Source organism: Microtus pennsylvanicus, chromosome 1 (genome assembly GCF_037038515.1).
Source record: "Microtus pennsylvanicus isolate mMicPen1 chromosome 1, mMicPen1.hap1, whole genome shotgun sequence".
NCBI classification, from domain to species: domain Eukaryota; kingdom Metazoa; phylum Chordata; class Mammalia; order Rodentia; family Cricetidae; genus Microtus; species Microtus pennsylvanicus.
The window spans coordinates 46646978-46791156 of record NC_134579.1 but is presented as its reverse complement, the minus strand read 5'-3'; the positions used below and the strand labels follow the sequence as shown (position 1 = coordinate 46791156).

Below are 144179 nucleotides of genomic sequence, written 5' to 3'. Positions count from 1 at the left end.
GTTATAGCAATGGAAAGCAGACTAATACAATTGCCCACATCATGATAATTTAAAAGATCAGTATCTTGTAAGAAAGAAGAAAGGCTTTATCATATGGACTCTCTTTGAGGAGCAGACTCGATTAGGCACCATGGAAGAAGCCCAAAGATGGTAGTGTGGGGGCTGGGGCAGCCTGGGGTACTGAGAAGAGAAGGAGTGGGCGTTTTGCCTCTTTTGCAGTTTAGCCTGAGGCCTTGGTATGATGCTGAGAACTTTCTCTGAGCTGGAAGGGTTTTTTTTGTTTTGTTTTGTTTTGCTTTGTTTTATTTTGTTTTGTCTTTGCCAACACACAAACTGGGATGTGAGGACTTGTTTATAAACTGAAAATAGTTTACTGCATCTTAGCCCAGGCTTCCCAGTCTAGGCGAGTCTAGACTCTTCGGGCTCAAGTCTGGGTCTCCTTAGCCATCTCTCCAAAACTGGAGGCAATGAAGAGCTCTGTATTGAGCATCTTCTCCTGGAGGTCTCCCTCTGTCAGTCGGCTGCTCATTCTCACGAGCATCCAGCCGCCTACTCCCAACTGACTCTTCCCTCTTCAATCTAAGTCCATAATATAATTCCAATATGACTCTATAATTTCGCTGACAGAAGATTTCTGGAACAATTCTGCAAACGATGGTAGCTGGCCATCTCCTCAGTATCTAGAGCAGTGGTTCTCAACCTTCCTAATGCTGAGACCCTTTAATACAGTTCCTCATGTTGTAGTGATCCCCAACCATAAAATTATTTTCATTGCTATTTCATAACTAAATTTGCTACTGTTGTGAATAGAAATGAATGTAAATATTTGTGTTTTCTGATAGTCTTAAGGCAAACCCTGTGAAAGGGTCATTTGACCACCAAAGGGTCATGGCCCACAGGTTGATAACCATTTCTCTAGTGTCTAAACAAAGAATATCCTAAATAGGAAGGCAGACTGGGTACTATGTGTCAGCAGGTGACATAGAGATCTACTAGCTAACTAGCGGGCTAGCAGCATATACGTCATGGATACTCTGAACAAGGGGATAGATAGTTCACGAGCCAGGGAAGGCAGAGCAAGAGACACAAATCCATCCCACTACTGAGATCATGGTACAATGTAAATTTCAGGGATTGTTGGTTTCTGAAGACTTACTTTTTGGATTGCAGTAATGTGGTTTCCTAATTAGGTTTCTACTGTTGTGATAAACACCGTGACCACAAGCGACTTGGGGAGGGAAGGGTTTCTACTTCATCTCCCTTTCCAGGGAGCATTCCATCGCTGAGGGAAGTCAAAGCAGGAGTTCAAGGCAAGAGCCTGGAAGGAATAATAGAAGTAGAAATCATGAAGGAGTGCAAATTACTGGCTTACTCCCTCTAGCCTGCTCAACTTCCCCTCACATCTACCCCAGGACCACTTGCCCATGGGAGGCATCACCCCCAGTGGGGCCCTCCCATCCACTAGTCAAGAAAAGAGTCTACTGGCTTACCTACAGTAAATCCCATGACACCTTCTCAGGTGAGGTTTTTATTCGCAGGTGAATGACCAGCTTATGTCAAAATGACTTCCACCCCCCTCCCCCAAGTGTCAATGGATAAAGAGAGAAAGACCATATGTACCGTCCCCTGGAGCAGGTACCTGAAAACTTAAAATCCTTTGCCTTGTCACTTCTTCTGAAAGCATTGTAGCTCAGGTTGACAATGACCTGTGAAAGCTGGATTAAAAGTCACCCCACCCCTCTGAAAGCTGCTCTTCCCTTGAGCATAATTGGAAAATAAACTCCTTTGTTTTTTTTTTATATGAATCTGTAACTAAGAACCTCTGGAAGGGGCTGGAGAGACGGCTCAACAGTTATGAGCACTGGGAGGTCTTGCAGAGGACCTGGGTTTGGTTTCCAGTACTCACATGGTGGCTGCTCACAGCTGTATTTAACTCCAGTTCCAGGGGACCTGGCACCTTCTTCTGACCAGCTTGGGCGCCAGGCACACACATGGTGCACATACAAATATGCAGGTCAAACACACGCATAAAAATATTCTTTTTCAAGGAAAAAAACTTTTTAAAGAACTTATGAAGGTTGAAGAAAATTATTTTTCTCCTGCCATACCCTCTTTCAACTAAAGTGGCATCGTTTAATGCGAGTTTTCTTTCAGCTTTGTAGGAGATAAAGTTACAAATTTTTACCTGAAGGATCATGCTCTAAAGCAAATGATGATTTATTTAAACAGAAATCCTCTCAACAAGGAAGCACTTCTGGAAGCAAAAGCCAAAGGGAAGAACAGGAGGGTAGATTCACGTTCTTAAGTCAGCTAACACCACTTTTCCCTGAGCAAAAAGATGGGCAATCCAGCTGGTGTTCCCCCCCTCTCCCTCCCTACCTTCCTCTCTCTCCCTCTATCTCCATGCTCCTCCCCCACCCTTTCCCCTCCCTAACAAATATCATTGCATTCTTTCCAATTAGTCGTGTACAGGACTTGACTCCATGATTCACGGATGTGCTTGCTCTAAACCCACCCAAGTTCCTAGGGTGAGAGCTAGAAATGCCAGCTGGAGCCCAACACCCAGGGCTTCCATCCCAGGACAATCCAGCCTCCAGAAAGCGCCTGGCTTTTGTCTTTTGTCTCTCTAAATGTCTGCCCCTGACTCCAGCCCTCAAACATCGTGCTCTTCCCACTTTCGAACCTTCTGACTTTAGTGTTCTTTATACAATTTTTGGATGAAGGTTTTTCAGTCCAGAGACCTTGAAAAAGAAGAAAACACAGATGTATGGGAAAGGGTCCTGGAAAGTCTCACACAGTCACGGCTTCGCTGAAGCCTTGTGGACCTGTGGGAGAGAAAGCACCCCGAAGGATCAGCCCTGAATTTGTTCCAGCTCCAGGCTCTCAGCCACTCCCTTCTCTCCGTTTGGCCAACATGTTCATCTTTCCATCTCCCTCTCTCCCTCCCTCCCTCCCTTCCTCCCTCACCACCCCCTGCTTATTCACCTTTTCCATTCCCTTGTCTCATTTTCTCATTTTTTTGATTGCCCTACTCCCTCACACTCAGATCCCCTCACGGATCATCTTTCTGTTGGAGTCTGTACCGATGGCCTCTTTCCAAGAGCAGCAGGTTTGAATCAGCTCCAGCTTGAAATGCAGGCAGGAGGTGGGGGTGGAGCGACGCTGGCTGGCGGGGAGAGCAGAGATCTGATGCCCAATGCATAGGGAGCACAGCCCTCCCCAGACGTCCAGCAGGGCTCCAACACACACACACACACACACACACACACACACACACACACACAAAGAAATTCTCTCTCTTCCTATCTTTTCCCTCCCAGACATGCACAAGAAAAGTCCTAAAAAAAAAAAAATCTCCCACAAACAAACAAACAAAAATTCCCCACTCCCCCTAGCCAGGCAGCTGGTTCCCATTAGATGTTACAAGACTTATAAATATTCTTTTTTTTCTCACTTATCTCTTATTATTTTTCCTTTCCCTTTCTCATGTTCCTGCCTCAGGATCCCCTCCTGAGAGTAGGCCTAAATTAAGGAGGAAGGAGTTGCCAAGTTTTGAATGGAGCATCCTGTCATGTCCTGGGCTTCGGGCTGAGCAGGGCCCAGGAATGAGAGTGCTGGGCTTGTCCAGTTTGTAGCGCAGCACACCCAAGGCTGAAGTGACACCACCTCCACCCCCAGGCCAGCTGCAGAGCTGAGCTTGCTTGAGTTTCAGGATGTACGGCTCCACTGTGTTCCCATCTAAGCCTGCTAGGTCCTCGCAAGGCAGAGTTGCGCTGATCCCTAGATGCTGTAGCTGTCTTCAGTCTGAGGGTCAGCGTTCTAGCCCCTTTGTACCCAGTCCACCTGACCTCAGACGTTACACAACCTTCCTCGTTAGGAAAATTGTCCCGATAACACCTGCCTCAAAGCACCATGGGTGAAATGAGGCAAGTGATAAAAAAACAAAGCACTTATCTTAGGTCTGAAGGTAGCATGTGCCCACCGCTCCTCTCACCATGGCTTGTAGGCTTTATCACAGAAGAACCCAGCCAGCCCTCTTGCTGCAGGGCCTCAGATAGCATCTAAGCCGTTAACTGGGCAACCAGAGGTGAACTAAGGCCTGCGTACCCAAAGCCTGAGTCAAACCGTCTACAGTAATCACTTCTTATTCTTCCATCTAGCCTGCTTGAGGATGCAGATGAGGAAAGAAGGAATATAAAATCCCCGAATTAGAACAATGTTTACAATGGTTAGAAGTTCTTATAAACCTGGCAGCGAGAAGCTATGTCATTTGAGCCCATGACCCGAGAGCTAGAGTTCTGAGCATCTCATCCTAAGCCCTGGTGGCTAAGAATGCAGCCGCTGTGCTCGGACTGTCTGGGGTTCCACAGTCCTCGCTCCTCCTCAAGCTAGTGGTGATACTAGGCGGCTGACCTCATGGGCTTCCTTGCCTTTCCTCTGAGGACAGCAGGAGTGCTGACTTCACAGGGTTGCTGCAAAGGATGACTAGCTGAGCTATTGGCTGATTCTTGAACACCCCCTGGCAGAGGGAGTGTGCAGTACCGGAGTACACGGTACAGTACAGGTACATGCTAACCAGCCCCCATGTCTCCATATGGGACTTGTCCAAACTGACCCCTGTGTACTGACAACAATCCGGCTAGGACTGGCTCTTCACCAGAAGTCTGACCACTTTGGTGGCTCATTAAATATCCACCTGTGAACACCTTGACTGGCCTTCCCATCGGGATGACCCTTTAGGAGAAGGTGCACTGAACGGCTAACATGGTCTTCCTGAGGCTCAGCCACCCACGAACTCTAAAACCATTGTCACCTTGCTGGGACCAGAGCCTTCCTTTTGAAGTGTAGTCCATGACAAGCAACATCAGTGACCATCACAAACACAGCCAGTCTCCAGGGTTCCCCGAGAAGGCTATGCCCACTCAATCTGTCCTTTGGACTGAGGCCTTGAGCAGTCTTTGCCCCCCTTAGCACAGAGGCAGAGAGAGTACCCAATCCCCAAATATAAGCTCCACACAGCTGAACTCCCTGAAATCTACACACAGACCCATCTCAACTAAGGGCACGTTGTAAGGTGATCCCCCCACCACCACCCCATTATTTGTTTTTTCATCTCTTTGTCCTGAGAGTCAGCCTTAAGTTACTGTAGATTCGGGCGTGTCCCTGATGTGTGGCATCAGGCGAGTTTCTTAACCTCTCTGAATTGCCATTCACTGCTCTATAAAACGGGGCTAACAGCTTTACAGCCTTGTATATATATACATCACATCTCTCTCAATAGAGTTTAGCTGTGGCAACTCGCTTTTATGACTACTTATTCTCTCCTTCTGCCCCAATTTCATTTTGCTCCCTTTTATTCTATCCTTGGGGCCGTCCAAAAGCAGCTGGTCACCATCATTGCTCTGTGTAAGTACCTTCCCAAGACCTGGAAACAGCTAATAAATCAAGCTTCCGCCTAAACCGAACTTCAGGATAAATAACAATTTCTTTCATCTTCCTCCTGTGGTCCTCTCTGAGAATGGGGATGCTTTCTCCTCTCTCCGGAGCTTGACAGGGTTTAGGGCCCAAACGTAAGTTTTTCTGCATACCAGGGAAGCACATTTTGCCAATTAATTCACCTAATACATGACCGACTCACCTCACACACCCACCGATGTCTGCCATGTCTGTTGGCTTTTTTAATTGACTTAAATTTATTGGCTTTCTCATTCATACAATGTTAGATAATGAAAATATGAAATCGTGAAGAAAGGCCAGTGTTTGTTCCTGTACAAACACAGTCTTGAAATTTAGTTGGTAAACTTTGGCCCCATTTGCCAGGGCAGGAGAATGAAAAGCAAGCCACCAGAAGAGACTCTGGAGAAAATTAGAGGGAGAAAAACTTGTTAGGGAAGTTTTCTGCCCTCTGCACCTTCCTTGCTCAGTTCTAGTCTCTGGTAGTGACAGCACCATTAAGGGACGCCTGTGCTCTGTGAGGCTCCTGCTGAGCGGAGCTGGGCTAGGACAGGAAATCGCCACTCAGAAAATAAATGACCTGTCCCAGAGTCTTTTGTTAATGAGTCCAGGGCGTAATAAATCAAGGTGACCCAGTCTCAAGAAACACAAGCCTGAAGAGAAAAAAAAAAGCCCAAGGCCCCAGAGCCCAGAGGTGAGGAGGAGGAGAAGCTACAGGGAGATCTTGTAAATCACACCCAGGCGAAGCCAGGGCAGATGTGTTCCAGTTCCAGCCCCACTCAAGAGACAGAAGAAATGCCTGGGGTTGTGAATGGAAAAGGCCCACTAAATGAGAGGAAGGACAGGAGACGGGCTCAAAGGACACAGCCTTCCTCTTGTCCTGTGGTTTTCAGGGCCTGTGGGTTCTTGCTCAATGTCCCACCAATATCACGAAGTCTCTCCTGGGTCCTCCCTCTGTCAGCTTGCCTGAAGCCTCGGCAGCAGAGTGAATGCTTCATCCTTTGGTAGGGGAAACCGAGGGCTTCTTGTGGAAAGGGGGACCTAGCTGCCGACAGTATTGGGCCCCAGTTAAAAGATAACGGTGCATAGAGCAGCTGTGGCTGAATCTTGGCGTATCTGTAAATTGCAGGCTTTCCCACGGTGAGATTTGTCAAGAGAGTTAAAACTGACAGGAAAGTCGGAGCCAATAGGTTCACGGTGAGCTTACTGTGAGACCCGGTTATGGACAGAGGGCTTTATAAGGAGCTGTAATAACCTGGTGACATCGGGGCCACTGGCCCTGTTTTGCAAATGAAGTGATTTAGGGGAGGAACAAGAGCAACAAAAAGCATTTCTGGTGATCCTCAGAGTTTACAAAGTCACAAAAATCACTTCACGTGGGTGGGACTGTCTGGATGGAAAGGGAAATACTCTCTCTCACCATAGAGAAGGAAAAGCTGACAGCCCTTCTTGGGGTCACACAGACGACCTGTACTTCAGGACACCACCCTGTCAGTGTGTGGCACATCAAGCACCCCCATGAACGCTAGGGCCGCTGGAGCAGGTCAGGGGAGCAGCAGCAGCTCTACCAACGCTGACCTCAGCTTTCCCTTTCTTCTCCTTTCTTTCTGCTGTTCCGTGTTGTGGCCGCTCTATTCACCTAAAATTTTCATACTCAGTATTGCCTTTTAGCTGGGTGCTGGAAGCAAGCCTTCCCAAGGATTTGGGGTTCGCAGTGAATTCTGGCATACTAACCTTCTAGTGTAAATGTCATTCCTCTATTCAATAAATATCCATGGATTTCTCCAAAGTCCTCCTGTGGTGATACTTTGTGTTCTGACAAATAAAGCCAGCCTGGAGATCGGAGGGTGGAGCTAGCCGCTAGCTAATCATAGAGGTCTGGAGGTCTGTACAGAGTGGAGGACTGACAACAGGAGGAGGAGACAGGAAGTGGTAAGGCGGAGCCTAGACAGTATCTCGGCTTTTCAGCCTGAGGGTTCGAGAGCTGACTGTGGCTGCCTGCCCCTTTTCTTCTCTGATCTTTCAGCTTTTACCTTGATATCTGACTCTGGGTTTTTATTGATACGACTAATTAGGATTCCGCTTCATACTAGTATCTGTATTAAGTAGGGAGAAGGTTAAGACTAGTTTATCTTTGTGAGAAACTAACAGGAATTAGGCAAGATCTGCCCCCTTCTTAGGTAATTCCTGCATCTATAATGCAAAATTGTGGCTTGTTCAACTTCAGTATTATTTCTACCCTGTGCAGTGTACCAACATCTGTGCTGAGGGAGCATCCTGTGTGCAGCATCCGAGGAAATGGATAGTGCCCTTTTCGTTTACTTTCATTTGGGAAGACCTGCAAAAAGAGGAGGTAGATGTGGAAACGTTCTTTTCATAAGAACGTCAGTCAGATCCTCTGATGTAAAAGTCTGAGTGGCTACAGAAGCTTTAAAGCCCATTAGATGGGTCAAGCTGGGGCGAGAGCTCAGTGGGTAAAACACTTGCTTACACTAGCATAAGGACCTCAGTTCAGACCCCCAGCACCCATGTTAAAAACAAACAGCAAACAAATAAACACTAGCATAGCGGTGCACGCTTATAACCACAGTGCTTGAGGCAGAGACAGGAAGATCTCAGAGCCTTGCTAGCCAGCCAGTCTATCCAAGTCATGAGCTCAAGGATCACAGAGAGATCCTGTCTCAAAAAATAATAAATAGATGATAGATAGATAGATAGATAGATAGATAGATAGATAGATAGATAGATAGATAGATAGATAGATAGATAGAAAAAAGCAATTAGAGGAAGACCTCTGACATTCATACTCACACATATGGGCAAACATATGTGTCTATACGCATATACCACGCACCAAAGGAAAAATGGAGAAAAACTATTTTATATCCTAAGAAAATTCTCAAAAGCTTACATCACGTTATGTTCTTTTCCATCACATATCTATATGCTATGACCAGTGCCTATATAGTATCTTCCATTCTTTCTATCCTAGGATTTACTTACATTCTGTGTAACTCAATGGACAATCTTCTCATTTTTCTTAAAGTGAATAAAAGCATCCCACATGATCATACCACAGTTTGCTTAGCTACGCCCCAAATAGTAGGACATGGTATTCATTTTTTTAATTAATTGTACTGGCATAACTTTTCCCCTAAATTCTTCCCTTTAATCATTTGATCAGGGAGTGATGGGAGTGGACCAGTCAGGTGACCCCCCAACTCTGCATTATGAATCCGCATTTCCAGGAGACCCGACAAGTTCAGAACTATATATATCAGCAGTTGGTGAGCACTTCTGCCTTCCTTCAATTCCTTCCATTTAAATGTAATAATTTTTCTTTTGCTTTGATGATTTAAAAGTAGTACAGTTTTCCCACTGCTGTGAAGTTCCATATTTATTTCCTTCTCATCAGGCTGTTGTCTACATGTTGAGTAATCTGTATTTTCCTCCCTTATAAATAACTTACTCACACCTCTTGTTCTAATATTTAATGATTTTCCCAAAATATATGAAAGCTTTTGTATTCTAAATTCTTTTACTTTTGTTTTTCGAGACAGGGTTTCTCTGTGTAACAGCCATGGCTGTCCTGGAACTCTTTTTATAGACTGCTGGCCTCACACTATTAAAGGCATGCACCACCACCTTCCGGAAGTGTATTTTAAATTCTTATGTGCTGATGATAGTTAGGGATTGAAGATGAATGCATTTACCATCAGAACAGTGTAGAACTTTTCCAATTATATTAAGTAGTACATGCTTAGCACATGATTATTGAAAAATTAAATATTACTAAGTAATTCTTAATATTTGTGAGCTCTCCATACATGTTGCTAGAAGGAAAGACAAAGAGTAGGGTGGAGGGACCACTGTTTCTTCAGAATGTTTAAAATGCGTTCAAAGATAAAATGGGGAGGTAGGCACTGAGTCCTCTCCAGTAATGGCGTGACATGACCAGATCACAGCTCCCCACATGACCAGAACACAGTTCCCCACATGACCAGAGAACAGCTAGCCACATGACCCAAACACAGCTCTCCACATGACTAGAACACAGTTCTCCACATGACTAGAACACAGCTCTCCACATGACTAGAACACACTTCTCTACATGACCTGAACACAACTCTCCACATGACCAGAACACAGCTCTCCACATGACCAGAACACAGCTCTCCACATGACCCAAACACAGCTCTCCACATGACTAGAACACAGTTCCCCACATGACCCAAACAGCTCTCCACATGACCAGAACACAGCTCTCCACATGACCGGAACACAGCTCTCCACATGACCGGAACACAGCTCTCCACATGACCAGAACACAGCTCTCCACATGACCCAAACACAGCTCTCCACATGACCAGAACACAGCTCTCCACATGACCGGGACAGAGTTCATGTATTGATATTGACTGCATGTTTTTAGGCCTCTCCACTACTGTGTGAATTGCTGTGCTTACTGCAATATTAGCAAAATGTGATTTTCTTAAATTTTTTATAATTTATTTTTGAATTTTGTGTATGTGTTTTGACTACATGTATGCCTATGTACCACCTTCATGCCTGGAGCCCTCAGAGTACACAGGAAGGCATCAGATCCTCTAGAACTGGAGTTATAGGTAGTTGTGAACTATCATGTGAGTTCTGGGACTAGAACCTGGGTCCTCTGCAAAAAGTCAATGTTCTTTATCACCGAACCATTTCTTCAGCCCCAGCACAGTGTGGATTTAACTCTGGCAATGAGCATTTGTTCAGCTCTTCCTAGTCTACTCAGACACTGTACCCGCTGCCGTGTTCACAGAGCGGTGCAGGACACGGTCGGCAAGTGTCCCCCCAATGGAGAACCATTTACAAGACAGTAGAATGACCAGCTGACGACACACACACCATGGGTAAATCTCAGCACTGTCTCATGGTAAGGGAAAGAAGTGAGGTTAAAAGCGAATACAGATGGTGAGCTTCCCATCTGTGAACGTTGAGGCAAATCCAAGGAGAAGTCTGGGTTTGTGTGACAGGTCCAGACAGTGCCACAGAGATAAAGAGAAGATCAGCAGCTGCCTGGAACAATGGTGGTCAGGGGACGACAGACTAGAGGCATGGGGATCTCTTTTGGGTGGAGCATGTGAACACTGCGTTGTGGTGACAGTGGCACAATTCTGCAAATTTACTGAACAACCATTGACTCCCACTCTTTCAAGTGCACTGATTTTATGTCATCTAAATAAGACCTCAATGAAGTTGGTTAGTTGAAAAAATAATTTCAAAGGCGAGTGGCCACTGAGTCCCATATTCTTTTGAACAGAGCAGGTATTTAGAATGTGGGTAGTATAGTGACCAGAGGGTGAGTCTAGGAGCCTACTCGAACACCCTACACCTAACCCAAACCTGGGGTTCAGGGGACATTTCACAGAGAAGATGAGTTCCAGACTGAGAAAATGGCAGGTTGAAGCGGGTGACAGGTCGTGCTGAGACTGTTGCCCACCTTGTGGGAGCCCGCGCAGGTTTCCCAGGAAGTTCAGCACCAAGAAACACATCCGTCACTGTCATCTACTGAGTGCTAGTCTGCAGGAGAGACTTACAGACAGAGAAGCAGTGGCGGCTAAGCAAGTCTTCTCTGCGTGCTAGGGTCACATTCCTAGCGGAGCTGGAAAACACGCAGGCCTGTATCTGAAGCCTGGGCCATTTCCACCCCACTCTCTGCTCTCAGCACTCCAGAGACACATACCTATTGTGGGGGGGGTGGGATTAATTAATGAATTAATACCGGGAAGGATGTAGGGTTTGCTGCTCTTCTCTGAAAAATTCCTAAAATCCCATGGGCAGAGAGTTTTGCAACTGCAGTTTGACAAGAGCTCAGAGCCACAGCCACTGCGATTTGTCACTGTCTTTGCACTCCGCTCTACGCGAGCAAGCAGGCTGTCCTGATGCACTGTTCTCTTTAACTTTGGAGGTGTAAGTAAAGACGTCTCTGGGCTCAAGAGAAATGAAAAGATAGTGATTATTCTGAAGCATTAGAAACATTTGAAAGGCCACAGAAATCTCTTCCGTAACACAAAACTCTAACCCACAAACCTTCATTAACTGTTCCCCAATAATCATTTTAAAAAGCAAATGTTACGAAGCACTTAAGACGATACGACCCCACCAGAAACACATCTCTAACAATTGCGCTCTTTCTCTTGGCTTTCTTGAGAACAGTTCCTTCCCCTCCTTTGGGCCAAGTCTATCTGCTCTTTATGGGAAATTGTGAGTTGGCTTGGGTGAGGCAAAAACACACATTCTTCCCTTGGAAGAACAGACTTGCATTCCTGGGAGTAAAATAAATTAAGCCCAGTTTCTCTGTCCATTAATTATGTGGAATAAACAGCCTTCTCCTGGTCTCCAAGAAGCACAGGAGACCAGCACAAATTTCCTTCCAGACCCCGGGGAGGGGGGGGGCAGGGACTGGGGAGAGCTGGGTGTAGGAGGGAATCACTTGCCCATCCAAGAGAACGCCTGTGGTCTGGGAGGTTCGAAGGACTGAGGAGCCAAGCTACACCACCAGATGACCAGATGTTTGTAAGAAAGCCTTTAATGGAGACAGTCCCATGGTAGATCTACAGAGGTTTGCTGTACTGGGAGGGGGGAGGTGGCATTGCAGACAAGCAACTCTGCAAAGGAAGAGCCCCACCGATGGGACTCAGAAGAGCGCTGACCCAGGCAAAGGAAGCCCCACAGATGGGACTCTGGTGAGCACTGGCCCAGGTACTCACGTTAGCTTGAGTCTTACATGATGCCAGCCCCATTTCTTTAGCCAGCCTGGAGGGGCAGCAGGAGAAAAGCCCCGCCTGGTTTCTGCTGGTCTCAGTACTGAACTTTCTGGGCTGTTCCTTCTCTCACCTCTCTGACCTGAAGGACCGAAATATAAAGCAGAAAACTTCCAGCACAGGAAATGTTCCCCTGGAACTCTTACACTTTTGGTTGTCCCTCGCTGTTCGTTTCTTCATTATCCTCATCTACTTCATTGAGACAACCTTAATGTTTCTATGAGCGACAGTAGAGCACCCCTGTAAACAGCTTCCCAGAAGCCATTGCTCCTTAGGGGGCTCCCAAGAGACCCACTTAAGGCCAACGAGAATCAGCGGGAACTCTCTGGGTTGAGGGCTGTTAAATCACACTGCTCCCGCCCTTGCCCACGACTTCTATTAGCGCCCATCTTTAGACTTTGAGAATAAAGGGCTGCATTAGCCTAGCAAGCAGAACTACAGCAGCAGCCCAGATGGTCGATGGATCCCAGTAAACATTGCCGCCCAACACTTGCTTCTGACTTGCTTTGTTTCCTTGTTTGTTTTTCTCTCCAGTGTTGGGGATTAAACTAAGGGCCTAGTGGTAGGCAAATACTATCACAGAGCTGTATCGCCCCTACATCTTGTTTAAGCCATGCCCTGCTAGGTGTTTGCTGTACACAGGCCTACACTGTGATTGATAACAGCCTGAGTTCAGTTCAGTTCAACTGCCATCCCTTAGGCCGTGCTACTGCACTGGGTTTAAGACATGAAGATGAGAGTCATAAACATTACCTTGAAAAGAGTCGCAACTGACTGCATTAAAAAAGGTAACATAAGCAAAACATTATTACACAAACATACATTCTTTAGAAAAGATTTACATTGCCGGGTGATGATGGCTCACGCCATTAATCCCAGCACTCGGGAGGCAGAGGCAGGTGGTTCTCTGTGAGTTTGAAGTCAGCCTGAACTACAGGGTGAGTTCCAGGACAGGCTCCAAAGCTACAGAGAAACCCTGTCTCGAAAAGCCAAATAAATAAATGAATGAATATAGAGTGAATGAATAAAAATAAATAAATAGATTTATATTATACTTATTGATTAGTTGGGGGAAGTGCATAAGAGCCACTGCATGCAGATAACTTTGGGGAGAGGGTTCTAGGAATAAAATTCAGGTCATCAAGTTTGGCAATAAGAGCCATTATCCGGTTCATGTTTTTATGTGAAGGTTTGTCTAAACACCAGACGTGGTAGTTCCTACCTAGAATTCTAGCTCTCAAGCAGATTGGTAGTTCAAAGCCAGCCTGGGCTACATAGTAAGCTGAAGTCAATGAAGGCTATAGTGAAATCCTATCTCAAAAAAGCAAAATTAAGGTTGGGGATGTAGCTCAGTTGCTAAAGTGCTTGCCTAGCATGCAATCCCCAGAATAGCCTAAATCTGCAAATCTGCTGTGGTGACTCATGCCTGTAATCTCAGTGCTCAAACAGTGATCAAACAGGACCAGCAATTCAGTGTCACCTCAAGTACATCTGGAGTTCAAGGTCAGCCTAAGATACATAAGACTGTCTTTAAGAAAAAAAAAAGTGTATTGGGAGCGAATATTCCCAAGGAAGCAAATATAAAGCTTAGACAAAATTCAAGATTCTTGCATTCTCACACCTCTGATACATACGGGCAGCTCCTACCAACTCCATATCCAGTGTTCACATTATTATTGATAAAACCTACCAAGCCATGAAAATCACAGTTGTTTTACCCTTTCCTAAGTGCCACTTTACCCTCGTTTATTTTCTCTGTTGGGGTCAAAAGACCTCTGTGTTTCCTAAGCAACTTTCTCAAACATTTGTCAACGTCTAATATACAGGAGAAACCCTGAGAAGTCCATGGAAAAATAAATTCCATCTCCAAGAGCAGTAGCAGCAAAGGACAGTTTGGTCTGAGGCTCACCCAGGTGGATGCTGAAGCACAGGGTGGTAGTTTATCCCGCTGAGGGCCGCCTCCTGCCTGGCTTCTTCCTCTCTGTGACTCCTTCTCTGTCTGTCTGTCTGTCGTCTGCATCACGGCCTCTTCATCGCTAGTCTCCTGGGTACCAACTGGTGCTCCCATGTTTCCACCCTTTATCTCCTTGTCCTTTATGAATAAGGCCTTTGGGTTGGGGGATGGCTTAGTGGGCACATCATTTGTGATTCTAGAGGACCTGAGTGCAGAGCCCCAAACACCCACAGAAAAGCTTTTCTGTAACTCTCTTTTGCAAATGAAGTTTTACAACTTTCACATATTTGCAGCTAGTAGTGTATTCTTGTCTGTTAAATGGTCTTTATTCTTTCTATGGAATTGGTAGGTTTTGAATTGATATTCCATGTTCTTTCTTTATTAGGGGAATGAACGGTTTGTTTTGATTTAAGATGCATGTTTGGGTTGGAGAGAGGTATCTGTGGTTAAGAGGACTTGCTACTCTTCCTAACCAACTTCAGTTCCCAGCATCCCTATCGGCGGCTCAGCTCATAGTCTCCTGTAGCTCCAGCTCTAGGAGAACTCACACTGTTTTCTGGTTTTCCACGGGTGCCCATGCTCACAGAAGCATATACACAGGGATCCACACACTAACACAACCATACACACATACTTCAAAGTAAAAACAAACCGTAAAAGAAGAATCATTTCCCCACATGTCGTATATACTTCACTCTGCATTGTGGAGACGTTAGCCTGCCCAAGAGATTAGGTTCTGTACAATCAAAGGTATCCTAGTCTTTTCACTGCTGATTGCTAGGTTCAGTTTTCTTCTTGAAAAAGCCTCCTGATAGGGCAAGAATTTCTTAGTACCTTCTTAACCATAGATTGTATTGAATTTCACTCAAGACGTGTTTTTATGAGTGGTCAGGGAATGGGGGGATTAAAAATCAGGGCAAACTGGCATGGTGGCACATCCCAAAAATTCTAGCACTTGGGAAATAGAGGCAGTAGGATCAAAAGAGAGTATGAGAGATTGTCTTAAAAAAGAAAAAAAAATCAATGCTGGGAATGGGTAGGTGGGGAAAGCAATAAGAATCCAAATTCAAGTCGGGCACTAGTGGTGCATGCCTTTAATCCTAGCACTCGAAAGGCAGAGGCCGGTGGATCTCTGAGTTCGAGGCTAGCCTAATCTATAAGAGCTAGTTCCAGGACAGGCTTCAAAGCTACAGAGAAACCCTGCCTTGAAAAGCAAGCAAACAAACAAAAAAATCGAAATTCAAACACTCTCCACTTGGGGTAATCTTGCTGTACAGGAGTACTTGGATTTTTGATTTTCCATCTGTCCCATTTGTCTACAGGAAGCCAATGACTAACGAGCACGCCCAGAGTATTACAGAGAGCACGGCAGGCAAGTGTTACAGTGTTTTAAGGACAGGTGTGCATGAGCACTTACACTTCTCTGCTTCATCTAAATAATGGCACTGCTTTTCTCCATCCTCGGGGATAAAGATGCTGTCAAGGAAATTATTACAACACCATAAACTTGAGAAGGAAAGCAGGAGAAGTAGAAGATGGCCCAACGTATGGCAACAGAAGGAAAGTTACCAGTCAAGATGCAAATTCCTAAACCAGGAATGGTGGAGCATGCTTTTAATCCCAGTAGTCTGGAGGCAGAGACAGGTGGATCCCTGAGTTTGAGGTCGGCCTGGTCTACAGAGCTAGTTCCAGGACAGCCAGAACTACACAAGAAACCCTGTCTCGAAAAAAAAAAAAGCAAAGATGCAAATTCCTTGACTGCGTGGGCTTGAGAGTGAGTAAATGAACCAGCTTAGACAGGTCAGTAAGTGTCAGCTTAGCTGTCACTACCTAGAGTCACTGGCCTCTCCTGTCCTCCCTCATCCTCCCCTACAGCACTTCTCCTCATAAAGCCCAGCCCCCTCCTTCAGAGGAGACCAGTGTCTCACAGAGACAGCTACAATAGGAAGAGCTGCTAGCCTGTGTGATTGTGAGGCTTCTGCCAGGCAGGAAGGAAGAGTCCCAGGATAGCAGCGTCTGGGTGTTCAGAATCATCAGGGCCCCATTCAGAGGCCTCAGATCTGCATGAGAGCAGAAAAGTTGGCTCGCCCAAACTCCTTCAGAGCAGCTTGGCTTCCTTTCAAGAAGCCCCATTCACACTAATCTGATGCTTTGTTCTTTAATTCCCCCCCCCCCTCTCTTTTTAAAAACATGTTGAGGCAATCATAGAGTAGAAGTTAGAATCTTGGGGTAGAGTTAGAAGAGGGGACTGAAATCGAGGCAGCATTTCTGTGTTTGTTTGTCATGGTAACAGGTAAGATGGTAGAGGTTGCCGGTACTCTTTAACTAGCTCCCTACCCAGTCATTTAACGTTTCAAGCACAGGTCATTCATACTGGTGAGAGACAGACCCATCTATTTCTAATTTCGGTAGAGAAAAGAAGGGGTTCAGATGAATGAGAAGATTCAGAAGAGCTCATCAGCAGCCTGAATAAGGATGAATTTATACTCAGGGAAATCCTACAGTTACATCTCTCTGACCCCGCCCCCAAGTTGGGATTCAAGTACTTGAGGCCATTTTCTACCTAAAATTGTGTTTGTAAGACAAATTATTAAAGCCTGTGACTTGAGGCTTAATCGTAAGAAGAGACCACAGCCATGAGAGAAATGCCTGCTAACTATAGACTGAACGATGAAGGTGATTCCCAACAGGAATGAGAACCTGATGGGCTAGAGAGATGGCTCAGTGGTTAAGAGCACTGACCGCTCTTCCAGAGGACCCAGGTTTGATTCCCAGCACCCACATAGCAGCTCACACCTATCTTTAACACCAGTTCCAGGAGATCCGACACCCATAGCAAAACACCAATGCATATAAAATTGATGTGGGATGTCCTTCTACATACGTGCTGCCTTTATTGGTTGATGAATAAAGATGCTTCAACCAATGGCTTAGCAGAGTAAAGCGAGGCAGGAACTTCAAACAAAGATACAGAGAGAGAGTAGGCAAAGTCAAGAAGAGCCATATAGACACCTAGGACAAAGAGGTCCAAATATTACCAGCAAGCCATGAGCCTCATGGTAAAATATAAACTATTAGAAATGGATTAATTTATAGTTATAGCTAGCCAGTAAGAGGACACAAAAATATGATAAAAAGAGAAAAGAGTGCTTACTCAATTTGTTAGATACTTTTGAAAGGTGCCACGATACAGCAATGAACAAACAAGAATCCCTGCTCTCGAGATGGCTCCATTCGACTGCGGGAGATAGATGATAAATATATAAAATGAATTATAAAATGTTTTACCCTTATAAAAAAATGGCAAACTAGTTAGGTCAGCAGTGGCAATAAGTGTGATAGAGCTAAGAAACAAACTAGAAGAGGGAGAGAGAGAATCTCTAATAAATAAGGATGAGTGCCAGAGCACACCCCAGTATTAATGATGAGAAATTTGAGCAGAGCTGAGATACAATCAGAGGGCCAGAGAATGAGGGGGCTGTGCAAGGTGACCCAGGGAGACCTCTGTGGCTGGAAGCCAGAGGATGAGGAAGTATGGTTAGAGGTGGGGGGCATCTCAACAGATGGTAAACCTCAGGTCTCACTCAGTACCTGTGGCTCCTTCCATCACTCTCACCTCTACCTAAATCTCTCCCTCCCAGGGTCTGGGCTTACAGAAGCTTCCCTTACCCCAGCCTGATGCCTATATAACTCTGCCATCTTGACCGACTGTGTCTCTTGCTCGCTTTTCCCCATGTTTCCTCTCATGGCCTGGTTCAGTCTGTCAGCCATGTTTAGCCTGGATTCTTCCCTCCAACTGCTTTCTCCCTGATGTCTACAATAAAAATCTTCTCTATGCTTTAGAAGTAGTCATGTCCTCCTCCTTATATGTCATTTTTTCATTCAGTAAGGATTGGGGGATTTATTCTGAGCAGAAAGAGAAGCCACTGGAAGATTCCACATCTGTCAGGTTATTGAGGGCCTGGAAGATGCGCTCTAATTTTATCAGGGTGTTTCTCTAGGGTGGTAATGTCTTTCTGCCCTGTGAAAAGACTGTATGTCCCCACCCTCCAACCCAGGTAAACCAGTTGTCCCATTTCAAAGACAAACTATATGGCTCTAAGTTGGGATTTGAATAAAGCAGTAAATCTTAGACCACTTGAGCAAAACTTTCATCACCTAGACGACGGGAGCCACAGCTCTAGGTTGTAGGGAGTTATTTTAGCCCTTTTCTTCAAGAGTATCACATGTACCAGTGTATGGCTGTTACTTGAACATCCCCTTTCCCCAAAATTCCTCATCTCAACATCTCATCAACAAGCCTAAAGGAAGACACCTGATATGCTTATTTTCTCGCATCTGTGACAAAGTAGGGCAAGTCTTCACAAGTTTCTTCCTCATACAGAAAGTGAGACACTCCCCCCCACCCTCCCCATTCCTCACACAGCTAAAGAAAAAGATCTGTCTAGTATATTTATAGGTTCAGTCTGCAGAAACCTTTCTGACAAAACTCAGATGCCTTAGCAGATCTCCACACGGACGGAAGCCAGGTACTGGGAGCTGATCTCTTCCACAGGTGCTCTTTCGCGAAGCCTTAGAAAGTGCAGATGGGTTTGTTGCTGTCTGTATTTTATCATTAAGTTCTTAAACCTGCACATTCCCAAACTATAACATCGTCAAAGACTGGTTCCTTAGTGAAATCGCATGCTCTTATAAGTATATGTGTGTGTTCAAAGAATATCAAAGTATATGTAAATATTTGGAGATAGATCCATCAAAGCAGTAGGATTATGGGTGACTTCTACTCTTATCTTTTCACGTATGTATCTTAGAATTCTAGTGTGTTTAAAAATTCTTTACCTACCAACTAGTTGGACATGTCAGAGTGCTTCAGTCAGCCCTTCATTATAACTACTCTACGAGAGGGGGCCTCATTAGTCCTTCCAGAAAAGAAATCTTTTTGAAATAGCGCACATGAGCTGAGTGGTGGTGTGGCGCTCACCTTTAATCCCAGTTCTCGGAGTCAAAACAAACCTGATCTACAGAACAAGTTCCAGCACAGTCGGGACTACACAGAGAAACTCTGTCTCAAAAAGCCAGATAGATAGATAGATAGATAGATAGATAGATAGATAGATAGATAGATAGATAGACAGATGATAGATAGATAGATAGATAGATAGATAGACAGATGATAGATAGATAGATAGATAGATAGATAGATAGACAGATAGATAGATAGATAGATAGATAGATAGATGATAGATAGACAGATGATAGATAGATAGATAGATAGATAGATAGATAGATGATAGATAGATGACAGATAGATAGATAGATAGATAGATAGATAGATGATAGATAGATAGATAGATAGATAGACAGATGATAGATAGACAGATGATAGATAGATAGATAGATGATAGATAGATGACAGATAGATAGATAGATAGATAGATAGATAGATAGATAGATAGATAGATGATAGATAGATAGATGACAGATAGATAGATAGATAGATAGATAGATAGATAGATGATAGATAGATAGATAGATGACAGATAGATGATAGATAGATAGATAGATAGATAGATAGATAGATAGATAGATAGATGATAGATAGATAGATAGATAGATAGATGATAGATAGATAGATAGATAGATAGATAGATAGATAGATAGATAGATAGATAGATGATAGATAGATAGATGAACTAGAGCATGCATGGATAGTGAATATACATTCACTAATCCCCTGACCTACTGACCAGTGTCCTTCTGTTAAATACCTTAGCATGACTTAGAATGATTTATATTCAAGAATCCAGAATGGGAAGAGATTTCAGGAATGGTCTTGCCTACCTGCTAGTTCAAAGGCGGGTTCTCCTCATCATACTTCTAGCTAAGGCCCATCTAGCTTGCTTAACTCTCTCCCAAGATGAAGAATCCAGGGAGTAAGACCGGCTGTTGGTAGATTATGGCTTTTATAAGAAGGGTTGTCTTAGATGGTAATGGTGCACGCCTTTAATCCCAGCACTCGGGAGGCAGAGGCAGGCAGATCTCTGTGAGTTTGAGACCAGCCTGGTCTACAAGAGCTAGTTCCAGACAGATAAACCCTGTCTCAAAAAACCCAAAAAAAGGGGGGGGGGGAGGTTGCCTCACAGAACAAAAGTATCTATCTCCACCCTGATTCCCATCACAGACCCCAGCCCTCAGATCTGTTGTGCACCACCTACTTTAAAGCTTATCTCAGGGATAGGGGAGAGGTGACTCATGCCTTCCTTTTCCACAGGATCAAGTTCAGGTCTCAGTACTCACATCTGCTGGCTCACAACCACCTGTAGCTCTGGTTCCAGGGACTCTGACCCCCTTTCCTGGCCGCTTTGGATATCTTCACGCATACGCATGCCCATACCCAGATACACATGCCTACTAACAAAGTCTGAGGACATGAATTCAATCCTTGGAACACATGTGGTATGTGGCATAAGGAAAAAAAACACGTGACCCAACTGAGCAGTGGTGGCACACGCCTTTAATCCCAGCACTCGGGAGGCAGAGGCAGGCGGATCTCTGTGAGTTTGAGCCCAGCATGGTCTACAAGAGCTAGTTCCAGGACAACTAGGGCTGTTACACAGAGAAATCCTGTCTTGAAAAAAAAAAAACAAATAAAACCAAACAAATAAACAAACCCCTGCAACTGGTCCTCTGACCTCAAGAAGCCTGAGTGATTATGCCCTGTTCCACCCCACTTCAACAAATAAATGTAAGCAGAAAACCAAAATGAAACAAAAATAAAACCCACTCATCTCACGAGGCATGGTTACATATGCCTGTAATCCCAAGCATTTGGGGCTGGAGGCAGAAAGATCAGAAGTCCACAGCTAATCATGGCGACATAGCAACTTTGAAGCCAGCCTGGGCTACATGGGATCCTGCCTCAAAAAACAAACAAACAAAAGAGCCCCTCATCTAATAGGAAATAAAAAGGGAGATAAGACAAGAGGTTTACAGAGTATTTTTCATTGTGCTTTAATTATCTTTTTAAGTTCTCCTCTGTTTTATTCTTTCTCCCTACTGTGCCTGAGGCTTCTTTGTTTTCTAGGCAGAAAGCATTATGAATTTCTCCTCCTTCTCACTTCTTGGGGCATTTTGTCCCTGGCTTTTAATGTCCTACTGTACGGATGCCTTTCCCACATCTATGCCCGTCACTCTTTTTTCTTTATTCTTCACCATTTCTTCCCTACCCTTTTTCCCTTTTAGGGTCATTTTAACCTACCAAATCTCTGAACAGGAATCAAATGCATTTCAGCCTCACGTTGTATATGAGTCCACATAGAAGTAGTACCCACTATAGCCTGACTTTTCCAGATATTCAGAGTGGTTATTCCAATGATATGTGGTTATTCTTTATTGTAGAAAGATGCATAGATCTTGAAACTTATCATTTGAAAATATATGGTTCGCTGGCGTCAGATATGATCATAACATGATACCACCAATATCTCTTCCAATTCCTAGAACTTTCCCATCAGCTTAAAAGGAAACTGGATACCCACTGAGCAACTTCTCTGTTTCTCCCCCTCAAACTCCTGGCATTAACTAAACTGTTCCATTACCATACATTAGCTATTTCTGGATAAACTGAAATCATTCAGAACATGGCATCTGGAGCCTGGCTTCTTCCATTCAACGTACGACTTTCCAGGCTGGTCTCTGTTGTCATGTGCATATGTGTCTCACTCCTTCCTGTGGATGAATAATATTTTACCGTACAAACATAGCACGTTTTGTTTATTCATCCATTGATGGACATTTGGGTTGCTTCCATCTTTCGGCTATTGTGAGTAATGCTGCTATGACTATTTGTGTATAAATTTTTGTTTGAACATGAATGCTGCTTTTGAAGTATTAATTTTTTTTTCTCCCAAACACAAGCTTGTTTATTTGTGTCTTGCTAGGGGCAGGGGTGAGTCTGCCACCACTTTGCTGATGTCCTAAGCATGGCTTAGCCTGCCCATGGCAAATCTCCATCTGTCTGTTCCTTCTACCCTGTTTCTCTGCATAAGTGTTGTTGAGGGTGGGGGTTTTCTCTTACCTTGAACAATTTGGAATTCATATCACCAAGTGACTTTCTTCCCTCTTAATAGAGGTGACTGCCCCCCTCCTTCTCTTTACATAATAAGTAGAGTAAATGTGTCCAATTCAGAAAACCCTTGGGCTTCAATTCTCAGCCTCCCCTAATAAGGCCTCTTTCCAACTCAGTTCCAGGAAAGCTGGCTGCAGGAGCTCAAGCCAGGAAAGGCCGCCTCAGGCCTCAGCTCATAAAGCCAAGGTGTGTCTGAGCTCCTCAACTCCTGTCAGCCTTGGCTCTTGAGCCTTCACTCCCTGGCTGCTGTAGAGAGTTCGCTGCCTCCTGCCAAAGAACCTAGGCTCGACACAGAAAGGAGTCAGATTTCTGTCTGCAGAAGGGACTGGGGCTTCCAGGCTCCCTGTGTCTTTCCCTGTAGCAACTACCGGCCTTATCAGCAATCTCCATCACATCCAGAATACTCTCGTGATCCCTTCTTCCTAGGCTCCCATTAGAGTTGCAAATACCTTCGTTCCAATTCTCTGTTGCTTCTCCCCCTTACCCCAGTTGCCGCTGTCCCTTCCCTTATACCTCTGCTTTCCAAACTGGCCTCCTTTGCTCCCGCCCCCTTCCTTCACCCCAACTCCCCCATCCCCCACCCAGGGCTCGTTAGTTCTCTCACGTCCTCTGGTTCCCTGCCCCCCCCCCTCTTTTCAACCTCCAAATCTTTTTCTATGGACTCCCTGTCTCTCTGCCTCTCCTCTGAGTTCCTTTCGGGTCTGTTTCCTTTGACACTGCTCCCAGGCCTGATGCCAAGTTTCAGAGCCATTAGTGAGGTGCCTTGCTGACTGAAACACAAATCAAGACTGATCCGGGTACAATTAGCAGCTGCTCGCACCTCATCTGGAAAGCATTAGGCAGCCCTGGGAGTGGAAGGGGGAGACGGGGAAATATTGATGCCAAACAGAATAGATCTCCTATTTGGAACATGAAAGAAACCTGACCCTGTAGATATATAACTGCCAAGAAGATATGTATAGAGAAGGCAGAGTGGAAAGAACTTACCTTCGGCATCCCTCAGTACCTACGCGCTTGACAGAGGGTTCTTCGTACTTGGTTCAAGGGGCTAACTGTCAGGCAAGGGAAAAGGTGTGTTGCACTTAAAAAATGACTCTGGAATCCTTTGCTTCTTTGCAGCACACTCTTGTCTTGGCCCTGCTTCCAGAAAGGAGAACGCTTTTAAGAATCACCTGGCTCTGAGTTAAAATTGTGAATGTTAATGCATCAGGACCGGAGGGAATCTCAGCTCTGCATTTAATCAAGCAGATCGCTGTATCACATTTTAGCCAAGAGCTCATAATCTGCTCATGTGCCCTGCTACAGCCTCCTCCTAGCGCTCTCTCTGTTCCTGTCCCTTCCAGCTCTCACAGCTACCGTCAAGGATGGATGATGTAATGAGTTGCTGCTGTCTATCTTCCAGCTCAATGCGAGCTGCGGGGGAGGTGGTATGTGAACGGGTAGATGTGTCTGTTCTCTTCCCAATTATCAGTACTCGCGATGCACACACTAGGTGTTGACGTAGGAGGTCCTTCTGTCCATGTGTTGATTTCATTGGTTAATGAATACAGAAACTGCCTTGGCCTAGTTGATAGGGCAGAACTTAGGTGGGGAAGACAGAACTGAATGCTGGGAGGAAGAAAGGCGGAGCAAGAGGGGAACACCATGGAGCCACCAGAGGACATGCCGAATCTTTTGGCGATGCACAGATTAATAGAAATGGGTTAAACTGAGATGTAAGAGTTAGCCAATTAGAAGTTAGAGCTAATGGGTCAAGCTGTGTTTTAATTAATACAGTTTCTGTGTGGTTATTTTGGGCTAAGTTAGCTGGGCGGCCGGGAGGAACAAGCGCCCCCCCTACCTGTTACAGGGTGTTTAATAAATACTTTAGAAATGTGCCCCACCCCCTTTTCTTGGCAATACTAGGAACTGAACCTAGGACCTCAGACTTGCTAGGAAAGTACTCAGCCACTATGCTGTATACAGCCCTAGGCCCTACTAATGATTTTTCCCCATGTCTTAAGGAATTAGCTCAATCCACAAGGCTCAGCACAAGTCATCCTTGGGGCTAGCTTTTTGCCATGCCTGATGGCCTGAGTTCAACCCCCAGACTATCTGGTAAAAGGAGAAAACAGATGCCCATAGGTTGTCCTATGACTGTAGGATGTATGCCAACATGCCCCATATTCACACACAATAAAAATAAATAAATAAATAAATAAATACTAAACCCCATTTTTTTAGGGGCTGGAGAGATGGCTCAGCAGCTAAAAGCACTGACTGCTCTTCCAGAGGACCTCTTCCCCAGCACCCATATGGCAGCTCACAACTGACTGTAACTCCAAGATCTGATGCCCTCACCCAGACATGCATGTAAGCAAAACACTAATGCACATAAAATAAAAAAGATAAATGTGAAAATAATTTAAAAAAAATTTTTTAAAAAATCACTCTTTGCTGGGTTGTAGTGGTATATGCTTTTAATCCAAACACTTGGGAGGCAGAAGCAGGCAGATCTCTGTGAGTTTAAGGCCAGCCTGGTCTACATGGTGAGTTCAAGGACAACCAGAACTACACAGAGAAAACCTGTGTTGAAATAAACAAACAAAACAAAACAACAAAAAAAGCACTCTTATTCCAAAGAGACTCCCTAGTCTACCAGTCCTAATCGAATGTATCTGAAGAGGCATTTTGGGTAATTTCCCATGTGGCTAAGACTCCCAACTACATTATGAGAAGCTTGAGGCTTAGACGGTTGGATCTCCCCAGCTTCTGAGATTCTGAATGTTCTTGATGCCACCTTCCTTTTCCAACCTCATCTTCATGTATTCTCTCATTCCAACAGGTATTTGATGGTAGTTGATTGAGAGGCCGTAGGATGGCCAAGCTCTGTTTAGACCTCAACTACAGGGCTCAAGGATTGGCTGGATTTGGGCTTGGATAAAAGTCAAAGTTTCTTGTGTCCCAGTGATACCTCATTCCTTTTTCACAGCTAAATAGCATGATCCACAGTACCAGGCCTTCTCTACTACAGGGGAGAGGATGTTGCTCCCCAAAACTAAGTGGACTGTTCCCCTTGAAAATGCAGAAAACTAGCTCACAGTATTCTGTCATAGACAGAAAAACTTGGTCTTGTGTGAAATTCATCAAATGCTTCAACTGCTTCTCAAACACTTGGAGCTGCCTGCAGCCCAACGCATCCTTTTTCAAGAACACCCCCCCCCATCATCTTAAAACACATGCGTATTTTAAGGGATGTTTAATCCATATGCTTTTAATTTACTTGCCCTTAAATCATCGAAATATTGTTATGAAAGTCTCGTTTGATGTTTAAGAAACTTTATGAGAATTATTTGGAAATTTAAAAATTTTGCTTTTAGCAGGGAAAAACCAGGAAGTTGGGTTTTTGCAAGCGTTTGTTGCCTTTAATACAAAAAGATTTGACAGTTTTTCCAAATCTTAATTTCGTAGGACTTGACGAGTCTAGAGCCAATGGCCTAAAACACTGCCTCTTCTGTAAGCTGTAAATAGATGTCTCAAGCATGTGAGGCTGGTACTAATCTAATCGTAATCCGTGACCCTTAATTTAGAGCAATGGGAATGCTTCATATATGCAGGATCCCAAGTGTATTTAACAACCAATACCCCAAAAGTGGATTTCATGTGCATCCCATGTGCAAATGTCTTGCCCTGGACCCGGTACCTTCTCACATAGATAGGAAATGAATCCAACAGGATTAGAGAAAACTTTAGAAGTTTGGAAGATCCTAGCAAAAAAAAAAAAAATCCACATGAATAGTGTGCAGATGGAATGCTCTAGAACAGAATGGCTTGATCTCAGGCAGGAAACCTGGGCTTTCCTACACTGTCTATTAAAGCTTTGCCCCAAATTGAGAATTCTGATCTATATAAAAGTGAAGTCAGGAGATTGGTGAGGTAGATCAGATTCAAACCAATGCTGATGTTGTATGCATGCACACACATCTGCATGTGCTTATATACCAATGTCCTTAGTCAGTGAGGCCAAAGTGGGTAAGGATCAAAGAAAGCCTGTAGTACTTCTGACAAATCAAGATCAGGGCACAGTTGCTGAAGGAAGTGTAACTACAGATTCCATATGACAGGAATTTGTATCCATGGGTTCCCAGGCCCAGATAATAGGCTCCCCAATTCCAAATAGGGGCATGCAGAGTGGGCCGGAGGACAGGAGGATCAGTGTGTGCAGGCAACCATGGCCTTAGCAGGCACTGGGAAGCCAAAGTTCATGCAGGTCAGTGTTCCTAGGATAGCCTTCCTGCCTCCCATTGTCTCCTCTTCTGTGCCACCTTGCACTTCAGCCTAAAAGGAACACAATCCTATCTGAGGCTACCAGGAGTGATAGTCAGCGCACTTTCCCTGAGGCTTGCCATCTGTCAGGCATGGCACAGCCACCGTCTCAGAGAACAATGATGGATTTGCTTTTGGTCCCCAAACTCAGAGAGCACTTTCTGGTGCAAGAGACCATCTTCATTTTCTTCTGCAATGGTAGGAACAGAAACAATAGAAGGGAGAATGAAGAAGAGAAGGAAGAGAAAGCCCTCGACCCCAAGGACCTGTAAGGGCCCAGGGGGAAGGAGATATGCAGGACAGACGGAAGAGACACTTGAAAATAATGGGAAGTTAAAAGGAGAAGGAGCAATTGAGTAGGGCTAGGAAGGTCAGTTTGGAACTCACCTGCTAAGGCCGGTAGAACACCTCTGTAAGAACAAGAGAGTAGCCTTCATAACGGGAAGAAATGGCTGTTTAAAAAGTTCATACAGTGGCGGCAAAGGCGAGTAGACAATGAAGTATGAGCTCTAAGAGCTCATCCCAAAGAGGTTATTTGAGCCAGCTGGGAAAAAAGGAGGCTGCTTTCCTTGCTTAAAGAGGCTTCGGTCAAAAACTAGCACATTGCTTTCTCACTCTGGTCAGGGCAAATGCTTCCACTGTGGAGAAATGAGTAGTCTCCCAGCCCAATATGCTGGCTCAGATGTGCGTGCTTCAGCGGATAGTGGTGAATCCACACATGGAAAACTGTGCTCAGAAACGCCTGACTCTAGTGCTTACATCTCCCGGTGCACATGGAAGGGACTGAGGAGATTGCCAAAGCTACAGCGTCCACCCACACCACAAGGGATGCTGTCCTGATGCACTTTGGAAACTGAAGCGAACTACGGTGGGGAGCCCCCTCCACGTTAAACACGGGCACCTTGAGCATGGACTTGACTCTTTGTGAGACTCTAAGTTTGCTAACCCTGCCAAATACTGCAGGGAGATCCTGGACTACCGTGTCTGGTCATCCATATATTTTGGAATACTGAAGGAGTCTGGAGGAGCTAAGCATCCTAGACGGCCAAGTGTTCAGTCTTTCGGTGACAAAACTTCACTCCTTTCAATGGTCTTTCAATAAAGTCTCTCTCAAAGGGATAAACGTTTTTCTTGGTTTCTTAAATTGTGGATTTAATTTCACTTAAGAACTGTGGGCTACAAATTATGCTATAATAAGAGGCACTCTAGCCTGAAAGTTCCATGAATGAGGAATGTGTGCAAAAACTGGTAAACCCCAAATAAGATCAATAATCTTCGGAAATAAACTGATGCCTTATTCCCCTGCCCTGAATATGGGTCGTTTATATGTTATGTGACATGATAGAATTAGGAAAAAAAGGGAGAAGGATGTCTGGGGATTTTTTTCTGCAGGTGTGTGTGTGTGTGTGTGTGTGTGTGTGTGTGTGAGAGAGAGAGAGAGAGAGAGAGAGAGAGAGAGAGAGAGAGAGACTTCAAGTGCACTACTCTCTCACTTTCCACCTTTATCCTTTGAGACAGGGTCTCTCACTGAACCTGGAGCTAGGCTAGCAACCAGCAAGCCATGGTGATCCTCCCGTCTCCACCCCAAAAGCACTAGAATTATAAACCTCTGCAGCTACCCCTGGCTTTTTATGTGGTTCTCGGGCTCCAAGTTTAGGTCCTCATACTTGGGCAGAAAGGGCTGTTGTCCACCCAGCCAACTCCCCAGCCACAGTTTCTTATGAGCCTGAAAGTATTCAAAGTAAGTAGCTAAGGAGGGTCTAGGGAGATAGCATAGCCAGTGAAGTGTTCAGCCACGAAGCATGAAGACAGGAGCTTGAGCCTCAGAACCTACATTTGAAAAGCCAGGTGTGCAGGTATGCCCTGTGATCCCCGGGGCTTCTTAGTCAGCCAACCTGGCTCACTTGGTGAGTCCCAGGCACGTGAGAGAAACTGTCTCAAATAAGAAGCTGAAGAAGCTAGGCACGGTGACTCAGGCCTTTAATCCCAGCACTTGGGAGGCAGAGGTAGGCAAAGGCAGGTGAGTTCAAGGCTGACCTGAGCTATATAGCGAGTTCCAGGCCAGCCAGGGCTACATAGTGAGACCCTGTCTCAAAAAAAGAAAGTGGATGCCTGAAGCAACACTGAAGGCTGTCCTCAATCACACAGGAGAGAGAGAGAGAGGGAGAGAGAGAGAGAGAGAGAGGAGAGAGAGAGAGAGAGAGAGAGAGAGAGAGAGAGGAGAGAGAGAGAGAGAGAGAGAGAGAGAGAGAGAGAGGAGAGAGAGAGAAGGAGAGAGAGAGAGAAGGAGAGAGAGAGAGAGAGAGAGAGAGAGAGAGAGAGAGAGAGAGAGAGACCTTTGAGTGTTGACGTTTGTAATATCGAGAATTTCAAATACATCCTGCAGGAGACTACCATGTGGATTAGATCGAAAGAAATGCCCACCATACCTACTAGAGTATTTATCACCCAGTACACATTCATGAATAGCCCTATCCCAAGTGCCTTTGGGCAACATATGTTGAAATTCATTCACCTTTCTTCTGAAGTTCTGATTACCAGCCATCACGACTGGGCTCCCCTGGAACGCTGTTGGCACGGTTCCTGCCAGAAGAGCTCCTTCTCCTCTGCCATGGACTTGCTGTAGTTCCAGCTGCAGCACCGATTAAACTCAAAAAGAGGATCCCATCTGTGAATACAGTATTTTTGCTTTAGCCTACACATACTAATTTTAGCCCGTTAAAATACTTTTTTTTTTCTTTTGACTTACTTTCTAGCTTTTGACTAAGTCCCAGATACAGGACTTAGATAAGTTCTGAGTAGATGAGGCTATGATATCAACAAAAAGCAGTTGTAATCTACTGATCATTAAAAGGATAATCATGCTCAAGAACCTATTCATAGCATCTCACTCCGATTGTTCTGTGTGGGATAACTATTTAAATCGTTACCTTCCTGCCCAATGTCCCAAAACTAATTATCTGTAATACCGGCAGTACCCGGCCTGGGAGACTCCGGAGCCCACGCTTCTAGCTTCTACTGTACTGTCATAGCTTTTGGTTTCTTCCATATAATCAAAGGGTTTTGAAATAGCTTCAGGCTTTGGGAGGGGAGGCTGGTTCTTTTGATAAAGTAGGTTAAGTGGAGGTAAGAAGAAAAGGAAAGGAGAATCAGAAAGCTATAATTGCAAGAGATCAAAATATCCCACCCTGGGGCAGAGAAGGAGGCGCAGGGAGGGATAACTAACACTAGGGATGATTGGAAAGGCCATATGGAAAGCTACTATTTTATAAGCGTTCTAAGTATATACTTTATGTTTTTATAAGCCAACTAAACACACAATAATATCAAAGAGTTGAAATGGAGTTATACAGGGATGATGCTCCTCCCAGAATCTATAGGATGCCAAACTCAGTGCAGTGTGTGAAATAGCTCCTTAAGATGTGTTGGTGAGGGTGTCTCAGAGATTTTAAAAATGATACAGGATGTTGTTATTTCTCTTGGTTACCCACCAGTACTCGATGGTAGATCCTATGATGTTAGACATTGCATGCCTTGCTCATCAGGGCATGGGAAAATCAAGCTGGTAGGAATTAGGAAACTTCCTCCCTGACGACAAGATACCACAGTACTGAGCAGTGCTGTGCAGGCTGCTGGGGTAGAAGAGGCAGTCCCAGTCTTGCCTAGCTAGGAGCCCTGGGAACTGTAACAATAACTGATATGGCAATGTGTGCCCATGGGGGCAAACGTGGAATGAAAGTTATGGGGATAGCCAACCATTTTCTGGCTGAATTTAAAGTCTGCGTTATAGGAGGAAATGCCTGCCTAATATTGTAAATCTGGCCAACAGCCCATGGTTGGGGCACTTACAGGACCCAGAGGTTAATCTACTACTATAATTTTGCTAAATGGACATAGCATCAAGCTGTACTCTAGATCTGTATCTCGATACCCATACATTAGTGCAGCTATCAGCCCTCATCAGAAAGAAGCATCTTTGTTCAGTGTGTGTAGGAAATGAAGGAACTCACAACGGACTAGTGCGGAGAGGAAATGTCTGTGGAGTATTCGTCCACAAATAAGGCCATCATCCCATCTCCCCAGGTTCAGGAACCATCATGGTAAGAGAAACAGAAAGATTGCAAGAGCCAAAGTCCAAGGAGGATCTGGCCAAAACCGTGTCTTCTGGACTGGACAGGTCCAGTGCTCTCATAAACTCATAGGAGCCATTGTGGCTTGCTTAAGGACAAAGCAGTCAATCCTCCAGTGTGGAGGTGGAAGGAGCTTACAAGCTTTGACCCCTACCTGAGGCACTATTATTCCTTGAGTATATGGGCCCAGGTTGATCAACCACATGCCACTGAATGGCTCCATACCCCTGATTTTGGTGAGTTATTGGGGGGGGGATGATAAGAAGTTGGGAGGGGATAGGGGTCGAAAGTGTACCTGGGAGGAATTAGTGGTAAGAATATGGGGTGAATATGATTAAAATATATTGTGTACACTATGAAATTCTCAAAGAATTGATTAAAAATATATTTAACATATATCTCAAATATTTGATGTTCTCAAGTTGAATATCTAGAGAATCTTCAGGGCTCTGCGGGGGTGAGAATGCCTCCGAAAAGCTGTCCTTCTAGAAAGGATGATAAGTAGCAGCTGGGTATAATGGCACAGGCCTTTAATGCCTGCACTTGGGAAACAGAAGACACGGATCTCTATGAGTTCAAAGCCAACCTGGTGTACCTAAAGAGCTCCAATTCAGCCAGGACAACATAAAGAAACACCCTCCCCCCCCCCCCGCCATCTCCCCCAAAAGGTAAAACAAATAGAAGTTGAGGAGGGAGGGAGGCTTTTCTATCAGACTTCTTTCTATAGGAAAGACACTTTCACAGGACAAAGATGGGGTCTGCCATCTGATCAGGCACAGGTGAGCGAAGGTGGCTGTTCTCCAGAGGACTTCATCTGCACAAGATGATCCCTGCTAATGTGCACACCCTGCTAACCTTCTGCAGCCTGGGCCACCTACTTCCTGCCAGGCACCAAGCCCCTCCCCTGCTGAGCTCCGTCTAAGACTGACTCTGCTATTCAGGGATCTCACTTCACACAAGGCTTCTATGCCAGTGCTGGGAGGAGATTTGTAGGCTTTATTTCTTCTTAAATCCCTATTAATCTGTATGTTGCCATTGCATTTCCTAGACTAAAATTAATGACCTTTTCGTGGGGGAAAAGAGTAAACTTAGATTTTTTTCCCTGCATAATCAAAACACTCCAGTTCTTGGGGCTGGAGAAATGGCTCAGCATTTAAGAGCACGGCTTGTTCTTCCAGAGGGCCCAGGTTCAATTCCCAACAACCACATGGCATTTCATGACTGTCTGTAACTCCAGTTCCAGGGCATCTGACACCCTAACACAGATATATACAGGCAAAACACCAATGCACATAAAATTAAAAAAAAAAAAGAATCCAGTTCTTTAAAAAACCTCAAGAAGACAACAGTCATGGAAACAGTACTGTTGGATCCTTCATAAACGTCTGTTGAAAGTTCATTCATGACAGAACCAGCCAGAGAACATCTGTGAACACACAGCACCCAATTCAAGAATTTGGATTCTATCAATTCTCTTGTTAGACAATCTCCATGGAATCATGACCAGTTTTACCCTCTAAAGGCTTCCTACCTTTGGTAAGATGACCACTGTTAAATGTCACAGGTATGCACTACTCACATGTGTAAGCCTAAAGTCAGAACCATGTGCACAGACCCAGAAGAAAGAAAGGGGGTCATTCCTGCTGCCAAGATGCTTTCCCAATAGCAGAGAGTCTAGCCCAAGAGACATGAGAGAATTTGCTGGTTCTAGAGGGGAGCAGAGGCTAGGAGCCAGCAAGGTTGTGGACCTAATCCAGCTGGGAAGCCAGAGGAGACGTTGAATGGAAAAGACTGTCCTATCCTGGGCATGTGTGTTGCAATGGGTTGTGGTGTGAGGGATGTTTGTGGCAACTATAAACAGGAACTGTTGTGTCCTTATTAGGAATAATTGTTTCTCCAGGCAAAGCAGGGACCCTTGAGGCTTTTAAACACACTCTGCTTGAGAATTCCTTTCTCTGCCCAAGACCTAGCCTGTCTTCTCCAGTCCTCTGAGAAGAACTCATTGAAGCTCAGTCCTATGGTTGTTTCTGAGACTGCTGCTTGGCAGGGCCCAAGAGAAGAAAAAGATGAAGATTCCATGGATCTGGACCCACCTTGATCCCAGATGCTCACAAGAGCTGTTTATTCCTCAACACAGGGCCTTGTGTCGCTCTCTCCCTCTAGGGTGGACTTACGAGCTGTCCAACAGGCCTGGCAAACTTTTGGCAAAGGCAGAACACTGGGCAGAAATTCAACGGGGTGGAAATGGATGCCCAGCAGGCTGCATTTGGAGAACTTAGCATTCAGCAGAGAGCGGAGCCATGGAAAGAGCAGAGGGGCATCTCACGCCTCCTGAAGGATGGATGGACCTCAGTGCCCATGGCCACTTTGATCTGCCTTGCCCTATAGAGAGTTGATTAAACATAAACTATGACTCAAACAGAATGGTTTGAAATTCTTGCTTTGCCTCTTCCTATATTTGTCTTATTAAGTCCTAGAGTAAGACGAGCCAAGTACAGTCATGCTTGCTTAATAATAGGCACCCATCTTGAGAAATGCATCATTAAGTGATTTCATCACTATGTCAATATCCCAAGGGTGTTCACAGAAGTCTAGGTGTTATGGCCTACTACACACTAGGCTGTGTAGTGAAGGAGGTGGGGAGCTGAGAGCTCCAGTCACAGTGGACTTTAGGGAAGGAAGAGGCTCGGGTAGGCTTTACAGTGCCTGGGCAAGTACAGAAGAGGATTTAGGCAAAGGCTTCCGGATGAAGAAAACAGAAGCTTGGCAGTGGGTACCACTTCAGGCTTTGTTGTTTTACGATCTTCATAACCACAAAGTGGAGCAGGGAGCTAAAGATACCCCAAAGCATCGTACTGAGGCTCACAGCAGTGGGAACTGAAGCCTAAGGCCTTCTGTCTCTAGATGTCTTTCCCTTGCCTGGTCCTCAGTTCCCACTCACCATTTCAGGGTCCATTCACACCCTGCGAAGAAGTTCTCACCTCACTCCTGATAGGGTCAGATGCTGTGGCAGGCTGAATGCTATTGGTCCCCATAATCTCACAGAGAGTGGCATTATTAGGAGGTGTGGCTTGGTTGGAGTGGGTATGGCCTTGTTGGAGGAAGTGTGTCACTGTGGGGAAGGACTTTGAGATTTCCTATGCTCAGGATACCACCCAGTGTTTCAGTCAACTTCCTGTTGCCTGAAAGATGCTCACAGCACCAAGTCTGCCTGCATACCACCATGTTCCCCGTCAAGATGATAATGGGCTGAACTTCTGAAACTATAAGCGAGCCACCCCAATTAAATGTTTTCTTTATAAGAGTTGCCATAGTCATGTGTCTCTTTCCAGAATAGTCCTAACTAAAACAGATCACCTCTGCTAAGAGTCCATATTTTTTCATGTAATTTTATGTCTCAATTGTTTATCTAATTGCCTCTTACTAGCTGAAGCAAAGGTGACTGTGTCTTACTTATTTCTAGTGCTGGGTACTGTTCTTGAGCCAGAATGGGTTCAGCGTAAGTTTATGGAATGAATTCATACATTTCAAAGCAATAGATTGGTCCCAGAGACATATCAAACTAGGTCTCTGAGATGTTTGAGTTTGAGGGCTTTTTTCAGGGAAGGGGGAGGGATTATTTATAAAATAAATAAAAGTCAGTGTAGACGAGATTAATGGAAGGGCAGCCAAGAGATGCATAGAGAAGGGTTTGGAGAACGGGTGGGCCCTGCTGAAGCGGGGAGGGGAAGGAGAACATGTGGACAGGGAAAGGGGGCAGGGTCCTCAGAGGCCTACTCTGACCCCTGGGCAGGCTGTAACAGGAACTTCTTCCCTTTGGGTTGAAGAAGGTGACTTGAGAATGACGTAAGAAAAGGGTGTAAGAAGTACAGTATATACCCAACATGCATTTGTTGAATTTTGGTCCTTCATTTTAAGCTCCTGGTTCCTGGGTCACCAGACAAAACCCTAGTAGCCCTCCAGAGACATCCTGCCTCTCTCGCTATAATGGCACAACCCCAGATTTGAGTAGCCTGGAGTCTTGGGTCCCCCAACCCCAACATGCCCAGCACAGCCTGGTCCATTCCCCACTCCCCACACGTGTCTGTCCCTCCTCCCCATCCCCAGATGAGGGAGGCAGCTTCTTCTTGGTTTCCCAGACTGGGAGAAGCCTGTTTTCAGTTAAAGCTCTGGTCACACACAGATGCCTTTCCCATTACTCTTGTTTTTCTTCTTGAAGTGTAACATTTCCAATTAACTCTCCACAGGGGATCCCGCCCTGCTGAAGGGTGGAGGGGAGCATGTGGAGAGGGAAAGGGGGCAGGGTCCTCGGAGACCTGCCCTGGACAGCCTGCAACTGACCCTTGGGCCGGCTGTAACAGGAGCTTCCTTCCTTTGGGTTGAAGAAGGTGACCCTGTGGCCAGTTTCAGCACATGTCACAGGTCAGGTCTGCCATCTCAGTGACTAAGTCGGTGAAGCAGACTCTCCCCTGATCCATTTTATTGATCCCTTAACTCTAACTGCCTCAAGATACTAAACTACCCTAGTCCATCTGCAGTGGGGCAGCTGGGCATGAATGGTAATTTTCCTTATCAGTGGCCTTTGAAGTTTCCTGTCTTTGAGGGGTGTCAGGACAGTCAAGGCAGATTCCAGAAGAAAAGGGCGCCTCTTCTTCATGGGTCTCTTTTATTGTCTGTCCTTTAAAATTCTGCTTCGAGTCCTGTGAACGTGGGACTTTGTCTTGCTCTTAGAATCCTACATGAAGAGTTTAAAAACAAAGACTGTTGGCATCGGCGTTCATAGGTTTCCAATTTGGAGAGCATTTTTATCTGCCAGCAAATTCCTGCAGCATGAAAATGAAAATGTGCACAGGATTTTGTCTTCTCGCCCATCCAGGGAGCGTGCCTGTGTTACAGAAACTGCCTAGCAATTAAGGTGCTGAGGGACTGAGCTAACTCAGCCACTAACGTGTACACACACACACGCACACACACACACACACACACACACACACACACACACGAACGCACGCACGCATGCACAGGAACTCTTCAGACAGGAAATTCAAACTCGCTGCTTAAGAAAAGGTGTTTTCCTGGGCCCCGAAGGCTGGCCCAAACTTGTCAAACCAGCAAGTGCCTAAGTTGTGAATGTCAAGTGTTGCTGTGTAACAGTCCTTGGTGTGGTTGTTTTTTAAAACATGAGCTATTATAAAGCAGGCATTGTGCTAGGGAACGCCGCCAGCACTTGGAGGTTTGCAGAGATTAACTGCCACGAAGCAACCCCAGTCAGCCATGCAAGTGGGCTGGGCTCCATCTCTGCCCGTTTGGAGCGCCACTTCAGGTCTCCTTGACCCTAGGTTTCTTGACTGAAGGATCATCTGATTGGTTCAGGGAAGGCAAAAGGAATTGAAACCGCCTCCCCACGCACACACACATTCACACACACACACACACACACACACACACACACAACCCTCTTGCAGCAGGAGGAACAAAAGCTATGGGAAATGGACTGTGGGGAACAGCAGGGGGTCAAGAGCTCTTTGCTTTGAAGGGAAGAACTGGAGATTCCTGTCAGATTGGAAGTCCAGGGCACTCTAAGAAGTAAAGAACACGGGCTATTTATAATCCTATGCAAAACAGGCTTGATTACACCTTGAAGCTCCTGTGCCCCGCCCCCAGGCACCTGGGTGCAATTATCAGGGTCCCCTCCACCTAGAAGAGCATCCGGCTCTCATTTCCAGCCAGGTTCTCCTCCACATGCTCTTCCACTTTTGGAAACGGACTTCAAGGAGCCAGATGGAAGAGGCGCGCTGGCTGCGGACCCTGAAAATACATCACTGCTTCCCTGTCCTACCTCTCCCTTAAACTTTCCCATCTGCAACTTGCTGATTCCTCCGCATCATCCGTCTTAGTAACTGATTTAAATCCTGATAAAACAGAAAGGTCTGTGGGACGATGATCATGTAATTAGTAATATTAGGTGCACAACCTTCGCATGAAGAGTGTAAGACTGGTAACTTTGGAAAGGAAAGATCATGGTCATAGTCTTTGGGGACCAAACCTGTTACAATAACACCCCCCAACATCCTTGTTGAAACTTCATCCCCAGTGCAACAGTATGGGGGTGGGGGATGGAGAGACATCATCTGAGATGTTAGTCATCTAACCCTTGTGAATGAAGTCAAACTATTTTTCTTTTTTCAAAATATTTATTTATTTATTATGTATACAATATTCTGTCTGCGTGTATGCCTGCAGGCCAGTAGAGGGCACCAGACCCCATTACAGATGGTTGTGAGCCACCATGTGGTTGCTGGGAATTGAACTCAGGACCTTTGGAAGAGCAGGCAATGCTCTTAACCTCTGAGCCATCTCTCCAGCCCCCGAATTCAAACTATTTTTAAACAGGCTTGCAGAGTGGGTTTCGCCCTCCTGTTCTTCAAGGCCACATTTGCAACAGAGAGACAAACCCTCTCCAACAGATAACAAACCTAGAAGCTCATTGGCCAGTCACTCCCAGTCTTCCGATGGTGACAAACACACTATCCAGACTTGCCAGATATGGCTGCATGAAATGTACCAAGGGGCCATCCAAGTGGAGGGGCAGAACCCACCCAAGGGATAATTAAGTGTTTCAGTAAGGAAGACACTCAGGTGGAAGATCGCAACGGGCTTTGAACAGGAAAAGTCCCTCTAAAACGATGTGTCTAAGACAAGACGGGAAAAATGAAAAGGAGCCAGGCTCACAAAGTACAGGAGACAGTTCTTTGCAGAGGAGGGAAGTAGGGTATGCAGAGTGCTACTGGCTGGGATGTTGTGTTTTATTTCATAGGGAACATATTGCCTATGTTGTTTTTCTCCAAAACAGTTTTAGCTGTAGAGTATTCCATTGTTCTAGTTTGCTTTCTGCTCCTGTGATAAAACATAGACCACAACAAGTTGGGGAGGAAAGGCTTCGATTTTTCTTTCACTTCCCTGTCCAGCAAAGGAAACCAGAGCAAGAGCCCATGGCAGGAACCTGGAAGCAGGCACTGAATCCAACATCTGGAACTGGCTGGCTCCTCCTGGCTTGTCTGGTTACCTTTCTCAGACAGCCGAGGCCCATTTGTGGAGGGGTGGCAATGTCACAGGGAAACCAGCCCTCCTCTGTCAGTTAACACCAAGAAACCCTGGCAGATGTGGTGGCAGGCCAAGCTGATGAAGGCAGTTTCTCAGCTGAAATCCCCTCTTCCCAAATGTGTGGAGATGTCCAGGAGTGAAGATACTATTTTGGTTTTTGAACCAAAATACTGTCTGAAAAGATGGGCTATACTACTCTTTTATCAAGTTAAAAAAAAAAAAGAGTTGTCTTGTATATTGAAATGGCTGAATTTATACCAGATGATAAAGAATTCATTATTATACTATTATAATAATGAATTATAATTATATAATATTATATATTATTCTGAATTTATACCAGATGACTTCATTATTCATTCAGGTACAAGACATAATCAGGAATAGGCTTTGTCCTATATACTTAACACACATCCAATTCCATAAGTGTCTGCCAGGTCCTCTAGCACAAGGTAAAGCAGAAATTGATCAATTATTGATTGGAAGTATATGGCAGGCCTCAAAATTTCATAAAGAACATCATGTCAATAGCAAAGGTTTAAATAGTTTCTTATTATATGGCAACAAGCTACGGAGAGTATAAAGAGGTATTCTACTTGCTCTTTTTATAACCAAACACTGTTGCCTGCAGGGATTAGCCCAAAGGGTACTCAGAGAAATGAGATCTGGCAGATGGATGTGTTCCACTTTATGGAATTTAAAAAATTAAAATATGTGCACCACACCATAGGCACGTATTCAGGTAATCATGCATTTATTAGAAGTTATGGCCATCATGGGTATTCCTTCACAAATAAAGACAGAAAATGGTCCAGCGTATATATCTAAGAAAATAAAGTGGTTTTTTGCTCATTATAATCTAAAGCACATTATATGTATACCAAATAATCCTACAGGTCAGGCAGTTATAAAAGGTCAAACCGAACTATAAAGGATATGCTAAACAAACAAAAAGGGATGGAAAATACCCATAGAAATAGATTGTATAATGCTTTATCAACCTTGAATTTTCTTAACATTGATGAGAAAGAAACAATGGCAGGAGAGAGACATTGGATAATGGAAAAAACTTCAGAATTGAATCAAGCAGTGTATTTCAAGGATGTGTTGACTTCACAATAGAAACCAGGAGATGTGCTACGTTGGGGAAGGGGTTTCACTCTTGATTCCACAGGAGACGAAAAATTAATAAAGATTTTCTTTCAAAAACCTTTTGAGAAAGAGAAATGACAGCTCATCCACAATGGTGACAACCATACAGGTGGTAAGGAAACCATATCTTTACAGGAAAATTTACATCTTCAAAAATTCAAGAGACCCTGGATTTTTGGATGCTGATAAAGGAAAAATAACTATCCAATAAAGGTCATCAAGAAAAAAAAATGTGACTTACGAGGAAAGGTGATCAAAGCATATACATTTATATATATATATATATATATATATATATATATATATATATATATATATGAATATATTCAGCTGGATTTGGAGTTAGACAATGGTTCTGTAGTTCTCCAAATCCAAGCCTGTTCTTTTTTTTTTTCAATACAAGTCTTTTATTGTCCCAAAAGATACCCCAAATCATATTAAAATTCAGGATCTTGTTTCTGGAACTGGTAACTTAGGTCTACTCATCAGGCTGCTGCACTGTTCCCTCTTCAGACACATAGACACCATCCAGAAACTTCCTGACATCCTTGTTCTTAACTGTTGTAGCCTGCTGTATCAGAGCCACCGAGTTTGAAACAAGTTCAATATCATTTCCTTCAAGGACTAATTCATCCTTCTGAGCTTGAGAGACAGAACAAGCAACGCCTGTCCTCATCCGAACCCTGCGGATGTATTTTTCACCCAAGAAATTTCGGATTTCAACCAAAGACCCATTCTCTTGAATAACGACGTTGATGGGGAAGTGAGCATACACGGACCTCATCCTGTAGCGGAAGCCCAGCGTAACACCCTTGATCATGTTTTGAACATGGCTGCAGATGGTTCTGACGGTGGCCAGTTCCTTCCTGCTGCCCCACCATTTGTCAACCCGGAGCCTCTTCTTCTTCTTCCCAAGAAGGCTCAGCTCTACGTTGATGTGATTGAAGTCCCTCCGGAGGGTTCCTCTGGGGCCCTTCACAATGACTGTGCGCCCCTTCAGAGTGATGTCCACATTTTCTGGAATGTCGACCGTCTGATTGCTGAGAATGGTCTTCATTCTCGCAGTAGATGGGGCAAAGAGAAAACGTCTTTCTCCAAGCCTGTTCTTAAAAGGCACATTCAGAATTTCTGTCTTATGTCAGGGACATCTGGTATGGGACAGAAGGAAGACTTTAGGAAAAATTTTACTTTCTCCATGACTATTTTGTCTATATTGTGTTCTTCATTGAATAATGTTTAAGTTTTCCACGATGAACAGTAGAATTTCCTACAGTTCCTTTTTCTGCAACAATCTTTGAAGTTTCCAGGAAGAAGATGGGGCCCCACAGCAACAACTCCACCTGGTTAAGAAGACATCATGATGCTGATAGGGCTGCTGTACCATCGGTTTTTGGGGTACCAGCTGCTGACATGGTGCACCTTCTCATGACGTTCTGGCCAGAACTCCAGATAAGAACTTTGGAAAAAACCCTATTGACTGCTCAGAAATTGTTTACTACTATGCTGGACAGTAATCTTGAAACGTAACCATCACTTTACTTTTGCAGGGTCCCACAAAGAGATCATCACCCCCATGACAGCGGAAAGCAGTTCTAGAGAACAATATCCCCTTTCCCAAAAAAAGTTTGTCCTCAGGGTTGGGAACACCATTTAGGAGTTGTTCATTATTACTTGTATGAGGTAGAGGGTTGGGGTGAAAACTATGTAGGTTCAAAATTTTTTTTAAAAAAAAATCATAATAGTGGATAATAGAGTGAATACTTGTGAGCTATTGTTTATGGATAATTTACATTGGTTTAGTTTTTTGTTTATTGATACAAGTTCAAATTATACTTGTTACTTCTGTTTATAATATTTGTACACCTATGCAAAGTTATTCTGTCAAATTGTATACATGCATGTTTCTACCCCTGTTTAGAACATTTTGTATATTGATACAACTTTTAGGATACATTTTTGTATTGCATTTGTATTGTATTATTTAATATTTTGACATGAAGTCTTAGTCCTTAAGTTACACAGGTATTAAATATTACAGGTCAATAGTTGTTCATGTTTGTTATACATATAGTCTGATTAATTAGGTTTTATAGATATGTAGAGATTGTATTCTGTCTAGATAGGTATTCTTCAACCACTTCAAGGATCTGTAGAACATGGCATTTAAATAATTTAGGGTTCTGTTGACATGAGACATGATTGCTCCTGACAGCACCAATCTATTCCTGGGAGAATGTTGAGCACGGAAGACATTCCACTCAGAGTTTGTTTTCTTCTTGGCACAATTGGCCTTTGGGCAAGGAACTGCCCATGCCTCAACCACTGACAAAGTATACAGTATCCGGACTGGATAAGCAGGACACAAGGAAAAGGACTGACAAACCTTGCCAAGACAGGGTAAGATAGTTCTGAAAAATTCTCTGCCTCTGAAAATGGTCTATTACTCTAGGCCTTAGCCAAAGTTGTTTGCCTCAACATTGCTAATGAGACTTTGGGTGATTGTTCAAGTAGCCAATTGTCTTAGTCATATACTGCTTGCTTTGGAAGCTGCTTGATTGCACTTCCTGCCTACTCAAGTAATATTATCTCCCTTCTCAGAGCTTCAATAAGGTTAAAGATTAGATAGTTGTAGTTACCTTCCTCTTATGATTTAGCCAAGCTTATTTCTGATACAAGATTCAGACTCTTTGAAATAGAATGTTTATTAAAACATTTGTCATGTGTTCCTTGCTTAATATTGTCTATGTTATTTGTAATTTTATATTTGATATCTGTTCCTATTGTATATAGTTTGGTATTAGATTTGGATCACTCTTATTTAGACAAAAGGGGGAGGTGATGGGGAAGCCTTGTTAACCAAATAGCTTTAAGAGGTGGGACCAAGTTAAGGTGTGGCATTCTGGGACCCAGAGAAAACTGGCTCACAGCTCAGTTGCTCTCTCTGTGGTTCCCATGCTGTACAGCTGACCTTGGACTTTGTGAGTTTTCCCCTTATAATAAATAAAAATATAATTGGTTATCTTTTAGCTAACCTGATTATTTCCCAAATTGAGTTAATTTCTATACAGTACCCTGCAAGAGTACTAAATACTCTTAACTGTTGAGCCATCTCTCCAGTCCCCATGCATGGAGAAATCTTTTGGCTAAGTCAAAAATGTGTGATATGAAAACAGTTTGATGTTAACTTAATTAAAGATGCTTACTGTCAACTAGAGTTACCCCAGGGTCAGGCAGTTTTAGTGAAACTGAGTAGGATAGGGTCTCTGCGATGCAGTTGTCAATTTAATCAGGACACTTAGTCCCTGTCCTCCTTTTTCATTGCTTCCCCAGGCACAAGCTGACCCCTAGATAGTCATCTGCACACACATAGCATGGAACAGTGCAGCTCACTCCTGAGCTCATCCCGCCATCTCACCTCATCCTCGAGCTGATGGGTGTAGTTTCTAAGACACTAGTTCCCTTCAGACACACGAGGAACCACCAGACAGGAGAATAAGACAATCAGACACATGAAGAGAGTCGTTCAGGGATCCCACCTATCGGATTATTTCAAAGTAAGGCCAAGCGAAGATGTCAGTGGGAACTGAGGCTCATATCCAGCCCTGGAATTAAAAATAAATACAACACCTCCAAATACAGTTGTAAATAAAGGGTCAGTCCTTACCCTGGCTCACCCATGAGCCTCCTGTGTCTGAACTCAGATATTTACCACTTGGAAACATCAATCTCTGTTTAATGGGGAACCCGGTATGCATTTCAACAGGATTGAAACTTTCAAGTTTAAACTTCAATTTTATACTTTATTTTTTATTTATTTTTCTTTTTTCTTTTTCTTTTTGGATAAAGGACCCAGACATGAAACTTCTGGTAGACACTTTTTCCTTTTCCTTTTTTTTTTTTTTCGAGACAAGGTTTCTCAGTGTAGCTTTTAGAGCCTGTCCTGGCACTAACTCTTGTAGATTAGGCTTTCCTCAAACTCACAGAGATCCACCTGCCTCTGCCTCCCTAGTGCTGGGATTAAAGGCGTGCGCCACCCCTGCCTAGCTACTTTCTTTTTATTGGTCAAATTTCTCTCTCTCTCTCTCTCTCTCTCTCTCTCTCTCTCTCTCTCTCTCTCTCTCTCTCTCTCTCTCTCTCTCTCCTGAGAGAAGGTTTCTCTGTTTCTTTGGAGCCTGTCCTGGAACTCACTCTGTAGATCTGCCTGTCTCTGCCTCTCTAGTGCTGGAATTAAAGGAGTGCACCACCACAGCCCGGCTTTCCCTTTTTTTTTCTTCAGGGAGTTGCATCTTGGATTACCTTTGGTTAGTGTTGTCTCTGTCATTTCCTAGACTATAACAAAAACCTTTTGTGTATCTCTCTGGGTTGCTAAAAGGTACCCCAGTAACACCCTCTGACTTTCTTTGCTACAGTCTCAGCCAGCCCAAGAGAAAAGCCACAGGAACCAGGAACAGAAAATATTATTAGAGCTTGTATCATAATTCCAGGAACGATCCCCAGGAATCTAAAACAGAAGATTGATATGTTTATCAAGAAAGATAACACTTGTCAACAAAGAGCCCTTTTCAAGCCCTAGGATAAACAGAGGGTGTCTCCGGATCACCCTCTGGCTTGGTGACTGGACAGGGCGCCTGTCCTCCTCTAGAGAGAATAGCCTGCTGACTTCATCCAGCTTCCAGTCCTTCCCCACACAGGTTCCAGCTCTCAGTCACAGGCTACTGCTTCCTCCATGTTTCTTTACTTTAAGGGAATACTCCAGGATGATTAAGAATGTTGAAGGAAATAACTCCTCAGAAGAGATGTAAAAGGCTAGACACGCATAATATGGTTAAACAATGACTAACACAGGCCCATTTAGTCCCTTGCCTGTTCCTTTGGGCCATGGCATTGTTTAGACTAGCTTGAGGGCCAAGGGCAAGGGATGGCTCATCCCCAAGTGGCCCTCACTGTCAGACATCTCTTCACCATTTGGGGATGGAGCATAGACCAAGATCTAGGCATCTGAAGCATGTTTTAGTGATGTGGTCTTGGACAAATCCTTAACCTAACATAACCTTTCAGTTTCATTACCGGTTAAACAAAGATAATATTTCTCACCCCTTAGAACAGCGGTTCTAAACCTGTGGGATATTTACATTACAATTCAGAACAGTAGCAAAATTACAGTATAAAGAATCAGTAAAAACAATTTTATGGTTGTGGGGTCACCACAGCACAAGGAACTGTATTAAAGGGTCACAGAATTAGGATTATGATTGATGATAACATATGTAATGAATGTTATTACCATCTTTTTTAGTTAAACATTATTTCCCTGCCACTATTTTTTTCCTGATCTCTTTTTCTGCTCATATCTTTTCTACATAATAAAAAAGGTATCACAATAATAAATGTGCGGATTTTTAAAGGAAGTACCAAAGCAGAGGTAACAAAAACAACAGCCCCACAGCTTACCTTTCGCAGAACTTGTCTCGCTGAACCAAACAATTTTCTAACATTTTCTTCTTGTTGGCCTATTTTTCTAATCACATGCTTATCTGATTTCTTCTTTCTTTTAGATAAAATAGACATGACAAAAATAAAAATTCAAAAGTGTAAAGAGAACCATCTGTCGCAGTTGTGAACAGTATCGTTCAGGTGCCCCGATGTTGCCTTCACTCTACAGTCTATCCCTTGAGGATGCTAGGATTAGAGGACGGGAACTAAGGAAAGCCCGTTCTCAGATGCAGAACCCGGAAGAGCAACCTTGCTGCAGTTACAGACCATCTGCTTGGAGACCCGTCCTTTACACTGTCTCATCTGGCACTCAGTCACCACCCTTCTTTCTTGTTTTAGTAACAGAGCCAGCTAGGAATGCATTTGGATGTGCCCTCCACACGACTGTTCTTTGGAATAGTTTGAGAAGAATTAGTTTTCCCTCTTTCCACTCCTCCCAGCTCCTTCCCCATACCTGCCTTCTCCCCCAGATCCACTCCTCCATTTCCCTACAGAAAAGAGCAGGCCTCAGGGCTATCAACAGGACATGCCATAAAAAGTTACAATAAGACCAGACATAAACTCGCATATCAAGGCTGAATGAGGAAATCTAGTAGGAGGAAAAGGGTCCCAAGAGTAGGCAAAAGAGTCACAAACACCCTCCACCTTCACTGTTAAGGATCCCAGGCTAGAGAGATGGCTCAGCCATTAAAAACACTGGCTGCTCTTCCAGAGGTCCTGAGTTCAATTCCCAGTAAACACTTGGTGACTCACAACTGTCCACAATGAGATCTGGTTCTCTCCTCCAACCTGCAGGAAATCATGCAGGCAAAATACTATATACATAATATATAAACACATCTTTAAAAAACAAACAAGCAAATAGGATTAAATAAAGTCAACCAAAAGGTAGAGCAAGAGACTAGTTGGCAGGAAGTGAACATAAGATTACTAAGAAAAGCCATAAGGAGTATGAAGGACTCAGGAGAAAGGATAGACGCACAAGAAGGAGAAGGGTGGGACACTGAGTAAAAATAAATAATTAAATAAATAAAAATAGCTGGGCAATGGTGGCATACACCTTTAATCCCAGCACTCAGGAGGCAGAGACAGGCAGATATCTATGTGGGTTCAAGGCTACCATGGTCTACAGAAGTGAGTTTCAGGACAGGCTCCAAAACTACAGAGAAACCCTGTCTCAAAAAAAAATTACAAAGAATCCCACAAAACCATCAAGCTAACCATAACATCTATGCAGAGGACCTAGTGCAGACTCATGCAGGCTCCATGATGTTACTTCGGTCTCTGTGAGCCCTTATAAGCTCTGCTCAGTTGATTCTCCTGGTGTCATTGACCCCTTTGGCTCTTACAATCCTTCCTTCCCCTTTGCTTCAGGGTTCCCCCAAGCTCTGCCTAATGTTTACTGTGAGCCTGTGCATCTGCTCCCATCAATTGCTGGATGAAGCCTCTCTGATAACTATAGGTTCCCATCTATGAATAAAGCAAAATATCACTAAAAATCGCATTTTTTTTTCTTGCTAGTTGTGTTTGTCTCTGTCCTAGATCTCTCGGCCATCCAGCCTCTGGTTCCTGGCCCTCGAGGCACTGTGAAGGGTGGGCTCCCTCTCATGGCATGAATTTCAAGTTGGACCAGTCATTGGTTGGCCACTCCCACATTTCTGTGCCACCTTCACCCCAGCACATCTTGCAGGAAGGATAGATTGCAGGTGGAAGGTTTTGTAGCTGGGCTGTTGTGTCCTAGTCATTTATTCTTGCTTAAAATTTCAGTAAAACTCAGCAACAGAGCCCACCCGGACAAAGCTTTTCTTTACTGGGAAAGAAAATTATTCTTTAGTGTCATCACTCCTACTGGTTTATGCTAGCTTCAATGTCTTCATTGTTCCTTTACAGTAGATAGCAGATGTTCATATTTTCCCCCATTTCTTAAATTTAAGTATGGTGGTCTATGCCTCTAACCCCAGCATTTAGAGAGTGGAGGCAGGAGGATCATGAATTCAGTCTGAGCTATACAGTGAAACCTTATTTTAAAACCAAACTAAACCAACAAACCCGTTGAGGGCTAAGGATCTAATTTAGTACCATAACATTTGCTTAGTGTGCTCGTGGGTCCCAGCCTCAGCTCTGCAACAGGTTCGTTTCTTTGGGTTTTCTAATTTCTTAGTACACAGTTTTTCATAATTGCACATAGCACTTTTGTATTCTATAGTACCAGTTGCAATGTCTTCACTTTCCTTTCTCTCTTTCTTTCTTCCTTTCTTTCTTTCTTTCTTTCTTTCTTTCTTTCTTTCTTTCTTTCTTTCTTTCTTTCTTTCTTTCTTTCTTTCTTTCTTTCTCTGTGTAACCCTGGCTGCCCAAGAACCCACTTCATAGATCAAGCTGGCCTTGAACTCAAAGGCACATGCCTGTTTCTGCCTCCGGAGTATTGGTACTAAAGGCCTGTGCCACTATGCCTGGCTGCAGTGTCTCCCTCTGCACTTCTAATTTTGGTCTCTGTTTCCTTGGTTATTCTAACTAAAACCTGGTTACTATCTTTACCTTCTCAAATACTTTTTGTTCTCTTGCTCCTTCATACTTTCTTCTATCATGTTTACTTATGTTTTTATCTTTATGTTTCTCTCCTACTCACTCTAGGTTTCATTCATTTTTCTTGTAAATCTTTGAGATGCATCACTTGGTCATTTATTTAAATTCTCCTTTGGGGAGTTCAGTTGGTATAGTGCTTGCTACACATGCATGAAGCCCTGGGGCCCATACCTAGCACCATATAAACTAAACTTTGTAGCACATGTCTATCATCTCCACACTTGGGAGGTAGCAGCAGGAAGACCAGCAGTTGAAAGCCATCCTTGGCTGCATAGAAGGCTCGGGTTTTGATGATATTCTGAGCCTAAAATCCGTGAGGTCCTGTTTCAAAACAACAGCCTACTTTAAAAAAAAAAGTAGTCCCTTATTACTATAAACTTTTCTCTTGGCCTAGCGTGGTAGTCCATATTTGTAATCTCAATATTCTGAAGGCAGTAGCCAGAGGATCACAAATTTCAGGTCAGCCTTGGCTGCACTGTGAGATTCTCTCTCAAAAACCTGACAAAGAATAAGATATACTTCCTGTCTGTTGATGATAGACTAGGAAAGCAGGTTATGTGACTGTCTCCATTCTGCAGGAAACAGAATCCACTAAAATGATTTCGTTTGTTTTGAGACAGGGTCTCTTTATATAGTCCCTGCTGTCCTGAAGCCACTGTGCCGACCAGATTAGCCCTCGACTCAGAGGTCCCCCTCTTCTGACTTTTGGGTATGGGGATGAAAGGCATGCATCGCCGCACCCAATTTAATCTTATGTTTAATTTCAGGACAGCTTGAGCTAGATATTATGACCCTGACAAAGCAACAATATCAAGAATTTAATTCTTAGTATTTCTTTGCTAAATCCGAAGAGTTTTAGTGTGTTGTATTTCCATTTTGATTTGTGTCTAGAAGCTTTTAAAATTTACTTCTTATTTTTTGATGACTCATTTATTCAAAAGTATGTTGTTCAGTCTTCAAATATTTGAATAATTTCTTGTGTTACTGAATTTATTAATGAAATAAATTTTAATCATCAATAAAATTTAATTTATTACTTATTAATCATTGACAGCATGTAAATGTTAATAGATCATTAATAAAAATTATTGTGTTACTGACTTCCAGTTTTATTGCATTGTAGTCAGAAAAGATGTAGGAAATGACATCAATCTTTTTCAAAGGTTTATTTTAAGCTCATTTTTTTGAAGGTTTTTAAATTTTTCTTTTCTGTGTTTGAATGTTTTGTTTGCACAAGCAGCACATGCATGCATTGCCTGTGGAGGACAAAAAAGGTCACCAGCTCCTCTGGAAATGGAGTTATAGAGTTGTGAGAGGCTATATGAGTGCTGGGGACCATGCTTGGGTCCCTAGAAGAGCAACAAGTACTCTTAACCTCTGAGCCACCTCTCCAGGCCTTTGTCTGTTACAGCATTTGTCTTGAGCTTTTATCTTGTCAGATATAAATTAACTATTCTTGCTCACTTTGGGCTTTCATTTGATTGAAATATAATTTTACTTGACACAAGCTAGAGTTATCCGTGAAGAGGGAACCTTAACTGAATAATTGCCTCCATCAAATTAGCTTCTAGGCAAGTCTGGGGGGAAATTTCCTTGATTAGTAGTTGATGTGGGAAGGTCCTTACCACTCCAGGAAGAGCCACGCTGGGCAGGTGGTCCTGGGCTGTATAAGAAAGCAAGCTGGGCAAGCCCGGGAGAACAAGCCAGCCAAGAGTGATCCTCTGTGGTCTCTGCTTCAGTTCCCTTAATGATGGCCTGTAATCTGCATGCTAAAATAAACCTGCTCCTCTCTAGGTTGTTTTGGGTCAGTTTTTTAGCACAACAGAAGCCAAACTAGGACACCAACCAACGCTTTAGCTTGCAGCCCGTCGGTGCCTTTCCTGGTGAGATGAGTCTCCTTTTGGCAGAATGGTCTTCAGTGTTGTCAATGCTGTTTTCGTTTCAGCCAGTTCGTATCTTTTAATTGGAGAACGGATTCCATTCATAGTCACAGATCTTATCGGCAGGTAAGGGCTTCCTCCAGTCTTTTTCCTCTGTGTGTGTGTATGTGAGTGCGCGTGTGTGTATGTGTGTGTGCGTGTGTGTATGTGCGTGCGCGTGTGTGTATGTGCGTGTGTGTATGTGTGTGCGCATGTGTGTATGTGTGCGCGTGTATGTGTGTGTGTGCATGTGTGTATGTGTGTGCGCGTGTGTGTTATAAGGAGCATTCTTTGTTCTCTTCTTTTTCTTTTGTTTATCTTTGCAGTTTCGCAGTTTGCTGTACTGAAGATGTTCCATTATTTTCCATTTCTCTTTTGCACATCCACTCTTCCACTGCAGTCTCTCTGTTCATAGGCTTTCACGGTGGTGGTCAGCTTTCTTTCATTTCTGGATGCAATCCCTGTAAGCTTGGTATGTAAGGCTAGTCTCTGGTCATGACCTCCCTTGGTTTCTTGTGTTGGGAGGATTTTCTTTCTCCTTTATTTCTGAAGCACGGGTTTGGTAGGTGCAGCAGTGATTTTGTTTCACAATTTATAATGTGTCATTCCATTCTTCCCAAGCTATAGGATTTCTGCTGAGAAAGATGTCACTAACTGTGAGGTATCGCATATGAGACCTGGCACTTTTCTCTTGCAGTACACTTTTAAAAAATATTTTGCTTTCTGCTTTGCTTGCCCATATATCGGTGTATCGTGTGCATGCTTGGTGCCTATGGCGGTCAGAAGAAGGCATCAGCTCTCCTGGAATTAGAATTATAGACAGTTATGTGCAGCCTTATGGGTGCTGGGAACCACATCAGGGTCCTCTACAAGTACTCTTAATCACTGAGCTATCTCTCCAGCCCCTCTTGCAGGTTTTAAATCGTTGCTTTGTTTGATACTTGTGACAGGCATGGATAGGCGAAAATATAATGAGCCACTACCCCTGTTGGATTATTGGCTATTGACAGATGCTGCGAGATGGTAAGTCACCATCTTCAGCTGTGTATCTGGTGCTGAGTCCTCCAGGCTCCAGGGATAGCTCCACATCCATGGTCAGACAGACCTAGTTAAATGCAAAGGGTCACAAAATAACGCTAATGGGCATGAATGCAAGAGAGAGATTAGTAAGGAAGGGGCAGGCAGGCAGGGGTAGAAGGAGGATGGAAGAAAGCGGGTGTATGTGGTCAGTATACACTATGTACAATATGTGAAACTGTCAAAGAACCAATTTAATTAACTTTTTTAAGTGTGTGTGGGGGGGGAGAGTTTGCCTCGGGCCACAGAAAAGAAACTGAATGTTTGAACGTGGTGAGCTTGTCAGACTATAGGGCTTATAGACTTGGGGTGTTGCACTGGGGGCATTTTGCCTTGTGAGATGGCTACAGCCCTCGTGGGGCCAAGAACAGAAGGTTGTGATGTTGAAGATTGAATGTGACCTGCTTCCCATAGGCTTAACTGTTTGAATACTTGGTTCCAAACTGGTGGTGCTACATCGAGAGGTTTGGAGGGTCTAGCCGGAGAAAGCAGATCACTGGGGGACAGGCCTTAAGGGATAGAGTCTGCCCTGCCTCTAGTCTGAGATCTCAGCTTCTCGGTCAGTACCATATGTTAAGCCGCAGCACAAACTGTTGCCACCCAGGACCCAGGCATGACCCACTGTGGCTCCAACATTAATCCTTCATCTCTCAAATTGTTTCTACAGGTGTTCTGTCACAACAGTGAGAAAAGCAGTTAGCACATACTGCCCTATTGAGATTTGCCCATCTCTAGGACCAGGCGTCTCTACCACTTTTGTGTTCCTTTATAAGCACCTTCCTCCTAACAACGTGTTCTGGGTGTTGTTAGCTTTTATTTACCACAGTGGGGTCTCCCTAGAGCTTCTTGGGCTACAACTCAAGGCTACGAGCACAATATATATAGTGTGACAGAGAGATCCTCTGTCTTTCTTAGCCATGCAGGAGTAGGGACACTCTGGGAGTTTGGAAAGCGCGGTACAGATAGCAGCAGGGCTAGGTTAATACGGTATGGCTGTTCTCACGCTGGAAACGGTGGTCCCTGTCGAGTGTGGTGCTTCCTCAGCTGGTTGACACTAACTCTGCTGCTAAGAAAGACACTTATCACTGGGAGCCACAGCAGTTGCAAAGGGCCAAAGCATTTGACCTCTGGCTGGTCAGTGGTGCCAATCCGCAAACGGAATAGTAAAGAAGGCACTGGGACGGTATGATCCCTCACTGTGTCACCATGTCCAGGCCTGAGACCAACATCTGATCAATCAAGGTCTGGGACCCTGAAGTAGCGGGAACTGTATAAGTGGAGTGGCAGAGGCAACTCTCCTGTGGTAGCCCACAGGAGAATGGGGCCGAGGCTGGAGCCAGATGACACTCTGGGCGCAGTGAGCGCCTGTGGGCAGAGACGGGACTGGAAAATGAGGCATCTGCCTCCTTCACACGCACGTGGGGTCAGGGTGGAAGCTGGAGCCACAGAGTTGTTCCAGGCTGCCTTTGCACGTCCTGGTGAGTGGGCCAGCAGGTAGAATCATGGTTTTCTCTCCTGCTTTGTCAGTAACAGGCGTCTGTGTAGAAGGGTAGCTGAAAGCCTGTTGCTGATGGAACAAGGAGGGGCACCATAGCTAAGGACCACTTGTAGCTGGGGCAAGTGCCCTGCTTTCCTGCTTCTGGAAGGTGGTACCTTCTCTTTGCTCTTCTCTGTATGGCGACGTCCATCTCCTACAGGGTGGGTCACTTCATGAAGCCCTCATAATTGATTGTTTTGAAAGCATAGAATAGATTGAAACTTTTCATATTCTCAAGACAGTGCTCCATCGTGAACATATGTGTACCACATGCATGCCTAATGTTCACAGAGATCAGAAAAGGACATCAGATTCCCGGGAGCTAAGGTGGTTGTGAGCCACCATGTGGGTGCTGGGAACTGAACCCAGGTCCTCTGCAAGAGCAGCAAGGGCTCTTGACCTGAGTCACTTCCTCAGTCTTCGATTCTCAATTTTAATTTTAAATTATTATTATTAGGTTATTGTTGTTGTTGTTACTATTATTACTATTATGGTTTTTCGAGACAAGGTTTCTCTCTGTATAGAAACACTCTTGTTTCTCTGACTGTCTTGGAACTCTGTAGACCAGACTGGCTCGAACTCAGAGAAAGCCCTGCCTCTGCCTCCCAAGTGTTGGGATTAAAAGTGTATGCCACCACTTCCTGGCTCTAAATTTCATTTTAATTATTCCATTTTTGTTTCCTGAGAGGTTTTGTGGTTTTCTGTTCCACTTTCTGATGTTCCATGATGTCATAATAGGTTCACGGGCGAGCACCTTATTCCTTCACCACAGTCAGCCCTCAGAACTCCAAACGCCGGACACTCAAACTTTTCCTGAGGGGAATTTGTGCTCCCTGAGAGGAGAGAGCTACCCTCTCAGGCCATGTTTCCATAACCAAACGCTGAGACTGGCATACATTCGGCTTTTCCGGCTTTGAAGAAGTAGCCTTCTTCTAGAGCTACCTTTCTGACCACTGGCCAGTGTTTAGCTCTTAGCACCTGGTAAACAATTATGTGGTGACTGAATGGATGTTATTGTTACCATGCTTGTATGGGGGAAGACTTTGAAGTCCTTGGAATCAAACCAGCTAAATCTGATAAACTAAATTATGTTAACATGTTAATGGGAAAGACCTAAGACCCAGGCTCTCAGGACCTGGTGAGCTTTTGAACAACAAACCCAACCCCTCTTAGCTCTAAAGACCCAACAGCCAGACATTAGCCTGACTGGGGCCCTTAGCTACCTGGAGAAAGCAGAGGAGAGAGGGAAAGAAAAGACAGAGAAGAGGGCAGAGACAACTCAGGTGGGCTAGAGATGGCAGCTCAAAAAAGCCAAGTACTGACCCTTGGAGGCATGCACATGTTGGAGGATGGGCCTGAGGTGAAGTCCAATGGAGCCAAATCAGTAGATATGAATAAGTATTGAGAATTGCCTTGATCTCTTTATCTCCTCGGGTATAGTAATCTTTATCTGAATAATTAGGTCAAACTAGTATAATCTTGTGGTATAGTCAACAGGCCTAATTAACTAGGAAGAAACCAAAAAACATTTCGTGTTCTCCACGAGTTCAACATATCTTTGTAAATTGGATATACTTGGAGGGGAAATAAAAACTACACACATGCATATTTATGTGTGCAAGTTTAGCTGCATGTGTGTGTGTGCACCCGCATACACTCTGGATATTGTCTTGCGGGGCACTAAAAGGGATCCTTTTGCTTTTAGCTAATCTTTCTCTAAGTGAGTCAGGAGGTTATGAAATCCACCCAAGATGCATTCCTCCACCAACGGCAAGCTTACATGCAATTTGGCCACTCACATTTTGAACCCAGGGTCTTCCAGGTAAAGAGCCAGGGGAACTGGGCTCTGAGGATGTCTCCTGTGTGCAGGGTCAGTAGAGGAAGGAAACTCTAGTTTCATCCATTTTTTTCTCTTGGGTTTTCTAGGTTTGGTTCCATTGTGGGGCCTGGAGCCAGAAGAGGGATTAGTGAATGTTTCCCTTTAGTGTCCTTTCGGAGGATTCCTGACAGAGCCTGAGAGCTCCGTTATCTCCCTCTGCATGCTTTACTTCATCTGGCCTAGCTCACAGACCCTGCTGGATTAATCCTGCCTGCCTTCAACCGCAGGATGTGGGCACTGGGAGGGAGGAGCAGCGGGGAGCTAGGGAGAGGAGGGAAATAAGGTGAGAAGAGGAAGAAGAAACCCTTAAAGTACTAAATGCTATGCCTAGGAAGGAAAACACGACATGCTAATTTGCAAGACTGAGGGAAATACAGCCTGAACACAAGAAACAAAGAATAAATCTGCAATGGAAAGTGAAGGGGTCCAAGAAATGAACCTAGATTGTGAGGTGCCTTTCATGGCAAAGGAGAGACTCTGAGATGCTAACACAGTCAGAGGAGGCTGATACTCCTTTTTATTTGTACAGGTTTATAAGTTTCCATTGGGCACACATTTGTGGAAGGCATCTCATGAACTGGTCCCTTGCTATAACACACTGGCAAGTAGCATGGGCCTGGTCTGTCCTCAGTTTCCTCTAAGACAATCTAGGTCACTTCAGGGATCTTTGGACAACAGTTCCTAGACAGTTTACCCTTACAAACCATGTGACCACGTGGAATCCAGTGGAAAAACACTGCAGTCTCCTCCATCCATGGGAGGCCAGCCTGGTCTACAAAGCGAGTTCCAGGACAACCAGGGCAAAGAAACCCTGTCCCTGAGGGGCGGGGTGCAGTGGGGTAACGGGTGGGGGTGGGGTGGGGGTGGGGCAGAGGGACTGAAAAATAAAATGCAGAGCGCCGTCAAAGAAAAGAGATTCGTTTGGGCTGGTGAGGTAAGCACCCCCCTTCACACAGGTCCTCGGGGTCTCTATATGATGATATTCTGACTCTGGGCTCCAAAAGCCGGGCTGAAGCAGGAGCATCTGCGTTTTGTATAGCGCTGCCAATCTATTTAGCTGCAGGTAGCCTACAGACTGCACTTCTGGAAACAGGCAGGCCTTAGAGATCTGGTGGGGGCGGGGGGGGGGTGGAGGGTCCAGCGGAGGGAGTCTGTGGAAACAGAAATCTGAGTTGGCTCGGAAGACTTTGGAGTCTTTCCAGGCGGGGCCCCTGCAAGGTTTCTAAGCAGGGTCGTGACAAGGCTAGACATGTGATGGAAAGCAACTGTTCCCACTGAAGCTCAGGTCATTTTCTCTTTGCTTCTGCACCATTAGATATTATTGCTTCAAGGGCCCTGAACAAGTAGCATTCCACGAGAGCCCTCAGGTTCTATGGGATCCAGCGTCCCAGGACCCAGCAGAATGTGAGGCTCACAGGCTGCGGCCAGGCTTTGATTAGGTGAAGAGGCAGTCGCATATCTAAGGGGGTGCCCACACCCGGGTCTGGCCTGGTGTTGTGGAGCGCTCATTCAGGCGCACAATGCTCTCTTCAGTTCTAAGCGCCACCTCTTGAAACAAGTTAAAAAGCAAGTTCCGAGCGAGATGCCCAAGTGTTGTGTTTTACACAGACTAATGATCAACGACCTTCTGTTTTAACGGAACTGGCTGGGCTCACTTGCTAACTAAGGACACTATAGAGAAGAAACACACGGCAGACATCTGACTGCATAGCTAAATGCTGAAAAATATGGTTTGGGTTAAAAACCAAAAGAAAAAAAAAGGATGGAGAATTGCTTTACTGAAATACTGAAATTGTTTATGGAAATTCCTGCTTTGTGAGGTTTTTTCCTCTTGCTGTTGTTGTTGTAACAACATGTTATGTTTAATTGCACTAGGACAGAGAAATTAAAATTAATATCATCCATAACGTGTTTTACTCTTTAAGGAACACTTTAGGATCAGAAAACACACTGTAGTCTTGGTATCATTTGAAACCACACAATTCGAATCCTCATGCCAGACAGCTTCTGGCTCCTCTCCAAATGGGGACTTAGGAATCTGGGGTGGGAATGTGGCTGTGCCAGTGATCACCTGCACACTCCCCAGGATGCTGAAGTGCAGCTCTAGAGTCTTAGCATCTTGTTTATGTCAAATGTGCTTTCCTGAGAAAGAGGTAGGTGTGTCCAGGGTGAGGCCATTCTGTCAACTCATTCAGTGTTGATTGTGTGATGTTTCCTATTGGGGAACGTGACTACCATGGAAATGGTGTTCTCAGTATGTCACACTGATGGTACCTAACACCTGTATTCCTTTTGCTAGTGATGTTTTAACACTGGTAACTTAGCTAAGGGATTTCTGTTGGGTTTTAGCACATGAAAGTTAATTAAGAGAAAAAAGTTGTGTAGGTAGGGGTGTAACATAGCAGAATAGCACTGGACTGGCAGGCGTAAGACTCTGGGCTTGTTCCTTAGGACCACAGATAAAAATAACAGAATTTTAGACTCAGAACACTATCTTGTGGAGGGGAGCTAGGGAGATGGTTTGGAGGTGAAAAGCACACACTGTTTCTACAGAGAGCTGCAGTTCCACTCCCAGGACCCATGTTGGGTAACTCATAACCTACTCTATCTCCAGTTCTAGGGAATTTGATACCTTTGACCTCTTCTGGCACCTGCACTCAGGTACACTGCATCCCACATGCAGTTAAAAATAAAACTAAAACTAGAAATCTTTGAGAGATGATGTTTTGAGATTATTCAAATATCTTATACCCTGACTCTTCTCAAACAGCCACATGAATTTTAACATTTGTCATTGGATCTTGATCTAAAATTTCTGGATTTTTCTCCCATTTGTATGTGTGTGTGTTACTTGAAATGAAAGCCAAGGCCCTGAGATTGCTAGGCAAGCACTCTAGCCCTGATCTTGATCTAAAATTTTATTGCTATGGTATTCTAATAACTATTATCTATTTTTCTAACTCCTTCCATGTGGTACCTGCACGACCTGGAACCGCAGTCGGGCAAGGGACTGGAGATTGAAACACACACACACACAGAGAAGAGGACAGGTCACTCTTGCAACAAGAATGTCCATTTTATTGTGTTCCAGGGCAGCTTATTTAGGGCTCTCCTTGGCCATGCCCTAGTTCTCGGGATTTTTCACCTGCAAGTCCACCAGAAACCACTCCCCTGCCATCAGGAACTCATGAGGGTCTCGTGCTCAGAGCAACTGCAAGCACAGGAAAACAAGTTGTTTACTCCAGCAGATAAGGGGTCATAGAAAATTGAGGGTCTGAAAGTCTGCAGTCCCCAACACTTTTACATTTGTTATTTGGCTTTACCTTGTTCATTAATTTGATCATTCATTTATACCAGAGGGACATGTGGGTAGCTATTGTGTTTAAGAGTTATAACCCCAAGGCAAGGCATGGTGGTGCACCCTTTAATCCCAGCACTCAGGAGGCAGAGGCAGGTGGATCTCTGAACGTTCAAGGCCAGCATGGTCTATAGAGTTAGTTCCAGGGCAGCTAGGGCTACACAGAGAAGCCCTGTCATGTAGGGGTGAGGGTTTTAACCCAAAACATTTGATTTGTTGCTGTTGTTGTTGTTGTTGTTCCATCTTCAGTTATAAGTTGGCTTCTTTGTTTTTTCAGCTCTTCAGGTCATTCTTTTTTGAGCACTTCCATTTTGACAACATAAAATACTCCTAGGTCATTATGCACCAAACACTTGAGAATCTGTAACTCTTTCTACTGCAATACAGATGTGTAAGAACCAAGATATGGGTGTTCTCACTGGTACTAGAATGACATCTCATCCTTTTCTTATCAAGAGGATTTATGTGAACATTAGGCATACCCTAGGTTCACATACACAATCCCTGTAGGTATACACACACGTACACGCATACATATATGCATTCTCTAGTAACAGAAAGATGTAACATACAAATCCTTTAGCATTTACTAAGCACCCATTATTTACTAAGTACTTTGTGGGATGCTTTGTATGTATATTGCATGCCATGAATCCCCAGTGATATCCTGTACTCTAAAGCAATATCAGAATTTAACTTCCCTGTCTAACCTTATCATGCATGTAAACACCCACATGAGAAATAGATTTACTAACTATAACATAATATTTGAGTACAATTATTTTGTGTCCCAGTATCTTTGAGATAGTTCTCTAATGTGGCTTAGATTAGTTTTTCTCTTCCCTACCCCTCTATTATGGTTATTCTGTTCATTTAAAATACAGTTAGATCTAATTTTGTAATTTTAATACCATTTTGAGTCCTCCCATTATCCTAGTTGATTTATTTTCTAGTTTTTGTACACAGTGGGAATCTCCTTTTGTAGAGTACAGTTTTATGGATTTCCTTTTCTTGAGATAACATTTCACTGTGTAGCCAAGGCTGCTCTTGAACCCACAATTGTCTATCCTTTGTATGCGTTCATGCCTGGTTCCTTTCTAAAGATTTGGACAAATACACATTATGCAACTTGACGTTGTTTTTCTATGTCCATGAAGGTTGAATTTTTTTTCTTGTTATACATCTTTAGCCATTCCTGTTTATTTTCACAGTGCCTTACAATAATGTTATGAACTGATTATCCCCACAGGAGTGAAATGTCAGGGTCTTTTTGTTTCATGTAATCGGTCCCAAGCTGAGGGGCCAGCTGTGTCTATATGAAGCTACCACATGAATTTGATCAAGTCATTTTTTTCCATCACCTAAACAACTGTGCCTCCATGGTCAGTTGGAGTGGCTTTGCTGACAACCCGCTTAAGACCGAGCAGCTGATGGGGGGGGATGTGTTAGTCCACAGCTGGAAGGGAAAGAATTATTACAAGCTGGCTGCTGATCAGTTCCTTTCTTTCCTTCCTTCAGCAAACATCTGGACACTACCTACCTTATTCCAAAAATTATCCGAGATTTTAGAACTGCAAGGTTGTTAACCAAGCCTGAACATCATGGGTTTCAAACCCACTAGAGAAAGTGCAGATAGACTATGTAACTTCCAACTATGAGATGTGGTGGCCAGCAATAATTAGGGGATTTGATAAGAGTAAATTCCAGGTGAGGTGGCCTTAAGTAATAGGCATATATCACGTCCTGAACGTGTGTGGTGGGCAAGGAGGGCCAGTGGGACTAAGTATTAAGCTAGATTTTGCACGACAGGTATGAAATTGGTGAAGTCAGTAAAGGTGTATCCAAAGGAGCACCATATGACCAAAACACTGGATACGTAAAAGATCCTGGGATATTTTGCAGAAGTTGACTGGCAACAGAGATGGATGGGAAATGACTGGGGACCACACTCGTGGTTTATTAGGACCAGCGTGAAGGATTTCGTGTCCTTTGTTACGGAGTTTGATTTCATCCTCAGAGCTGTTGCTGAGGTCAACAAACAAGTGTAGCGGGTATATGACACAGCTTAAATTTGCCACTTCTTTTCTTTTGCTTGTTTGTTTGTTTACTCTTCTTCCTCCCTCCCTTTTCATTCTCCTCCTCCTTCCTGTCACTGTGGTGCTGGGGATTGAAATTCACCCTTTCATTTCGAAGGTGTCTCTAACAGGAATGTGAAAAGTAAATCTGTGTTGGAGACAGATGGTAGGTGAGAAGATTAATCCGGAAGCTTCTGTAAAATCCCAAGTAAAAAGTGATGAATGTCTGTATTAGGGCAATTGGCGAGGACTGTAGGTGCCAGGATTTAGAATGTGGCACTGAAGGAGCTCCTGACCCCCTGGTGCAAACTGTGAAGAAAAAGGGAGCAGGAAGGTTCTCTCTTAGCTGAGCAGCTGTGAAGTTAAAAACCGCTTAAAACAACAACAACAACAAAAAACTGTGTTGCTGGGTAGTGATGGTGCATGCCTTTAATCCCAGCACTTGGGAGGCAGAGGCCAGCCTGGTCTACAAGAGCTAGTTCCAGGACAGGCTCAGAAACTACAGAGAAACCCTGTCTCGGAAAAACAAAACAAAAACTGTGTGTGTGTATGTGTGTGTGTGTGTACATGAAGACACCAGAGGAAGGTTCTGCACCCCCTACACACACACACACACACACACACACACACACACACACACCTATTTCTTTGAGGCAGAGACTCTCATTGAACCTGGAGCTCACTGCGTTTCCAGCTAAGCTGACAGCCTTAGTCCCTGCTGGGGAATGCAGATGTTCATGGTCACGACCAGCTTCAAAACAAAAGTTTGAAAGTTTGATGTCGTGAGTCCTATCTGTCTGTTGCCTGTTGTGTTGTCTGTGTCATAACCAGGAAATTGCCAAACTCGATACACTGGAGCCATCCTTCTGTGGTTTCAGCTAGAAACTTAATAGCCTTTATCTTCAGGTGTTTAACCATTTCAAGCCAATTTCTGTAATGTGGTAGATAACCAGCTTCCTCGTTGCCATTTGCTGAATGGCAATGGAGAGCAGAGTTCCCATTTCTCCGCTCTTTCATGTTGATGCTCTTGACAAGGACCATTGGGCCATATGTGCGAGGATTGGCTTGGGGGCTCTCTACCCACTGATCTGTCGATTCATCATTATACAACTCTAATAATGCCTTAATTACTCTTGCTTTGCAGAATGCTTTGAAATCAGAGAATGCTGCCAGATGCTTTGTTCTTTTTCAAGATAACTTGGGCCAGTCTGGGTCTCTCTGAGTTTATATGGCCTTTAGAATAGTCTTCTCTATTTCTGTTGGGATTTTGATATGGAATATATTAAATCTGTAGCCTTTCTTTGAGTTCCAGATATATTTCAAAGCCTACAACTACTCACTAAATTAAGTTTGTAAGCCTTACAAAACCTAAATACAGTTGATGGTGATATCGTGTCAATTTGCTAAGATACTGCACTATGGTTTGAGTAGTGGTTTTGCTGTAGGAGGGAGTGAGGGAAAAGCATATGGGACACTCATGTATTGTTATTTCTACAATTTTTGTGGCTTATAATTATTTCAGAATGTTTTGTTAAAGGCCATATAGCTAAAAGTCATTTTAAACATACCATTCATATCTAAAACGAAATATGACGGTCTTGCAACTTTACATCTAAGATAAACAAGTCTTAACTTGCTTTAGGTAAGAGATTATATTTTGCTTTTCAAGTTATGATTCACCCGAGGCCCACGGTATTGGAATCTTTTCAACATTCCAGCCCACACAGGTGCCTTGGGCTTCCACGGCTGTGACAGGATACTTGGTTTTATTCATTCGTCATTCATCCATCCATTTGACTTTCTATCCACCGTTCAGATGCTGTGTTGAACACAAGAGGTACAAATGTGAAAAGATAGGGATTGGTTTGGGGCTTGCAGGTATGGGTGGGGGTGGGGAAGATTGGTAGAACTCCCCACCCCTCCCACAGTGACCATCACAATTACAGTGCTCACAGCAGACTCAAGAGAAAGGCAAGAAGGATTCCAGGAACAGTAGGAGAGCTGGATTGGGGAGTGAAGGGGGGGGGGGATGGAGGCTTGGGTGAGACTTCTTAGAGGAGCTAGCTCTCGTAGACCAGGCTGGCCTCGAACTCACAGAGATAAAAATCTTTTTCTAATTAGTTAATTAATTAACTTTTACATAGCTAGCCCAGTCCGTCCCCCGTTCCCCCCCCCATTCCCCCCTCCCGGCCTAGGCTGAGTAAGGTATTGAAGGTAAGTTAGATGGTAGAGAAAAGGAGGCAAAAATATTTGAGTCTAGGTAGAAAGCCGGCCATTTAGGAAGAAAAAAACAGTGGGGCGCTTAGAGGGAACTCAAGGAGACAGATGACGAGGTAGGGGGTGGGTGGATCAGCGGGGAGTCAGCTGGGAGCTCTGAGCTGAACCAGACTGGTGCTTACCCACTGTATCAGAAAACCTGGAGGAAAGTCAAAGAAAGGCAGGAATGTGACTGAACCCATCATTATCTCTCTTGGATAAATCATAGGAACAAGGTTTAAAGAGTTCTTAAGAACTCTTCTTCCCTTGCTCATGGCTCTGCCAGGACTTAGAGACCTTCAAACCTCTGTCTAAGGAGAGACAGGTCAGTTTCGATTATGCCAAGGAGAGCAAGCGGCAGGGCTCGGAGTCCTTTCAGTGGGGCCTGTGGGTTGGGGGGGGGCGGGGGGGGAGGCGGGGAAGCTGGTGTGGGGGGCGAAGTGTGGAAAAGTAGAGGGTGGAGTTCTATGGCGTGTGATTGGTTTTTTAGTTGCTGTGGCCCAGTGGCCCAATGGCTCCCCAGTGTTTTATGAAGGAGAAAGAAATTAATATGCTTGAAGCAAAACTACCTGTCTCCAAGTTTGCAACAGTAGCTTCTGCGTTCGAGTCTGCACTGCTCAGTCTCGGGAATACTGATTCTCTCCACGGAAGCATCCCCTCACTACAAACCCTTAAGGGGGTGTGTGAAAAACTTCTTCCCCCGTGAATGGCTGACTGAACAAATTTACCCGAGGTTGTTACCCACTGAGCCTGGTATCAATGCTCCCAAGTCCGGTTCTCTTTGAGTTTTGCTTTCATCCGGGATCTCTAGCCTCTGCTCTCTTTACTGTGGCTGCCACACAATATCAAAACAGCTGGAGTCTGGGCAGCTCCAGGATCAGAGTTTCTCAGCCTCACACGTGAGGCTGGGGGCATGGGAGAACAGATGGAGGCACTTGTGGAAGGTGGGGGTTTCATGTGGACTCAGTGGGGGCTGTGCTCGCTTCAGAGAGTCCGATAGCTTGGAAAAGTGGAACTCGGGGTTAACAGACAGATTTTGTTTGTGTGGGGCTTAAGATGTGTGCAAAATCAAGCGTGCAGGGATGGAATGCAGACATGGCTCTCACTAACTATCCTGTTTGCCATTTGTCTAGATCCAACTCAAATTTTCAATACTATAATAGCTTTTTATTACGAGGCTACCAAAGGTTTTGATTCAATCAAGTGTTACGATGGGCATAACGTAAGAACTCAATAGTCAGAATTAAGCCTTTGCCATAAATAGCTGGTATAGCCATAACAGATGACCCATTTAGAATTAATATCCTGAGAGAAATACTCCATATAAATTATTTCTAACTTTCACAGATGACGATATGGAGGGTTAAAGAGCCAATTTGTCTTTGCTCACAAGGCTTATTGAAGATGAAATTCAAATCTCAATTTGTTTTGAGTCTGTGATCCCCGTTTGACTGTACGTCTATCACCTTTCCCTAGGGTATACTTGTCCACAGACAGCATTAAGGAAATCTGGGGGTGACAGAACACATGGCTATAGGATCCCTAAGTTGACAGCCTCGGGCTAGAGAAGTCAGCCCTAGTCAGTTCAACTTGTATGAAAAATCAGCGGCGCTGTGCCAGGCTCACCTGTAATTTTGCCCGAACCATGCAATTTAGGCTCTAATTACATGCTGTCGTGCACAGGTTACTAATTGTTGCACAGGTCAACCTTACACGTTCATTCATCATTCTTTATTTTGTCAGACAACCAGTACATAGCTTGTCCAGCGGCCCCTGTCTTACCCAGCGTGCAGAGGAAGCCAATTCAGAGAGTTGATGAAGGGCCTTGCTAATGAGCAAGTGAATGCCGAACTTTGAATTCTAAATTGGTGGATCAAGTTACGCATCCATTTTGAAATGTATTGAGGTGGTGCCTGAACAAATAAAAGAAATAAGTAATAAATAAATAAAATAATATTCAGCAACCAGACTTTTTAATTAAATAGTTGGAATCAGAAGTAGTTCATTTCTTTTGTTTTGTTTGTTTTTCAAGACAGGGTTTCTCTGTAGCTTTCGAGCCTGTCCTGGAACTAGCTCTTGGAGACCAGGCTTGGCCTCAACCTCACAGAGATCCATCTGCTTCTGCCTCCCGAGTGCTAGGATTAAAGGTGTGCACCACCACCACCAGGCAAACATCAGGAGTAGTTCATTTCTAACAGCTCCTAGCAAGGCAAAGCATTTCACTCAAATGCTAACCTGAAGAACACGAATGTACATGCCACCAGCTTACAACTTACAACTTGCTACATGACTTGTTAGAAATGCGTTTTGGTATCTAGTTTTTAATCTTAGATCAAACATCAGAATTTAGTCTCTTATGGTATATAACTCCTAGACTCTTTATTGTTGTTTTTGTTTTGTTTCTTTTAGTCTTTATTTATTTTGGTTTTTCGAGACAGGATTTCTCTGTGTAATAGTCCTAGCTGTTCTCGAACTCACAGGTATCAGCCAGCCTCTTCCTCATGAGCGCTGGGATTAAAGATGTGCATCACCACCCAGTGTTTCTTTTAATTTTTTTAATGATTTATTTGTTTTTATTTTAGGGATGTTGGTGTTTAACTGCACATATTTATAAATATGTCAGATATCCTGGAATTGGAGTTACAGTAAACTGCCACGTGGGTGCTGGGGATTGAATCCAGGTCCTCTGGAAGAACAGCCAGTGCTCTTAACTGCTGAGCCATCTCTCCAAGCCCAACTGTTAGGCTCCTGAGTTATTTATGCTTAGTAAGTTGCTTTGGTTCTTGGAGTGTACTGTGATGCATCTCCTTGGAAAACCCATTAAAGATTCTTTAATGGCTTGCCAAATTTCAGGCATTATTAAATATGCTTTTCTTTCTGGACATGATCTCACCGGCTAGGCCAGTTTGGGGCAAGAACTCTTAATCCCCCTGCCTCAGCCTCCAGAGTGCTGGAATTATATGCATAAGTGACCACACCCAGCTTAAATGTATCAGTCTTTTAAAAATATTTGTTAGATTTATTTATTGTCATTTTATGTAAGTGTTTTGACTGCATATATGTCTGTGCACCACCTGTGTGCTCAGTGCCCACAGAGGCGAGGTTGTGGGGAGGTGTATCAAATCTGCAGGAACTGGAGTTACGGACAGCTATGAGCTACCACATGGATAGGTTGTGAGCTGTCGTGTGGGTACTGAAAATCGAACCTGGGTCCTCTGGAAGAGAAGCCAGTGCTCTTAACCATCTCCCCAGCCCCAAATGTACCTTTCTTATTCCAAGAGCAGCAGCCTGTAACTCGTGAAAGAGAAGTGAGAAAATACTGCATAGCATGGCTTGGGATGAGTACTACACTTTGTTGTTGGAAATCATAGGCCAATTCCATTATTTTCCTTATCTGCAAAGCGGAGAAGATCAGTTCTACCCAAAACCGCTGTCGTGTTGATTTTACACACAATCTTTCCCAGAGACTGGGAGAGGAGAGTGTTCAGGGGTTGTTAGCTTATTTCTTAGAAGGCTATTGGGAAGGTCAAACAAGATAAGAACAGAACCAGGCTCCACGAGGGAGTGGGCAGTCATTGTTCAACTGTCACACTTGAGTGTGGTTTTCACTGTGCATGCTTGGCTTGGCAGCTGTGGCCCTTATCTGGGGAATGCAATCCTCCAAAATGGGTAATTCAGTCAAGTCTCCACTTGGGACTTGTGTTTAATGATGTCGCTGTTGTTTTTGATTCAAATGACCAGAGAGTTGGAAATGGTACTTCAGTAGGCTTCTGGAACTCAACGTTAGAGTACCGACGACAGAAGCAACAGTGGTGTTTAGAAGGTGATTCCCATCAACTGGGCCAAAATTCTCCTAGAAGCTCACATTCGGAAAATAATCAGAATCATAAACCTTTGTGTAAGATCAATAGTCAAACTGTAATATAGGAGAACAATGTAAGTGAAGCCTCTGAAATGTATGAAGATAGAACGACTGAACAAATCATCTTTGGCTTGCAATTCTGTCTCAACTGTTGAAACCAGACTTTGAAGATAGCTTAAAACCACGCGGGAAATAGTTGTGTTAGACCGGTAAACTTAAAAACCAACAAACTCAGCCTGGCAGTGGTGGCACACGCCTTTGATCCCAGTACTCAGAAGACAGAGGCAGGAGGGTCTCTGTGAGTTCAAGGATAGCCTGGTCTACATCGTGAGTTTCAGGACACCCTGTCTCAAAAAAAAAGAAAAAGCTTGAAGCTCAATTTGGAAAAATATGAAGAAACTGGTTTCTCCCTGAATTATCAATGCATAAGAAAAAGGGTAATGCAGAATTTGAATGAATCTCTCTGACTTATATTGTCCTTTAAAGATACTCTGACTTTTGATTCAATAAAAATCATCTACTCAGTGTGGAATACATACTGATGAGAAACAAGACAAAAGGGAAAGAAATGGCTAAAACCAAAAACACACTACCATGTGGACAATGTTATTCTTGGATGGTAGGCTTACCGCGGTAACACCCCTGCTGGGTTTTTTTTCGGCAGTCTGAGTTTGCTTTGGTGCACATATTTTGTAATCAAGAAAACTATGAGAACAAAGTGAATAGCTAGCAAGTTCCCTATCACCTGTTGTCTGTACCGTGGCGGTTCTCTCAGCACGCTCTTCTACCGGAACTCTGTGACTAAGGAGTCCTCGGTTTAGGTGATCTGTGGGAGAGTCTGCAGCCCACCCAAAGGGGAGCAGCATTGCTCGCCAGACTCCTGTCTTCTTCGGCACAGCTTAATGTCAGTGGCCAGTGTGCAGTCCTTGCCTATCCTTCCACTTCCCAGCAGGATAAATTAATAATTCATTATTAAATAGGACTAAATGCTTCCTTTTTGGTGCCCATAAAGTCCCTCCAAAGCAGGACGCCAGAGGTAAACTGCCGCAAACAGAGTGCATAACAGAGCGCCCTATTAACTCACAGTTCCTCTAGCACGATGGCTGAGTGGGCTCAGAACCTCACAGAGCCAGGTGTGGTGCCACGAGCCTTTGTCGCCTTTGTCTTCAGGGAGGCAGATCTCTGAGTTCAAGGCCAGTCTGGTCTGCAGAGTGAGTTGCGGACAGTCAGGACTACACAGAAAACCCTTGTCCCCCCCAAAACCCCAAACCAGCCAACCAACCAAAACAAAACAAAAGAAAATCCAACACCGAGAAGGTGGGTGGGGGGAATACACAGAGGCAGAGACTGACAGAGTAAAGGAGGACGAGATGTATGCTCTGGGCAGTGGGGAGTGAGGACATACAGTATGCCCACTGAGCTATGAAAATAAACACAATCACATTAATGCAAAGATCCAGGAAGACAATAAAGACATCTGAGGTGCCCACAGTGGGCCTGGTGCTGCGACAAAGCTAAATCCTCTCCATTGACTTCTGCCTTGATTATAGTGCAGGTCAGTGGGCATGGTGGTCAGTCTGCCTGGGGGAGGTACAAGGCGGCAGATCCCTTTCCTGGCCAAACAGTGTTGGCAAAGACGAATGCTTTGCCTAGGAATGCAAAGACCGTGTGGACCTAAGGCCAAAGTGGAAATAATCGGGAGTCCTAAGAGAAGACTAAGTGGAAGGGGTAGGAGATATTTTTGAGGCGCTAAGCCATGATGGATCCTATATGTAGGGGATGGAAATCTTCCTGGATCCCACCATCGCTGATGGGATTGGTACTTCCAAAGTATCTTTGAAAAGACGGGACTGGAGAAATAGCTAAGTGGCTAAGAGCACTGTCTGCTCTTTCAGCGGTTTCAGGTTCAATTCCCAGCACCCACATGGTAACTTACAACTGTCTATAGCGCCAAGTTCAGGAGATCCAAGGCCTTCTTCTGGCCTCCACAGACACCAGACATGTAAGTGGTAGATGATGTCCATGAACGCAAAACACCCAAACACATAAAAAAAATAAATTAAAAACTTAAACAAAGCAGACAAATTGCCCTACTTGGGACTCTAGGGAAAGGTGGTTTGCACAATAGTAGAAGACTGGGTGTCGCTGGTCTATTCCTTTCCTTTGGGGATTAGGAGTTCTGCTCCCAGGGTGGTTCGCAGGTGATTCTGGCCTCATTGCGCTGCAGAAGGACAGCAAGAAGACAGGGGCTCACATCATCACTGAACAGGGGGAGACATGGGTCTTGGAGGCTGTTCTTTAAGACTGACGAACATTAGAAGAGAAGGAAACGTGCACATATGGGGGTTGCTGCCGGTGGGAGCGTCAAAGAGGGATCTCAGAGCCTTTTCATTGTCTTATTAAAAAGATTTCATCCACTTGATCCCATTTTGCCACAGGGGATATGCCCAACCATCTAGGCAGGTAGAGAATGGCAGAAGTGTCAGATAAATCAATGCAGAAAATGACTTCTCCTTTAAGTAGCAAACACTGGAGGAAAGACTAGTAGAAAATGTGGAATCTTTCTTTCTCTCCCTCCTCCTGATTCAATTAGAATCATGTGCTGAACATAAACTTTTTTTTTTAACTGATGAGAACCAAAAACAACAGAAAACAAAATCGTGGCCTATAAAATTTAAGTGACTTTTTCTGTCACAGTGGCTGAGTCCCAAAGCCACCTTTCTTCTCAGGGACAGCACCTCTGTCTTCCCTGGCAGACCCACTCCCAGGGCTGCCTCCTCTCCACCTTGGACCGTGACTTTGACAAATGGCTCAACTCCTGAAGCATGAGACATAACGAAGTCTTACAGAGTCTGCTTCATCCTCAGAGAAGGATTCTTACTTCAGTATCTCCAACTTAACTCAGCATTGGACTTGTGGAAAAGCGCTTTTTTTGTTTGTTTGTTTGTTTTGTTTTTAATGTGGACCAGAGGAACCAGCAGGATCAGATCACCTGAAAATTTGAATAATTCTTGCCTAGCACAGACCTACTGAATTAGAAATTGGAGGTGGAGCCTAACCATCTGGGTTGTAGCAATTTCTCCTAAGAAGTTCTACTACAACGGGTTTGAAAACTGTTGTGGATGTTTTCTGTCCAACCATCACAGAGATAACGAACTAACTCTGCGATACCACTCCCAACCCCCTTCCCTAGGATGATGAATGGAGGTCAAGCCAAGGACCTGGCAAACCCTTCCCAGACAACCCAGAGAGTCTGGGAAGGCTGCCTTATGGCTTTGCCTTGATGAGGTCTCTTATCGTTTCCCTAATTGTCCCGCCCCCACTTTTTGGAGGGGGAGGTTACCCCGCTTTTATTAATTGTGATTTTTGTTTTTACTTACTTATCTGGCAGGGTTTTGTGTTTTTTGTTTGTTTGTTTATTTGTTTTCTTTTTTGCAGAATGAAAAAGACACTGAGAGGTGGGTGTTAGAAAAAGGCTGAGGGAGGATAAACTGGTGGCCATAGGGTTGTGCTGACCAGAGGAAGGGTCCAAGGTGAAGCTAAGCAGGATAGAAGGCACCGCGCGAGCGGGGGAAAGCATTTTCGGTGTGGGCAAGGGAACAAAGTTGGAAGGACCGAATGAGTCTAACGCGGAGCAAAGAAAGTAGGCGTTAAGGGGGAAATTGTCCTAGAGTTTAGGGGGTCTGTGTGTGCATGTGTGTGTGTTTTCCCCCAGTTTCCTTTCCAAGACTTTTTCTTTGCTCCCTTTCGCTCCTCCCCCTCCTCCCCGCCTCCTCGGCTCCCCTCCCCTCCCCGAGCGGTAATGGGAGGCTCCTAGGCAGGAGAAGCAAAAGAAGGAATTGTTTGCAAGTTCAGTCATCCAAAAAAGCGTCTTCCATATGGAGGGATTGGGTGCGCTGGGCGCGGCGTCTCCTGCCTTGTCCTCCTGCTGCCGCTGCTGCCACCACGGCTCCCGCTTCCTGCAGCGGGGATCCTGAGCTGGGTTTCGCTGGTGTCAGCTCCGGCCGCGCTCACACACGCTCGCACCTCGTACCCGCCGTGGCCACACAAGCCTTTCCTTCTCGGCGTGCAACTTCTGGGTCTCGGGCTCCTTTGTTGCTCCAGCTGCCGCTACTCTCCCGTGGTGTGTGTCCCCGTGTGTCACCGCTCTGTGCGAGTGTGTCGGTGCTGCGCGGGGCCGTGTGGCCCTCTCCGCGCCGCCACGCGGGACCCGGAGCCCCGGCCCCCTCTTCCCAGGCTCCGACTGCTGGAGAGGTGAGTCATGTCACTGAAGTTTGTTTTCTTTTCATAAAAAGTTGTGTTTATTTGTTGGTTTGGGGATTGGAGGCGTGTGGGAGGCGGCCGCCTGCCTCACGGCGCGGTCGGCTCCTGCGAGCGCTGCTGCCCGGCGCGGGCTCCGAGCCCTGGGCTGCGGCTCCCACTGGGGCTCCTAGTCGGGACTCCTAATGTTTGACTGGGATTCGGGCTTGGGCTCAGTTGAGGCTCCGGGTGTTCTGCTGGGACTCAGATGGGATTTGGATCCCTGGGCTGGGGCTCGAGCACTGAGCTGGGGCTCGGACTCTGGGGCTCAGAGCGCTGAGCTGGGCTTGGGTTTGAGCTTCGATTGCTGATCTGGGCTCCGGGCTCTCAACTGGCTCCAGCTAGTGTTAGGGCCTGACGCTACACGAAGTTCCCGGGGCCGCCGCTGCTCGTGCTCCGCTGCCCGGCTCCGGGCCGCCGCGCCTCCCTCTCTAGCCCGGTTTGGATGATTTTGCTCCCGCGGTTTCCGGAAGCTGCTCCGGTGGTAGGAGGGCGCAGACATCTTCCCAAACTTACCCCGAAGGCTGACACTGTGCCCTGGCTGCCCAGCCAGGCGAAGGGAACAAGTCTACCCCCAACACCCATTTGCCTCTTTGGAAGGAGAGTTAACACCAGCGTTTCAAAAGGAAAAACTATTTCTAAATAAGGGACCGAAGAAGACCCAAAAGCTAAACTGCCCCCAAAGAATCCCCTTGACTGGACGGTGGGTCGGGGATACTGAATTGGCGTCTAGAAGTGTTTGTGGGGCTGAAGGATCAGCAAGATCTGTGTGTGTGTGTGTGTGTGTGTGTGTGTGTGTGTGTGTGTGTGTTCCACTGGGATTGTGTTCTGGAGATTTTGTTTCTGGCTTTGGAAGGGCCTGTTAGTTTTCTAGGTGAAAAAGAGATGTGGGGAGTGGGAGGCAGGCAGACCTGAGGCGTAGGGAACTAAAGGAACATTGGAGGTGATTTTTCTGACATGTGGAGATGACCCAGGCCCAATCTCTTGAAACAAGTGTTGTGCTCCTGTAGAGCTGTGGCAGCTAGGTCTAAGAATATGCAAACCACGTAGCAGCGATCCCAAACAGGCACTTTCTGGGTGTGGTGAGGTGTTCTGGGCTCCCTAGTACTTCCCTGCAAGTTTTTTGAACTGTAGTTACCTCTTACTGGATTAAGTGACACGAATATTATGTTTCAGGCCGGTGTTGCCAGCACGTTTATCACCTAGCTTTTTGTTGTACAGATTTTTGTAAGCATGGACCTTTAATGAATGTAGCTTTAAGAATTCTTGAGTATGTAAACACTTCTGAGCTATTCTACCACTGGGTGCTAATTCTAAGCAAGCAGCCCAAAGCTGCGGTGATTTGTTTTTTTTTTTTCTTTCGTTCCTTCTTTTTTTTTTTTGATAGCTTTGATTTGGCCAATAGTATCTCCATTTTCTCAAAAACATTTAAAGATCCTGTTGAAGCAACATGAGGGGCTCAGATGCCCTTCCGTCTGGATGGCCTGATTCTTGAGCTTTTAAAGTGGCTCAGGGCAAGAGGTTGGCCATTTTGAGGTGTGTAACAGGTTTCCCAGGAGCACTCTGAGGTCTTATAATTGGCCCTTTTTAATGGTCTCATAATTGAGACCCAGGAGGTTCCCATGGTGATCTTGAAGCACTCTCGGGTCAGCGGGACAGAGTTTGAGGTGGAAACAGCAGTAGAGTTATGATTTCCCGGCTTGATGAGTTTTTGGAGCGAGTTTATGCAAAGAGAAAAAAATAAAAGAAGTTATAGCTCTCTCGCTGTGCCTGGTGGCTGATGCTGCCAGCCCGGGTAGAGAATGAGGATCTGTCCCTTTAGGAACTGGTTAGAGGCTGCCTATACCCATGAAATCCAAGGACTGAGATGTCAGACACTGCCCTTTGACCCACTTTTATGATATCTCAGAGGTATAGCGCTGCAACTAACTTTCACTGGGGGGGGGGGGCAAATCGTGGGCAGCTGGAAGTGGATGTTGGCAGAGTCCAGGATGGGCAAGTTCTTTGACCACATCTGGGGAGGAAGAGTCTAGGTGGCTACCTTGAGAGGAACCTGTTTAGCTGCTAGCGGTTGGCCAATTCAAGATAAAGGGTGTAATTTATGTCCCTTTCCATCCTCCAAATGAGTCCAGAGATTTTACTGTCTTTGAAGTGTTTTTTCAGTGGCATGAGATCCCTGCTCTCTTCAGAGGCCTCTCAGTGGTTTCCATGGCCTGATGTGAATAGGAGATTATTCATGAAGTAATTCTGTTGACTTCCTCACGGGCTCCTGGGGTTTAAGAAAAGAGGGCAAGAAGTGAGCCCAAGGATCATAGTATTCCAAGGGCCCTGGGGGGTCTGGGTTCAAATTTCAGCAGTCACTGATACGCTTAATGACTTAGGGTTTTGTCGGTGTCTTTCCAACAACAGCTGAAGAACCAACTGCACTAGGTAATTACCGCCTACTATTTTCTGGTCTCTGAATAAGAAAGAGTTGACCAGGCTTCAAAAGATGTCATTATACGTTGGGAGTTTGCTTTCATTCCTTCACACTCCATGCTCCCTTGTCTTTTGGGGAAGAGAATGGAAATGGGAGAGAGAGAAAGGAAGGAAATATGCTTCCATTTTGAAAACTACATGTCGTTTAGCATAGGTAATTTCTTGTCACTTCTACACTCACCAAATATTGATGGTGCATCAGACACCAGGCTGGGAGCCTCCTTCTCCCAGGAGAGTCAGTTTTCTTCATCAAAGAGCAGCTCCCCTCAGTTTTTGCTGATTATATAAACATCTACTACTACTTGCAAAAATGTTTTGATAACTACCCGTAGTCCCATCCAATGGCCAACTTCTCACTTTTCCTTTGCGCATATGTGCTTCCCGCGACTGTGAAGGAAGTGTAGACAGTTGTGCTCAGACATCTCTGGAGTATCTTTACAGCGTGACCAAAGACTCACAGAGAGCGCATATATCTCACCACATTGCTGTTGATGGAATAAATTGATTAATGAATAAATGTTGAGGGAATCAATCAAATCCTAACTGTGCTCTCCCTAGCCTGTAACGTGTCTAGAACTAGTAAGCTGGACTCAAGTATTTGGAGTAGGCGAGCTTGTAGAACATGTTTGGTTTGCATCTAGAAATCCATGCTTACAGCAGCTTGCCTAAAGAGGAATTTTGCCTTTGGGTCCTTCAGGGTTGGTTCGAGTGGGGAGGTAGGATTCGGGGGGGGGGGGGCTATAAGGATGTCTCAGGTGGTAATGTGTTTCACGCACGAGTCCTGAAACTCCAGGCACACTGCCCCCAGCTGCCGCCCTCGGTCCCTGCATCTGTCAGCTTTGCCTCCTTCTTCACTCTCACCCCGTTCCCCTTGCTCTTTCTTTGGCGATGCTGCCATCCCTTCTTCATTCCCACTGCCACCATGATTGACACCACCTCACCATTACCCATCGTGCATTCTCTCTCACCTGCCACTCAGCCTTTTCTGTGTCCTCCATCCCACTCTGTGGTGCCAAAACCTTCTGCTCTGGTTGACCACATACAGCTGCCCATTGATTTCTGATGAGCTTATTCCCTGTCTCCTACCCTGCCATCCCGGGGCTGCATCCTTATGAAGCACGAGCCCTGCTTATCTATTTTTATGAATGTTAATGAAAGTGTACCACTGGATGCAAAGATAATGGTTTTGTAAAATATAATCATTGTTCTTTGTTGCTCATCTGTTCCAGCAGGAGGTACGTAACTGGGAAATTAAAAAGGCCTATGATCTTAGGGGGGGAAAAACGTTGTTCTTCTCGTTCCTTATCCATAAAATGAATTAATAAGGGATTGCTGAGGTTTATAGCACTGCACTTACAAACAGCAAGGACTCCAGAACTGTGTTTGTTCCCATTGTTTGCAGGGTGAAACAGCTCTCTTTGTCTTCAGTCTGGAAATAGACTTCTTAGACTCCATGACCCATGAAGTCTTGTCAACATCCGCCTGAGGGAAGCAGGGAGGAAGCAGAAGGCACAGGTGAGGTCTTCTGCTCCTTGTCTTCCCTCTCTGGCCTGGCGAGTCAGCTGTTCCTTCGTGTTCTGTTACCACCGAGACGGCAGTGTTTCGCATTCCTTAGTTCTGGAAAGGTCCGACTTTGAACGGAAGGTAAATTTCGGGTTCTTCCTAGCAGCTTATACACTCTTGTGGGCAAAGCTTGTGGCGGCCATGTGAACCCCCTTTCCCAAGGCAACCCCTGCCAGATATGTTGGAGACGGATTATTAAGCAAGAGATTTGGAGTCTGTGCTGGCTGTGGAAAAGTCCTGTGTAGGTTTGGGTGAGGAATGCAGAGTGTTTATGTCTCTGTCAGTGGTATCACAGTGGATGCCTTGTGGTCTGATGTACCAGGCATTGTTTATCCCACCAAAACCAGAGGGATTCTGCTTCTTACTGTCTTCTAAAATATAGCTAGGGAATAACTTCTCTTTTCCTAATGACGAATTTGGCCTTATCTTCAAAGGAGGCCTTTGAAGTTTGGGACAGGATTATTGGGCAGAGAGAAGAAATTATAGCGATAACGCACAGTGAATTCATTCCGGTTGCCAGAGAGCATGTTGAGAAAGCAACAGAGAGTGCAGGGTAAGCAGTCCTGATGAAAAATAACCCCAGAGAAGCCAAGCGCTGAGAAGTATGGCCAGAGAGCAACTGAGTTTGCGCGATGTTAGGCAAGTTGAAGGTGAGGAAGTGTGGCCAGGCCGGCGCCTCCCTCCTTTCATTGGCCTTTGACTGCATACATGCTCTGCCCCCAACATCATGGCATGAGTTTTGCCAACTTTCTTCAAGGGTGCATTTCTAGTGTTTGCTGGGAGAGTCCATAGCATCCATTGCTGGCTGGAAGGGAAATGCAGAGCAAACCCTGATGCTAATGTATCAGCTAAGAAGTACTTCCTGAACCAGGGGAGACAAAAACTCAGACTGAATGAGTCAAAGCCTGGGGCCAGCAGTCCAGCAGTCCAGAATGTTCTTTCATGTCTGCCTGTATGAGTTGTTCTCTAGTTTCTCCCTGAAAATCATTTTTCCCTCTGGGTGACTAAGCACGCTGGAGACATGGGATACCAAAGTATTTCTGTTTGCATTTTTAAAAAGGGTTTCTGAATTGAAAACAGAATCTCTTGAGTCTGGGTCTTGAATATGTTTTTAGGATCAGTCACTGAATATTTTTCAGGGGGAAAGGAATAATTAGATGATTTTGTTTCTCTCTCAACTCCATCAGATTTTCTCTTGAGAATTAGAGAAATGTTCAATGTCGTGGTGTACACCTTTAATCTCAGCACTAGGGAAGTAGAGACAGGAGGACTGCTGTGAGTTTGAGGCCAGGCTGGTCTATACAGAGACACCCTGAAGAGAGACGGGGTTGGGGGGGGGGGGAGAAACATGTGCCTGAATTTAGCATTTTGCTTGCCGATCACATTTGCTCCCATGCGTATATCTGGAAATATAAACATCTGCAGTAGGTTTACATGACTCTGAAGTCCATCTCAGAGTAGGAGGCAAGGGAGATAGATGTATTTTAAGGGCAACCAAGTCACGGAGCTTCCCAGTTGCCCCCAAACCTCCTGGGTTTCTGACAGCTGGCCATCTCACAGGATGGGAGGTGAAGATGGTTGAAGATGGCTGGTCTTTGGGAGCCCCCACCCAGAAAAGACTAGACATAGATTCCAGAAGAAAGCCCCACCACCACTTTCCCTGGCTCTGCCAATAGTTAGATTAGTCTAAGCCAAGCGCCTTTACCAGCCCATGCTTACCTAACATTACAATCCCAGAGGTTTATTAGGTATGGGTCACAGCTAATTGAAGAGGAAAATTGGGGGTTCTGGGTTTATTGGTTTTCCATGAAAGCCAAGGCTGCCCTTAATTATCTCACAAATCGCCTCTCCCACGTGATCCTCTTTCTGAAGTGACTGTCATCTTCCAGCAGTTTTCCATAGCCGCGCTCAAGGGAGGCCGATGAGTTAACACGTCAGTTAGCACAGTGACTCCTTTTGCAAATGCAGCCGCATAAAGTCCTGGCTGTTCACAGCCGTTTACCTCTGTCAGTATGAAAGGATGCTTTGTAGCGGGGCCAATATACTTGTACACTTATTTGTTGCCTGACAACTTGGAGCTAGATTCCATTGTATCACCACATAGGCAGGTCTGCAACCCTTCCTTCAGACCCTAAGACCCCTGGTGGTCTGCCACCTGTAAGACCGAGTCAGCCCAGGTGACATCCCAGTCAGGTGATTTTTCTTCTATAGGCTTCTGTTGCAGACATAGAGGCTGGGACAGCAGCCCGGCTCTCACCCTGCTGGACTGTGGCAACTTGCCAGCTAGTTCCACTGGGTGGTCTTTGACAATAAAAGAAAGGGCTTGGGGGAGTTTAGCTCTCCTCCCCAAAGGGGAACAACAAGGTGCCTTTCTATAGGTGGGCTTTACATGGGCGGCCAATCCCCTTGTCACAGACACACCACCCGGGTCTTGAATGTGGGAGAAAAGAATCCAGAGGCTTGTCTGAAGGTGGCTTTGTATGGCGTTTGTTCGTGATGCCCGGATTTTACAAACGAAGCCTTGTGCTTAGGTACAAGTGTGTGAGGACACACGAGCAACAGGTACCCTTCACGAAACAAAGATTTCATGCTCACTTCTCAGAGAAGCAAACCCCACAAGGCTTCCTACTCCACCACTCAGGGGGGCAGCCATGGACAACGGGAAGGAGAGGCAGAAGCGACTTGCCTGGGTCTTTGCACAGTGCCTGCGCCTTTTCCAGAGATGGACAGTTACAGCCGTTTACAGAGCACCCACTGTGTGCCGGACCTCGAGTCCAGCACTACCTAATCCACGTAGCCTTCCAGCAGTCCTGTGAAGATGGCCCTCACCACTGCGCTCTGCAGATAAGGGCGCAGAAGCCTAAATAAGTACAGTGACTTGTTTCTGGTAAGTGGCAGAGCCAAGATGTCATTACAGTCCGCTAACTCTGAAACTCTCGTTTTCAAAGAAGTAAAGCAGCAAATACGCTCCTCCCCAAAGCAAAGCCCCTTGACTTAGAGAACTGTTTTCTTTCGTAACTAACTGCACATAAGGGGCAGGTGAGATCCTTTATGAGACTTGTCCTAAATGCCGTCAGTATAAAAGCTCGGACCCAGATGGAGGGTGCATGCATCAGCACTAAGGATGCTGGGCTCTGTGGCGCAGCCATGTTGGATTTTTGTAAGCGGTGGTGAGAGTCACAACCACACTGGGTTTCGTCTCAGACCATGAGACTTGCCCCTCCCCTGGGACACTGTCTGAATCGCCTGGATCTGGGCTCCGCTTAAGTGCCAGATGAATCCATTTGCACCTAGAATCTTTGCAAGTCTAATCAAGCAGGTCCTCCACTCCCTCAGTGGGGTGAGGGGAGAGCTGTTTGGCCTAGTAGACACTTCGGTCAGGAGAAGTGGCAGCTTGTATAGAAAAATACCCCCGGGAAGGAAGTAGCAGCCTTGACAGACAGGTAACTGACAGGGAGAAGCTTCCTTGAAGGCAAATATTCAGCAGGCAGCCAGCAGAAAGGACTGGACAGGCAGTTACCTGCAGGAGCGCTAAACACCCCACTCCCTTCAGGCTTCGGATTGTGCTAGAAGTTTTGGTACAGAGGATGTGTGTGTAGTTAGGTGCTCCCCCCCCTGCAGCTTTTGGTGGGTGGAGGTGTGAGACATAGGTGTATGTGTGTATGGATATTTGTGTGAATGTGGGCATTTGCGTGTCAGTCACGGTGTAAGTGGGAAGGGCAGGGGACAGCGTAGGGTGCTGGCGTTCATCTTCTAGTTTGTAAAAGCAGGATATTTCTGTTGTCCTCTGCTATGGACACCAGGCCATGCGGCCACACTGAGCTTTACCTGGGCTTTTGTGAGCCCAGTTCAGGTCCTCACCCTGCTGTGGCGAGCAGTCTGCTTTATGAGTTCCCTCCCCGATGCCAGCAGCTGCGTATGCTCCCTGTTTTTCTTAAACAAACAAGGGAAGCCTGAAGTCACGATATTCTGGCTGTGGAGAGACGTGGGATGCCTGGGTTTGCAATACAGAGGTGCGATGAAGTAGTGGCTGCCTCGTCTCCATCCTTGGGTATGCAGTGACTGGCACAGGGGACGCAGGTAGAAAACGTTCTGCTGGCAACTGAAAAGCCCAAGCTGTCACAGCTGTGCTCACCAACCCTGCGTTCAAAGATAAGAAATTCCAGAGCATTAGCTAGATGTTGGGCTGGGCTCAAGGGCGAGCTTGCTTTCCTTTGCAAGATTCTGAATAGGAGGTCGTTTGATCAACAGAAACTCTCTTGGGTCCTTCCAGGCCTCCGCTCTGTCCCTCCCTTTGGGAAAAGACCATGAATGGCCTCAGCGTCCATAGGAGTTGGATTGGAAAAGAACCCTTGGAACAGAATTCGAGTCAGGATCTTTCTTTGCTAAAGAAAGGGATAGGCATTAGAAGGTCTATGCTGTGGGGAAATACTTTGCAGGAGGGTCGGGAACTAAGGTGTGTGTCATCCTAACTCAGGGGAACCTGCCTAGGTTCAACCTGCCTTTGCTAATTGCTGGTGTGCAACCCTGTCCAGGGTACCTGAACACTGGGATACTAGTTTCCTTCCTTCTTTCTTTCTTTCTTTCTTTCTTTCTTTCTTTCTTTCTTTCTTTCTTTCTTTCTTTCTTCTCTCTTTCTCTCTCTTTCTTTCTTTCTTTCTTTCTTTCTTTCTTTCTTTCTTTCTTTCTTTCTTTCTTTCTCTATATCCCTGGGTGTCCTGAACTCACTCTGTAGACTGGACTGGCCCTGAACTCACAGAGATCTGCCTGCCTCTGCCTCCTATGTGCTGGGATTAAAGGCGTACGCCACCATTCTTTTCTTCCCAAACCAACCAAATATGACAACTGTTTATAGAGCATTTACAATCTATTGTGATCCCGAGATGATCTGTATGTATATGGGAGAATTAAATTAGATGCAAACCCTATGTACGCTTTTTTATGTAAAGGACTTGAACCTCCACCAATTTGGGCATTCTTAGGTAGATGCTGGAGCCAATCCAGGGATGTCAAGAGATAATTATACTTATCCATAGACCCGCACAGGCAATGCTTTCTGGGGTATGTGTATATGGGGACACACAGAAGAGGGGCGCTGTGGAGTTCTAGTGAAGGAGTGAGTTAGTCTGTCTTAGAGAAGCCTGAAAATGGTGGACAACAGAGCAGTGTGTCCTCAAGGGGCAGATGTGGGGAACATTCATAGGTGAGCCAGCTGTTCTGTCTCATGTCCCCTCCACCCTTTCTTCTTCACACACTTCAGTAGAGTTCATGGAGCATCTCCTTTTTGCACTGCACACCTGCCCGGGAGGCGCAGAGAAGCTGTGCACTGTATTTCCTGGGTTTTGACAAACATAAGATGCCCCATATCTACCATTGCAGAATCACACAGACTCGTGGCTCGCACCTGATCACCTGACCATTCCTCCCTCCTTCCTCCAGCTGCCTGGTGGCACTGACCCGGTCACTGTTCACAGTATCTCCCAGTAGGTGGCCGGGATCACCCAGGCAGGCTTCACTCACTTTCCAGTGTTCTGTTTAAAACACGGCTTTCTCTGTTTGCGATTTACGTGCATAACCAGCTAGGGAAGTAGAGGTTGGCAAAGCAGGGGCTTCAAACCCTTTGCTGACTCCCTCCTGATCAGAGCCCTGTGGCTCTTCCTGTCCTCTTCCTGGCCTTGCCTGACTGTGGTGCTACTGGAGTTTAGCCCAGCCCGGTGCACTATCAGGAGCTGCCTGTGTTTGGGTTCCACATCTGGAGTATCAGCTGGGCGGATCTTCCTGAACCATTTGTAAACATACGGGCAGGAGGCGTACATGGCGCTGTTTGTTTTACTTTGGAGCTGTGAGCGAGTGTGTGGAAGTGCTAGTCCCCCCGGGCAGGTAGGTGGAGCGCCCTCGTACACTAGCGTGCGGGGACAGGCCATAGGACCCTAAGCCTCAGTGATGTCTGTGCTCAGCTCTGAGAGTGATGGAGTCTTGGGGCCTGTTTTGTGGTCATTATAGAGGAAGCCCAACCACAACATACAAAAATCCAACGAGACTGAGAAACTTTTTCCACCGAAAGGTACTTGGTTCTTGCCAGCCTTGAAAACTGGAAATCTCAAGGAGTTCAGGAGCAGAAACCTAATATTTTTAGGTACTCAGCATTCACTATAATCACAGGGGCTCACTGGGGAAGAGGTGATGAGGACAGATTTGACACTGGGAGGCATTCCTCCAACTCCACACTAGCCCTGAACCACATTTAAAGGAAAGAAGGGCTATGCGAATGGGAGACCATACCGTCATCTAGAACAGGCTGACAAGGTTAGGAATGAGACGATGTATTCAGAAGACCGAGATCCAAGGCTGAAAACAAGCATTTGAATCCAGACCCCAGCTCCATTCTGAGTGAACAGAGACCTGAAACAGGGTGGTACCTTCTCACATTGAAAGATGTCAGCCAGATGTGTCAGATTCGGAGCAATGGAGGAATAAAACTCATAGGGGCCTTGGGATGTCAGCCTTTAGGGGAAAGTTCCATGCTGATGATCCAGCCTATCCACCCCTCCACTGTCTTCCCCCATCCAGCCCACTCTTCAATCTGTAACCTGACCAGTGGATACTTACGGATGGCTTAGGGCTGCCACACCATCGTTCTGACTCCCATGGAATGCACACTGGTCCAGGTTTGCTCCTGGGACAGTAGGAGCTAATGCAATACAGCGTGTGGCCAGCACTCCTCAGTCAAGTTGCCCTTGCTACGATTATACCCTCGGAATGGAGCCCCCTGGTTTGTCTTTGCTGTCTGGAACTTGGGAGGCCAGCACAATGAGTACTGACCATGCAGAAGAAACCTTGGCCTTTGCCACAGTTTACCTGGGCAGGTGGAGGACAGGGGTCAGCTGGTATGGGTGAATGTAGGGCCTGTGTCCTTTACAGAATACAGTCTTCAATTCCAGGCCACCTTGTCCACACTCTGTATCTCTTCTCTCAAGGGGAGAAGTAGAAACCCTGAGCGGAACTGGGCATAGCTTCGATAGGTGCACCAAGTGGTAGTGCCTACAAGAAAGGACTGCCTTTTGTGAACAAAAAAAAGACTATGCGATCTGACAGAGCATTTGGTTTCTATTCTGATCTTGGTGGGTTGGGAGTTTCTCAGAAAATCTGATTGTCAATACCCTATGCTGATCCTTTTAAAAATTGCCTTTAGTGGAAGTCACAGTGAGGCCTTCTGAGACCTCTCGATGGTCCCCTGTGGTCAGGGGTACAAGGAGGCAAAGGGTGGGTCTTGCTCCAAGTAGGGTTATTGGTGAAAGGACAGCTCTGGTGTGGTCTGGGTCTTCTCCGATATGTTGTCTCTAGAGCAATTGTAGAACTGTGGCTTGGCTCCCAGTTTACTCCCCTACACGCACCCCTCTCCAGAAAAAAAATCGAGCCTCCAGGGCGGGTGGAACAGGGAGGTTCCTTAATAATTAAGTCCTGTCTGCTTTGAAAATCAGGAAGTGAAAAGGACATGCGTGGCCAATTGAAACGGAATCCTAGGCAGGCAGAACTAATCTTTCCCACACTAGAAATTAACCAAAATGCCAGTGCTAATGTCCCTGGAATGGGCAGGGGAGGGGGCCAGAGAGACGTTGATCACTGTGTTTCAGCCAACAAGGAACATGTGTCCCTGTGGTGCGGGCTTGGACCTGGCTTCCCTGCATGAGGAATACCACCCACTAAAACTCATGACGCCCGTTGTGGCCTCACTCCATAGGAACTCTGAGGTTTCACACTGAGCTGTGACCACTTATGCTGGTGTCCCAGGAGGCTTCCTACAGCACAGCACATTCCTCCCCAAGCTGTCACGACGGTGGCCAGCAGAGTAGCCGTCTTCTTGGCCAGATATTTATTGAGTCCTGTGTCCCCATCCCTCAAGACACTTACATCTCAGCTTCTGGAGATTTCCGAATCAAAGCAAGAGTTGACTGCACTCTGAACTGTGGCATCCACATCTCTTCTCAGAAGCCCACTAGACTCCAACTACATCTCTATCAGTGTCTTACGACTGTGACAGAATAAGGAGGAAATCACTTTAAAAGGAGGAAAGATTGGGGGTATTGTTTGTTGCTTTCGTTTGTTTGTTTATAGTTTCCTAAGTTTTAGATCCTGATCAATTGTCTCCATTGCTTTGGGCCTGTGGTGAGGTGATGTGGGGAGCGTGTCCTGGAGAAAGGCTCCTTACTTCATGGTACCCCAGAGAAAACAGAGAAGGGAAGAGGTGAAGGTCCCAATATCCACTTTAAGGGAATGTGTCTAAGGACCGGATGTCCTTCCAGAAGGCCCCATCTTCTAGGATTTTGTCACCTCCTGATAACTCCACAGGCTGTTGATTAAACCATTAACATATGGACCAATTGTGTGTGGGGGCGTAGGATACAAAACTAAAGAATTACTTAGTTGTCATCGTCATTGTCCTCCTCCTCATCATTATATCATTGACAATTTGAGTCTCATCTGATTTGCTAACTCTAAATTATCTACAAGAGCCCATATTTTGGAAAATTTGACTATTTAGAGAGTTTTGTTCATTGACAGTTGAAATTTCATCAAGCTAAACTATCAAACAAATATCATATAATAGAGGAGACAACCAGCAAAATGAAGAGACAGTCTACAGAATGGGAGATGATAACTACTACCGGCCACAATTGTCAAGACATGGGGTCAGCCTAGATGCCAGTCAAGACATGGGGTCAGCCTAGGTACCAGTCAAGACATGGGGTCAGCCTAGGTACCAGTCAAGACATGGGGTCAGCCTAGGTACCAGTCAAGACATGGGGTCAGCCTAGGTGCCAGTCAAGACATGGGGTCAGCCTAGGTGCCAGTCAAGACATGGGGTCAGCCTAGGTGCCAGTCAAGACATGGGTCAGCCAAGGAGCCAGTCAAGACATGGGGTCAGCCTAGGTGCCAGTCAAGACATGGGGTCAGCCAAGGAGCCAGTCAAGACATGGGTCAGCCAAGGAGCCAGTCAAGACATGGGGTCAGCCTAGGTGCCAGTCAAGACATGGGGTCAGCCAAGGAGCCAGTCAAGACATGGGTCAGCCAAGGAGCCAGTCAAGACATGGGGTCAGCCTAGATGCCAGTCAAGACATGGGGTCAGCCTAGGTGCCAGTCAAGACATGGGGTCAGCCTAGGTGCCAGTCACAGACGAACAGATAAAGAAATATGGAGCACATATAAAAGACAGTATTATCCAACTGCATTGAAGACTAAAGCCCTATCAATTGCAGTAATAGCATATGAAGGGTTGGACTACCTCTTGGCCTGAGACATCCAGAAGGTTCCAAGGTATATACCTTTTCTATCCAGACCAGAGAACTTGCTGAAGCCAGCTTGGCAGAGCTGTTTGTCTTAAGTGACAGGACATTGGGTGGATAGGAGTTCCTCAAAATTGGTGAAGGCTTGAGAGTATCTTGCCATAGTTACCCTACTGTTAATAAAACATTTTAAAATCATTGTTTTCTAATCTAAACCTTCAAGCAAACATAAAGGCAGAAAAATAGTATCTCAAACCCTGTACAGTTAGTTGTTCTCAACATGGGAGTCCCACTACCCTTTCACAGGGGTCACAAAGATATCCTGTGTATCATATTTATATTACAATTCCTAACAGTAGCAAAACTGCAATTATGAAGTAGCAACAAAAATAATTTTACGGTTGGGGTTACCACACCATGAGGAACTGTATTAAAGGGTCACGGTGTTAGGAAGTTGAGAACCACTGACTTACAGAGACATTGTAAGTTAATTTTCCTCTACAGGTTTGATACCCATCATCTAGGAAAATAACAAGCAATAGTCAGAAACATGAGAAAGAGTAGACTGATTTTATTATGTTCCTGTAAGCCTGGAGATGAAGCCCACTGATGACAAGATGGTTGCTGAACTTAAGTAGAACGTAATAAAGGAGAGAGGGCTTTGGCTCCTGAGGAAGGGGATAGCCCAAACTGTGGAGGGTTGGGGGAGATTATCTCCTGCAGATAAAGTCTCCCAGGTCACAGTCATCTGTGCTCATCTGTGCCTGAGCAGATGCCAGTCCCTCAGCCAGCCCCCCATCCAGTCCCTCAGCTAGTCCCTCAGCCAGCCCCCCAGCTAACCCCGTAGCCAGTCCTTCAGCTCCTTCTTGTGGAAAGCGCCTAGTAGTGTTGAGGTACCTGGCAGAAAATGTTTGCTAATGCAAACAGATGAGCAATCCTTTTTGCAGAAAGGCATCTCTTGGCATGGCTGTGCATGCCTGTAATCCTGGCTCTCTGGTTCTCCAGAGGAGGCTGAGGCAGGATAATCAGCAATTGCAAGCCATCCTAGACTACAGAAGAAAACAAAACCAAAAGCAAAACAAAACTCAGAACAGCTTTTAGGAGACATTCTTGTGCCTGTGGAGATCTGCAGTTTTTCTGAAAACCTAACCTGAAATATGCCAAAGGTATCTATTTTGGAGTTGGAAATTTTTCTCTCTCCTATTCTTCACAGGGATTCAGCAATTATCAAGATAGAAGTTTTTCTTTCTTTCTTTCTTTCTTTCTTTCTTTCTTTCTCTTTCTTTCTTTCTCTTTCTTTCTTTCTTTCTTTCTTTTTCTCTCTTCTTTTTATTGTGTGTGCTTATTTGTTTGTTTGTTTTTTTAGACAGGGTTTCTCTGTGTAACCTTGGCTGTCCTGGAACTTGTTCTGTAGTCCAGTCTGGCCTCCAACTCAGAGATCTGCCTGTCTCTGCCTCCCGTGCAAGTGCTGGGATTAAAGATGTGCGCCACCACCACTGCCTGGTGGAAGTTTTTCTTTTCTTTCCACATAGGACCCCACTGTCCTTAGCATGCTCTGTATGAGTGGGACAGAGGTGGATGCTATGCGGCTTCTCATTCCAGAGCAGACTGTGATGTCTTCTCATCTCCCGGCCATGGATGGCATGGCCCTCAGGTGGGATTCACTGTGCCCTCAACCATGTCCCTTCTCTAGAAGCTAAACTCTAGCTTCAGAGCCTGACTGTCATCTTTTGTTAATTAAATATTTATTTATTATGTATACAATATTCTGTTTATTTATTATTTATACAATATTCTGTCTGTATGTATGCCTGCAGGCCAAAAAAGGGCACAAAACTCCATTACAGATGGTTGTGAGCCACCATATGGTTGCTGGGAATTGAACTCAGGACCTTTGGAAGAGCAGGCAATGCTCTTAACCTCTGAGCCATCTCTCCAGCCCCTGACTGTCATCTTTTAAGGACTCATGGTGTAACCAGTGTTCTGTGTTGAGTGACTTGTGGGGCAAGTTAATTCCAGGAGATAGTGGGTTTCACTGGGTAGGTATAAGCAGAGAGTCCACAACAATCCATGTTTTGGCGTAGTAGATAATACAGAGGTGGGGGTGGGCCATTATCTGAACTCTAGGGGACCCTGGGCAGGACTGACTGAGCCTCACAAACCCTTGTGGTTTCCGGAGCAGAGCTGTTTTTCTGGTCCCCAGACTTAAGCATCTAACTTCAATCCCTGGAGGAGATAGAGGAGGGTCCTAAGAAGGAGGCTCCATCTCTGACCTCTTTTATGGTGTAGCCACGGGCAGTCTGTGAGGTGTCTGCACCAACCACGAGCCATGTGCCATTCCAATACCGTTTGATTCATTTTGAATTTGCCGAGGGAGAGAAAGCAAGGAACAGAGTTCTTCCGAGTGTTGGGGACAACGATCTGCTTCCTGCTGGAGGTAAGGGCACTCTGAGCTGCTCTGAGGCAGAGCTGAGTTGAACAGTTGAAGTGAATACAGTTGTGTGAGATCACACTTCAAAGTCCTCCCCTCACAGCTGACCCTGACATGGACATAGCAGGCAGAGACTCCAGGAAGGGCGTGCTGGCTCCAGGGGCAGCCTTCAGGTCCTGACTTTCTGCAGCCGGCCTGCCCCTTCCCTCTCTGCTTGGTGTTTTTCAGTTTAAAGTCCCAGGCTGATTCTCTCCTCCCATACAAGCGTGATGTGCGCACGTGTTTAAATTTTTCTTCTTGGCAGAAGTTAAGACACAAAATGGATTTGGAAGCAGATGAAACCAGTCTGGGTATAAGTTGGGCAAAAGGCAGCTTCATTCCTGGAGTGGGATGGGCTCTGATGTGGGGGCGGAAGTTGTCTCCTCCCCCTGTGGGGACCAGGAAGGCCTGGAACTCAAGTGGGGCCCAAAGGATATGGAACCCTCAGACACACTCCCTAAGGATCTGTGAACCCCTGGAATTTTCCTTTTTGCCTTTATTAGGGGAATCTCTGTGGCTTCTTGGGCTTTGAAGTGCAGGCATTCAGATATATGGACGGTTTGAAAACTTCTCTTCACTACTAACATCTTCCTTGGTCCCAAGCTCCCATGCCCCCAGCAGTAAGCAAACAGCCCTATATGTTCAGAGACCAGTTTGAGGGTCTCCATCTCGACTCCTGATATAGGTGATTTTTACAGCAGGGCCATCTTCTTGGATATTTATTTCTATGTGGTGAAGAGTGCCTAGGAATCCAATTGTGTGTCTGGGAGCAATTGTGAAGTGTAGTGTGAGCCTGAGGACCTGAGTTCAATGCCCAGAATTCCAGTGAAAATGTCAGGCCGCTGGAGGTGTGAGAAGCAGAGGCAGGAGGATTTCTGGGGCTCGCCCACTCTTCTGTAGAGGCTAATTGGTGAGCTCTACGCCCATGAGAGACCCTATTATAGGAGGAGATGGTGTTTTAAGGATGGCATAGGGTTGTCTTCTGGTTTCCCTATGGACATCCATACCCAAACACACATGCTCGCTCATAAAGAAATTCAGCCGGGGCCTGGAAAGACACTTCCTGCTCTTCCACAGAATCGGAGTTCCATTTCCATCCCACCTCCTGTAATTCCAGCTCCAGGGGATCCAGCACGTTCTGGTCTCTACCAGCACCCACATATATGTGTGCAGACACATATACACATAACAAAATAATAAAACAGCTTAGAAGATGAGAAAATTGATTTTAGTTTTAAAATTATAAACATTTTCCTTAACACATTACAGCAACATCTTTGTGCAAAAACCCCTTATTCTGGACATTTCGCCTCATGCCAGGGCTTTTCTTGAAGACATTCTTTCCAAACTGACGTGGACATCCGTGCTAGAGACTTCCACACAGGGCTCTCAAAGCTGGCTGGATGAGGCAAATCAATGAACAGAGTTGAAAAGCCTGATACAGATGCCCATCCGTAGCCTCAGGTGGTATTGCTGTGGATGTCAGCCCTCTGCCAGAGTGACTCCAGTCTGTCACGTGGGGCTGGGAACACTGTCCGCCTCCTGGAGTTGTTTAGAGGTGACACAAGGTCACACGTGTGTCTGAGATGGTCGCCTTGTTTATTGACTGAAAAAACGGTTAAATAATTGTCTTGGTTGTATGTTGATTAGTAATTTCTTTTTATCCTAAATGTGTATTTTAATCATAAACTGCTTATCATGAAAATCCAGTTAATTTCATCCACTAAATCTCAATGACATTCATATTATAAATCAGTAAGACATCAGTGATTTGTCACAGAAGTCAGTCATTTTTTTTATGTTGGTTTTGTTTTTGGAAACAGGGTTTTTCATGGCCCAGACAGGCTTCGGGTTCACTGTGTAGGTGAGAATGACCTTGGTCTTATAACCTGCCTGCCTCCTGTCAGTTTATTAAATTACTATGTGTATTCTCTATCCCTAACACGCTTTCCCAAATAGTATCTTTTAACAATCAGCAAATTGTTATACTAAATATAAGTTATACTTTCCATTGTCTACAAAATGTGAATGCATACAGTGATGTAAGCATCTCGGCTGCATTGCATAACCAGTTATTGCTGGTGGGAAATTATATGTGACAGTTTTAAGGGGAGTCATAAACTCCTTTGTATAATTATGCAAATAAGTGAGCTAAAGGTGATATGGGTTCAGTTTTAGACTGTATGCCACAAAAGGTAATTTTTGAAGCATTGCTATTATTAAAAATACCAGGTATTGAATTGCAGGGTTTTATCTGTGGGCGCGTTGGTTAAGCTATACTCCACTGCATGCCTGAATGCAGATAGTATGGTGGATCAAACCCAGGGCTTCATGCAAGCCAGCCACACTTTAACCACGGAGCCACATCTCAGCCCCAAACTCAATCTCTAAATGCTAGTTTGCTCAACGTGACATTTTCGGCCAAGTTTATACGCTCTATTTTATACGACTTACTAAGGAAAGTCAGGGTTGTTAGGAAAAAGACCTCTAAAGATGACTACCGAAGCTAAGGAGCCTGTTTTCCCTCTTTGCAAAACCTATGTCCGTGCAGCGGGGAAGCAGCAGAGCTCTGGAACCAGGGAAGATGATGCTCATGAGTAGTTGGTAAGGGCCCAACGTTGAGAACCCAGCACAGCAAACCGTGATGGGACAGCGAGACAGACAACGTTTGGAGTCCGAGGGATAATGAGGCCAGCAGGTCTGTGGGAAAATGCAAGACCGGCGATGACACAGTGTACCTTGGGACAGGCTTTTCCCAGATGTGTCTTTTTCATGATGAGGCGATAATACAAACCACTTGGACTATTTCTGATGTTTCAAGTGAAAAGTACAAATCTCCTAGTTTTAACACTGATTAGGTTAAAATTGTCTCTTGCCACTTTCCTTTGACATCCCAAGCAACTACATGTTAGACTTTCATATATTTTATTTTCAAAATGGGATCTCCAAGATCCTAAGTTAAGTCAGCAGGTCGAAAAGCGTGTTTGGCAAAAATCCTCATCACTAGTAGTACTCTAAGAAAAAAAAGATGGCATTCCAAATAATTCCCGGGCTTAGGGTCATGTAAGTCCAAGCTTGTGGTTACAGACTCGGTGCCTACTCTACGTTGGTGATTCATGCTGTATAACAGCAAATTAAAGGTTCTGAAATGCCCGCAGTAAAGAAATCTGACTGGATTTCCATACATAGCATTTCCCTAAATTATTTTCGGTACGAGTCTGTAACATTGTTTAACATTTGGTAGGGTTTACTCCCGGGCCACTTTCCTCCACTGCCCACAAGTCCGTGACCTGCGATACAGGGAAGAAAACAGCTCATCTGTCCTTGTCATCAGCAAATAGCCACTGTCCTCCTGTCACAAGCCACGCACTGCGATGGCTGCTGGGGGTCTAACAGCGGGCAAGATGTCACAGTTACAGCATCAGTAACACCCACAACGGCTGGCTGTTCGTGTACCTGGGTATGGCAGACCCTCTGCAGGGCATCCTAGGAGCTGGAGACGAGAATGAACCGCCCCCTTTGCTCTTCCCATCAACACCTTGCTGCAGTTCCCCCCCCCCCCGCACTCTACTGCATAAACAGTGGCCCCCGGTCCAGCTGCGAGACTCTATGTGTTTGTTTTCTCTACATGTGCCAGCCTCGCACTAAGGTCTCAGCACTTCGCGCATGTTGTGGAGAGCTGGCAGGGTGAGGCGGGGGCTTCCAGCAGAAGGCAGGGACTGACTTACTGGCAGATGGCTGCAGCCTGCTTCGCATTTCCACACGGGTATTTATTTAAATTGTAGTCAGTTTAAAAGAGCTTGGTAATTGAGAAAGGAGGTGGGACAAGGAACTCCGTGTGTATGCTTTGGGGGGGTGGGGATCAGGGCGGTGGTGAGGAAAGTGGGTTTGAATAAGGTCAAATGGGAGAGTAAACTGTCATGATTGTAAAGCATGGCTGCCAGCCAGAGCTGCAGCTCCACTGTGTGTGTGTGTGTGTGTGTGTGTGTGTGTGTGTGTGTGTGTGTGAGTGTGAGTGTCTATCTGTCTGTCTGTCTATCTGTCTCCAGTCAGAGCTGCAGCTCCACTGTGTGTGTGTGTGTGTGTCTGTCTGTCTGTCTGTCTATCTGTCTCCAGTCAGAGCTGCAGCTCCACTGTGTGTGTGTGTGTGTGTCTGTCTGTCTGTCTGTCTATCTGTCTCCAGTCAGAGCTGCAGCTCCACTGTGTGTGTGTGTCTGTTTGTCTGTCTGTCTCCAGTCAGAGCTGCAGCTCTACTGTGTGTGTGTCTGTCTGTCTGTCTGTCTCCAGTCAGAGCTGCAGCTCTACTGTGTGTGTGTCTGTCTGTCTATCTGTCTCCAGTCAGAGCTGCAGCTCTACTGTGTGTGTGTCTGTCTGTCTGTCTGTCTGTCTGTCTGTCTGTCTCCAGTCAGAGCTGCAGCTCCACTGTGTGTGTGTGTCTGTCTGTCTGTCTGTCTGTCTCCAGTCAGAGCTGCAGCTCCACTGTATATGTGTCTATCTGTCTGTCTGTCTCTAGCCAGAACGTCAGTTCCACTGTGTGTGTGTCTGTGTCTGTCTGTCTGTCTGTCTTTAGGGCAGAGGGTGTACACAAAGAGAATATTGGGGGTAGGTAGGTGTTAATGATATTAATGAAAATAATCAATTTGCAAAATTCACAGTCCATTAGTGAATCCCGACTTTGTACTTCCTTTGTTTTATTTTAGAAGCTTTACTAATACAATCGGTATTACCTTCACTATCTCGGGATGCGATAGATTTTATGGTTCTGTACCAAACCAGTTCCTCTACCAGTTCGGGACAAGGGAGAGGAACACCTATCTCTCTGTCAGTGCTGTAAAGTTCAAGACCAAATGCCTTCTGCAGCCTGGCCATTTCACCCTCAGGATTAGCTCTTGAATCCTTCAGATGGCCTTCAAGCATGCAGAGACGTGTGAGCAGCGGGGTGAGGGGGTGGGGGCTGGTTTTGCCTGGCATTTGTCTGAACCAGCCCCAGAACCAGACAGGACTGATCTTCCTTCAGTCTGGGTCACAGAACCTGGGAGCTTTATGAGCCACGCGAGTGAGCCTGGTTTCTGTGTGAGGAAAGGGCACAGGAAGTGACGGCAAGCTACTGTGGCCTGACCAACAGTATGTCCGCCCCTTTTCAGTCTCCCAGTCTCCCAAAGTCCTCTGCGTGTTTTGGATGACTGTCATTCTCTCCAGCCACAACCTTCCATTTTAAGTCATTATTGGCTGGCTCAGCAGGTGTTTTCTAAATACCTGGAAACGTATTATGACTACAGATGCCAGTGTGATCAACAGCATCACCACTGCTGAGCTTTTGGTCCAGCAGGCATAAGGACATAAAGAATTAACTGTGTGAAGGGTTCCACAGGAACGAAGAGCCGGGCGCCTAACTGCTGGTGGGGAATACCTGACATCTCTATCAAATGAAAACAAGCTTCCTCGAGCATCTACCATCCTCTTGTTCTTCTCCTTCATTTCCTCTCTCAGGTGCCCCCTCCAGCCGCCCCAAGCTTGCAGGGAAGGGTGGGAAGGCCTGGGGACTGCCTGACTTCACCCCTGGGAAAGGGCCACAGCGAGCTGGAGCTCAGGAACCAAATCCCTGAGGAGGACGTCAGGCAGTAGGGCTTCCTTCCCTTTTCCTGTCTCCAGCTCTGTGTTTGCAGCGGAAGCCCCTCTCTTTGGCGGTCAACATATCTGAACTTTGTAGACCATGGGAGAACCTGGGATGTGAGGCTCGCACAGCTTAGTGGACACTGGCTGAGCGCTGCTTACTAGGTGTCAAGGAGGGAAGTCAGTTGTGTATGTGGTAAAGATGAGACTCGGGAGACCTTGCCACACGGACTTCTCTTCGGTCCCAGCCTCGGTCCTGGGACCCTCACACACTGGCTTTCTTGGAACTGGGTAAGGGATGCCTATGGGCGATAGCAGGAAGGTTTCTTTTGTGATTCATGACCAGGGCTGTCTTTGAGAGCTGACTTTCCCTGCTCTGTGACACATGAGTGCATGCCCAAGACACGTGTGCACACATGCGCAGACAGGAACATGCGTTCACATATCATCCGTTCTTCTGATGCCTTTGTGACTGGTGCTGATCCCTGCATTTAGTGATCAGTGCACAAGATAATCCAGTTTCTCTTGTGACCCGTCTTCCTCGAGGCCATCCACACTGCATTTTAATTTGGGAATAACCAAAATATGCTAGAAGAGAGGCTTGCCTTGTTTTTCTCCGTGTCCCTCTCGGGCCTCCATACAGTACATGCAGCTTCCTGCAAGTTGGCTGGACTGCAGTTCAATCCTGACCAGGGCCCACCCCAGGGCTTTACTGTTCCCGGCAGGGTTGACGTGTGGTTACCAGCAGTAACCTCTTCTCAGTGTGAGCATTAAACAGGATGTCCTTGCTTTTCTTACTCTTCTGCACGGTTTGGAGGAAGCACCTTCCTGAGGTCCTGCATATGGCTGAGTGATAGCACGCTCCTAGGAGAATTTCCTGGGATAATTGCACCCTGTTCTCAGGGTCTCCTTGTCTTCCTTGGGCGGCTGCAGGGGGAAACTGTGTGTTGGGCTTGCTCTCTGTCTGTGTGTAACAGTAGGGTTTGTGCTTGCACATGGATTCCTTTGCCCTGAGAGATAGGGCTTTAAGCTTTCAAGGTCTGCTTTAAGTGAAGGTCCCAGAAGGGTTGCCTTTCACCTTTTTTAAAAAACTATATATCCAGGCTATGGAATAATAGCTTTTCCTTTGTTGTTTTGTCTACTTTTAGCATCTGGAGATTTTGAGGTGCATGTACCTGTTTCCTCTCCAGGAACTATAGTGTTTGAATTGTCTAAGTACTGTGTTGTGAGCGATAGTCCTGGCCACCTCCAGTCTTTAGAAACATAGATGGGAAAGATAGGGTGTTTTTCTTTGTACCAGCGCACCTTTCCCTGTGGCTGTGTGCATTTGCTGAGGTCAGAAGCAAGTTCCTTTCTGGAACTGGGAATGGACTCTGCAGACAAACTGCAGTCACATTTTCCTCTCTGTAAACACCACCTCACTTTCTGGTGCCAAGTGGCCGTCTGTTGGGTGGGGATATCTTCTCCGTTCTCTCTGAACAAGTAGAGACACTCTGTGGAGAAATTATGGTCATTAATGTCATTATCATCATCAAGAGTGTGCAGAAAGGGGAAGCGTGCGGAGGGGGAAGGTTGCTAGCTTCTGTTATAGTAAATGTTGACGAGGTCTGGGTGGAGATTGAGCCTCAGAAACTGATGAGAGTGTGTCCAGAGATTCCTTCCATCTACACACACACACACACACGCACACGCACATGCACACACCCATGCACTCATGCACATATCCCCCACGGGACAAAAATAGGGCTTCTGGGAGGTTCTGTAAATCATACAGAATGCATCGCCATTCCCATCCCATTCATTCCTTGACCTACAGACACATGTGTGAAGAACAGCAGTGGCATCCACGGCATGGCTGTGTACAGACCGCAAGCCCAGAGCAAAAGCCGCACATTGTATATGTCTGGAACTGTGAAACATGCAACATGTCTTTGGTCTGAAATGACATTAGTTGAAAAGTCCAGCAGGTGGCAATGCCACTGCATGAAATCAGATCTCCGGTGACTGATTTCCGCAGAAAGTTCATGACCCCCGCTCTCCAAACCGACTGTGTGACTGCTGTGTCCGGCTCCGTTTTGCACATGATCTCATTAATGGTTTTCAGTAGCTCATCAAAGTCCTCGCCCTCATTTTCACAGAGAATCATCCAAGACTCAAAGGGATGAAATAACCTCAGGTTATCTTATAGGACACTTTGGGATGGAAACAGTAATGCCCATACCTGACCCTAGGGTGGGACATTATTTGATGTTGACCCTGAGTTCCAACACTGTCACAAGCAGAGAAGCTTTGGTCTACAGTAAACATCTAAGATGAGCCCCAAAGTCCTTATGCCATAACTGTTAGGGTAAGGTCTCTACTTGGGGACAGGAACATTCCTGGGTGGGGAAGATGAAAGTGAACGTGGTTAGACGGCACCCAGTGCTGGGCTAAGTACATCCTAAGAGCCCGATCTATTTAGCTGACTTTCCCACGTCTCAGTTCTCATCTTCCTTCCCCTCCCCATGCTCTTTTCTTGAACTCCTCAGGCCTGGACCTGTCTTTCTCTTTCTGACTCAACAGCTTTTTATTCCTCCCTCTCTGCAAATCTCCTTTAGCCTGAAGCGGAGGGCGCCCTTCAGCAGCTCCTGCAGCCTCTGTCCTAGATCAGATCAGACTATGGCCAGTCCTGCAGCAAGCCAGGAGCTTCCAAGGAGGAGAGATGCAAAGGGTGGTAAAAAAAGAAGCTCCTTGAAGGCTACAAGCCACCAGAGAATCTGCTTGGCTGCAGCCTCATCCTTAAGGGGCACACAGCCTCCCTAGTGCTCACCTGTGGCTATCCACTTGGGACCTTTTGATATTTCTTCTTAAGAAAACTCCCAAGTCCCCAAATCCCTTTCGACAGTCCTCCTCCACCTCAGTGTTCTAACTGGATCAAACCATTCCATTCAGCAAACAGCGAGGATGACCACGGGAAGTGCCAAGGAATACTAAGATGCGTTTGACACATCCCGGCCTTGGGGAGTTTATAGTCAGTGTCAAGGACCACAGACACACTCATCAAAACTTGTAAATCACCACGGAGTGGAACAGGTGCACAAAGCTCTTCAGAAGATAGACGGAGGGACCGTTGTAGGAGGCTTCGTGAAGGAGAAAGAAGAGACGCTCTAGGGAGAGTGGTTCCTCAGGGATGAAGTGAAAAGGGGCAGTGGTTCGCATGGAGGATCAGAAGGCAAAAATGCAATTTGCTGAGATTAGAGGCAGTGGGAGGAAGTCACGGGAGAGGTTGACTTCAGGCCAAGCGCGAAGAACCTGGAAGGCTGTATGCAGCCTTTGAACCATGCTTAATCGTTCCAAGTTGGGGAGCTATCAAAGTGGGTATGTTTGCCCATTTCCTTTTTTCTTTCTTTTCTCCGTCTTTTTGAAACTGAACTCAAAGGGTTAAAACATCACTCATAATTCTTCCTCTTCCAGTGACCTGGTTTTCGAGCCTCCCATGGCCTCTCACAGATGCTCACTCTCCTCTCCCAAAATGGGATGGGCATCATTTTCTCCTCTTAGAAACAATTATCTTCCTGTGGCTACTTGATCTTTGTAATTATGATATTAATTGCTAAATCCACGCCAGACTCATCTGAATTATTATGCCTGAACTTCTTCCATGAAGCTTCAGAAGAATGAAAAAAAAACCCAAGGGTTCAAACCCTGGCCCTGAGGTTTATCTTGTGTGTGATCACAGGCGAGATATTTAATCACCACCAATAAATCCTCAGCAGACTGATGACATGCCGACCTCACGAGACATTGTGGAGTGTCAAAGGAAGCTCGCGCTCAGTGCCACAGACACTTGAACAGTAGCTGCCCTGTTCCTGTAATCTTGTTTTGTTCTGTTTTGAGGCATGGTCTCACTACGTAGCTGACTGTCCTTGAACTCAAACTCCCAGGGATGCTCCTGCCTCTGCCTCTGCCTCCCAAGTGCTGGCATTAGAGGAATGCACCACTACATTCAGACATTACCATAATCTGTACCTGTTTGGGTGAGCTTGGTATTCTAGAAGGAATGTAGGCGAAGACAATGCAAAGAGTGGTCGCACAGGCTTGTAGTCCAGCACTCAGGAGGCTGAGGCAGGAGAACCACTTGGTTGAAACCAACCTTGGCTATATAGTGAAATGCTAGCAACAGAAAGACGAGGAGAGAATCTTGTCACTGCAAATGAGCACATTTTTTTTTTTGCTGAAATTCGGATACATGGTTAAGCAACATTAATAAGTGGGACCTTTGACCTTTCCACACCTAGAACTTTTCAAGGGAATCTGAAGAGCCTGGAATTGGTCACAGGGGCTGGCATCCTGGAGAAGTGGTGCCATTGATTTAATGAATATAGTTAATTGGGATTGAGATGGCCAGGAAGTAGGGAAAGAGAATGATGAGACTGATTACATAGGCACTGGTGTCAAAATAAATAACTATTAAATATTACCCAGTCACCCCCCACACTGTCCTTCATGTGTGCAGTCTCAGGCTCATGCAGTGTGTGCTGCTCCCGTGTGTCCCTGCTGTGCCTCTCAACTGCCCTCCCCTCCACCATCCTCTTCTTCACTCCCAACCTCCTTAGGTCCAGTCTTTCCAGCAGTTCAGTACTCTCCCGGTTAGCGCTCTCTGGGGACCAGCCCCTTTTGAAAAATAGAAAAGAAGAAGAAGAGAAGAAAACCAGAAAGAAAGTGAGAACCCGGAGAATGAGACCAGCGAAGGGGCAGTGGTGCCTTGAGCTACCTCACTGCATCACAATGAATATGGACTCTATTAAGCTCCGTTCTGCCTGTTAGTGTCTCCCGGGGCAACACAGCCCCCATATGGCAAGCATGCAGCAGATTAGGGTAGGCCCCCAGGCCGCATGGAAGGCCAGGGGCTTGACTGGCAGTTGAATCCCCTCCCTCCTCCCCCTTCTCCTCACACTTGACACTGCCTGTGTTTATCTAAAGCAAGGAAGGGGGGGGGCACTGGAAGGTTCTTTTTTTTTTTTTTGTCCCAGCTCTAGAGAAGGGGAGGAGGCTGGAGCCCTGTGGGGAGAGGGGAGAGAGGCAGGAGGGTGGAGGTGGGGCAGTAAGGAGTGAGGGGGAGAGGGAAGGCTTCATAAATATTCAGAAGGAGCCCTGAATGGCGAGAGAGGAATAAAGCAGATGGAATTCGTGTTAAAGAACGGCACAATCACCCTGTTTTGAGCCCTCCAAAAACAAAAAGAGAGAAAGAAAAAGTAAAAGGAAAGAAAAGGGAACAGCCTCCTAGGAGCGTAGGAGTTCTTATCCAATTAGCAGGGTTGTCAAATTGAATTTATATGGAATAAGGGTGAGGGGATTGAGATGGGAGTGTGGAAGAAAAAAAAAACGGTGATTTTCCTTTTCTGGTGTCTGTCCGTCTATCTACACACCACACACACACACACACACACACCTCAGCCATTTTTGGGAAGGGGTACAAGTCACAAAGAAGTGTGACTCCTTTGCAATGTCTTCCTTCTTTGCCAGACAGGGTCGCATTTTACAAGAGCTCAGAGGCAAGCCCAAGGATGGTGGAGGGTCTTGCCTGGAAGGTAAATGACCTTGGTTTGCTATCAGCTCGTTGTACTGGATTCAGAAGGTGGAGCGCAGGCGTACCGCTCTGCCTCAAATGTCACGGGTTATGAGTTCCCTCTGTCTTTGTGTTGATTTCAGACTCTCTTACCGTGGTCTTCACAGCATGACTGTCTCAGTGTCCCATCTGTCACTTTTTATTCTTGGTCTCCAAAGAGGGATATAAGCTCCCCAAGGTGAGCCTGAGCAATTCCATTGTGGCCTTGAAAGTAGCAATTCCCTCAGCATTTCTTTCTGTCTACAAGAGAAGTAGGGCGTCCGCCACTGATATTTAATCCAGGAACTGACAGCGATGTCTTTAGGCTGCTGAACAATGTCACAAGTCTACACAGTATCCAAGATATCTCCTGGGTAGAGAGGGCTTGCCAGTGGGGACCCCAGCCACTCATTCATTGTCTCCTCAGCTCGCTTGTTCTCTCTTAAGTGGATTTTCAGATTATATTATTTGGTTTTAATTAAATTAATTCTCACAAAAGGGTAAGGGGCTTAAGGGGATGCCTGCACAGAGACTGGCTTGAAGAGAGGGCTGATCATCTAAGTGTATGCAAACAGAGACAACAGTGGAGCCGACCTTTCTGTGGCCATGGGAGGAGGTGGGAGCTTTGGCAAGGCAATCACTTCTGATGAGAAGTCAACAAAATAATTAGCATTCAAGCAGACTGTTTGAAAGAGATTATGGCAGTGATCCTACCCCAAACAAGCTGGTGTCAGAAGTTATTAACTAATGATTGTAAAACAGTCAGGATTAAGGAGTCATTCAGATATGATTAGACTTACCTAAAGTTTGTTGTGTTTTTTTTAAGTTCTCCCCTATATGTTTTCACCGATGAATGAGGCATGTATTAGGGATACTTGCCTCTAGTATCATAAGGGAATACATTAGGAAATGATGGGCGACCACTCTTCCTGAAAAGTCTCTCCAGAACCTGATTGCTAGATGCAGTAGCCTTCACAGCGAACACTGCTTCCCACCGCTCAGCTTTGCCTTCTAACGGAGATGGCCTCTTCTTCCTGACATGGACACCACCTCACAAGCTCAGGCCAAACATATCCAGAAAGCTTTTCCTGAAAATGCTCTCATTTACCACCTTCTGTTTGTAACTGACTCCATTACTAGCCAAACTTTTAGGATAAAAAAAAAAGGCTGAGGTTGGCCCCTGAGGCTAATTCCAGAGCTTGAATGGTTAGGAGGAAGGAAAGTTTGTTTCTTCTAATATCACACCTTGAGCTGATTTCTTCTATCATGTAGCTGTGCACTCTGAAACATGTGACTTATGGTCACCACACCAGAAGAAACAGACCTGCCTCTCTAGCTCATCACTGGCCTAGTCCAGATGTGACATAATGACCTACTCATATTTTACTGGCCACCACTAGTCATATGGCTTCAGTTAGCTGCAGAGGAGTCTGGGAAATGGAGAAGAGCTCAAGTGTATTTGCTGGGTACTACCGCTCCTACCACTACAAGTTCCTAAGAAATGAAACAGAATGGAGCTGGGCATGGTAGCACAAACTTGTAACCCCGAGTAGTAGGGAAATCAACGTAGGAATGTCTTAAGTTCAAGGCTACCCTTGTTCTTACCTTAAGTTCTTGTCACACACACACGCATGCACACACACACACAGGCACACACACAGGGAGAAAGAGCAGCTAGAGAGATAACTTAGTAAACTACTTACAAGACAAGAAGAACCTGGGCTTGAACCCCAGAACCCACATTAAAAAACAAAAAGAAAAGGTTGAGAGTATTGGTGCCCACTCAACACTGAGAATAGGAGACAGTTGGGTCTCTGGGGCTGCTGGTTAGCCAGACTAGCTTATTTCAGGGTTTTCAGGTCAGTGAGAGACTCTGCCTCAAAAAAGAAAATGTGGACGGCCCCTGAAGAACAACACCCAACATTGTTCCCTGGCATCTACATACATATGAACACACATGCATTTGCAACCCCACACACAGATGCACCCCAGCAACACACAAAAGGGGAATGAAACAAAAGGGAGGGTGGGAGGGGCGGAGGGATCGCAGAGGTCTAGGAGACATTCAGATCTAGAACTGTGCGGGCAAACATCATAGTGGCCAGCCCTATATGATCGTGTAAAGCAAACCTGAGATCTAGTTTCGTTGTTACATTAGCCAGATTGCACAACTTGATAGGTGGCCGGTTGTCACCTGTTGTTTGGGGTAGCACAACTATAGAGCATTGCCATCATCTTTTATCAAAGAGGGTTTGTGCAGTGAACTTTGGGAGCTTGTTATAGATTTAGTATGTCTGTGATTAGAGTGATGAAATTTGGTGTGTAGTCACTGTGAGTCTACAGAGATAGCTTGGTCTGTAATGTGCCTGCCACACAAGTATAAGACCAGAGTCCATATCTCCAGAACCCATGTACAAAAGCTGGGCTGGCCATGTGCGTGGAGGAGGGGAGTGTATGTGTCTGGTACACTCCTGTAACGCTAGCACTGAGGAAATACGTTGATCCAAAAAGCTCATTGAGCAGCCTAGTGGATTCAGAGAGCATCTTGCTCATTGAGAGAGCCTGTTTCAAAACCAGAGAAGGTGACGAGTGACCAAGGAAAGACACCTGATACAGGTGTCCAGCTGCACACATGAAGACACTCACTAAGAAGTACAAACACATACAGGCACCACACACACACACACACACACATCACTGCGACAGATGACAATATTATCTGTATGTATAAGGAACCAGATGCAGAAACCAGTTATAACCAGTTCTGAATCCCTGTAGGGGGTGGTCCTGGATACCAAGATGAGCCCTGGATGGGGATTCTGAAACAACTTGTAGTTCCCGTCTCCTGACCTAACTAACTGGGAGATTCAGTTGCCTGGAAACCACTAGATGTTATTCTAAGCCATATTACATTTTTCCTGAGGTCCTTCCAATTTAAAAAATGTCTCCTTTTAATTAGGTCTGTGGGTAAAGCACACCATTTTAAGTAAAAATAAACTTTTTTTACTATGTATTTTCAAGGGTGTATACGTGGTGTTTTGGTAGTCATTTTAAAAATTCCTTCTCCTAAATCTCTCTCGATTGATGTATTCATCCCTCCGAGAAATAAATGTTTGTGATTTCCTAATGCCTCCTGCAGCGTGATCTTTTGATTGGGAGTTCTACTCTCTTAAGACCTGGGGCTACCAACACTTACACCCACTTACTTCTTGTCTCAACCCCGGGGTAAAGAAAGCTTCACTCTACCTTCACAGACCACTGGGAATGTGGAATCTTACTCTATAAACTGGGAAGCCTGTCAAAACTTGTACCTTGGCAGATAAGCTTGATTGTCCAGCCTTTCTCGGGCAGCAGAACAAAAGACTCTGCCAGCTCTCATCCTTACTAGTCATTCGTTCCTGAGGCGGCTCACATGATCTGCTTGATTACCCCTCCTGTCATGGGTGCAGACCCAGGCCCTGCAGAGGACCTGTGTCTGAGCAGGTGAGGTGGAAAGAGAGGCTTACTTCCCTGTGCTCAGCCAGCCTCGTGGGAAGGAGTGGGGCTGGCTGCCTCCTGATGACAGACTCTGTTGTTTTCAATTTCCTCAAAAAAAAAAAAAAAGATAAATAAATAGTCCAAGGCCACAATTTCTCATGCATGGTCTCAACTCCAGAAATGTGTGTTTGGCTGTTTCTTTTGGACGGCTTCAGAAACGGCTGCCAGGAATCAATTATTTCAGTGGGAAACGTGTATGTCAGGAGTGAAGCTGCTCGGACGAACTTCTGTGTGAAGATCATCCTTCAAAATGGCGAATGGCTAGTCCTCATGGGCTAGAATTCATTTTCCCATTTGTCTTCTTTAGCTATTTTAAAAATCTCTTCTTTTTCTGAGAAAATGCGTAAGAAAATAAGGTGGATCCAGACATAGTTTCATATTGCCAAGAAAAATAACAGGCCTTGCTGGTGTCTTCCTTCAACTTTGAAAACATCTTACTTGCTCCACGAGGAGGCAAATGACACAGCTGTTAGGTCCTCCATCTCAGGCCTTGCATATATATACATATATATGTATATTTATATTCCGGTCATATACATAACAGATATTCATAGATAGGCGTGCATATGTGTCTTATATAAGATCCTGTAATACTCATATCTTTGGTGCTGTTACGCCATCAAGTACAATAGGGATCTCAGTCTAGGAAGGCTCAGTGAAGTCCCCACAATACACAATAGGTGAGGTACTGGGCTCTGTCACCAGTACTTTCCAAATCACACAGACAAAAGCTGAGAATCGAGGGACTACAGTTCCATGGTAGTGAACAGGCTTGTCATGTGTTAGACCCTAGGTTCAATACCTAGCTCTATAAATTAAAAAGAAAATAGAAAGAAAAAGTAAAATAAATCTAAGCCAGATATGGTGGCTCATGCCTGTAAAACCCCGTAAAGTGTTGGGAAGTCAAGGCAGAACAGCTGCTTTGTCTTCAAGACCAGCCTGACCTACAGAGTAAGCCCCAGGCTAACTTGAGCTGTGGCGTGAGGCCCTGTCTCAAAAGAGAGTAACTTGAATTACTCAGTTTCCCTAGCCAGCCAGAAAGAAACTCAAGTGCCACACAGTCTTTTTGTTGTTGTGTATCCCCGACACACCCTGTCACAATCCTCCATTTACAAAACGAGACCCCAGAATTCCTCCCTGGGGTCAGCTAATTCACGCTACCTCTCTCTTCCCTCACTCCTTTTTCTCTTAGCAGGACGGTGGCTGGCAGCGGGAGCGAGGGCTGTTTCCATTTTGAACTGTATAAATTACCAACGGTGCAGAAGTGATGGGAACTGCTTGGCCTGTCCTCCTAAAGCCGTAGGGGGCTTGGGCTGAGTTTCCTCAGTAAAACCTTTGTCCATTTTACGACCCAAGCACCTCCACGCACCCTGTGCCTAGATGAGAAACAGCCCTTGGCCTACTTTGTCTGCTGTTCCCACTTTACTGTTTATTGCTTCGTGTTCCTATGCCCTTTCCCCTCTCCCTTTTGCTGCCAGTCTCCTTAAGGAGCTGGGGAAACTGGGGCATGTCATGAATGAGTGAGTCCCCTTAGGAAAGAAATCCTGTAACTGGGGACCCATGCAAGGTTCTATTTTAATACATCGTCTCATTGGGAAAAAGTCGATTGAGAATTAAAAAACAATAATCTGGAAAACGAAAGGACACAGAAAGTTATGCTTTTTGGCAAGGTGTTTCCTCTAGCCACCACTGTCTGGCCATACTCTTATTCCAAATCCGTTAAAAAAAAAAATCAATGGGTATACAGCCCTTATAGGAAAGGTGGGAAAGACGCCATAGTGGCAGAAAGCACGGGGCTCTGGGGGCAACCCGCGTGGCTTTCATCCAAGGCGTACAGTTTCACAACCGTAAGCAATTACGTTTCTGGTACTCAGTTTCTCCACCTGTAAAGTAGAGATAATGGTCCCCACATCACGAGGCCGGTGAGCCAATGAGAGGACTCATCTTGTGCAGAGCTTGCTGGTCTCTGGAGCAGGAGCAGGCAGGGGCTCGCACCCATCCGCTGTCTGGCAACACTCACTATCTATGTGTGAGCATCTCATGCTCCAGAGGTTCACCTCAGAAGCAACAGACCTTTGGTTTAGTAGATTATTAAAACGGGAGCAGAAAGCTTCTCTGCAGCAGGAAATGATTGAGAATGTCAGAAGGGGACTTTTCAAGCCTTCCTTAAGAATTTTTCTGTCAAACAGAAAACATCCCTGTCTGCTCCCTAGGACAACTGAGAGGGCTTGTAGGATCCCGGCAAAGGGTGGGCGTGAACATCAAGGGGCAAGAATTCCATCTTGGAATACGCCATGAGCTTCCCTCATGGTGAGTTGGGACCAAAAACTCCTGCTGAGGTTACTCACTGGGTGGAACCTATGGGTTCCTCTGCACCCTCACAGCAGCCAGGGTGGACGGAGCCCAGAGCTAAAGCCTCAGACAAGCAAAGGCTCTAGGCAAGTCCCAAGCACAGGGCAAGAGGCTATGGCAGGGTTGGGTTGGAAGGCCTGAAATGCCCACCTGAGGGCAGCCAGAAAGCACAGATGGAGAAGCTGAGAGAAGCTCTCCATCAGGAAGAATAGCCCTTCCCTCCGTGTTTCCAATGTGACCAAGATTTGAGAGTCATTTGTTACATTCATTGTTCTAGAAGAATTACATTTTGATCATAGGCCATTCTCTCAGAAATAACCGTTATATTGCCATACTACTGACCTTTCCCAATAGGATATTTCTTTAGTTGTGTCAAAATTCTCAGCTCAGCCTTTTCAGCAAAGATCTCTTGCAGAAGAATGTTGACAACGAACCGTGCTTAAGGCCTAAGCTTATATGACTTTTGAGGTTAACCATATCCCTCTCATGGCTGTAAATCTGGAACATTCTGAGAATCTCAAAAAGAAGACTTTGACCTCTGTTTACAGCCAAAATATGATCTTGGCTGGAGAGATGGGCCAGAGCGCAGACCCCAGCACCCACATAAGAAAGGCAGGTGGGAGTGGTAGCCTCTCTGTAATGCCAGTGTTCAGGAGGTAGAGATGGGATTCCCAGATCAAAGTGGCTGATTAGGTTACTAGAATTACCAAAGTGGCCAACTCTGGATCAGCAAAAGATCTTGCCTTGGTAAACACATACACAGAGACACACACACAGACACACACACGAAGGAAGGGAAGGGGAGGGAAGGATGGAGGGAGGGAGGAGGAAGGGAGAGAGGAAGGAAGGAAAAAACTCTTTGAATAGTGTAATATCAGAAGCCACAAAAATTGTATAAAGTACTGTTGGTAATATTCTTGAACACTCTTCTCTCTTGAGAGGTCTTGAGTATATAACATTTTTCCCCACTCACCAATCTCTTGCAATGTTCTAATGTTATGCTTAAATCTATATCAAACCCTTCTCTTAAACCACAGGGAATGGGGCTGGGAATGGGGTGCCCAGTCAGTAAAATACTTGCTGTTACTCAGGTATGAAGACTTGAATTTGGATCCCCAGAGGCCACACACAAAACTGATACCACACTGTGCCATCTACGACCCCAACAGGCAGGCAGAGACAGGAGGATTCCTGGGGCTTGTTGTCAGCTAGTTTACCCTATTGGCGAGCCCTAGGGTGTAGTTGGGTTTTGTTCTCTTTTTACTCTTTGGGGGGCCCACCACCCAGCTCCTAAATAAATACGCAGAGACTTAGTCTTACTTACAAAATGCCCAGCCTTAGCTTGGCTTGTTTCTAGCCAGCTTTTCTAACTTAAATTATCCTATTTCTCTTTACGTTTTGCCTCTGCACTTTTTACCTCCCTTTATTCCACATATCTTTCTTCCCTTCTTACTCTGTGGCTGGCTGTGTGGTTGCATGGCTGGTCCCTGGTGTCCTCCTTCCTTGCTCTTCCTTAGAGTTCTCATTTATTTATTCTTTCTGCCTGGCAGCCCCGCCCCTCCTTTCTCCCGCCTAGCTATTGGTCGTTCAGCTCTTTATTAGACCAATCAGGTGTTTTAGACAGGCAACAATCACAGCCTTACAGAGTGAAACAAATGCAACATAAAAGAATGCGACACATCCTTGCATCATTAAACAAATGTTCCACAACATAAACGAATGTACCACATCTTAAACTCATATTCCAAAGCACTAGAGTTTTGTCCTTGTTTTAGTTTTGGATTTTTTTTATTTGTTTTGTTTTTGAGACAGGGTTTCTCTGTGTAGCCTTGGCTATCTGTCCTAGAATTCTTTTTGTAGATCAGGCTGGCCTTGAACTCAGAAATTCACCTGCCTCTGCCTCCCAAGTGCGGAAACTAAAGGTGTGTGCCACAACTGCCTGCCTGAGCTCTAAGTTTAACGAGAGACCTTGTCTGAAAAAAAAAGCAAGAGAGCAATTGAGCATATTTGATGTTGACCTAACCTCACATGCATGTGCTTGTGCCCCAAGCCCTTACACAAATAATAAGTAAATACATACTCCAACTCTACTTTATATAAAAATATTGCCAAATGCACACGATGAGGGGGCAGTGTTCCACCACTGTCTGGTCATTGGAACATTGCCTCTTTGTTCCTGGAACTCATTTTGATGCCTTTGTCTAGTAAAGGTTGATCCATCAGAATTCCTTATTTGGTAATGCGAGAGATACGTCAGTGGAAAGCTTAGACACAAGGAAACGTTTTTGGCAGTAGCAGCGGAGTGTAGCAGGGTATGCAGCTGCCTTTGTGATTTTGAAGCATCTTTTAAAGAAGCCTAGCTATGGAGATAATAATAACTGTGGAAGAGGAGCACTGAAGACTTTAGGCAGGCGTTGAAGGGCGGCTGATAGCATGAAAGGCAGATGGAGAGGCCGTGCCGGCAGAATCTCCAGGGGAATGTCGTCGCAGACAGAGATGCAGCCCTGTGAGTTATCAAGGTGGAAGCCCCAGAATTCTAGCACTGAGGGCAGAGAGAAGTAGAAGTGGGAAAGCAAAAGGGAAACAAGGCTCTGTGCACAGAGGAGGCTCAGAGTCCTGGCTGCCGTGCGACCACTGTCTGTTTTGTGTTTGGGGCAATAGAGGACATTGACAAGCTTAGGAGGCAGGTGTATTTCAGGAATAAGAGAGTCCCTAAGGCCATAGGTGGCATTGGTATAAGGGAGACTTAAAGCTTTCAGGGGTCACTGAGATTGTGGACGCATTAATGAGGAACACTCCCCAAAGAAGAACTTAGCTTTGTCCAGCTGGGTTCTGCACTCCGACATGGCATGACTCATAGCCATGGATACATAGCTTCTGATAGGGAATGAGAAGGAGGTTTTTGCCTGTTCTAGTGTCTGCACTCACTCACACAGAGAGATACTACCTGGCTCTTCCGTAGTTCCCAGCCCCTCCATACTTGGGGCTACCCTGTCCTCCCTGTCAGTCCCAGTCAACACTGTTTTCATGACTAAATTACCTCCGGACTCAGGAGGGACCCTGATAAGACACGCCCTTGGGATAAGAAATGTCACGAAGAGCCCCTCTGGTCCTCTGGTAGCACAGCCACTTTGAACACTGCCCACAGGCATGACAGAGTGGAATTAAGGGATGGTCCAAGCTCCAGATAGTCTCATCCTGACCATTCTGCCAACTTCTCTCACAACAGGGTTGCAGAGGAGTGCGGTAGCTCTACCAGGGTCATACACAGCTTATGGGACTTCAGCTTGGAACCCCCTGTGACACACCATACTGCGAGGGAAAATGACAGCGTGCCAAGGAGAGCAGCCTGTGGTTGCACTGATTGGGCTCTTCTTGGCTGCAGCAGGCTGCCTTGCTGACCTGGGTGAGTGTTTTCCTTCTGTTCTCAGCCTGCCCCCCCCCGGGAGTGCTCTGCCTCCATGTTGGATGGGAGCCTGAAGCAGCTTAGTGTCCGTAGAGCGCTACATCTCTGCTGACCTCCTGGCTGTGGCACACTCGAGGACACAAGACAGAAAGCGATTAGGACAATGTCATATCAGGCATTGCTTTGTATTTTAGTAATTTCAAAGATATGCTACTAGTAGAGGAAGAGGAACAATAATAGCTGCCGGGAGAGTGCATTTATTGCAAGAGCCCAGAGTAGGTCACGTGCGTACTCTGTGAGCCTTACGACAATGCCAGTCAAGTATTGGTAGCCACAGTTTACAGAAAGGCCACAATTACATGGCTCACAGGTCGTGGCGCTGGATTCAGCCAAAGTCTGTGCAACTTTAGAGCCTGAGCTTTTGCCTTTGTACTGCATTTTCACATGGCAAGGGAACTTTCTGGAAATGGGAAGAATGGGGAATGGGCAAGGAGAGCTGGGAGCTTGTCTGGTTGCCAAATTCTAGGTGATGCCTCACAAGGTAGTGGTGGCTGCAGTTTCTTGGGGAACTCTGCTCATGGTTACATTGATGCTCTCTTTCCAGGTGAAGTTCCCCAGGTCACTGTCCAGCCCACGTCAACCGTCCAGAAGCTTGGAGGAACTGTGATCCTGGGCTGTGTTGTAGAGCCACCGTGGGTGAATATAACTTGGCGTTTCAACGGGAAGGAGCTCAACGGCTCGGATGATGCCCTGGGTGTCCTCGTCACCCGTGGGACCCTCGTCATTGCTGCCCTCAACAACAGTACTGTGGGACGGTACCAGTGTGTGGCTCGGATTCCCGCAGGAGCCGTGGCCAGTGTGCCAGCCACGGTGACACTAGCCAGTGAGTCTACTTCGCTGCCATGCTGCATGTTATGACCTCACCTCCTCTCCCCACTCTTTCTTTTCCCATAGTCCTACGCTCTATCGTTAATCATAGCAACTGCTGGCAAGCTTCTCCGTCAAGTGGTCACTGCTGAACCGTCTTAGGGTCCGTGGTGTCCTGGAGAAGTTTCCCCTCCGAGCAGGGTGATATGTGCAAGGTCTACAGGGGGTAAACTGTTCTGGGGACCCAGAATTGACACCACCTCTCCACGTGGCCGGTTGTTTCAGGAGGATATGACAGCTGCTCTCTGGGCAGCTTTTTCCCTCTTACCCCCTCGTTACAGTGGTTTCAGTCACGGTTCTCTTGATGGAGGGGGCCTGTGTATGCCAAACCCGGCCTCAGCATATTCCTAGTGCTTGGGATACAGATCATTTCAAACTTATTATCATGTGCATGCATGTGTGCGTGCGTGTGTGTATGTATGTGTGTGTGTGTGCGTGCATGTGTGTGTGCATGTGTGTGTGTGTGTGCATGTGTGTGTGTGCAGGCGTGTGTGTGCAGGCGTGTCTGTGTGCACGCGTGTGCATGTGTGCATGCATGTGTGCGTGTGTGTGCATGCATGTGTGTGTGTAGTCACTCAATGTAGGTGGGGGCTAGGGGATAACCTATAGGAATCAGTTCTCTCCTTCTGCCATGCAGCCCTAGAGGATTGAACACAGGTTATCAGGCCTGACGGATGGTAGGTGCATTTACCCACTGAGCCACCTGACCAGATCCTAAATATAAATTCCTGAGCACATGCAAAGGAAGCCGCTTAATAAATGGATAAAGAGAAGAGAGATAAGGAAGAGGTGCCACCCACTCAACGCGCACGCTCTTTCCTTTTCTCTTTCTCTCTTTCCTTCTGTTAAGGGGTCTGCCTATCTCATGTTGCTGTTCTCAGTGTAAATCATTGTCTGTAGGCATGCTGCTTGTGCTGCTGAATTAGTGTTATCCCATCTCTGGTTTCTGTGATGATTACGTTAAAAGAACCTGTGTCCACAGGTCAATATGGAAGCCAAGGGCTAAGTGGCCTCCAGCCTCCACACACACACAGAAAAGAATTCTGGTGGGCTCAGTACTTCTTGCCGCATGGTCTTTAGGACTGCTCACATTTCTTTCATGCTTGCGAGAGCTGAGACATAATTTGAGATTGCATTTTGAGGATCCAATAAAACAAAGTAAGGGTCAAGTGACTGGAGGAGCCTCATCCAGGACAGGTAACCCTAGTTGACACTCCAGGCACCCTACTCAACTCATTACATTAGCCCATGAGGTAGGTGGGGACAGTGTGACATACTGCCTTTATATGTGATTGCCGCCAGACGCCCAGTGTCCCATGCATAGGGCATTTGCTCTCTGGCTTTCAGCCCTTCGTTCACGAGCCTTTCGTAACAGTTGCTAATCAAATGCTATCCTAAGCCAGCAGAGCCACCTCAGGACTCATTCTTGTTTGCGTGGCTTATAGCTAGGGAACAAAGAATTGCTTCCATCCAGGACCCTTGAAATAGGGGAACTTGTCAAAACTTTAGGCATTTGGATATAAACTTTGAGACTTCTAGAACTCATAACTCAATACTGTCCCCTTATCCCTGACAAGCTTGTTTTCAGCTTCTGTGTCACCGTCACCAATGGCCTCATGAGTAATGTGGTTATAGGAAGTGAGCTGTCCAGCGTCCTAGTTCTGCCCTTTCCTACAGGGGATGGGCAAAGAGTGTCTCCCTGAAGGGCCAGGTTGACACTGAGCTCTATCTGTCCCCACCCTACTCTCCTTCTAGGCAGAAACAGTGCTGTGGAGTCTGAGTGTGAGGTCTCTGGGAGGAAGCTAAGCACCGGGCAAAGTGCAACTAGGCCCTGTCCTCTGGGGCTGTTCTCCGGCTGTGCCTGGTGTGGGTGGGGGAGGAGTTGAGGGATGTTTGAAAGGCTTAGAGGAAAAAGTGAAGATGGTTAGGAATCATCTCATCATCACAATAAGCGTGGCTGAGACCAGAATCACACTTCTTGGCATCAGACATTTTTGACTTCTTCTTTTGCTAATTTTAAAATTAGAATCGCCCTATAGAAAGTCTGGAATACGTAAAAAGCAATGTAGCCCTCAAGTCTGCCATCTTCACACAGCCACAACTGTCATTTCGGCATCTACTCTTCCAGTTTTTATCCACACCCATATGTTTATGTTGCTGCTATAATATGGCTAGACAATACATATCCTATTCTTAACTCTCTCTTTCGGCACTGCATGATAAGCACTCTCCTTTGGCCATATGATAATTTGCCTTTTCTCCTTCGGTGAGTATAAGATGCATACAGTAAAGTGCAAAGAGTATGGCTCCCAGCGGACAACAGACGGGCTTCTGCACATGTGTGTATCATGTAACCAACACTCTAATATATCCTATTGTGTCCTTAGCTAGTTTGCTCATCCCTCCTGCAGTAGAATTCTCTTATAATGGACCAAAGTATTTCCCGTGGCTGGGCAATTCGCTCTTTCCCCGCTGTTCAGTATTACACTTGCCTTTCAACCTCTGTGCCTCGCAGGGCCTCTAGGAGAGAGATTCTATCTGCAAATGATCAACATGTGTCTGTAGACCTGAAGACAGTCTATAATTGTCTGTTCAAACTCATGAGGAGCCAGCCTGAACCTCTTATTGTTTGGAGAAGGAGGAGCTGGAAAAGAGGTGGTCTGGTTTGGACCTCTCTGTTTGATTCAGAGTATACCTATGTGAGGTGGTTTGATTTATAGTCTTGACCTGAAACAAGAAACCAAAACAAACCCTGGCTCCTGCTTTCTTTGGTGCTTGAAGGGCTGTGTGGTTGGAATCGAAAGGTGTGTTCTGGAGCGGGACTGGTCTCCTTTGAAAGCCAAGAGCCATTGGCTTGTCATTCAGACATGGATCCAAAGTGAAATGTTTGGGCCTGACTAGAAAGAAGGAGAAGTTGGAGAGATGGGGTGAGCCCCGGGGGAGGGGGAGGTATCCCGCAGAGAAGGTAGTGGGGGGGGGAGTGGCAAGGCAGCCTCCCAGGCTTGAAGGAGGCATCACTAGCCTGGCAGGAAGGCTCCTGGGGGGCAGAGAAAGGGATGCTATCTTTGGGTTAATGCCACTGGGAGGTTTGGCCCAGACTCAGCAGTTAGGTTAAGTTTCTGAGAGCGCATTCCTGAGCAGAATGGAGCTCTGTTCTGCTGATGGTGATGGCTGGTGTACAAGGAGACTGCTCTCTAGATGGGATTACCAGTGGCACTCTCTGCACCCTCTGCGTTCACCCGAAGGCAGGGCAGGGGAGTCCCAGTGCACACACATGTACACACTGCACTCAGCATTTAAGACCTGCTTGGGACCCTGCTTCATGCCTTCACCTTTACACAAAGCCAAGTGTGTTTGGCCTACCTGGCAACATGCCGCCTCCTGGCTTCAGTTTAGAGATCACTGGGAGTTTTTCACGGGAGAGTCAAGGATCTGGCTTAAAGATTCAGAGGTAGGGAGGCCCCTGGAGAACTGTCCTGGCTCAGGCCGCTGGTTACTCCTGTGTTGGTGCTGAGTGGTGAATTTCTGATCAGGTAGCACCAGCTTCTGGATTTTGGTAAAAATGGAGCTAGAAGTTGAGAATCACCCCGAGAGTCTTGCTCATGTCTTCCCCTGTTACTGGAAATGGGGGTGGAGACGTGAGTCAAAGAATCCCATGCTAACTCCAAAAGATTTCAGTTACTCTTTTATTATAAGGGACAAACTCACAGAACAGGAACGGGAAGTCTAAACTCAGGTGTGTAACACAGGAACCAAAGACAGTGAGCCCTGGTCAGGCTGGCAGGTTTTCTCTGGGTACCCAAAATGTCACACCCTAACCTGGTCCAGCCTCTTTAAAGGTCATTGGCTGAAGGAAGTTCCTTGTCATTCCCTGCCTGCCATGCTGTGCAGGGAGGAACCGTTTGCTCTCACTCTGCCCTGTGGAGAATTTTCTTTATTGTTTAACCTGCCCTTGCTTTTTGGTAGTACTCTCCCACCCGCTAACGCCTCACTTCAGGCCCCCTGCTCTGACTTGATATTTGATATGCCACTCGGACTCCTTCCTTCCTTCCTCCCTCCCTCCCTCCCTCCCTCCTTCCCAAACATTGTCTATTAGGTGTCTACAACTCTAGTGAGCCAGCCAGCAACTCCCCCACTCTGCTTCAGAATCAGCAGCAGATAGGTAACTTCAGGCCTCTTAACGGGCCCTGTCCAGTTCTGTCTGTGAGCTTCTCAGCACACAGCACATCCAGTAATCACAATGCCGTCATGGAACTGACTTGAGACAGGAAGGTCCTGCTCTGTCCTCTGCCTCTAGTAAATCCACATGAACTCCTTTGTCTCTACTGCTTCTTTAAAGGCAGTGTCGTCAGGAACTGAACCTTTCACGACTGCGTAGCTACCTACCAGTTAGTGTGTGGCAAGGGGGTGGAGCTGAGTATTCGAGAGAACAAGAGGTCTAAAGTCAAAGCTGAGATAACTGGGATAGGTAGCTTTCTCTAGAGCCTGTGAGAGTAAAGTCTCCGAAGACCACTGAATAGTCCTACCTATTGCTCCAGACGCCAACAGAAAACTTAAGGATCTACTTAGGCGGCTGTCTCAATGATTCTCTCTCTCTCTATCTCTCTCTCTCTCTCTCTCTCTCTCTCTCTCTCTCTCTCTTTCGAGACAGGTTTTCCTTATATAGCCTTGGCTGTCCTGGAACTCGCCCTGTAGAGCAGGGTAGGCTTCAGACTCAGAGATCCACCTGTCTGTGTCTCCAGAGTGCTGGGATTAAAAGTGTGCACCACCACTGCCTGGGTAGGATGCTTATCTTAATGCGAAGAATAGCTAGCTTTGCGTATTCCCCAATCTTTATGGGCCCGTAAACTCCACTGAGCCCTCACAGTGTCCTGGATTTCAGAGGATGGAGCTTGTCCACTGGAGACAATGACTTGGGGGACTTTATTGTTCTAGTCACTCTGTGTTAGTGAGGGTTCTCTGGAGGAACAGAACTTGTAGAATGAATCTCTGTATATATAGAAAGGGGATTCATTAAAATGGCTTACAGGCTATGGTCCAGGTATCCCAACAACAGCTGTCTATTAAGAGAAGGTCCAAGAATTCAATAGTTGTTCAATCCATGAGGCTGTCTCAGCTGGTCTTCAGGTATACACCAAAATCTTGAAGAAGTAGGCTTTAATACCAGTGAAGGGACTTGCTGGGGGAGTGGGAGCAAGCAGGCAGAGAGAAGCTTCCTTCTTCCATGTCCCCTACTTAGGCTGCCAGAAGAAGGTGTAAGCCAGATTAAGGGTGTGTCTTCCCACTCCAAAGATCTTGATTAGAAGGGAGTCTTCCCACTGCAAATGATTCAGTTCAGAGGCAGTCCCTCCCAGGTGTGACCAGTCATCTGGGTTTTAGTTAATTCCAGGTGCAGACAAGTTGTCCACCAAGAATAGCTATCACATCCTACGAGAGGGTAAAGGCACCAGCTTCCTTCAGCCTCCTTGGCTTGGTACCTACATATTGTCAGGAGTAGTTTTGGAATTTTATCTGTAATATATACATAATATATTACATCTTGATTTTTACTTTAAATTCGGATTTATACTTCTGCTGTATTTACTAGCCTCTTTAAACATTTTGTTTGTTTGTTTGTTTGTTTGTTTTTAAGAACAGAGAGGTAGAGAGGCTAAAAGGAAAGAAAGTATACAGGCTAGCCAAACAGTCCCAAGAACTTCTCTCATTCCCAGCCATCACTATGATGTTCTTCCTAAAACACTTTCCATTGCCTTGATTCATTATCTAGTACCTTTGAGGTTAGGTTCTTCTCAACTATCCACTGCTTACCAACTGCTTAGTCTATCCTCAGAGGCTTCAAGGTCAAACCAAAGTTAATGAGCAAACTGTGTCTTTCCCAGTGCTGGCTTCTCTTTCTGGATGTTTTGGAGGCTGGTGTCTTAACGACTGGGATGTTGTGAATTCCAGTAAGTCACAGGAAGATCTGCTCCCAGTTCTTGAGGACATTGCTGTCTAGTGGAGGAAATGACCTTCCGTGTGGCAGCCAAGTTGTCAGACAGAGATGTGAGCAGATTTTAATGAGAGCTGAGAAGCTAGCAATGTTATATTTAAATTTGGAGGGTGGGATTACAAGAAAGACTTGGGAATTGAATCTTGAGGAATGTGTATGGGTCTGCTTTCATCTTTAATGTTTCGAATCTTTACATTCTATCCTCAAGCCTTTAACACACGGTAGACAGACTTAGGAACAGTTTCTGGAATGACACAGATTCTCCCATAGTGAACACTAGCAAATTTTTTAGTTTTTATTTTTCTGTGTATGGCCTGCGTATATGTCTGCATACCGTGTGCGTGCCTGGTGCCTAAGGAGACCAGAAGAGGGCATGATCCCTCAAACTAGAATTATAGATATTTGTGTGGGTGCTGGGAACTGAACTTGGGTCCTCTGAAAGAGCAGCCAGTGCTCTTAACCATTAAGCCAGCACTTCAGTCCCTGCCCCACCACCACTTCCCATCCTTTTGACCAAATTCTTAACCTAACTCAAGCCAGTCTTGTTTCATGCCATTCTCCATTAGATTTTTCTCACCACTTTTCTTTCTTCTTTCTTTCTTTCTTTCTTTCTTTCTTTCTTTCTTTCTTTCTTTCTTTCTTTCTTTCTTTCTCTCTCTCTTTACCTTTGAGGAATGTATGATTCAGAAAGGGGTCCTACAGATTTTTCATGCAGTATCATCCCCAACCCCAAGCACACACCAGTCTGGTACAGGCTCTGCGTGATTCCCAAAGAAAACAAGGAGGGAACCATTTGCTCCAAATTGAAAAAAGAAATGTGGAGCAGCTTGGCTGACTTGCGGAATCCTGTGCACGCCCTGTGCTTTGGGATGAAGGGATGGCAGAGGAAAGAAGATCTGGGGGAGAAAAGAAAACACAGGTGGCTTCCTGAGCTGCCCCAGGAGGCGAAGGCAGTCTGCAGCTGAAGTCAGGCCAGCACCGCTCCATGGCAGCCAAAGCATGGAAAGGGAGAACTGGCTTAGTTTGAAATTGTGCCTTTAGTGGTAATGATGTGTTTGACTTGGCCAGGTGAGCAAGAAAAGCACCTAAAGATCCTTGGATTCAGAAGGTGCCAAGGAGCCGAATATATTAGTTTAAAAAGAAGAAGGAGGAGGAGGAAAGGAGAAGAAGAAGGAGGAGGAAAGGAGAAGAAGGAGGAGGGGGGGAAGACGAGGAGGAGGAAGAAGAGGAAGAAGAAGAAGAAGAAGAAGAAGAAGAAGAAGAAGAAGAAGAAGAAGAAGAAGAAGAAGAAGAAGAAGAAGAAGAAGAAGAAGAAGAAGAATGCCTATAGCCCTAGGTCAAACTCATAACTAATTTCTTCTATCTTCAGGTAGATTAGGCATGACTTTATAAGGATTAGCTGATATTCTCGTAGACTCTTCAAATGGTGTCAGCAATTTGTTACAAGCGTCTAGACAGACCTGTGCTGTAAACTCTACACAGAGCCTCTTAGCAGCGGATATTTGTCCACAATAGTCAGGAGTCCAATTTTACAGCAGTCGCTTTTACCAAACTGAGCTCAAGTCACAGGGCTTGCTTTTTTTTCCCCCAAGAACAGCTTTAAAGACTCATGTAGATAGAACTTTCTTTGGACCCCCAGCTCCCAAATAATAACACGGAGATTTCTTATTAAGTATGACGACTTGATCTTAGCTTAGGCTTGATCCCAACTAACTCTTACAACTTAAATTAACCCATTTATATTAATCTATATTCTGCCATGTGTCATTGCCTTTCTTCTATGCTGTATATCCGACCTACTCCACATCTCACTGGCGAATCCCCGCCTCTCTGATTCTTCCCCAGAAGTCCCACCTATCCTCTCCTGCCTAGCTATTGGCTGCTTAACTCTTTATTAAACCAATCAGAAGGTGCCTGGGCAGAGATACATCTTCCTAGTGTATAAAAAGATTATCTCACAACAGACTCATGCCCCCAACTCTTTGTGCACTCAGCAACCTATTTATGCACTGACCCCAAATAGTAAGTCCGTTGTCTAAGCCAAGAGAAAAGGGAGGGCCACCAGAAGTATATTGTGCTGAAGTTGGGAGGGGGGTTACCAGTTTGGTTTGAAATCACCAGCCACTTGGTGGGATAATGCACGATGGCTCCTGTAAGAGGAAAGGAGACAACCTAGTGAGCTGACAAGTTCCTTCACACTCCATTTTGTTATATGCGGGACATTTAGTCATCTCTCCTTTAATCTTACTTTTAGACTTCCAGCTATTTGGGGGTCTGGTGACCAGTTTGAGACCATCACTTAACAGTGACAGAAACTGTAAGCAAAACAAACAAAAAAATCTTCGGGAGGAAAACAGCAGTTTTTTTTCTATAAAGAAAATGGCGCTAAGCCAGGCAGCAGTGTTCATTGTTAATCCCAGCACTTGGGAGGCAGAGTGAGTTCAAGGACTACGCAGTGAAAACCTGACTCAAAAAACAGAAACAGCAAAAAAGAGAAACTACGTGGTGCTTGTTTGTTTAGATGAATGAATTTTAAGAAATAAAATATTGAATCATCAGAGCAGAGTACTCAGGCTGTAGGAATTTCTCTGCTGGCCTAGGTCTCAGTTCTAATATGATGGGGATAGAAAAGTAGATTAGGAAGGAATTACTGTAGGCACATCAAAATGTCAGGAATTAGATTTTTTTTAAATATTTATTTATCACGTATACAATATTCTGTATGCCTGCAGGCCAGAAGAGAGCACCAGACCCCATTACAGATGGTTGTGAGCCACCATGTGGTTGCTGGGAATTGAACTCAGGATCTTTGGAAGAGCAGGCAGTGCTCTTAACCACTGAGCCATCTCTCCAGCCCCCAGGACTTAGATTTTTAACTCCAATTTGTTTTTATGTATAAACCTTTTTTTCTGCAAGTATGTCTGTGCACCATATGCATGCAGTACCCACAGGGGCCAGAAGATGGCACTAGACCCCCCCAATGAAAATTACAGATAGCTGTTAGCTACCGCATGGGTGCTGGGACTGGAACCAGGACCTCTGGAAGAGCAGCTGGTACTCTTAACCACTGAGCCACTTCTCCAGCTTCATTAACTGCCTTTAAAAAGACTTATTGTGCACGTATCACACACACACACACACACACACACACACACACACGTGCCCACAGAAGATTTAGATTCCTAGAGCTAGAGTTAGAGGTGGTTGTGAGCTACCCAGTATCGGTGCTGGGTTCTGAACTTGGGTCCTCTACAAGAACAGTAGTCATTCTTAGCCACCAAGCTAACTTTATAGCCCCAGATTAAAACAAATAAACAAAAGAAAAACCAGCTACATTAATTCATTTTGAGAGTCATGGTCACCTGACTGTCCCGGGTCCTCTCTGATCCTGCGCCACCCCACTTCCCTGTCCACTAGTTACAAGTTGTCATCTTGCTTCCTCTCTTCCTCCTTCTCTCCTCCACTATTCCCTCTTCTTCTCAAATTCTGTTTGTGTTTCCCAGCTACTCTTGGGAGTGGGGCCTGCCCTGGAGTGTGGTCAACCTACCAAGGGTCACACAGTTAAAGAAAGCCAGCTCTCCCTCTCCCCGCAGCCGTCAAATCCCAATAGGTGGGTAGTGGTGCAACCCCAGGTTTCTAACTCTTCTTTCTCGTCGACTAAATGGATACTCCTAACACACATACCCATGAAATATAGTTAAAATTAACCCAGGCACGGTGGCCCGCACCTCTAATCTCAGTCCTCCAGAGGCGGAGGCAGGTGGATTTCTGTGAGTTCAGAGTCAGCTTGCTCTACTTGTTGAATTCCAGACCAGTCATGGCTGCATAGTGAGAGACTGGCCTTGTCTCAAATTTTAAAAGAAAAGAAAAAAGAAGAAGAATCACTAGGAATGTGAGCGAGGCTGCCACACTTCCTTGGGAGCTGCCGTCCAGCACATCTGGAAGCTCTAGGCACGTGACACCTAGACATTTGTATCGCAGTCCAAGTATTAATTCACAGAAACACGTGCTCCCAGTGAAGCAAGTGACCTGGTTCTTTAGGAAGGTGACAACCACCAAGACTTAGTTTCGTGGGCAAGAGTGTCCTTGGATTCAGGAAGTGCTAACACCTACTCAGGGCGTTCTTTTCCCTCCCAAGGGCTTTCACTTCACCCCTAAACCGTTGTTTCCTTCAGCTTCGTGTTGGTCGTTGTTTATGGTATGAAGTGTCCTGTGGCCTAGTGCTTCCCCTAGACTGCAATAGCAACTAACTCTCTTATGCCTTTGTGCTAATTCTGGCTAATCCTAATACACAGAGCTGGTCAGATGGCTTTGAAATTGAAGTTACTGGTCCCAAACTTATCATAAATAAGTCTTACAATCTTCTAGTAAGTCTCTGCAGAGTTTAAACAAAATAAACTCTAAGACTAAACAAAATAAATTGGATAATTTAAAAAAACACTAAAACTATTTTTTAATGAGGAGATTGTGGCATAAATAGAAAAAAATGAAGAAGAAATTTGTGTAAAAACAGGTTGATAATACAGAAGAGCTTTAAGAAAAAAAAATGTTGGAAGCCAAAAGTGTTTTTACACTTTTGTATAAGTGAAATGGAGGGCTGGCAAGATGGCTCAGCGGGTAGCCTCACTTGCAGGCAGGCCCGGCACTCGAGTTCAAGCCCCAGATCCTACAAGCCAGCAGAAGACCACTGACTCCTAAGAGCTGTCCCTACAGACATGCACACACAAACTGAGTAAATAAATCTGTTAGAAGACTTGGAGATGTCCACTGGACCCTTCAAGGGAAAGCCAGTGCTGGTGAGAGTCACAACCCGGACAAGCATGCGGTAAGAAAGGAGGGCCACAGGAGACCTCTGTCCCCAGCGCAGGGGTCCTTGTCTCTCCAGCCCGGAACTCTGGTTACAAGGGCCATGCTGAGCCCTTGTTTTCACTCCCTTGTTTTCAGCCTCCCCTCCCCCTGAGCTGGCCCTGACGGAGGCTGTGCTGGGATCCCGCTCTGCCTCTGCGGACCACCGGGACTCACATGAATTTTCCCATTGCTGAGTTTATATTTATATTTGGATGATCAGAGAAGTATGTGTGATGTGGGTTGTTGGCAAGTAAATCTTTTTTTTTCCTCTCTCTTTCTTCAATGTATTTTTTCCAAACTATTTCATTGGGTCCAAAAGAAAGTGGAGCTTTGTGTGCCCGCCCACCTCCCAGCAGCGCTGAAACCAGATGAATGAGGATGGCTGCCGGCATCTCACGGTGCATATGGCTGCCAGACTTGCTGGAGACAAGGCTCCATCTTTGACTTGTCTTTGAGGATTAATCATATTTCATGTTCTCTTCTGTCTTTTAAAAATATTTTTAATTGGTTCAAGCCAAAAAAAAATTCCTAAAGCCTTGAGCCAGTTTTATTGCAAATCATTTAATAATATTGCAAAATAGATTCTTTTTCTTTCTTCCCTTCCTCGCACACGCTTGCCTCTTTCTTCCTGCCTTCTCTCTTCTCCTCTTGTCTTGGCTATGATTTTTTTTCTGCCTTCAGATGCCCCCCAGCCTCTTTCATCTCCCCTCCATTCTTTACCCTTCCACCTTCCACATGTGGGGAGTTACACCTTAGCCGAGGGAAAACAAAACCAAGATTTGACAGCTAATCTGTTTGGCAGATGCAAAACGTCCCCGCCCACCCATAGAAACTGTTTTCTATTTAAATAAAAGGCAGCATAACTGCCTTGCTTTCATCAGAAACTGCGTTTGAGAAATATCATGTCATGTTTCCATGGCTGTCGGGAAAGAGTTTTGTTTGGAGCCAAAATTATTTGTACAATTGGATTGGCAGGCGAAAAAAAAAATCCCAAAGAGAGCAAACATATTTATCCACTGTCCTGGTCTGCCAAGTGAGGCATGAAGCTTGCATCTCCAACTTCCTCCCTAAATTGTGTGCAGCTTGTGGCAGCCTGACTTAAGCTGTTGGTAGAAGAGGGGAGGACCACGCTGGGGTACCACTCTTATGTTGACCTTTCCTATCTCATCTGCTCACTGTCCAGGACCTAATCTTATTTCTTTTGCATCCTAAGTACCAGGATGTCTGAGTGGTGGCATCCATGATGCTCAAAGGGATACCACTGTACTAAATGCCTGCTATAGAAAACACTGGTTTGGGCCAGCCTTGTGAGTTACAGTTGTTTGGTTTTGGTGGTCTGTGTGCTCTGGCTACCCACTGGTAAGCGTTTAGTCATTTCCTCAAGTGCTCAGCTTCTCAGAAGCCTGCCCAAGTCACGGTAAACCCCAGTCACTCTCCAGGTGCCAGGCTCCCTGACCTCATGAGCACCGTCAACTGCAGCTTTACTTGGTCCCCTATCCTTAGCAGACGGCTTTTGTGGTTTTCCACTTGCAAAGTACTTTACTTCAAGGCTAGTTCGTGGGTGAAGCTAAGCTATGGTATCTCAGGTGACCGAAGGATTGAATGTGGTGTGTGGCTGTGTGACCATCGATAGAGCAGTTTAGAGCTCAGTCAAGCTCCACGCTGCCAGAGGCCACTTACTGAGGCAATGCCATCAAATCCTCTGCCTTCTTCGCGGCCACACCCAAGTTCTCCTCTGTTGTAAACCAGAGATTCAGCCAGAGAAAGCACTCGGAATCTTTACTTTCTTGTCTAGAGTGACTGAAAGACCACGGGGTCAGTCTGTCACTGAGAAGTGGCTCTATTGGCCCAGGGTCTTCCCAAGCTCTGTAACTCAGTCGTAGACACAATGAGTTGCCACAGGGACAAGCTGAGGCTTGGAGGCCTTGGGGAATAGAATTAACAGTGAGCCCGGAAACTTGCCCATGGCCCCAAAGCTGCTAAGCATCTTAGCAGCTTTGCCAAGTGAGCTCCATGCGGTGCCCACGACCTGATGGATCTCGTCCAGACTCAGCAGATAAGTGCAGGCTTGTCCTCTGATCTCAGAGAACATGGAGTCTGCTAGGACAGGACCATGTGTGATAAACGCCTGCATGGCCAGAACGCCACATTGTTTGAGCCCTCAGCCTAGTGCACAAAGGTGGGGGTGTGGGTGACTTCTGCAGCATCCAGCGAAGGTGCCATCATTTCTGCCTGCACAGAAAGGGCTTTGATTTGCCAGCAGGGAGAAGGCCGAGTGAAGAGCCTCTTGGAAAGTTGGGGTTTGGGTTATACTAAGAACATAGAACAGAGACCCAGGCACCCTGTGAACTTTCTGAAAATGAGGAGGTAAACCTTCGATTAAGATTTGACAGTTTGTATTGAACATATATAGGCACATTCCTCCAGTGTTGTAATTCAACTCATAGTTCTAATTATTGTATTAGTATTACTATTAGTATTACTATTTTGATTTCTCAAGACAGGGTTTCTCTGTGTAGCCCTGGCTGTCCTGGAACTAGTTCTGTAGACCAGACTGGCCTCGAACTCATAGAGATCCCCCTGCCTCTGCCTCCCAAGTCCTGGGGTCAAAGGTGTGCGCCAACACTGCCTGGTTTGCCATACTTATTATTAAGAGCTTCTTATTACGGGCAGAGTGATGGAGATTACAGAGTAGGAAACGTTCAAATGGACTCAAGATAAGATGTGCCCGTTTGTGCTTTCACGTGTGCACCTTACCAGTGAGGAAGTACGTGCACACACCTTCCAATGCTTTCCTGTCTTTCTCATGGCCAAGAGAATTTGGACCTGACGTTCCCTTTAAGTGGAAGAAGGACGTGTAGAACACACCTACAGCATGCCTTTGAAGAAATCCCTGTAAGCAGTGCATCTAAGCGTCTCGCAGAACCCACTCGTGGGAATATGCAGCTTCCCTTTGGAATCTGTGCCTTTCAGGGGAAGGAACCAGGCAGAGCTCTGTATAGAGACTGAGATCCTATGAGCTTTCTCAGAAAGGACAATGTACTGAGATAGTAAGGCATGTTAGTAACCTCAGAGCTGGCCGCAGAGACCAGGGCTTTTGCCCGGCGGAGAGCTGAGACATGAGTAGGTCTTCTGGACCATTTAAGGAAGCAGTTATAAGAATGTGCAGAGAGAAGCTGCAGAAGGGGGATGTGAAGGAAGATAAAAGATCAGAGCAGAGGAAACATTCCTGCCGTGCATGTCTCAAGCACACAGGCAACAGGCAAGGACAGGTGTCCTCTCGTCATTTCCCGCAAAACTTGACCCACCCTTCTGCCAACAGAGGCCTGTTAACCCCATCTGTAACTGAAGGGCCTGCCCCTTATTCCCAGTGTGCCATTGTTGAGGGCCAGGAAGCTGCCTTGCAGAGCCTTGGCCTGGGAGCAGGTTGCTTTCCCCTTCGCATGAAGCCAACTGGATGCTTCTGCATCTGCCTACTGATAGCGGACTAGTGTGTTACTGATCACGGAGTGTCCTCCATCTCTGGCCTCCTTCCTGCCCAGGAACACAAGGACTAGGGGCCCTGATTTCTACATCATTCACCACTTCATTACTCTGCCTTTGATCCCTGAGTGAAACTTGATTTTACTGCCGCGGCCAAACTGGGAGTGATGGAAGTGGCAGCTAAGACTTAGGCTTAGGAGGCACAAGGAGGGGGCAGCAGCAAAGACCAAAGGGCTGCTTATTTGTTTGGAAGCCAAGAGGCCTGCCTGCCAGTCAGCCCGTGTGAGCAGTGGGGTACCCAGATGGGGTGTCCAGGGCCCTGCCCACACGGGCTGTTGTGCACATGTTGGCATCAGAACAAAGGGAGAGCTGGGCTGCGTGGCTGACCGGTACCCAGCTTCATGCCACCCCGAATGCGCAGCCTTCTGTTTCTGCTCTAGCAGCTGTCAGAGGGTGCAGTGAGAGCCAAGAGGGGCTTAAGGAGGCCCCAGAGCTCTCACATGAGTTGCTGAGGTGGGTGCCTGGTGGAATGTCTACTCCGTGCCTGGATGAGCCTTCCATTTTAGCAGGCAGGAGCCTGGGGCCATTACGATGGAGACGGCTTTCTGGTGCCAAACTCCTTTCAGTTGCTCACATCTTGCTTGCAAAATGATCTGCAAGGTTTAAGTATATTCTTGCTCCAGGCAATTTTCCCTGGGATGATGTAAAGAAAGGACGGGAGAAAACAACACTTGGTGGGGTAGCTTTAGATTTATTAGACCGTGGAGGAGAGTGTTTCTTAGTGCCTAGGGAATTTTCCAGATGCCCCCGAAGTGCAGTTGCTCATAGCTCATTTGGTGGGGAGCTTCCTGACTTGGCAGGTACAAGACTCCCTACCCTGAAGGAGGATCAGGGCCTTTGCGTATTTTCAGTGAAATGCTTTTAAAGGAGTGGCATTACCAGTGTTCAGATGGAAACTCATTCTTCATCCTAGCCAAGAGGCTCAGCCAGGTCAGGGCTACACAATGTGCAGGCCCCGGTGCAAAATGAAAATGTAGGCTCCTTTGTTCACATGGGGTGAAGGGTTTAAGATGGCTCAGCAGTTAAGAGCATTGGTTGCTCTTCCAGAGGACCCGGGTTCAATTCTTAGCCCCTGCGTAGCAACTCACAACTGTCTGTAACTCCGATTCAAGGGGATTGGATACCTTCTTCTGACCTCCTGGATACCAGACATTCTTTTTCTAAAATAACTGCCCTTAACCACACTGAAAATGCTCAGGAAACATTTGTGTTAGGACCTTGTCCTTCAGCTCATGATGTTAACCAAGCTTTGTGAGACAATTTGGGTTCATCGGTCTTATAAGTGGTCATCTAACTTGTGAAGCTTGGTTCCCATGACTATCAACTGTAATATGACCAAGACCCAAGTTGGGCTCAGAGGACATATATGATCAAGTTATGTATGACCCCTGTCCTTAGAGAATGAATGCTTTAACACTGAAAAGAAATGGGCAATGATCTTTTCATAAACAACAACAAAACAAACAAAAAAACTCAACAAAAAATAACAAAGAAAAAACAGAGAGGTCTTTCTTCTCTACTGTGGCCTGACTGACAACTTCTAGAAAGTTCTATTAAGTGGCAGCCTGTCTCTTGATCACCAGGTCCCCCTGTGGTGGCTATAGTTTATTTGCGGCAGTTGTTTTCCGTGTTATTTCTTCCTACCCTGCTTGCCTTTCTGAGTGGCCCATTGGAAACAACACTGCAAGCAGGTCGAGCCCTGCAGTGAAAGTTCAGGACGTCCAAGGCTGAGAGAAATGAGCAGAATTTGGGATGGTCTACACTCTGAAAATGGTTTTCCATGGCTTCCTTGGTACCACACTGAAAAGAGGGTCTGGGTAAAATATTTTAGCCCTTTCTTCGTGTTCTATTAGCTTTACCCCTTCTCTTAAGAGAGATCCGGCTACCATCCTGAGAACCCAGAATGTTCCGAATGTGGCTGTATGGTAGAAATGGCCAGCTTTTCGCTCCAAATGTGGCTGTATGGTAGAAATGGCCAGCTTTTCGTTCCGAATGTGGCTGTATGGTAGAAATGGCCAGCTTTTCAACAGCATCGGTGATTTGGCCCATGCAAAGAGATTTGTTTCTTAGACACATGAATTGTTTGAGGAACATGCTGCTCTTGCCCCAGATGGGTCTCCATTCTTTCCCAGCCCTCACACAAAGCTTACACAGTAGAAACAGCTATGGGACGCCGGAGGATGCTGAAACCTTGTGTCAGGACCCTCAGTTCCTCTCAGATTCCACATCGTAGTGCCGCCTGGGGTGTCCTTGTCACCTGGGAGTATCACCAGGACATCCACCGAGTCCCACCTATCCCCTATCAGAGCGTATTAGTCATTAGAGACTGTGGGTTTGGGGCAGCAGCATCTTGGCTATGACCATGGTTGGTGACGGAGTCACTTTTCACTGTGAATGTGTGAGAACCTAAGAGGAACTGGAGGAAAACATCAACATTCCTGTTCTTTCTTCTCTTCGGTCTCCATTCTCAGAGCCTTCTTACAGCTGTACGTGGACATCTGTAACCTGACAATGACCCATATCCAGGACAGCTGAGTATCAGGACCAGTTCACTCTTAGGGTTCAGTATTGCAGAAGAAACTGTTCTGGTCACCTTCTAGCCAGATTCTCCGTGCCTCCCCAAACTTACGTTTATAGACACCCCACGTTTCACTCCATACAGTGATGAGACTGTGCATTCTATGCTTATGAACCTCTGTATACCACTAGAAGCCAAGAAACGTCTTATCATTCTCTCAGGGCCCAGAGTAGATTCTGAAGAGCGTATTGTGACTTACAGCGCCAACCCATCTTAGGATGCTGTGCTGACATTCTCTGCCCACATCTACCTGGAACCTCCCTTCCTCTCCACAGATCTCCAGGACTTTAAGTTAGATGTGCAGCATGTGATTGAAGTGGACGAGGGGAACACAGCTGTCATTGCCTGCCACCTGCCAGAGAGCCACCCAAAAGCCCAGGTCCGGTACAGCGTCAAACAGGAGTGGCTGGAGGCCTCTAGAGGTAAGGAATGGGCAAGAACTCCAAGACCAAGCCCCGGATCCCTGACTTCCAATTGCTTTCATTTGTTTCATTGCTGTTGCTTCCTCCCTGAGTCCCCATGATCATGTTGACAGCCCCAACCTCAGGCTAGCCAGCTGTCCTCCACTCTAATATTTGGTTCTAAAAGATGCCAAGGGGACAGTTTCCATGATGGAGTTTCTCTGTCCTGTCTTGCAGACTTTAGCTCATCTTGTGGGGCCCTGGAAAGCGCTGGCAAGCTGTTGCCATTTGATCAGGCACTCAGCACATGGCTGGTTCCAGATGCTGTCTGCTCAAGCCCCTGGCACCAGGCATGGAGAGAAAAGCTGCCTGACAAGCTCAGAGTCCCCAGATCTTCAGCGTTCCCTCGTGGGGGGGATCTTCCCCCACATGGTCTTTGGTGGGCCCTCACAGCTGCCCCAATTTCCTGGGCACCGGGATAATGTCAGCTCCCACAGCTTTCTGCTCAGACCACAGTGGACAGGATGGATAACGTAGGGGAGGCCACAGTTTGGTCCACAGTGCCAACAGGGAAGAGTATATCCATTAAAATTAAGTCAACCTCCTCCACAACAAACTTACACGTAAGGCCAAGTTGACCTAACTTTGCCCTGATCTTGTAGCTCAAAATGCGCACCTTTTTCATATTATACAATTTCTTTGCTTATGAAAGGAATATGTGCTTATGACAGATATCTTAGGAGGAAAATAGAAACTCAGAAAAGAAAGATCACTGCTTTTGAAATGTAAACACCCTGATCCAACCACTCAGAAATAACGGTGAGGAGAGAAGAGACGACGGGGGTTCTAATTCCTGTTCCCCGGCAGAGGCTTGGCAGCAGTCCTGGGAAAGATTCATTCCATCTGGCATTTGCCTAAGCAGCTCACACCTGGGTGGCCCAGCAGCAGGCAGGCACCAAGCTTGGTGACACCATGGGTCCCAGGAGGGGCCACCAAGATGAAACTCAGAGCTGACTGATGGCCAGGAAGCCTGGCAGAGAGCTCTGCCTGCCAGGAAACTGAGGGCCACCCTGTCGCTGGGCTGTCCAGAAGTTGTGAGTCTGCCTCCTGCCTAACAAACCTGAACACATGCTTCAGGCTCCGCCCACAGCACGCAAAGCCTGCCAGGCCAGTGAAGCCCAGGATCACGGGCATAGAGAGGACATCGGCTTGGGACTGGAATTTCTCTCCAGCAGAAGAAATGCATAGTGAGGTGGCTTAGAGTGGTGGCGGTGACACAGACGGGCAAGAAGTGCTAAAGTCAATTCCATAAACTCATCTTTTCCCCATTTGTGCGGCATGAGCCTCAATCTTAATAGGATTTTAGCAGCATAGTTTCTGCTTTTTTTTCCGTTTCAGTCCTTCAAGACAGGGTTTCTCTGTGTATCCCTGGCTGCCTTGAACTCAGAGATCTGCCTGCCTCTGCCTCTCAGGGTGCTGGGATTAAAGACACGCCCCACCACTGCCGCCTTACATTCGGCCTCTTTCTACGTGACCTACATGTGGGTGAACTCCTCAAGATCACGCTGTGTCCGTAAATTCAGAGCAGAAGCCCAGGTTGATGCTGAGCCCTGCATCCTTTCTACCCTCCCCCAGCTCCCTTGAGAGTGTAAGACGAACCTCACAGCCGAATGCTAACTCAAGGGCATTCAGCCAAGCAGTTGAGGGGCCTGTAGGCTTGTTAGTTCCATATGCTGGCACCCTGCCGACACGGTACCAAGTTTTACGTGGAGAACAGCCTTTCCGGCTTTGTTTTATTCTCTCTGGGACCCCTTAACTCGAGGGGACTTTCAGATTGTAAGATTCTGTGTCCAAACTCACCTCATCTTCCTTCTCCCTTAACTTAACAGACAACTACCTGATCATGCCGTCAGGGAATCTCCAAATCGTCAATGCCAGCCAGGAGGATGAGGGCATGTACAAGTGTGCTGCTTACAACCCAGTGACGCAGGAAGTGAAAACCTCCGGCTCCAGCGACAGGCTGCGCGTGCGCCGTAAGGACCAGCCTCTCTTGTCGATGGTGGGGGATTGTGGATAAGGGCCAGCGAAGCTGAAAGGAAACAGAGGGATCTGGGGATACCACAAACCAAGTTCAGGGTCGGTGTAGATGTAGCAACCCAGCCTTGCTCACCAGCGTAGCTCATTGCTGTAGAAAGAAACTCCTGTACTTTGCCAGAAGGGTGGGTTTGCTGGGTAGGAAGGGAGAGCACAGTGTCTTCATGCAAGCAACGCCCTTGCGGATGGCCTTCTGGGCCTGCCTTCTGCTCCTAAAGTGTGCCCAGGTGAAAATCTAAGGAGGCCCCACAAGCTCCTCCTTTTACATGTGAACACTCTCACTTATGGGCATCCTCTTAAGGTTTCCCAAGCACTCAGTGAGCTAATGCAGGGCTCCAGAGGGGATTTTCTCCCAAAGTTAAGGGAGCTAAAACTTTCTTATCCTCTTCCTATGGAGACAAAGAGTCTTCAAAACTGTGTTTTTCTGGGTTTTCAAAACCCATAGCTGCCACTGGCTGGCCTGGCTGGCTCATAGCATGTCAGACAGTTTTCCTCTTTGCACGCTTGTTTCTCTGTAAGCGCCTCTAGTTAAGAGCTTAAGTTATGTTCTCTGTAGGAGAAAAAGCTGCCCCTGGCAAGTGGCATTGCTTTAGCTATGTTGTGAGCCTCAGAGGGGTTGTTTCATCTCAAGCCCATATTCTCCGGAACCCTTCTGGGGCTGGGTCATCAGAGACAGGATGGGGGAAGTTCATGTGTGTGACCATTTCCTTCTTTCCTCTCCAGGGTCCACTGCTGAGGCTGCCCGCATCATTTACCCACTGGAAGCCCAGACTGTCATTGTCACCAAAGGCCAGAGTCTCATACTGGAATGTGTGGCCAGTGGGATCCCGCCACCTCAAGTCACGTGGGCCAAGGATGGGTCCAGTGTTGCCGGCTACAACAAGACTCGCTTCCTGCTGAGCAACTTGCTTATTGACACCACCAGCGAAGAGGACTCGGGCACCTATCGCTGTATGGCTAACAACGGGGTTGGGGAACCCGGCGTAGCTGTCATCCTCTACAATGTCCAGGTCTTTGGTGAGCATCCCCATGGATTCCTCCTCTTTAGTCTTCCCCTCTGACATTGCTGGTGGTTCCGGAAGCATATAACCTAGCTCAGGGAAGGTCTTTAGTCACCTAGAGACATTACCCTTACCACACACACACACACACACACACACACACACTCACTCCTTTCATAGGCAGAGTCCCACAGCCAAGGAGGAGGAAGCCACTCAAAGGCAGTGTCTCATTACAGGCTTTGTGGTCCTGGGCGTGGGAAAATGCAACCCTCCACATTCTGATCTGTTCTCTCCACAGAACCCCCCGAGGTCACTGTGGAGCTGTCCCAGCTGGTCATCCCATGGGGCCAGAGTGCAAAGCTCACCTGTGAAGTTCGCGGGAACCCCCCACCCTCTGTGCTTTGGCTGAGGAATGCCATGCCCCTCACCTCCAGCCAGCGCCTCCGGCTGTCTCGCAGAGCCCTGCGTGTGGTCAGTGTCGGGCCTGAGGACGAAGGCGTGTACCAGTGCATGGCTGAGAATGAAGTGGGCAGTGCCCACGCTGTGGTCCAACTGAGAACTGCCCGGCCAGGTGAGTGTAAGCAGCCCAGATGTCAGGAACTCCAGCTGAGCAGGCCTACAGCCTTTTCCTCAAGTACACTTGACCTTAGTGACTTGCAGTTGCAAGATCAAAAGCATACTCTCTTATTAGTAAATTAAGTGTGCAAATTTCCATTTGTGCATGTGACCTCTTTGGTGAAAATTTCAAAAGTGAGTTAGCTTTCCAAGTCTGTGGGCTTCTTTGATTATGCAGAATCAAGCTTAAAAACCAGGACTTTAAAACAAGGGCAAGTAGGTCCTTCCTTGTTAGCTTGAGCCATTTCAGTTGTCCCTTGTACTGGTAGGGCACCTATTGTGAGTTGTCCCTTGTACTGCTGGGGTACCTATTGTGAGTAGTCCCTTGTACTGGTGGGGCACCTATTGTGAGTTGTCCCTTGTACTGCTGGGGCACCTATTGTGAGGGAATGCAGCACATGAGAAAGACACCCTCTACTGAAAACATTTCCTGTAAAGGAGGCAAAACCAGGGAAAGAATTTGAGAGAAGTCTACAGGGATGACTCTGTATGTGTGATCATTATCAGCTCTCAATATCCGATAGGGGTGGCGTCAAGTGGGGTTGAGACAGAGGCTGGGAAAGTCTGTGGATGGAATTGTTGCCACGCTGCTCTTGCTTCTAGAGTCTCAGAGAGCATTCCCAATTGAATTCATGACTCCAGTCACCTCGGTGGAGAAGGAGAAGACTGCCATTGTGTGCTAGTGTTAAAGTTTCATGGTGAAAGGACATGTTCCCAGCCCAACATAGCAAAGAGAACTAAGGTCCCGGTGCCTTCCAGAGCAAAATGGGATAATTCGTGTGTGCTACTTGTTCATGGCTGTAGCAGATGCCCTAGGGGGAACAACTTTGAAGGAGAACCCCCTTTTTCTTCTCCTCTATGTTATTCCACTGGGCCCTCGGCCTATAAGATGGCAGTTCCTATGTTAAAGGCTGGTCTTTCCTTTGGTTAATCCTCTCGGGAAACACCTTAAATCTCTAAACCCAAAGGTGTGCTTTCCTAACCTCCAATGTGTTTCTCAACCAAGCCAAGATGACAGTCAAGATGAACCATCGCAAGTCTGCCCTCTGTCAACTGGAAGACCCAATTTCAGTTCCCAGAACCAATGTCAAGTAGCTCACCACTCCCTGTAACTCTAGTTCAGTATTTCTGGCTCCCTCTTCTGGTCCCCAAAGGCTTCTGCACTCACATAGCGCACATAAACTCATACAGATGCATACACACAAATAAAAAATAAATCTTAAAAAAGGCCAAGTTCAAAGTCTCTTCTCAGACTCAAGACAAGCTCTCTGCTGTGAGCTACAGAGTAGACTAGTATTATGCTTTCTGTTCACAACAGCACAGAGTAAACACAGTCATTTCAAAAAAATGGAGTGGCATAGAAAGGAGAGATGGGAACAAAGCAAAGCCCAAACCCAACAGGATGAGCCTTCAGTCCCATAGCTCTGTAGCCAGTATCTAGGCAGCATGGATGTGGGCTTCGTTAGGCTTGGGCATTTGCAGCCCACCTGGCCTCTCTCTTTTCTCTTGGGTTAGCACCTTGCATTCCTTGTTGCTTTCCTTGGCAAGCATTCCACGTTTGAGGGTATCTCTCACTTTCTTGGAGCTCTATTGTAGCCCACGGTTGCACATGCCGCTGACTGAAGGGTTCCCCTCAGGGATTGTGATTTTGTTCTGCACTGCCCGGTCTCTCAGGCCTTCCTCTTGGGAGGAAGTTTCTGTGACCTCACAGCTCTTGCATTGTGTAGACTCTGCATGTCTACACAATTAGTGCCTTATAGCTGGCACTAAGGTCTTTGGTTTGCTCAGGTAACAACCTACCACATCTGGAACCCAGCTACAACACAGTGGTCAATGGATGCCTGAAAGGCTGGATGAAGGAGAAATACTTCCCAAAGTGACCCCGTGTGACCAGGTTGTCCCAGAGAGTTCTCATCTCAAAGCAAAGTCTTTCAAATGATTTAAAACCTTTACACACTTGAGGCCACCCTGAGTGGGGTAAAGCCATTTCTTGACATGCTCTCAAGATGTCTTTTGTACCAACTTGGTACAAAATATGTGGTTTCCTCCTAATGGCCCTGATGGCTTTAACCACCTCCATGGCCAAATGTATGTTTTTCAAATGGGTTTTCAATCCTTTTTTTCCTAACTCTCGCTATAGGCCTTGTAAAATCAACTAGCACTAAACATGCCATGGGCTGGATGCTGACCCCCTTGTAATTTCCTCTGTTGCTTTCAAACTTAGCTTTCAGAGAAGTCTTTGCCACTGTGTTCTCGTTCTATCTTTCCTATCTAAAGTTCTTAAGTCTAGCGTACATCTGTCTTTTTCTATCTTAAACACATCCTGCTTTTCTGGACTCCCACCAAAGGCCCAGTAAGTTCTGTGGACTACGCCCTAGCTTTCTTAGCACTCATATTTGTTCTACAGATCCCTCCTGTAAATCAGCACCAAAAGGCACAAGAACCACAGGCAGATTTAGCTGCACCCTCAATCCCACTTCTCTGGTGCCAACTTTCTGTGCTCATTGCTTTCTCCAGCCCTGTAGAAGACAAAATAGCATCGAAGGAGAAAACAACTCAGAGGGCAGGAATTGTTTGTTTTGGTTCATGGTTTCGGAGGTTTTAGTGCAGAGCTTCCATATCTGCTGAGTCTGGGAGCAGAGGGAGGAAAAACTTCATGTCAGTTACTGTGACAGAAACGGTATGGCAGATAGTAAACAGAGAAAAAGGAACTGGAGGGAGGGACAACCTTCAGAAATACGCCACAGTGACCTACTTCCTCCAGAGAGGCCCCAAATCCCCCAAAATGCACTATTGGCTGGGAACCAATCTTTTAACACATGAACCTGTAGGGGATATTTGATATTTAAGCTATCACATCTGCGCCAATGAGATGGCTCAGCAGGTAAAGGTGCTTCCTGCCAAGGCTGAAGACCTGAGTTCAAGCCCCAGGACCCACCTACATGGACAGCCAACTCCCCAAAGTTGTCCTCTGACCACCATATTCACTCTGTGGTATGCACTCATGAGCACACACACTTAATAAAATGCAATAAAAATTAAATATAAACCTCAGCACCACTCAAATACACATCCTGAAGACACAGGCAACAGGCTACACAGACTCTACCTGTTTTCTGTTTTCTTCAAACAGCAGCAAGAGGCCTGGTCCAAGTAGACACGCATCCTTTTCCTTCTGGCAGGACAAGGGCACCAGTCTTCTCTTCTGCAGAGCGTGGTTGATGGGGTCTTGGGTCTCCTCTGATTTTCTTCTGTTTTCTCCCTGGCAGGTGATCAGGGCCACTAACACCTTCCTCCTTCCCTTCTCTTTCCTGCTTGGTCCTCAGACACCACCCTGAGACCCGGGAGGGATGCTAAGCCGGTTGCTGCCACACCTCCCATGCCGCCCTCCAGACCCAGCAGACCTGACCAGATGCTGCGGGAGCAACTAGGGCTTGTTAAGCCTCCCACATCAGTACAACCGACTTCCCTGAAGTGCCTGGGAGAGGAGCAAGTCGCCCCTGCAGAGGCCCCCATCATCCTCAGCTCACCCCGAACTTCCAAGACTGATTCCTATGAGCTGATCTGGCGACCTCGGCATGAGGGCAGCAGCCAAGCGCCCATCCTGTACTACGTGGTGAAACATCGTAAGGTATGACCCCGGCACTGTACCACCCTCTCCCTGTGAGGCTGAAGTGAGTCCCTCGGTCTCCTGACCTGAAGTCAGGCCCAGTAGGCACCACAACTGTGCCCTCTGTCTTCTCAAATGCCCGTCGCTACCTCGTCTTATAATGCTCATGGCAATACAGACAGATGGTGGCTCAGAGGCCCACATAGAGCCTCTGTCTGCATGATGGAAGCTTTGTGTACTTTTTACCTGGAAGTTAATGAAGTTCAGTGATAACTCCCTCCCTCCCATTACCATCACCATCCTCCCCACCTACTCCCACCATGTTTTGGTGATGCTATTTTAATTTGTTTTTCAACCAAAGCAAGTTCTTTTTAAAACATCCCTGTGGGGACTTTAGCAGGGCAAACAGTCTGTCCAGCCAGGGAAACAGATATTAGGAAGCAAAGTAGGCTGTGAACAGCTCTCAGTCCTCAGATACTGAGGTAGCTCCAGTTTAACCAGCAGGCAATAGAGCCTGGCATATCACAATATTGAGATCCTCTCCACAAAGGGAATCTGTCCAGGGGCTATTGTAGAAGGGTCAGGAAGAGCCTTTTAGATTGCGAGAGGCTGCAGAGACAGAGCTGTGCTGGTCCCATGGTCTTGGACACCGTGATGAGGAGGACCAAGGCCTTCAGGCTGTGGAAGGAAGATAAGATAAAATTCCTCATAAAACAGCCTTTCTTCCCACCACAACTTTGTGCTGTTTCTTTCTAATCCCATCAGATAGTAGAAGAGTGCTGGTTTTTAAATGAATTAAAATTTTTTAGCACCAAAAGCCTATTCTAACTGTGGAGTTTATAACCATTTAGAATTCTATTTGTTTATTTATTTATTTGTTTATTTATTTATTTATTTATTTATTGCTTATAAAGATGGTTTTTGCACTTAGAAGAAAATATGGGAATGTGAAATGGAACTGAAAATATTTATCCACTTTTTCCTATTCCAAAAGCAAACAAGAAAGCAAGACTACCCTTCCTGGGTGGAGTGTTCTGACCCTGCATAAACCAGGTCCCCACTGCAAACACTGCTGGGCTCTCACAGGCTGTCCTTTTCTCTATCTTGCCCTCCCCGAAGACCTGGGAGCCAGAGAAGTTCCCAGAGACAAATTAGGTGGTCAGAAAGTTCCTGAGACCAAGCAACACTGTGTACTGCCATGTAGTTTCCAGAGTAGGCATCACCATCCCCACCTCTGCCCCACTCCTAGAAACAGCAAAAGACGTGAAGGGTTTTATGAAAAGTAACAGCCTTGTTTAGCCTGTGTTCCAGGGCAGGGCTGGGCCCCATCTTTATTTTCCTGTGTAATCAGACACCTCCCTGTGAATTGTAGGCCAAAATCAGGGAAAGCCAAGCATGGTACCCAAGAGACAAAAGCCAGTGTGAGAATAAGAATAATATTTTTCAGGCCAATAGGTGGCCCTGAAGCTACCTCCCACAACAGGCGGGCAGGCGGCATTGCACGGGGGTAATCCGGAAATGCCAGGCTGAGGCTGCGTACACCCTCCCAGTGTGTGTGACAGTGACTAATTACCTTTGCCTTTTTTTTATTTTCATTTCTGGGTCCCAGTGGAAGTATGAGGCCAGTTCTGGGAGGGCAGAAGGAGGAGGGGGTGCAGGGAAGTGACAGTTAAGACAGGGCCCCTGCCGAGTCTGGCTTCCATTAGGCACTGCCCTGTGGAACAGTTGGAGCTTTTAGGTGGACTTGCCAAGGGGAAAGTATGTCTTAAAAGCCGTTCTTGCTTGGGGTAGTAATATAGCTTAATGGTCGTCACCCAAGAGAGAATGTTGGGATCAGAAGTCAGAACTGGGTTGTGTGTTTTTCATGCCCTGTCTTCTGCAGGACATTGGAAATTAGTCCTCTGATTTTCATATCCGTGAAACAAGTTTCATCTCCTAGTCCACTGTAGACATGGGCTACTGTGTTTGGGTTTCAGGCACCACTGGGGATTCTCAGTTTGTGAAAACCTTTCCCCTTGGAACAAATCCTGGAAGTCCAATGTTAATGAGCTCAGACCATCCTCTTGCCTTGAATGGGAGGTTTTGTTCTACTCTGGAATACTCTGCGTAGGGATGAGAGCTTTCGCCACCAGCTGCTTGCTTTCCTCATCAAACCCCAGCTTTCCATTCTGGAAGACTTTCTGAGATACATGGAGCTGGCCCCTCTTAAAAGATGGAGGGTTGCATGAAATTATCTCTCACCATTGCCTTTGGGGTGCCTGGAACCGTGTCATAATTTTTATTAAAAATTCATTTATAATCCTTAACATGTACCCTGTTTTTAAGCTTCAAAGCGTGGATGGAGAGCAGAAAGAACTAAGTTGAGAAATCTCAGAGGGTGACACATACAGAAAGGGAGGAGACAAAAGAGCTAGGTGTTTATTTGTTGGGGACCTCACCCATGCCACGTCGTCTAATTTGACCTCAGAATTCCTCAAGACGTTGTATTTGCCTTGTTTTAGAAATGAACAGCTCAGGGCTGAGGAGTGAGGGAGTTGGGTCATGGTTATTAAGTCAGAACTTGGAGTTTTCTCCTCCCAGACTCCTCGTGGTAGAACAGGTAGCGTGCCCTTTGGACTCGAGTGAGGGCTTCTGGGATCGCTAGCTCTGCAGCCTTGAACAAATTCCTCAGCTCTCTCAGCTTAGGCTCCTTGCCTGTGATGTGAGAGCAGAATGAAGTCTGATTGCTGAGACTTGTGGGCGGGTGAGGTAGTGCCCTCACGGCGAGAACGATCTGGTGCACGTCCCATTGATACAGCTTTGGTCATCATTCTCGGCTGTGTCCCTCTTTATCTGGATGGAAAGTTCTGTGTTTGACTCAGGATGCAAATAGAGAGAACCTTGGAGGAGGAGGTTGCAGGAGATAGGGGAGGAGTGGCCTTAGGCACAGTTCCCAGCAGTTTGAGCTTGGCTTTCTAGCCATCCTTGCAAGCTTCCCTCATGGGATTATTACCCGAGAGACCAGGAGATGGAACCTACAGTTCCACCTGCTCCCAGCTTGGCCCATACTCCATCCCCTCTTCCTGCCCATGTGGGCTCAGGCTGAAGCCCTCCTGGACACTAGAGGAGAGGCTGGTCCTTACCCCGGTCACCTTCTTCAGCAGGTCACAAACACCTCTGATGACTGGACCATCTCTGGCATTCCAGCCAGCCAACATCACCTCACCCTTACCGGTCTTGATCCTGGAAGTTTATATGAAGTAGAGATGGCAGCCTACAACTGTGTCGGAGAAGGCCAGACGGCCATGGTCACCTTCCGAACAGGTAAAGTCCAAAGTGCTTAGCTCAGGGTTCCAAAGGCCAGGGCAAGTTATAGGAGGCCCGGGTACAAAATCCTGTTGACTTTGTACAGCTCTTCATCCGCAGCTCTATCCTTCTCTAGTGGCTGCCTCTGTGGACTTATATGCCTGGGCTAACGTGCTTACCTTTCTTCATGTAAGGGATGAGCCACCTCTCTGGCATCCCGCCATCCCTCCTAAGCACAGGGGCCAATAGTTGAGTTGGCCGAAGCTGGGGATTACACCACACTTTCAATACTCTCAAATCGTATTTGTATCATCTCGTCATGGCCCTGGGTAGATTCTTAGGCAAGAAGGGATTTTGATGAGGGAGGGCTCATATACTCTCTCACTTGCTGTTCTCAATCCCTTCCCTCCCAGGACGGCGGCCCAAACCGGAGATCGTGGCCAGCAAGGAGCAGCAGATCCAGAGAGATGACCCTGGTGCCAGCCCCCAGAGCAGCAGCCAACCTGACCACGGCCGCCTCTCCCGTAAGCCCAGCAGCAGTTGGGGCAGGCTCTGAGCAATGGGGACAAACTTTCACAGAGGCATGTTGCTGCAGGCTGAATGAGGTTAGGGTGCTGTAGTCCAGGAGTCTGGTGACATATTCTTAGCATCTCCTTAGTAACCACGGTGAAAAACAAAAATTACAGCTTGGAATCCTTGGGATAAAATACTAGAATTACTGAGTCTGTGGGTTCGGAGAGCAGCAGTTCTCTGTTTTAGGGGAAGAGTAGAAGAAGATTTAGCTCTGGGCCTTCTCCCACGCGGAGGGATATGAAACAAGCAACAGCAGGCAGAGGGCTGGGAGGATGAACAGGCCCTGCCGGGCCAGGCTGGGTCTAGGAAGCCCACAGCATCATCCCATGGCATCTCTGTCTTCCTGCATCTTTCCTCTGTGCGTGGCCATCCCAGCCCCAGAAGCTCCAGACAGACCCACCATCTCCATGGCCTCAGAGACCTCTGTGTATGTGACGTGGATTCCCCGCGGCAACGGAGGTTTCCCCATCCAGTCTTTCCGCGTGGAGTACAAGAAGCTAAAAAAAGTGGGAGATTGGATACTGGCCACCAGTGCCATCCCTCCCTCGAGGCTGTCTGTGGAGATCACAGGCCTGGAGAAAGGTAGGGGCCTGGTGTCTCTCTTCCCGATCCTCTCTGCCCTGGTACCACATGGAGGAGGAGGAACAATGAAGGGTCTCTTCCTTCATCCTCCCCTCTAGTACTCACGGGTGTGGAATCTGTGGTTCTGCCTCAGCCCCTCCTCCTTCCTCTCCCCACAGAAGAGGCCAGAGTCACTTCCTGTGTGGCTTGAGGAGGATGCACATTCTTATGGGTCCTGTGTAGACCTCTTTGGGGAAGAGCTGACCAAATCTCCCTGGGCTAGGCCTCCGTGGGCAGTGGGAGAATCAACTGTATTTCTGGAACTCAGGGAGGGTTTCTCACACAGGCATTTCCTACAAGTTCCGCGTCCGAGCCTTGAACATGCTAGGGGAGAGTGAACCTAGTGCTCCCTCCCGGCCCTACGTGGTGTCAGGATACAGTGGCCGTGTATACGAGAGGCCCGTGGCAGGCCCTTATATCACCTTCACGGATGCAGTCAACGAGACCACCATTATGCTCAAGTGGATGGTAAGCGGCCTGGCTACCAACACCGTGGGAATGGCCTTCCTCTTACATCCCTGCAAGCTTGGCTCCCCATTTGGTACACCCGAAGGCTCGGACCCCGTGGGGGACCTGGGAGGGTGATGGTCACTGGAGCTGCTGTTAGCTGTCTCTTGTGACCTGGCTCCCTCTTTCTGTTGAATCCCACTCATCTTCCTGCCTTTCACCCGATGCCGCAGGGAGTCCCGACACTTGTCCAGTGTCACCTTCATGTTTTCAGGGGGCTCAGCAGGAACCAAAGTCTTTGAATAAGTGCAATTTATTTATTCTTAAAACTCCGGGGCCCATCGGCAAAATAAAATCATGCCGGATCTCTACAGTCTTCTTCAGAGAAACCGGGGGACTTATTCAGGAATGTTTGCTGGGGCCCCCATGAAGTTCAATCCCTCGGGAGGAGATTGCACAACTTTGTGGTTTGGCTTTGATGATGTCTCTGATGCACTATCAACATGTCTCTTCTCCATTCCATGTAGTATATCCCAGCCAGTAACAACAACACTCCAATCCATGGCTTCTATATCTACTACCGGCCCACAGATAGCGATAATGACAGTGACTACAAGAAAGACATGGTGGAAGGTAAGATGTGTGGATAGTGTGTCCTTTGCTGAGAAGGGGGGTCTGGGGTTGGTAAAACCTCATCTGTGCTCAGTGTCATTGAGTCATTTGTGACACACATGGAGCCATCCAGTTAAAAAAACTCAGTATGCTTCTTTTCTAATGACCACAGCAAAACAGAAACATGGGTGGTCACCAAGTAATTCTCCTGTGCCTCCTGTGTTAGTCAGTGGCAATAAACAACCATAGTGACCCCCACTCTCCTTCCCAGGGGACAGGTACTGGCACTCCATCAGCCACCTGCAGCCGGAGACCTCCTACGACATTAAGATGCAGTGCTTCAATGAAGGAGGGGAGAGCGAGTTCAGCAACGTCATGATCTGCGAGACCAAAGGTGATTTTCCGGGGTCCCCTCCTGTCCTGGGAATTCCCATGAGGTTGAGCAGAGTCTTCCACCCACCCCAGTATCCCTTTCCAAGAATCCCAGACCTCATCAGTCGCCACCCTTCCTGTTTCTTTGGACTTTGTGTCGACATGTGTAGGTTACCATCATGACGGCTTCAAGGACTTGAGAATTAACTGACCCATGATCTCATTAGGAATAGAACCCATCTTAAGATGGAAATGTTCCACATATGATATATTTCTTGGGTTTTTGTATGTATGTGGTTGGTTGGTTTGTTTAATTCCACTGCAGCCTGGTAAGATGGGAAGGAGATCTGAACATCAGGAAACTCTTTATATATGCATCTTGGCCAAAGTTACACAGCCAAGATATGGTAGAACCAGCTTCAAACAGTCCCAGATGGCTCCAAGCCCAGGCTTGTTTTCTGTGCTGAAATATTAAACACCCACGTGCACTTCTTAAAATGTGTGCATTGCTCAGCAATTCCACTTTTTCAATACTCAAAATGAGATGAAGCAGAGTATTGCCAGGGACATAATCAGAAGATCACAAAGGATTCCAGAGAAAACAGCACTCGCCTGTGACTGAGACAACAGTGTTATCTGTCCCAGTTCACAGTGCCTTTGCTCACCTCACCGATACTCACTTAGCACCTCCCGTGTGCATGTGACCGCGGTGCCATGTCCACCAAAGAGGCATATATGTGCACACAGCCCAAACTCATGTCAGTCTGAACACAGGGTACTCAGAGAACGCAAGCAGCTTCATAGTGCCTTCTTAGCGCTTCAGACTGTCTCTCTAGGCTGGAATGAGGAGGGAGTGGCCTGGGGGACATGTCAAACCTAAAAAGCGGCTCCAATGGGAGGAGAAGGAGCAGCTTGGGGGAAAGGCCAGAGACACCAGCAATCGCAGGTCACTGAAGGAGCCAGAGGAGGAGCTAGTGCAGTTTGCAGGGACTGTGAGGTGGAAGAGGTTCTCGTGGGACTTCTTTGTAATAAGGGTCATGGGTGGGCTGAGGGGAGAGAGCTGGGGCTCTGAAATAAAGGTGAAAAGAACAGTTTTCATCATTGCTTTCGGGAAGTACCTGGGCCAAGTGCATGCTGGGTTGGGAGATAATAAAGTACTGAAAAGCAAGCTCTGGGTTTTCACTTGGGGCACTGCTCAGATGGCTGCCGTCTATTGGGATGGAGAGGGCAAAAAGAGAAACAGACCACACAGGAATGGGAAAAGGGGCTGGGAAAGTTACCAATGGCTGATTCTTTGGGGATGCTCAAAGTGTCTGATAAAAGCAGTAGGTCTCAGGGCAGTGGCGCAGGCCTCTAATCCCAGCTCTCGGGAGGCAGAGAAAGGGGCACCTCTGTGAGATCGAGGTCAGCCTAGTTTATAAGAGTGAGTTCCAGGACAGGCTCCAACGCTACAAAGGGAAATCCTGTCTCAAACAAGCAAACAAACAAAAAGACACTAGGTCGCCTGGGCCCAGAATCCTTAGGACTTAGGAGGATCATGGGGAACAGAGCTTACACAGGCTGAAAGGAATTGGGACGGCCTCCCGGGGTCGGAGGAGCAGAAGAAAGGATGAATACTAGACCAGGAGGCTGTGACATCAGAAAGCAGAGAGAAAAGTGTGTGGCAGAGTTCATGCAGGTTCCCCTGCAGTAGCAAACCCCAGTGAGGAACATTCGCATTTACCAATTATCACCTGTCCTGCAATGTCCGCAAATGTCCTTCTCCACTGCAACCCAAGCTAGTAGCTAGCATGTCACATCACCTAGAAGTAGCAAAGCTGTGGGAACGGTCTTCCGCCACAGGTCCTTCACGGCTCCCGCGCATTTAATTGTGCTTTCAGAAAACACGACTACCCCTGCCCACTCTACTCAGTGCTTGGGCTCACAAACATGTATGCTGGAATATGTTCCAGGCCACGCCAACAATGCACTTCACTTTAGGAACCAGTGACACGCCAAGTTACAGATGTGATCCAAGTAAGGGCTGTCGCCACCCCCGTCTTGGGAGCTTGGCCCATTTCCTGTATCCATGCATCTGAGGAGTGCTCTGTTTTCCTATTTGTTGTAGAGAAAATGACAGAGAAATCGATACTGATGTGAGTTTTGTCTTCAATTGCAGCTCGGAAAATTTCCGGTCAGCCCGGTCGACCCCCACCCTTAACTCTGCCCCCACCACAGCCTCCACCCCTCGAAACCATGGAGCGGCCGGTGGGTACTGGGGCCATGGTGGCACGTGCCAGTGACCTGCCCTATCTGATTGTGGGGGTTGTTCTGGGCTCCATTGTCCTCATCATCGTGACTTTCATCCCCTTCTGCCTCTGGAGAGCCTGGGCTAAGCAGAGTGAGTACCACACCACAGCACAGATGGGAAAGAGCTGGGGGAGGAAGGAGGTCTCTCAGCCCAACAAGCAGGCAGGTTCCCAGGCTGGACCTCCCTGACGGCTCAAGCTACCAGGTGACCCCAGAGGTCCAACAGAAATAGGGACTGTCTGAGGCGAGCCCTCTTGGCTTCTTTCCTCTTGGCTTGCAGACGTCTATCAAAAGCAAGAGTCCTATCACACCTCTGGCTCTTGGTGTTTACCTGCTCCGTTCTTTTCCAATGTCTGAAGCTGTTTCTCGAACACATGTTCGCATACGAACTGCCCCCACCTTGTTCACATTTTCCACTCTTCTGTCCAGCAGGAGCTGCCTTGAGCCTTCCCTTCCTCGTGGGCTAACCTGACTTGCCCACTAATTTCTGCTTCAAATAGCAATAGCTTCAGCCAACTCCCCTACTAAACAATGGCCCTTCTCACCCATCCTCGCTCCCTAAGCCATTGCCCCCATTGTCTATCTTTTTCACATGGGTGATGAGAAGTCTTTATCTTTTTCACCCAAAAGAAGAAATGGGTGATAAGAAGTCTCAGAAAAAGCATCGTCAGGCTCTTGGACAGTCATCTCCCTGCCTATAGCCTCTGACACTGCGGGGGGGGGGGGCTTTTCCCAGGAAGCTAAGTATACCTCTGCCTTCTGCTCTTCAGAACATACTACAGATCTGGGATTTCCTCGAAGTGCCCTCCTGCCTTCCTCTTGCCAATACACGATGGTGCCATTGGGAGGACTTCCAGACCATCAAGTCAATGGGCAGCCTTACCTCAGTGGCATCAACGGACGGGCCTGTGCCAGCCGACTGCATGGAAGCCGGGGATGCCCTGTGGCTGCAGCGGGCTGCCCAGGCAGGAAACCTCAGCGGCACTGCCCAGGAGAGCTTGCACAGGTAATGGGTTCGTGAGTGTAGGCCCCAGGTGTGTATATGGAGGACAATGAGCTGCCCCTTGGGCCTTCTCCCTGTTCATCCAGAGCTGCTGGGCTGGGCTCCCTACAGTCAACCACAGCTCACCCCACTCAACAGTGAGCTCTGGGAAGTTGCTTGGACTCCTGGCATGACCTTTCCTTCTTCTTTCCTTCAGCAGCAGGAAGATGCCAGCAGCCCACTTAGGCAGACCATTGTTGGCAGTGGATATGACCCTCAGAGCCAGCAGGCTGTCAGGTAACCAGGCCCTTCCCATTCCTGCTTTTAGTCCCAAGCCCAGAGCCTCCCATTCTCTTTAGCTCCTTGTGACCAAAGTCTGTCACTCAGAGTCGACCACGCTTCTTGCAAGGATCCCCAAGTTTGCCATTTGTGCTTCCTATAGCAATTACCCCATGGGCGAGTGCTGTGTGCACAGTTGTGATGTCCTTCCCGCTCAGTTACCCCATGAGTGAGGTGCTGTGTGCACAGTTGTGATGTCCTTCCCGCTCAGTTACCCCATGGGCGAGTGCTGTGTGCACAGTTGTGATGTCCTTCCCGCTCAGTTACCCCATGAGTGAGGTGCTGTGTGCACAGTTGTGATGTCCTTCCCGCTCAGTTACCCCATGGGCAAGTGCTGTGTGCACAGTTGTGATGTCCTTCCCGCTCAGTTACCCCATGGGCGAGTGCTGTGTGCACAGTTGTGATGTCCTTCCCGCTCAGTTACCCCATGGGCGAGTGCTGTGTGCACAGTTGTGATGTCCTTCCCGCTCAGTTACCCCGTGAGTGAGGTGCTGTGTGCACAGTTGTGATGTCCTTCCCGCTCAGTTACCCCATGGGCAAGTGCTGTGTGCACAGTTATGATGTCCTTCCCGCTCAGTTACCCCATGGGCGAGTGCTGTGTGCACAGTTGTGATGTCCTTCCCGCTCAGTTACCCCGTGAGTGAGGTGCTGTGTGCACAGTTGTGATGTCCTTCCCGCTCAGTTACCCCGTGAGTGAGGTGCTGTGTGCACAGTTGTGATGTCCTTCCCGCTCAGTTACCCCGTGAGTGAGGTGCTGTGTGCACAGTTGTGATGTCCTTCCCGCTCAGTTACCCCGTGAGTGAGGTGCTGTGTGCACAGTTGTGATGTCCTTCCCGCTCAGTTACCCCATGGGCGAGTGCTGTGTGCACAGTTGTGATGTCCTTCCCGCTCAGTTGCCCCATGATCAAGGCGCTATGTGCACAGTTTCTCTCTTCTTGCTTGGGGGCCTCAGCTGTTTCTCAGCACCTGTTGCTCACTGGCTCACCCAAACCCTTGAGATCTATAACCGATTTTGCCTGCAGGCCCCTGAACAATGTGTGCCACCTACCACTAAACTATCACTGGTTGAATTAAGTGTGGCACCTCCTGGTGTTCACAGGGGAATGGTGTGTGCTCTCAGCTCTGACCTGATCCGACACCTTTAGATGGGAGGAAAGGAGCCAGACCTGAGAGGCCAGGTCCACTCTGCCCTGCCTTACCCATCCCGTCTACTCTTGTACGATGCAGAGGTCCCAAGTCGAGCTCTGAGGAAGGCCCTTTCTTATACACATTGCCGGATGACTCAACTCACCAGCTGCTCCAACCTCAAGACTGCTGTCATCTCCAGAAGCAACCTGTCACCACGTGCCAGACAGCAATGAGGAGGGCACCGGAGGGTCCTGGCCTGGAAGTTTCGTGGGATCCTCCATATCACTCAGGTCAGTCAGGGGCAACAGGGAGAAACTGTCTGATGTGGTCACCCATAAGCCAGGAATGGCTTCAAGGAAAAGGGACTGCTGTCTTCAAGGAAGCATTTTGGAGTTGGGGTGAATGGCTGCTCCCCTTTGCTACTAAAGGCCTTGGGAGATGGTGGGGGGTCTTGTGCTACCAGGTCAGTCTGATTCCACTGTCACTGCAATCCTCAAAGGCAGAGAAGAAAGACATTCTGTAATTCCAAAGGAGGAAGCCTGTTTGGTCTCTCCATTTCAGGTTCAGGGCCATTCGCAGATTCTGCCTCTCCCCACATGACGGCCTCTCTAATCCCTTGCTCTGTTGAGTCATGTCTTAATTGGGGAGTGGTTCTCATCAGTCATCAGGGAGCCATGCTCATACACACGTCACCCTTGAACCGTGTGCTTCACAGAACTTGTTCTTCCAGGGGCCGCCCGCGCCCGTGGTTCCCTCTGTACCCAACTTCAAGTCAATCTAGTAGGACTTGGTTGGGAGCCCTTGGTACTTCAGAGGATTAGCTGGTGTCTCTTAGCTTCTGGGATGTACGTACCAATTCTAGGCCCATCCTGAACCATCTCTAGGACATTAAGTTCTAAAAGAGCATCAGCTCCCAGAGTCAGACCAATCATCATGAAAATAAGATTCGTCTGGACAAGGAGAATGGATGGCAGCATCACAGCCTGAACCTAGAAAGAGTTGGGTCTCCCTTTGTGTCTCATGTGTATAGCCCATGGCCACAAGCGGCGTGTTTTAGACTCTAAAGCACTCTAAAGCTGTTTAGACTCTCTGGTCCCAACATGGGTGGTTAGTAAGTGGTCCTCTCCTTCCTGGGCCAGGGTGACCAGTGTGACCAGTGGGCCACTGTGACCAGTGTGGCCAGCCACATATAACAATTAATTAGCTCAAGACTCTTCGGAAGTCTGGATTTTAATGGTGCCGACTTTTTTTCTCCCCGCAGGGCCCCGGTGCTGTTTGGGCCTTGTACCAGTTGAAGAAGTAGACAGTTTTGACTCCTGCCAAGTGGGTGGAGGAGACTGGTGTCCCCAGCACCCTTCCTACACAGGACAGGACCTTGGGGTACGGCTCTCTCCCAGCCCATCCGTTCACGTGTCTTTTGAAACACCGCCTCCGACAATTTAGGCTGAAGACAATATTCCTGAAAGACTATATATTGTTGTTTTCAAAGAGACAGAGAAAATTGGTATTTATTTTTCTATTATAGCCATATTTATATATTTATGCACTTGTAAATAAATGTATATGTGTTTCTATAATTCTGGAGACATAGGGAATCCTCCCCCTTTACGGCACAAGGAGGAAAACAAGCAGCAACACAACTCAAGTCCAGTGGCACAGATTGACAGGCTTCAGGTGGCCCCCGGAACCTGCAGCTGCCTGAGGCTGTTGGCAGAAGGACCCTAAGCGCCCTGCTCACAAAGAGCCAGCACAAAGGAAACAGCAAAAGCCATGCTGCAGCTGACTGGAGCCAGGGGAAAGCCACTTGGACTTGGTGGCACAGGACACATTTTCAAGATGCCATGAGAGAAGGCCCAGATGTGTACAGCACAGTAAACCTTAAGGACCATCCAGAGTCAATCATCTGTGGCAACATATCTCTGTAAAAACAAACACTGTAACTTCTAAATAAATGTTTAGTCTTCTGTAACCTTCAGCCGAGACTTGTGTGAGTCAGCGCTTTCTTTAGCTGGTGGGAGTCCTGTCTCGGAGTACCAGCAGAAAATAGCTGCTCGTGACGTCTCTAACCCATCAAGTGATAAACTCTGCAAACAGTAGCAGATGGTTTTCATGTTTTTGTCTTTTTAAACAATGAACATTGTGTTTGGACTCGTGTAAAATGACATTCGTAACTGTTTCCTCCAAGAGGGAATACACGGACAGAGCGGACAGAGCGGAGCAGGTTCCTGTTCTCTGCCTGGGCCGGAGGTGAGTGTCTG

General features: G+C 46.3%; 1 protein-coding gene and 1 pseudogene across 7 annotated transcripts; one reads left to right on the top strand and one right to left on the bottom strand.

Annotated features, from left to right (window-relative positions):
• Nucleotides 1-39419: 39419 nt before the first annotated feature.
• LOC142839176 (large ribosomal subunit protein uL6 pseudogene) lies at nt 39420-40126 on the bottom strand (annotated as a pseudogene).
• A 28737-nt stretch (nt 40127-68863) lies between these two features.
• On the top strand, nt 68864-143901 carry Boc (BOC cell adhesion associated, oncogene regulated). 7 transcript variants are annotated; one of them, XM_075963492.1, is made up of 20 exons: nt 68864-69332; nt 73258-73499; nt 105491-105667; nt 106272-106550; nt 123828-123974; nt 125843-125986; nt 126771-127064; nt 127347-127619; nt 130990-131294; nt 134417-134576; nt 134972-135082; nt 135507-135713; nt 136039-136220; nt 136727-136832; nt 137083-137205; nt 139342-139563; nt 140243-140478; nt 140675-140751; nt 142021-142211; nt 143183-143901. In XM_075963492.1, exons 3-20 carry the CDS (start codon nt 105586-105588, stop codon nt 143362-143364), a joined length of 3321 nt encoding a protein of 1106 aa, XP_075819607.1. In that variant the 5' UTR covers nt 68864-69332; nt 73258-73499; nt 105491-105585; the 3' UTR covers nt 143365-143901. The 7 variants fall into 7 exon arrangements, with proteins under 7 accessions (XP_075819607.1, XP_075819598.1, XP_075819592.1 ...); XM_075963483.1 differs by having other exon boundaries at nt 140672-140751; XM_075963477.1 differs by having other exon boundaries at nt 134414-134576.
• The last annotated feature ends 278 nt before the right edge of the window (nt 143902-144179 follow it).

Coding starts and splice junctions, on each gene's coding strand:
- Boc (XM_075963450.1), top strand. CDS start 105,586: ATGACAGCGTGCCAAGGAGAGCAGCCTGTGGTTGCACTGATTGGGCTC. Junction 125,987..126,770: donor CGACAGGCTGCGCGTGCGCC/GTAAGGACCAGC, acceptor TTTCCTCTCCAG/GGTCCACTGCTGAGGCTGCC. Junction 136,221..136,726: donor CCATTATGCTCAAGTGGATG/GTAAGCGGCCTG, acceptor CATTCCATGTAG/TATATCCCAGCCAGTAACAA.